At 33.7% G+C, this 144,179-nt stretch overlaps 1 pseudogene; it reads left to right on the forward strand.

Moving 5' to 3' along the window:
• The first annotated feature begins 56,804 nt into the window (after nucleotides 1-56,804).
• Nucleotides 56,805-57,408, forward strand: LOC133093280 (nucleolar protein 56-like; annotated as a pseudogene).
• The last annotated feature ends 86,771 nt before the right edge of the window (nucleotides 57,409-144,179 follow it).

Consider the following 144,179-nt stretch of genomic DNA (forward strand, 5'->3'; position numbering starts at 1 on the left):
AAGGAAGGGATGTATGAAAAGGGTAAAGTGGAAAAAGGAGATTCTGTCTACTAAATAGACTCTAAATTTAGTCAAATATCTCCAAAATCTCCATGTTGGTATGATAGAAAGAGACTTGTATGTATTTTGAAATATGCTTTTTTCCCTCAAATTATGCTTTTGAGATTCATGTAAGGCACATATTTTGAGGTAGTACATAGCAGCTAGTTAGTTTGATATAGCTAGTTGTAGCTGGTTACTAGCTGTAGCTCACAAAAGATTAGGAAAATGATGCAAATTTTAGTATCTCAGTAAGCTTATTCAGCTAGTAAGAAGTGACACCAGGATTTAGAGCCTTCCCATCTAATTCTTAACATTTTGCTCTTATTGCATGTGGTATTATGATGTAGATCCTAAGCATTTTAGAAAAGGAAGAGGAGACAAGTATGGACAAGGAAGGGAGGAAGGAGAACAGGAAAATTACAAATCAGAGACAGGCTTACTGTTTAACAGAATAAAAGCAAATACATCAACTACAGTTACATTTTATTTATGAATATACTTTTGTATTAGAAATATTTAAAATGCTTAGAAAAATGTATAAATAATATAGGAAGCAACCATAATCCAATCATCCATATTTAACAAGTTGATTTCAGAATAAATATTGAAAATCCTTTCAAGAGAAACTCTCTTATCTTTTCCACATTCCATGTTCTGAATGGAATCAGAGATAAAAACTCTCTCATGAGTTGTCTATATAATACTTCCCTTTGTTATGCTTTTTCTACATGTGTCTGAATATATTAAACATATATTGTTCTTGAGTTCTTCAATTTTATGTAACTTATATACTACTCTACATATAATTCTAAATATACTTTTCCCCTCAAATTATGTTTCTGAGGTTCATGTATACAAATAGAAAGATATATACATATAGATATAATCCATTCTCTTTAATTGTTCTTTAGTTTTCAATTACATGAATACACCATTTATCCTATTAATTGATAAAGCTGAGGTTGTTCCTTTTTTTGTTTTTATATCATAATAAAGTAATATTGTTGCATAGATCTTTCTTTTTAACATGAAGGGAATTTTCTCTTGGATGCACATAGGAACAGAATTACTGAATGTAGGGTACATAGATTTTCCATTTTTTTAGATATTCCCAAACGGTGTTCCAAAGTACTGTAACACTTTCAGCAAAGTTTGAGAGTTCTTCGTGTAACATCAAAGACCATTGGTGTAATATTATTTAAAATCTATGTTAAATATTCTAAGGCTGTTTTTTAAATTAATTTGGTTAGTATAGATTTTTAGAATGTTTTTACATTTTATCAAATGTTTAGCATTCTTATTCTCTGAATTAAGTTTTCATGATTAGCCTATTCTTCTATTAGAAATTATAACTGTGAATATTATTTGTTGATTTATTATGAATATTAATCCTCAGTTAATTATATGCATTCTAGTTATCTTTTCCTAGATTGCAAAAATTTTTTGGGGGGGGGTGTGTTTTTTGTTACTTGCTTAAGAAATATTTTCCTAACCCAAATTTACCCAACTCAATGTCATAAAAATGCTCTTCCCTACATTCTTTATAAATTATTTTATTTTTATTTTAAAATTATATAAAAGTTACAAAACTAATTCAGAGACACTTTTATATGCCCTTCAATCAGATTTATTTCTTGATCAGTCTGTCTCTCTCTCTATTACACACACACACACAAAGTTCAACAAAATTCTGACCTATTTGGGGTTAGGTTGTATATATGATGTCACTTTATTGCCAAATTCCTTTCTAAAATTTGTGCCATTTTGCATTATGGCCAGCAATGTAAGAGTGCCTTTTTACTCACAGCCTCACCAATAGATATAGGTTTTTCAATTTTTACTAATCTGATGGGTAAGAAATAGTATGTCAACACAGTTTTAATCCTCATTTACTCTAGTATATATGAAGTTGAATATCTTTTCATATTTTTAAAGGTCATTCTTTATTTCTCTTCTGTTAATTTTCTATTGATTTTTCTACAAAATTTTCTGTAGGAATATAGTTCTTTTTTACCCTCAATTTTAAAACGTTCTTTTAGTGTAACATTGGCCCTCTATTTATTATATACAGTGCAAATATTTTATCGCAGTTGTTGTCTTTTGAGTTTCTTATGTTTTTCTTCTTGTCATGCAAAAATATTTTATATTTTAAAATCAAATTTATCACTCTTTTCTTTCATTGTATATGAATTTTTAGTCATATTTAGAGAGACTTTTTTGATGACTGAGCTTTTATAAGAATTAACACATATTGTCTTTTAATACTCGAATTTTTTTCTTAAATTTAGACCTGTATACCTAAATGGAAATTATTCTTGTGCACAGTGAAAAATGTATCTAATTTAATTTTACCCTCATAAAGCTGCCAGTGGTTCAAGCACCATTTATTTCAAAGTCCATCTTTTCCAAGAATTTGAGATACTATCTGTGTATATTTGCTAGGGTCATAACAAAATACAACAGACTGGGTGACTTGAATAAGGTAAATTAATTTTCTCACAGTTGTGGAGGCTGGCAGTCCAAGATCAAGGTGTCAGCAGGTTTGCTTTCTTCTGAAGACTCTCAGCTTAGCTTACAAAAGGCCACCTTTTCACTGTGTTCACAGGTCTTTTCTCCTTGCCTCTTTATATATCTTAATATCCTCTTCTTATAAGGACACCAATGAGATTGGATTAGGGCTCACCCTTAGGGCCTCATTTTAACTTAATCACTTCTTTGAAAGCCCAATCTCCAAATACAATCACATTCTGAAGTACCAGGGTTAGGGCTTTGACATAGGAATTTTGGGGGACAGAATTAACCCAAAATACTGGCTTTGTTGTGTATTCTATTTCTATATTCTTTTTCCGTTTTAATTATAGAGGCTTTGTAATAGATATTTAAGCTTTGGCAGGGCTCATCACCCTCCATAACTCTTCCTTTTCAGTATCTATTCTTGTGTGCTTACTTTTCCCTATGAGATTTAGAATCAACTCTTAGTTCCAGAAAAAAATCTTAATGAAAATTTACTGTGATCTTATTAAATTTATAAAGCAAGTTAGAGAGAACTCAAACATCCTAAGAACAGGGTTACATTTACATTTCTTCAAGTCTACTTCTGTGTTTTTAGGAGTATTTTAGTTTTTTGCAAGTTTCAAAAAGTTTTAAGTTTATTCCTAAGAATTTTATTTTTTGTGTGCTATATTGAGTAGGGTCTTCTCTTCACTATATCTTTTAAATGGTTATTACATGAATATTTTGTATGTTAATTTTATATTATACTAATTGGCTGTATTATCTTATTGTTTGAATTAGTTTTATTAGTCTTATACGTTTTTCCAGGTATGTTATTTTGCCATCTTCAAATAAATTATATTTTTAAATTATTTCTCAATTTGTTTACTCATCAAATTTTATTGAGTAGTTAATATCTACAATACAATACTAAATATTACTGGAGATGTTGAGCATCCTTGCCTTTTTCCTGACCACAGCCAGAATGCCTTCATTACTTTTTTGTTAAATAGAATGCTGAGTTTAAAATTGAGATATATACACATATACATATATATTTTATCATATTAAGGAAGTATCCGCCCATTCCTATTTTCCCAAGATTTTAATTAGTAATATGTGATGAGCTAAGTCTAAAAGGATTTCCAGCCTCTATAAAGGTATCATTTTTCTCCTTACACCTATTAGTACATTACGTTAAAATGACTCACTATTGAATTCCCTTTACATTTCTCATACAAACCCACTTGGTCATGTTATATCATTTTTTAAATGTTAAATTAGATCCTGTTTGCTAATATTTTATTCAGATTTTTTCCATTAATATTCATGCATAATATTATTCTTTTTTTGTGCAGTCTTTATCATCTTTAAGCATGAATTTTATACTTACTTAACAAAATCATGTGGCAAGTTTCTTTCATTTTCTTTTTTCTAAAACAATTTATTTATTGACACTACTGTGTATCTAAAGGTTGGTTGTATTGGTTAGTAAAACCATCTGGGGCTGTGTATGTATGTATTTATGTGTGTGTGTGCTTATCTCTACTGTGGCCAGTTTTGTCAGTTTTATCCTTCTATGAATTTATATCATATAAATTTTAAAGAATATTTCTGTAGAGCAATATAAAACTATCTGCTATAATTTATTTTTTAATTTCTATTTTGGGCACCTTACAGTTTATTCTTTACTTCTGAGTTTTTTTTCTTTTCCTATTTTTTTAATTTAAATATAATTGACATAAACCATTATACTAGTTTCAGGTAAACAACATAATGATTCTAATGGTTCAATATATGCATATATCGTGAAATGATCACCACAATAAGGTCTAGTTAACATCCATCAGCACCCTTACATTTTTTTTCTTGTGATGAGAATTTTTGAGATCTACTCTCTTAGCAACTTTCAAATATGGAATACAGCATTATTACTATAGTCACCATGCTGTATATTACACTCCCAGGACTTATGTATCTTAAAAGTGGAAGTTTGTACCTTTTGACCTTCTACTCTCATTTCACTCACCCTCCACTCCAGACTTTCTTAGTTTGATCAGCTCTCATTGTATTTCTTCTCTATTTCTTTTCAGAGTTTTTGGATTTTTGTTTTACAATGTTTTTATAGGTCCAAATGCTCGTTTGAGTATATTGAATTTAGTTGAAAAGTTGTGTTTTCATTTTATTCTTCTTTGTGGGTGGCTTTGGGAGGAAAGGAATTTTCATCAGCTGAAATATCTTGATTGATTTTTTTTTTCTTTTCTCCTTTTAGTAGTTTCTTATGGAGTTTGCCTATTTTTTTTCCCTAGGCATTTCTTCGACACTGTTACAAGTTCAAGAGTGTCCTCTTTGTCTTATTAGGATGACCATAAAGGTGGAAATCTGGTTGATATTTGTTGTCCAAAAGCTGTATTTACAAAAATAATATTATGTGGACTGTAAAATAAAGATTACGATTGTAAATCACATATTGTTTTATTATTTTAACTATTATGTTTATTTTTAATTGTTGGATTGTTTCTGAAATGAAAAGATAAAGAACCCTCTCAAAGTTGCTGGTTCTTTTTGCATTGTCAGACATACTATGCTCTATAATGAAGTGGAATGCAATGTGTGTAATGTGTGTGTGTATGTGTGTGTGTGTGTGTGTGTGTGTGTAGAGAGAGAGAAAATGAGAGAAGGAGAGACGGACAGATAAACACAGGGAGAGAAAGAGAGTGGGAGAGAAACAATTATATGATTTGGAGATTCTGTGCATTTTCTAGTAAAAGCGTTGTGGGATCAAAATGCTTCCATTCTCTTTAGATAGCCTATAAAAGGAAAAACATCTTATAGAAAGAGAGTCAAGGGCAGGGTATCTCCTCAGTTTATACAAAGTCATGAGGCTTCCAGGTATGGCCTGGCAGATGCTTGCTTTTCCACTAGAGGATCAGAGGCCAGGAAGCTGTGTACTGCTGACTCCTCTCTGCAAGTCTCTGTGCACTGAAGCACACTGGTTGATGTTTACTAGTCTTTCTCTGACAGTTTGATCATCATGGGGTTAACTCAGCTCTCTTGGTGACAACCCACTTAGATGTTATTCTTCCCTGATTTGCTGGCAGGTGTCTTGGAGTGCCAATACCTATGTAATTATTACATGACTATGTAAGCATCACAGACAAGCCTGACTGGTCGGGTCACTAGGCCAAGTTAGTAGAGCCAATGTGTGCTTGAGAGTAGTAGGGGGAGCTGGTGTTAAGAACAAAACTGTGAACAGTAGAATATCATTGACAAATGATCTCGTTAGCCTATGAAGTCTGACACTGGTGGGAACACGTCATACTTTTATTTCCTTTAAAGAAGTTTTTTTAAAGTTCTACAATAATAATCAAGTAGCATTGATTTCTTATTGTTGAACACATTTAAATATAGACTAGACAGACATTAGTTGAATAAAACGATTTATGTTGATCAGAATTAACAGTTTTCAGCAAAATGATTCTCACACATTGGACTGTGATTTATCTTCACATACATTTTGGGGAAAAGTTTGTTAAAATATGTATATAGATAGTCATGTTCAGTATACTTCAGTGCAAAACAATTTTTAAGAACTTGAGCAGCTGGATTTCAGGAATAAAAGAGTTGTCACTAAGTATAACTGAAGTTTCTCTTTTATGTATAGAAAACCCACTAGGACAACTTTAGGCAAATATGCATTATCAATTAAGTCACTGTACTAATCCTTTCAAGCGTATGTAATTTATCATTTAAAAAAATTACTTACTTTAAAGTATCTAAATACATGAATATCTTTACCACAACTACACTTCCAGAATCATTTACTGTGGAATTATTTATTGTTAAACAAATATGTCTGGAGTATTACTGAGTTTAATGGTGCCTCACTCCAGACAGTTTTAACCTAAGCTGAAAAGTTCTTGGAAGGGTGCCTAGACCTTTTCTATGATATGAAGGATGTGAGTTTCCATTTGCTTCTTATATTTTTCTTCATCCCCACTTTGTTAAACATACACATGAAAGCATACATGGCTGTTCTCTGTCAGAGAGGGTTTTATTTCCCATTTCTACAGCAGGGGTAATCACATTTCTAGAAAGAAGAAATGGTGCTTTAAAACAGCTCAATAGCTTTTGTACCTGGATAAGGGCACTCAGAAATGACACAGGCTCACAGGACTTTTCTCATGGCTCTGAGGAGGTTAAATTTGGTTCCTCAATCAGGGAGGCATTAAGCACAGATCAGCTCCATGGGCAAAGCAAAAATAACTGTATGTGGGGGCTGTTAGACTGGCAGTAGGTTGCTATCTAGGGATCTTCACTCTCTGCTAAGTTCCTTCTCAAACTGTGTAGGAAATAGCAGGAAGAGATATTTTAACCGAGGTATAAAAGAAGATATACATTTCTCACAATTAAAGGCATACAAAATCAGTCAGTTCTTTAAAAGTCCCTTGGAAAGCTCAAAGACCACATCCACTTTCAGAATGTCCCATTAGAAGTATCCCAGACACAACTCATGGTCATAACTCCCCTGACCTTGTTCTAGAATAAATGTGCTAAGAGCATATGTTCCTGGTATCTATAAGTTTAGGGACTTCCCTGTTCCTTGACAATTTGATAAGAGTGCTTATATCATATGTGCTGGATCTCTTGTTCATTTATCTTGATTATGGAATAGCTGAATTATAACTTAAAATGGTATTGGGTGAAATTTTGCAGGACAATTATGCTAACTGTAAAAGGGACTCATCTGACTGACTAGAAAGGTGACCATATCATTTATTGTCCAAACTTGGGTGCTATTAGAGAACAAAATAAGAGCTATTAGTAATTACATTTAGGACAACAGTAGTAAAGTGAGCGTCTCCTGGGAAAGCCAGGCTATAAGTCATCCCAATCATAAGGGAATGATTTAGATATGTGTGGTATGTTATTCAAGAATAATTAGGCCTCAGTAGTGTCCATCAACTCTGCCTAGTGAATGTGTTTAGAATTAACAAGGACCTCTGACAAAATAATTGAAACTGGGTGGAACAAAGCTGGGGGTTTAATATTTTACTCTAAAAAGAAGTTTCATCCAGTAGCTGGCTTTTAAGCTTGAATAAAACAAGATATTCAGCTGGTTGAAAATCTGATTGAAAAATAGGAGACTATCAACAAGTTCTTTAGTAATATTTGAAATTAAAGCAGAAGTCTTAGTTTATAGTCATATTTGAATTCCTATTTACAAATTGAAAATTCAATTTTATGTACTTAAAGATATTTATCTGAAAAATGAAGGGTTTAATATATCACCTTTAAGATTCCTTCCAGCTTTGCTAGTTTGTGATTTCAACTAACTCTTTTTTTTCTGGGTGAATAAGAAGATCCTGGGAGACACTGGAGCTTCTGAGACATAGGGAATTTATGGGGAAGGAACACAGGCAAAGTGAAAAAAGGAAAGTTCAAGTACTGTGGGATCCTTTATATTCTGCCATTGCATCATATTCATTTTTCAATTCAGTCATGTTGAACTACTTGAAATTCTCAGCACACCTCTTATTCATCCATGCGGTCTGTTTCCCATGTTAAGAATGTTCTTCTCTCTTCATTCTCTTTAACTTTAGTTATATCTAACTCCTATTCATCCTTCAAACATTGATCTTTTAATCTCAGTTTGAACCCTTTCACTGCAACCCCACAGGCCTTTGAGCATAACTACATCATAGCACTTTTCACAAACTCTGTTATAATTGTTCATTCATTTTACTTTTATGCTGAACTCCAAGCTACATGAATTTTCTACCTCTGCATCTCTGGCAGCTAACTTAGTGATTCTCAAATAAAAGGCATTCAATAAACCATCAATCGAATTATAAAAAGCAATTATTCTTTCTTCAAACAGAAATAAATCTGTAACAACAGAACAAATGAAATATTCCTGTAGATGCCTAAATAAGATATCCATCACATAAATTATCATATATGTAAATCAAGGTGAAAATAAGTTGAGTTTGGACTGTATCCTGTGCTTTATTTTATAGAAATCCTTGGGATTTATGCCACTGGAGCCACTTCAAGGAAAACACTTCATAAAGGCAAAAATGCACTTATGTTGACCAAGACCCTGTGTTAGGCATAATAATTTAGAGACTAAATTGACATAAATGGCTTCTAAGATGGTTTACACTACACTAAATTTTGGTCTACAGTGTTTTCCAGATGTTTCATAGAATAAAAAAAAAAATTTGTTTTACCTTGTGCTATGTCTTCATAGCCTCTAAAGAAGCATTCCATTTACTTTATCACTTTTTATACCTGTGACATGTGCTTGCACACAGGTTTCTTGGTGCCTGCAGCAGCAGCCTTAGCGTTTTATGCCCGTCTCTGGTGTCTGCGCTTACAGCCTCGGCTCACGCCATCTCTGGAGCTGGTTTAGGCAGTGCTCTGAAACCCCTCTCCTCGTGCATCCCAGAACAATGGTCTCTTGCCTCTTAGGCACTTCCAGGCTTTTACCTGGACTCCCTGCAGGCTAGCTGTGGCACACTAGCCCCTTTCAGGCTGTGTTCACGCAGCCAACCCCAGTCCTCTCCCTGGGGTCTGACCTCTGAAGCCAGAGCCTCAGCTCCCAGCCCACACCCGTCCCGGCCGTCGGGTGAACAGACAAGCCTCTCGGGCTGGTGAGTGCTGGTCGGCACCGATCCTCTGTGTGGGTATCTCTCCGCTTTGCCCTCTGCACCCCTGTTGCTGCTCTCTCCTCCGTGGCTCCGAAGCTTCCCCCCTCCGCCACCCGCAGTCTCCGCCCGCGAAGGGGCTTCCTAGTGTGTGGAAACCTTTCCTCCTTCACAGCTCCCTCCCACTGGTGCAGGTCCTGTCCCTATTCTTTTGTCTCTGTTTTTTCTTTTTTCTTTGCCCTGCCCAGGTATGTGGGGAGTTTCTTGCCCATGTTCTGTAGGAGTTGTTCCACACGTAGTTGTATTTCTGATGTATTTGTGGGGAGGAAGGTGATCTCCACGTCTTACTCCTCCGCCATCTTGAAGGTCTCTCCCATAACATTTTAAATATACCGTAGCATATTTAAATATGTAATATCATCATGGATTCTTCACATGTCAAGAAATAATAAATGATGCATGCAATATTTATTGAATTATATAAAAACATCTGTCAGGATTAAATTTAATAATAATTTTGTCATAAGACAACTAAATAACAAGCACACAATTGAAAAACTAAAAACAAAATAAAATGAGTAAGACATTACATTTGTAAAAAATAAAAAAGAACTGATGTTAGCATCAAAAAAATGGCTTTTTATGCTAGTATAGATGATTTGGATGTAGGTTTATGTGAACCATAATATTTTTTCATTTTATCCAAATGTGGAAAAATCATGGAGTTATGTTACCCAAAGGAAAATTCCCCATGGGGCAAAAGATGTGAATTTGTCCCTGAGAGAATACAAAACAGAAAGAAGGTAGTTGAATTTAGAAGGGTGAAACAGGATAATAAGAGTGTGTTTAGCAAACGGTAATGATTTTTCAAACCTTTTCTAAGATTTGATATTCAGTAAAAAATTGCCTAGAACTAATATAAAACTAGCAAACTTATTAAAATAAATTTCATGTTATTTGGTTGTTGTTGGCAGTGGTGGTGGTGACCAAACAATTTCAGATTTTTGAAATGATTTACATTTTTATACTATGTATATATGTATGTATGTATTTAAAATGAAGACATTCTCTAAGCCACTGGGATGAGAAGACTTTAAAGTATACGTAAAATTCTAGTTTTTTTGTTTTTTTTTTTAAATTTGAGAGCATGACGAACTTTAAAATCCAAATGCTTACTGGCAATTCTGTGTATAAAATTGAAAGAGCAATTTCTTATAGAATGGAGGTATTTACGTTTATGTGTCTTAGTGAAACTGTGAGAACAGTATTGTACAATGTATGTGGCATTGTTCAATGATTTCACTTTTGCCACAGAGTAAAGAGTTTTTCTCTTTCCAGCAGAAGCACTCAGACTACAGACACATGAAAACGAAAAATGGAAAACAATAAATTTAAATAAAGCATTTCTGTAACATTTTGCTTGTTGCTTTGTCACTGTTTTTGCAGTCACACACTCATGACAAATGATAGTTTCACTGCAGCAATTGTTTTTTTTAAAAAGTCAGTCCTCTAGAGAGTAAACTTTTAAGCCATGAGTCGAAGAAGAATTGAGAAGAAAACATGTACAACTGTTTTTTTGATATAATAAAGATGTTTAAACTATTTCACTGTTTAGGAAACTTTTCAGTAGAACTTGTTTTGAAAAGTTATTACATAATAGTTCAGTAAGGTAACTCCTTTTCTTGTTGCCATGAAAAATTGCCAATGACTTGGAAATGGGCAAAATAGAATTCAAGTGTCTTTTGAGTGGCATGCTTGCACTGTTTAACAGACTTACTGGAGATACTGGATTCCATAGGGGTGTGTAGCTAGCTATGTCTTCAACCAACAATTGAACAACTCTGTAGATAGAAGTTAACTTGTAGAAAACAGTAATGCTTACAGCAATGCAGATGATTCTTGTTCATGGTGATGGAAATGAATTTTGTCCTGTAGAGAATAAAAACCTCTGTAATTAAACTCTCATTTGAACTGGTTGTAATGTCTATTGGCTCACTCATTAATTATTGAGTTGACTGAAATATTTTACAAGTGTTCATTTTATATTTGTGTGTGAATCATAAATTTATTCTTTTTGAAAATTATACTTTACTGCTATTATTAAGTGAATTAATGACTGGAAGAACCAGAACATACAAAGTTAAAGAGGGAAAATTGGTCTTAACATGTGTTCAGATACTTGGGTTGTCATTATCATATTGTTTTTGGCTCATTGATGCTCCCTTCTCTCTGTGAAGATTTTGTTTTTACTTAACTGATATAAGGCAGGCTTGTAAATTTTAGAATTCAGGCATGAATTCTAGAGTGATTGAATTCACTTTGTAAAGATTTAGAACTGTTTAGGATGGAGGTGCCAGAAACCTGGAAAAAAATGGGAGAAAGGATGACTTCCTTGGGATAAAATCATGGCAGTGTTCTTTTTAGTGCCTTCATCCTCTCTCTTCATTCTGTTTTGTTTGTGGCTGCCAGAATAATTAAAGGAGCAGGGAAGTAGTTTCTCTTAGTATCTTGCTTTTAAGCTTTGCACTCAGGTTGATTAATGCTTTCTTTACACTTGCATTGGGCTGTTCTACATTTCCTTTGTAAGTAATGCTAATTAGATTGAACAAGCATTAAGTGCTTGCAGAGCTGGTGTTTGAGCCATAATAACTCCTGGGAGATCACGATTCTTCTGGATGAAATTAAATAGAAAAAGCTAGGATGCAAAAATCATTTTCATTCACTCATCACTTTAGTAAATATCAACTGAGAATCAACTATGCACACTTTAGCTATCTGAGCAGCAGAATGTCAAGGACAGAAGTTGGGAGCCTTACAAATGACTTCGGCTTGGACCAGGGTATTTGCAGAGGAAGTAGTGAGGAGTGGACAATGAGTTGGATGCACTACTTGAGAGATAGGAATCAATGTTTTTAAAAAATTTTTGGCCTGAAGAACTAGGGAAATGGAGCTGTTTTCTTTTCTTGGATAAGGCATACTGTTGTGAGATAAATTTTCTTAAGGGCTGGGTAGAATTAGGAGTTTGGTTGTGAGAATACTTAGTGGGAGTTGCCTATTAATGTTCAAGTGAAAATGCTGAGTGTGTACTTGGATGTAAAAGTCAAGTTCAGGGATGAGTCAGCAATATTGAATGGGTTTTGTTTTATTGAGTTATAATTAACATATAATATGGTGCATAATTTTTAAGTTATTTGAGCTTTGACAGTTGTACATATCTATGTATTCAACATCGATAACAAATTTTAGAAACTTTCCACTACTCCAAATAGTTCCTTAATGCTCATACTATTAAATTATTGCCAAGGTCTTTCAACCTCACCCCTGAGGCAATTACTATCACCATGGACTTGTTTTGCCTATTCTACAACTTCACAAAAGTACAATTATGCATTGTGTATTTTTAGTCTTTGATTTATTTGCAGTATAATGGCTGTAAGATTTTTTATACTATGACATTTATAAATCATATTTGTATATGGGAACCTATTTGAAGATCACAGCTCTGCAAGAAATATCTTAGATTTTGCTGCAAGAATTCTACATAAACAACAGATCAAAAAAATTATTAGCTTAAAACAGACATGTATTTTTCACTCATGGGTCAGTAGGTTGTCTGGGATACTACTTGGCTCAGCTGAGCTTGACTAGACTTGGGTTTAGGTCCACTGTATAGATTTGTCTTTTGGAGAACAAGGCAAAGAGCAATAACTATGTGAAGCAGTCACAACCCCTTCTTATGATAGATTGCAGGAGGGCAAGGAAGCTCATAGAAACTTGTAACTCATGTATTTTCATGTCTTCCCACATGTCCTCGGCTGAAGCAAGTTACCTGGCCAAACACAAAGTTAAGGAAATGTGAGGAAGGGGGAAATGTAGTCCTCTCAAGGTATTGAAGAGAAAGGGGAGTGGATAGTTGTGGAAAACTAATACAATCTCATAAGCGATCAGGGTAAGATACATTAATCATTATTCCTATTAAGGAGAAAAATAGCATTCAGCTCACAGGTCTACGAGGCCACCATCACTCTGATATCAAAACCAGAGAAAAATACTACAAAAAAAGAAAATTACAGGCCAATATCACTGATGAATATAGATGCAAAAATCCTCAACCAAATACTAGCAAACAGAACCCTACAGCATATTAAAAGATCATACATCATGATCAAGTGGGGTTTATCCCAGGAATGCAAGGATTCTTCAATATACGCAAATCAATCAATGTGATAAATCATATTAACAAATTGAAGGAGAAAAATCATATGATCATCTCAATAGATGCAGAAAAAGCTTTCGACAAAATTCAACACCCATTTATGATAAAAACCCTCCAGAAAATTGGCATAGAGGGAACTTACCTAACATAATAAAGGCCATATATGACAAACCCACAGCCAACATCATTCTCAATGGTGAAAAATTGAAACCATTTCCACTAAGATCAGGAAGAAGACAAGGTTGCCCACTCTCACCACTTATTCACCATAGTTTTGAAAGTTTTAGTCACAGCAATCGGAGAAGAAAAAGAAATAAAAGGAATCCAAATCAGAAAAGAAGAAGTAAAGCTGTCACTGTTTGCAGATGACATGATACTATACATAGAGAATCCTAAAGATGCTACCAGAAAACTACTAGAGCTAATCAATGAGTTTGGTAAAGTAGCAGGATAGAAAATTAATGCACAGAAATCTCTTGCATTCCTATAAACTAATGATGAAAAATCTGAACGAGAAATTAAGGAAACACTTCCATTAACCATTGCAACAAAAAGAATAAAATGCCTAGGAATAAACCTACCTATGGAGAAGAAAGACCTGTATGCAGAAAACTATAAGACACTGATGAAAGAAATTAAAGATGATATAAACAGATGGAGAGATATACCATGTTCTTGGATTGGAAGAATCAACATTGTGAAAATGACTCTACGACCCAAAGCAGTCTACAGATTCAATGCAATCTCTACCAAACTACCACTGGCATTTTTCACAGAACTAGAACAAAAAAATTCACAATTTGTATGGAAACACAAAAGACCCCGAATAACCAAAAGAATCTTGAGAAAGAAAAATGGAGCTGGAGGAATCAGGCTCTCTGACTTCAGACTACACTACAAAGCTACAGTAATCAAGACAGTATGGTACTGGCACAAAAACAGAAATATACATCAATGGAACAGGATAGGAAGCCCAGAGATAAACTCACACACATATGGTCTCCTTATTTTTGATAAAGGAGGCAAGACTATACAATAGATAAAAGACAGCCTCTTCAATAAATGGTGCTGGGAAAACTGGACAGCTACATGTAAAACAATGAAATTAGAACACTACCTAACACCATACACAAAAAAAAATTCAAAATGGATTAAAGACCAAATGTAAGGCCAGACCATATAAATCTCTTAGAGTAAAACACAGGCAGAACACTCTACGACATAAATCACAGCAAGATCCTTTTTGACCCACCTCGCAGAGAAATGGAAATAAAAACAAAAGTAAACAAATGGGACCTAATGAAATTTAAAAGCTTTTGCACAGCAAAGGAAACCACAGACTAGATGAAAAGACAACCCTCAGAATGGGAGAAAATATTTGGAAACGAAGCAACTGACAAAGGATTTATCTCCAAAATATACAAGCAGCTCATGCAGCTCAATAACAAAAAAAACAAACAACCCAATCCAGAAATGGGCAGAAGACCTAAATAGACAATTCTCCAAAGAAGATATACAGATTGCCAGCAAACACGTGAAAGGATGCTCAACATCACTAATCATTAGAGAAATGCAAATCAAAACTACAATGAGGTATCACCTCACACTGGTCAGAATGGCCATCATCAAAAATTTACAAACAATAAATGCTGTAGAGGGTGTGGAGAAAAGGGAACCCTCTTGCACTGTTGGTGGGAATGTAAATTGATACAGCCACTATAGAGAACAGTATGGACGTTCCTTAAAAAACTAAAAATAGAACTACCATATGACCCAGCAATCCCACTACTGGGCATATACCCTGAGAAAACTGTAATTCACAAAGAGTCATTTAGCACAATGTTTATTGCAGCTCCGTTAACAATAGCCAGGATATGGAAGCAACCTAAGGGTCCATCGACAGATGAATGGATAAAGAAGACATAGCACATATACACAATGGAATACTACTCGGCCATGAAAAGAAACGAAATGGAGTTATTTGTAGTGAGGTGGATGGACCTATTGTCTGTCATACAGACTGAAGTAAGTCAGAAAGGAAAAATCAAATACTGTATGCTAACACATATATATGGAATCTAAAAAAAAGAAAAAAGAAATCGTTCTGATGAACCTAGGGTCAGGACAGGAATAAAGACGCAGATGTAGAGAATGGATTTGAGGACAAGGGGAGGGGGAAGGGTAAGCTGGGACGAAGTGAGAGAGTAACATTTACATATATACACTACCAAATGTAAAATAGATAGCTAGTGGGAAGCAGCCACATAGCACAGGGTGATCAGCTTGGTGCCTTGTGTCTACCTACAGGGGTGGCATAGGGAGGTTGGGAGGGAGACGCCAGAGGGAGGAGATATGGGGATATTTGTATATGTATAGCTGATTCACTTTGTTATAAAGCAGAAACTAACACACCATTGTAAAGCAATTATACTCCAATAAAGATTTTAAAAAATAAAAAATTTAAAAAAACAAAATATTATGTGCAGTTACACACACGCATTCCCATATAAGTAAAAGCAGATGTCCAGGAAGATGAGACACTGTGAATGCCAGTGATTATAAAATCTATATGTGTTTGTACTATTCCGTATTAAAATAATTGCTTTTTAAAAGTATATATGATTAAAACCTAAGATCCTATGAAGAACAAAATTAAAATTTTCTATTAGTAACATTAAACGTGGTAGAGTTCCCATTCCTCCTAGTACCTTGTGTTGTGAAGAAAATTGATCACTGATGTGAGACAGCAAAGAAAACAAAACAATTTGCAAGCATCAAAATAAATGAGATATTTTGAAGGACTTTTTTTATAAAGTGTTCACCTTTAAAGTAATCAAAATGTAACATTTTTGAGATGATGGAGAACTAACTTCAACTTGGAGGATGGCATAATTTGTAAGAAAATAGATAATTGACTGTCAAGATATGACTTGAAAGTTATGGGTAAAAATATTTTGTGTGTGTTTTTTAGCTGTGCAAAAGGCATATCTTAGCTGAGTAGCCATAGTATAAAAATTTGCCCCATAAATGTACTGTTCTTTATTTAAATGCTAATATTAGCAAAAGGTTAAAACAAATCAATTCTTCTAATTGAAACATTTAACTTAGAGACTAACAATCCCTTTATCTGCAGAAGCTATGAGGCATTTTTCTTCAAACTTCAGTGATATCCAAGTGAAATGTAATGCAATAATTTTACTTGACTCTGTGTCAATGTATTTTATATTTCTTTTGATGCTATTTAAAAACAAATAAATATAACAATAGATACAAACATTATTAAATTTTAACAATAAAATTATAAACTAGATACAAAATGATTCTTAAAAAACAATAAAATTCAATAGCATACATAGTTTAATGTGACAGACCTTGTTTTTCCTAAAACCAATTGACCAACTTCTAATGTGAAGTTTAAAAATACAAACAGTAGCATCAGGTTCTGGTCTAGATTTATTCTGATTCTTCATTTTGACTTTAGTAAAATGTAACATAAGTATACTTAACGTAAGTATACTGTGCAAAACATTCTAATAACTTGAAAATATAATTGCTAACTCAGGATAATTCCAATTTACATTTAGCCAAAACTCTTCCTGGGAACAACTTTCAAAGGCTAATTTTAACAAGGTATCTCTAAAAACTGTCTCACTCAACTGAAATTTAAATTTAGCTCTCTGGCTTTACCAAAAATGGATATATAATCTATACTGATAGAATCAGGGACATAGCGTTTACTCATTTTACACTGACCAGGATTCTTATGGCCAATGAATTTTAGCAAGTTAGTATTAAAGAGATATGACTGACATATTACTTTTGCTAGCCATGTAATTGAGTATTGATGGTGACAGAATTGATTTCTTTAAATTTGATATACCTATTGGGGTTCAGGATGCATTGCTCCTGAAATATGGTGCTTTGGCATATTGAAGATTTTAAGGAATACTAGAAACGGCAGGTGAAGGGCTCTCTAAACTCCCCTTTCTCCCCTGAAGCAGATCGTAGGACCTTCATGTGAGAGGTGACTTCTCCATATCCAGAGGAAAGTAACATTTTTAACTTCAAAGATGGAAAGACACTAAGAGGAATCTGAATGAACAGGCCTTGCTAAGTTTTCCCCAGTTTACTACCCTTAGCTCATACCCTTTGTCCTATCATGTTTTCCCACAGCTCTCCACTTTTCATCAAACATAGTATAAAATCATCAGACTCAATCATTTCTTCTAAGTCTTCATTTCCTTATGAAGGTCCCCGTGTCACATAAAACTTCTATTAATTAAATAAATTTTTATGTGTTTCTCCTGTTGATTTGTCTTTGTCAGTCTAAGTTTCAGGCTCAGCCAGGGACCCTAAGGGAGTTAAGGAAATTTTTTTCTCCCCTACATGCCTCTTTTCCTAGACATGATATAATGGCTTAATTTTTCTACTGTTTTTCTCTGTTTGAACTATTGAACTAACTACAATTTCATGGAGGGTCTTTGAATCTCTGCATGCTGCAAAAATGAGGATAATCATCCACTGAATAATTCCTTTAGATACTTAATGATTCAGTACTTATCCCAATAATAAGTATGTAAAATATGCTTATAATAGATGATCTTTGAAATACAATAAAAGGTTTTCATAGATTCTTGTACGGAACTCACTACACTCTGAAAATATGTTTCCCCAGCAGCCCTAAATATCTAGTTAGAGAATTACTCCTATGAGGAAATACTACATGGGCACAGATGAGTCTCATATGAGTTATCATATTGAATTGTTGACAGTTGAGGTAGGGAAAGGATGACGAGATCAAGAGCACAAGACACTAGCTAAGAAATTATAGATTAGTTTGAATTCAGGGTGGAGAATCACATGTGTCACAGAAGAATCTCTGGGAAATCAGGGGAAAGCTTTAGAATTTTGGGCATGCAGAGGACTGTAGACCAAGAAAAAAAAAGAGTAAAGAAAGTAATGGGAAAGATAAGGGGAAAATTATCATTAAACCTAGGGTAGGCTCTGGAGATTACCCAATTGCTCATTACTTGAGTGTGATCCTGAGGAAAAGCAAGGACCTAAGTATTTTTTGGAGTTAATTTCTTTACTAAGTAGAAATTATATTTTAAAGAATCAGCAACTCTCAGCTTTTGCTCTTTCTTCCTGATAGAATCAAATCTATGTATTCTCTGCATGCCTATAACAATACTTTATAATGATGGAAATCAGCTGAATTATGTAGATTTAATTAAGTATAAGCATAATTAAATGGAAAAAGAATCCCTGAAATAGCTTTTAACATCTCAGTTAAAAAGGAAGACAGTATTCAGGTCATGTTTTTGACTGGAGCTATATTAATAAATTATTGAGCTTCAAAAGTTATTTGACCATCTGTCTTCCCTTAATCAGGTTCTAAAAGGATAGGGTGTAGGCACGGGGCATAGAAAATAAGTATATAAGGAAGTGTTTCAGAAAGAAGAAGAAAATAACCCTAAATTACAAAAGACATAAGTAATTTTGAAGCCCTGGGTCATTTGTTTGAAAAAAAAAAGGTTATAAATTAAAGAAATGAATACACTATTTCTTTTCATGAGTTGTTTTTTCTTTTAAAATTTCAGACTTTCATCTACATTATAATATTAAAATAAAAATTAAAAATTTCTATACATATTTTCTCATAAATTTGGAAGGAAGAATTGGGGACATAAGATTAGTTCTGTTTCCACTACTCTCTGGAAATGGAACTTTTCTCTTTTACATGTCACCCAAGAGTTCACATTGAATTCTTCTGGGCGTGGATAACCATCTTTTCCAAACCTCTGAATATAAATGAAAAAGTTCCTGGCAGGGGACTCTGAGTGGCTACTAATTGGCACTCTTGATCTCCTCTTGGCCCTCTACTGAGTACCTCCTATGTTGTTCTCACACAAATTATGTGGACAAATATCTGTAACTCAGTAATACTACAGCTAATATCAAAATTCAAAAAGCTGGACAAACACTAGACCAAGTCTATTTATTCAAAAGTCTCTCAAATAGCTAAGGAGCTGGAGTTACATTAGAGATTAGCACTATCTTCCATAAAATCCTAATGTTTATGAGGTTACAATTTCATTGACTTTCATAAAATCCTTCTACTGATGATAAAGCAGAATATAACTTTTCGCCCTTAAAAAAATCATCTTACGTCTAACAGTGAAAATGTTTCCCATAAAGTGGGTGAGCCTAGTAAACATGTAAAGTGGGCACTGACTGGGGCGATCACGGAAGTTTGGTTTTAAGGTAACGGCTTCTGCCCTTATCTTCCCTGTTTTAGAGAATCATTCCCAAGAGGGAATTTCTATTAAACATTTCTGGTTTTAGTGCTTCTGATGATTACTTCTATAACCTTACAATTGTATAATGTGAAATAAATTGTGTACTTGATTCATTAAATGTTGAAAACCTCCTATGCCTTTCCATAAAAAAGCTGAAAATTCAGCGCACATACTTGCTCATTCTTCTCTCTTCACATTTATATTCAGGAGGGAAGCAATATACAACAATGGTGAGGTGTGTAGGCTCTAGATTAAATTGTTTAGGTTTTAGTTTCTATTACATTTATTAGCTTTGGGACTTTGGACAGCACCATGTGCAGAAAGTTTATTTTCTTTATAATAATCATATATATATAGTACTTACTTACCTTAAAGGGTTATTATCACGATTAACTGAGTAAATGTATCTCAAACACACAGAACAGGGCCTGACATATAATAAGCTACTAAGCACTCAGTAACTGTTAGTTATTATTTTTGTACTACTCCCATCACTTTTCTTGTATACAGAAGTGCTCTCTCTCTCTCTCTCTCTTTATATATATACACACACACACACACATACACACATATGTATGTATGTATGTATAAACTTGGCAACTGTAACTTACTTGGGGCTTTTAAAAAACAAATGATCAAATCCTAATGGTTATGACACAGCAATTTTTCAGAGCCTCCATTGCTAAGACTCTGGTCCAAGCCACCATTATCTCTCACTTGGATAATTACAAAATGTTTTGTATCTGATAAATGTTCCTAGTATTGTCTACCCCATCTTCATCAAAAGCTAAAGTGATTTTTTTAATGTAAAGCCTCATCCATTTCCAATAAAATTCCATCTTACTTGAAATAAATATCCCAATATTTACATTTGCATAAAATAATCTATAAAATCTAAGCACTTTCTTATAACATCTCTGATCTCCTTTTATACTGTCTCCCCAATCATGCTCATTTAATTCTAGTTATTTTGGCACCATTCCTATTCCTGGAGCACACCAGACAAGCTTAAAACTCAAGGATTTCCTCTTGCTGTTTTCTCTGCCTGAAACACATTTTCCCCAAATATACACATGATTCACACTTTTCTTCCTACAAACTTTTTGTTTGATTGTTTGTTTTTAAACATCAACTTCCTGGTGAGATTTTCTTTACCATTCTATTTAAAATTTTTCTAAACAATAAAATCAATAAGCTTCTAACCAGAATAACTAAGACAAATGAGAGGGCACGTATTACTGATATCAAAAATGAAATAGGGGACATCACAGCAGATCCCAAGGACAGAAAAAGGATAATCAAGGAATACTATAAAAAACTCTATGCCCTAAAATTTGATAACATAGATGAAATTAAACAATTTCTTGAAAGACACACCTGCCAAAACTTATACAAGAAGAAATAAACAATCTGAATAAGACTTTATCAAATATAAAAATGAATCAATAATTAATAACCTTCCAAAACAGAAAGCACTAGGCTCAGATAAAAAGTGAATTCTACCAATTATTAAAGAAAGAAATTACACCACTTCTCTATAATCTCTTTCAAAAGACAGAAGCTGAAGGCCAGCACTACCTTAATACCAAGATGAGACAAAGACATTACAAGTAAAGAAAGCTACAAATCAATACCTCTCAGGAACATAGGTGCAAAAATTGTCAACAAAATGTTCTCAAATTGAATCCAACAATGTATAAAATGAATTATACACCATGACCAAGTGGGATTTATTCCAGGTATGCAAGGCTAGTTCACATTCCAAAAGGCAGTTAATATAATCCATCACATCAAAAGGCAAAAAAAAAAACCAAAAAAAACTCACATGATTATATCAATAGATGCAGAAAAAGTATTCAATATTTGACAAAATTCCAACACTAATATATGATAAAAGCTCTAAGTAAACTAGGAGTAGAAGGGAACTTCCTCAATTTGATAAAGAATATCTATTAAAGAAACGTTCAGCTAATAGCATACTAATGATGAGAAACTTGAAGCTTTCTCACCAAGTTTACAAACAAGACAAGAATGTCCACTCTCACCACTGCTTTTCAACCCTGTGCTGGAAGTCCTAGGTAATGTAGTAAGACAAGAAAATAAAATAAATGGTACTGAGAAGGAAGAAATAAAACTGTTTTTGTTTTCAGATGACATGATTGAAAAGTTGAAAATCTGAAAGAACAGAAAAAATAAACCTCAGGAACTAATGAGCTATTATAGGACAGTTACAGAATACAACATTAATATATAAAAGTCAATCACTTTCCTATATACCAGCAATAAACAAGTGTAATTTAAAATTTAAAACACAATACCATTTACATTAGCAATATAAATCTAACAAAATGTTTAAGAACTATATGAGAAAAACTACAGAACTCTGATGAAAGAAATCAAAGAACTAAGCAAATAGAGAGATCTTTAATGCTTGTGAATAAGAAGTCTCAATATTGTCAAGATGGCAGTTCTTCCCAACTTGATGTATAGATTCATTGCAATCCCAATCAAAACTCCAGCAAGTTACTTTGTGAATATTGACAATTTTTTTCTAAAATTTATATGCAGAGCTAAAAGACCCAGAATAGCAAATGGAAGGAGAAAAACAAAGTTGGAGGACTGATACTTCCAGATATTGACTTATTATAAAGCTACAATAATCAAGGCAGCTTAGTATTGACAAAAACGTAGATGGCTAGATCAGTGGAACATAATAGAAAGACCAGAAATAGAACATATAAATACAGTCAACTTATCTTTGACAATGGAGCAAAAGCAATACAATGGAGCAAAGATAGTCTTTTCAACTGGACATCAATATGCAAAAAAAATTGAACCTAGACAAAGACCTTACACCCTTCACAAAAATCAACTAAGAATGGATTACAAACATGAATGTGAAACATTAAACTATAAAACTCCGAGAGGATAACATAAGAGAATGTCTAGGTGACCTTGGGTTTGATGATTTTTGAGATACAACACCAAACACATAATCAATGGAAGAAATAATTGTTAAGTTGAACTTTATTAAAATTAAATTTTCTTCTCTGTGAAGGACAATAGAATGAAAAGATAAACCACAAACTGGGAGAAAATATTTGCAAAAGATGTATCTGATAAATGACTGTTATCCAAAATATAAAAATAACTCTTAAAACTCAACAATAAAAAAGCAATTAAAAAGTGGGCCAATGACCTTAACAGACACTTCAAAATAAAGCTATACAAATGGCAAATAAACTTAGAAAAAGGTACTTCATATTATTTGTCATCATGGAAATGTAAATTAAAACAATGAGATACCATTACACACCTATTAACACTACAAACCTTTGGCAAAATTCAGAATACTGACAACACCAAATACTGTAGAGAGTATGGAATAACCAAAACTCTCATTATTTCTGGTGGGAATGCGAAATGGTACAGTTATTTTGGAGGACAGTTTGGCAGTTTCTTGTAAAACTAAACATACTCTTATCATATGATCCAGAAATTGTGCTCTTTGGTATTTACCCAAATGAAGTGAAAACTTATATCCACATACAAACCTGCACAGGGATATTTATAGCAGCTTTATTCATAATCACCAAAACTTGGAAGCAGTCAAGATGTCCTTTAGTAGATGAATGGATAAATACATTGAATTATACCCAGACAATGGAATAATATTGTGCTCAAAAGAAATGAGCTATCTAGCCATGAAAAGACATGGAGAATGAATTAAGGCATTCTGAAATATCTACATGCTGTATGTTTCCAACTACATGACATTCTGGAAAAGGCAAAACTATGTAGACAGTAAAAAGATCAGCAGTTGCCAAGGGACGGGGGGAGAATGGGATGAAAAGGCAAAGCACAGAAGGTTTTTAGACCAGTAGCAACACTATGTATGATACTATAATTACTTGGTGAATACATGTAATTATGTATTAGTCCAAATCCATATAATGTGCAATACCAAGAGTCAACCCCAATGTAAACTATGGACTTTGGGTGATAATAATGTGTAAATTGAGGTTAATCTGTTAGTTACCAATTGTAACTAATGTACAACTCTGGTGGAGGATATTGGTAACAAGAAAGGCTATGCATGTGTAGTGAGGGCAGTGGGTACATGGGAAATCTCTGTCCTGTTGGTCTGTCTGTCTGTCTCTGCCTCTCTTCCAATGAAATCATACCAAGGAACATAGGCAAATAAATTAAATATCAGCAGAGATCCTCTTGGTGAAGTGTGATGAAGAAACTAAAATTTTACTTACTTTTATCAAATCTCACAACCACCACCATCCAAGAAACTCTTAAAATAACCCTGTGCTATCTAGTGCTTCCCCCAAACAGTCCAGGAACAATTAACTCAAGCAACATTTAAGCTTTAAGTAAGAGCTGTGTGGTATTATTTATGACATACAATCCTCCATAGTTATAATGATTACTTTTCTGAGGCCTACTAGAAGTTAAGATATCTGACTTTATACTATTTCTATCTACTGGACATCTCCATACCTAGGACAACACATACATTCTCACCAAAGCTACTCCTTTACATATTATCTCAGCTAATGTTCCCCAAATCCTAAATGCTCATGTTCAAGTTCTTTCTTTTTTCATGTAGTCTACTATTGAAACCATATACAAGCCCTTGTGTCCCTGTCCTCTGAAGTAACAGGCTTTTGCTTTAGTCTCCCAGGCCTCCCTCTAGTTTCTAAAGGCTGACTCAAGAGTTAATGATTAGGAAATGTAAAGGTGTAGAAACAAAGATTAGCTGTTGGGCTGGGAAACTGGTAAAATTTAGACTATAAATCTGTCACATAGCAGAATCACCAAACACACAGTTCCTTGCAAGATATAGATAAAGGCCTGACACACACTGCTAAGTTGTTTTTACAGGAAGCAGACCGCCACCAGATGAAAACTATGGACTGCAAGAACATAGACCCTAGACTGGTTGAAACCAGAAGGATGATGATGCTTGAAACTTCACCTCATGCCAACCAATCCGACATTTGTGCACTAGGTGATCAAGTACCCTGCAGCCCCCTCCCTCACACTCCCTTTAAAACCCCTTCCTTGAAACTTGGAGTTCAGGTCTTTTGAGCATGAGTTGCCTGTTTCTCCTTGCTTGGTGCCCTGCAATAAATGCTGTACTTTCCTTCACCACCACCTGGTGTCAGTACATTGGCTTTACTGCCCACAGGACAACGGATCCACGTTTGGTTAAGTAACATTACCACATATGCCAGATAATTTCTTCTAGATAATCTCTAGATACAATCACTCTTCTTGCGCTATACTGTTTCGCTTTTAAGGTCCTCTTTTCATTAACCTGTTATATCTTCCTACTTCCAGTCTTTTCGTCTTGATCTGCACATTGCCCTCATACTGATCATTCTAAATCATATAGTGGATAATAATAGCTGTTCCATGGTGCTCTTTTACCTATAAGAAAAAGTTCATTTTCTTTATTAAGGCCACAGACTTTTATTTAAGTGCTCCTGTATAATTTTTCAGATTATTTTCACAATTTTGTCCCACACCTTATAATCCAGTCAGAATAATTGGGCATCTAGATCTTGTCATTCTTTCATTGGTCTTCATATTTATTCACAGGTTTCCTCCTCTGTTCAAATTTTCCTCTTCACATTTTCCACCTAATAAAAGCCTAATTTTACAATTTTCACCTCAAAGTCATCTACTCTTTAAAGTCTTTTCTGACTCTCTACAGTGAGACACTCTGTTCAGCCCTTCAGTGGACTCCAGCAGAGCTTTCTTTATACTTCTATTATAGACATTACTAACTGCAGTTTAATTATCCTCCTCCATGAGAGCTTTAAGGTTAGAAACCATGTTCCATCTGTTCCCAAATGTACAAACTTGGATGTATATAATTATTCCCCAGAAAAGAGGGATTCATTAAATATATCAGTTGTTACAAAGTACTCAATTGCTCTAGTTCATCAAATTTAAAATGACATTCATTGGAAGAGGCACATTATTTTATATATTACTAAAAAGGGAAAAAAAGATTGCAATTAAACTATGACATATCACTGACTATAAGAGACATCCTAATTTCAAAGTTGTTAAAACATGAAAATAAACATCTTAAAATGGATAAAATATAATGCTGTATTTTAAGCCCTAAATATGGTTCAGGGAATATAGAATAACAAGAAACATTTTCAATCAGTATCAATTTGCATACTTAAAGAAATTTGTTTTAAAAATTGTTAAATAAAATCATGAGGATAAACAAACAACACAGATGTGCCATTTAATTTCAAAGATGCAACTTGACAATTGCAATTATTTGATGTAATTGCAAATAAACATTTTAAGTCACTAGAAGCAAGTAACTAAAATATGGTAATTATAAAAAGACAAAATACAAACATAAAAACAGCAATCCAATGATGTGTGAATGGATTCTTCAGGTATCGTACTACATGAACTAAAAACGAAATTCACACAAAGAAAAATAATCCATATTAAACGACTTAAAAGGAAGTAAAAACGATATCCTCTGGAATAGTGTGTTAATAAATCAAAAATTGTTATCAAAGATGCCAGCAGAGTATCTGATTTTTTTTTAATATTTATTGCAGAGAAAAAGATACTTAAAGTAGATGTATAATTTAATTTTATCATATATGTAAACAAAGATTTTACAAAGATGACATGTATTTACACGTATAAAATTAATAAATTACTTTAAGTAAATATTTGTTTTATTCAGTTTCATATCTAAAAGTTAATTGGAAAATCTGGGTTTTTCTTTATTTGGAAGGCATTTTTATTAAAATATTTGATACATAGAATTCACAATGCCAAGGACAATGCCCCTCCCAAAATAACTTTTTAATGAAAAAGTGTCTTGCCCAAACATATGACCATGTAAATGAGACAATAAGTTGTTCCTAATGTGCTGCTATAGCTTAAAAGAATATATTGGCATGATGGAGACAAACAGAAACAAAAGAGAAAATATTAAGAGGTCTGGTATAGTACCTTATTAAAATCAAGTGCTCAATTTTCTTAAATAAAATAATATTAAAATTATGGCATGCTGTATGTAGCTCTAAATGTGCACCTTCAGAAAGTTAAAATAAAATAATATGCAGGGAAGGATCAATGAGAAACACACATACACACGTAAACCTACATAGATATAGATATAGATGATATAGATATAGATATAGATAGATAGATGATAGACAGATAGGATGAAAAGAGCTGCTGTATAAGAAGAGACAGAAAATAATATGACTCTTCAGTATGAAGGGTCTAAGACCAAGTGACAGCACAAAAGAAGGCTGTTAAATCATTGAGGTCATGGCTGAGTTAAACAGAGATATACAGATAAACAACAAATCTTAAAATTCTAAGATAAAACTTGTATGTGAGTAATTTGGAAAACTTTTTAAAAGTCACATTTTAATGAGTAGAAAATCTTATTAAAGAATATGCCTGCCCAATGGGTAGCCAAAGCAGGGAATTATATAAAGGCAATTATATTCTACAACAAATTCCTCAGAACATCTATTTTTAAGAAAATTGTGGGTTGAATGGGCCATATATCACAAAAGGACTCTGAAGAGAGGGACATCCTAGATGTTCCATTAACCAGCTCTTATACTTGAGGACATTACTAAACTCTGATCATCAGTTTTTTTAATCTATAAAATCAAGATACTAATAGCTGCTTATTGGTTTGTTGAGAGAATTAAATAAATGGCTTCTATTATCAGAGTTACCACATATACACACACACACAAAGACGCACACACAAACTTCATAGTTATTATTTCTCTTTGCCTTTATAATCATGTGAATTACTTATAAACAGATTTTTTAAAAGCTTTCTCAATTTTTTCCAATCAGCTTATAAGAAAGTTTATTATTTTTCAAATTCATTCAGTGAAACAAGCCCATAAGGCACAAAACATACATCAACATCTAATTCCCTGAAATGAATTCTTCATTTATACTCATTTATCTTGTACTCTGATGGACTACATTCATTATCCTGGGAAGCTGCTACCTCTTAACATGGGTTTCATATGAGTTGACTCATTCTTAACATTCTTGTTTTGTCTTTTTACTGAATTTAACAAAAAAAAAACAAACAGAAAAAGTCAGACAGTGAGAATCATCTTTCACATATATTGCTTTTCTGATAAGGAGTACAAAATAAGGTTATATAAATTTGCTAAAAAAATACAAGGATTTTCCTTTTTTCCTTCTGTGTTCTCAATAGAACTTCTGCAGTCTTATTTAACAGTTTCTAGTTGGCAGTCACCATCAATGAATTCTGGAGGTCACCAGGCTGCTGGCATCATATGCTTACCAGTTTCAAACCTAATCTGCTGTGTTTATTCATGTATACACACACACACACACAGATATATAAGCACACATTAACATATATTTCTTAAATGTTCCCATTTCCTAGACAATGTGTTAGGTAAAGGGATGCACAGTGAAGAATAGAGAGTATTAAAAATTGTTACTTATATATAAGTGGCAGAGAGCCAGAAGAAAAAAACAAAACAGGAAGAGTTTAATAGAGTATATTCCACTTAAACCTGTGTGTATGTGCACACACACTGACAAATTCCAATTCAATATTCACTCTCCTTTTCTTGCTAACTAACAGAACTTATATTTAGTTTGGGGACAATGTGTTCAGCTTTAAACTAACTACATTTCTCATCATTATTCATAGCTAAAAATAAACATCTGACACAATAATTCTGACCAAAGACATGTTAGTGGATGATATTGGATAAGGCTCCCAGTAAATATCCTTGAAAAAGAACAAATTTGGGTGATTAATATTATTTTATCCATCTTCGTATTCTTTTTCCCTGCTGGAAATACAGATATATAATGGAAGTGAAGAAGATTTCTTGGGACTTTGAGGTGATAAATATGAGGAAGAAACCCATAAACTAAAAATGACAGAGTAGAAATTTATAAGGCAACTGAATCATTGATGTCATTATGAAGAAATTAGGTCAGTCCTAAAATGACTATATCTGTTTTTCCTGTTAAATGAGAAAATAATAAGTCAAAATTTACTTAAGACATAGGTTGGTTGGATTTTTCTTTTCTGTATTATAAATTAATGGAATCCTTGTATGTGAGTATTGGGATGTGTGTGTGTGTACACCCGTGTGTTTAGGAGTAAGGACAGAGAGGAAAAACATTTTTTAAAAAAGGTTAAAAACATAACAATGAAGAAATAAAAATGAGCCAAGACACAGAAACAGAGTCTTATATATGTGTGAAGATTTTCAGATACTAATAAACAGTCATTCCCATTTATTTTGTTGCCTTACATCATTAATATTGCACCTCTGAGAGCGTTTTCTTATTCAGAATTTCCTCATGTCTTACGTATGAAGTTAAACCAATGTGTGTATCTCTTATAAGGGATTTACTCTCATGTGTGTTTTTAAATACAGTGCTTTATAAACAGTTGTATTTGCCAAATGAGTGATTAAATTACACAGATATTCTCAGAAGAGGCAATTTTCGTATTCAGCCAAGTAATGCCACTTTATTGGAAAAGATATCCTCCTTTTTATTTCATTGTTTCTATGGAATACCATATTATGATGTATATATTATCTTCCTTAAATAGGGACAGAATAGCATGACTTCACACAGAACTTAGAATAATGATGTTTTAAGTAATTGCACTGTATCAATTCACCAGGTTAAATCTGCAGTGAGACCCAGAAAAAAAGACTGAACTAATTTGTATCAAGCCACTTAAACTTGAGTCCAAGGTTAACATATCTTGTATTTGTGGTGCACTTCTCAAAGTTTTTTCTTCCAAGAGGAATGGTTCTTATCTCATTTCATTGTTAATTTGTAAGGATCTCTCTACCTGGTTTTAAGATTCCCTGAAGGATTTACTAATGGACTGCCAGCTCTTCACTAGGCAAGTCTCATGTATCTCTGTTGCCCAAATTATAGCCAGAACATGAAGCTAACAAAATGACATAGAGTCTTCACCTTGATTTCAACTGGAAAACAAAAACAAAAATAAAAACTGAATTTTATTTGTTTCGCCCCCTATTTTAGCATCTTTTACTACAACTTCTTTGTAGTTTCTTTTATTTTGTCCTCATTGTTGATAGTTTTAATGTAAACACATAAGATTTAACAGACCAGTTGCCAAAAACACTTTTTAAATATGGATACATATACATCTTTTGTAATGATTAGTAGGGGCCGAAGGACAAAAAGAAAATAATATATTTATCTAAATTTTATGTCAACTTTAATATATGTTGATTTACCAAATTCCTTTCAATTTTTAATTTATATTTTAGCATTATTTTGTACAAAATTCATATTTTGTATGACTTTTATTCTTTTAAATTTGTTAAAACTGGTCTATGGCATACCATACGGACTATCTTGGAGAATGTTCCATGAGCACGTCAAAAGAATGTATACTCTGCTGTTTTGGCTTTTAGTGTTCTGTAGATGTCTCTTAGATCAAGTTGGTTGATTGCTCTACACAAGTTTTCTAAATATTGTTATTTTCTAATAACAAATTACTGTTAATTTGTAATTTTTAATAACAACTAATTCTAGTTCTATCAATTATTGAGAATAAAATATTGAAATCATGAACTTATTGTTAAATTATTTCTGTCTACTGTTATCAGCTTTATTTTCACATAATTTGATGTTCTCTTTTTAGGTGCATATATACTTATAATTATTATCTCTAATTTTTTATCATTATGCACTGTCCCTCATTGTCTCTAGTAGTAATTACTATCTTAATGACTATTCTTTTTTTGAGGTTAGCATAGCCACTCTCTTTCTAGGTTATATTTGCATATATTTCCATCATTTTACTTTCAAATTACTTGGCTTTTTGAATCTAAAGTACTCAACATATTATAATTTTCCAACTTCTGGGTCCCCTCTAGGACAATTTCTATTGACTGATTTTTCTAATTTATAAGCCATATTTTCCTATTCCTTTATATGTGTTAACACTTTTGTTTGAAACTGAACAATATAAAAATGTCATGTGGAAACTCTGGAAATGAGATTCTTCTCCTGTCTCCAGAGTTTGTTTTTGATCTTTGTTGTTGTTTTTATTGCTGTTTGTTTGTTGAGTGACTTCCCTGGACTCTGTAAAATTTGTGTTCCTTGTCATATGCAGCCACTGAAGCACCTGCTTGATTAGTTTATAGGTTAGCTAATATATATATCTTCTACCTTAGCCAAGTGGCCATATGTGTGTGTGTGTATGTGTGTGTGTGTGTTGCGATATACTTTCAATGCTCAGGCAGTTTACAAGTCTGCATTAACCATTGCTTCTTGCTTGCGTAGGGCCTGAAGTCAGCCAGAGGTAAGTAACTGGAGATGTCTCATATCTTGCCTGGGCATGCACACAGTGCTGCATATGCACATATCCTTCTAAATCCCCAGCAATATGTCAGAGAGTTTCAAAGTACCCTATGGACATCTAGTTCCCAAACCTTACTTTTAAACTTTGTCTAGGCTTTTGTTTGCTTCAACTAGTACCACAGTCTTTGGCAGCTTCAGTGTTAATCAGTTGCAGCTGATTCTTTTTGAAAACTACCCTGGGAAAAGGGCCTTTTCTATGAAGGGTGCTCCAAGTCAAGTCGCAAATTGACAATACCATTAGAATAGGTTTTTTCTATAGGGCCATAGATAGAACAAATGGTGACAATACCTGGGAGCAGGGATTTATAAGGTGCTCCAAATTTGGCCTATCTCTTCCAATACCTGCAAGATTGCTGGTCTTCATCATTACCATAAATTGTAAGTCTGATGTTTTTTAAGACCACCACAGAGCAGGGGAGAGGAATGAGGTAGGCCAGGTTAACTTTTGTAAGTCTCACAGTCCTTTGAGCTTAAGTAATTTTTTTCTTAAATAAAATTTCCTTAGATTGCATGAAAGTTGGTAGAAGATATGTGTCCTTGGATCAGACACAAACAAATTTATTACTCAAAACAGTAATAGGAACCGGAGTAATGGCATTTTAACCAATTTATAAACCAATTTATAAACCACGATTCCCATAGCGGAATGCAAATAGATCCAGATGACACATTACACATAGTAATTGTGTTATAGAAGAGAAACCCTGAGCTTACAAAACCTGAATGTTCTACAGTGGGCAGCAAGTGTACCTACACTTTTTACCAGATGTAAATATTACCTTGATTAAACTGAACAGTAAACAGGGCTGCACTTTTCTTTGGAAAGTGACACCATCTCTATCTTCCAAACCTTCCCTTTGCTCCAGAGAGATTCTATCTCTGCCTTCTAAGATTGTACACTAAACAAACGTCTTTGAAATTATATTCCAAAAGAAAGGACAATCAGTTCTCTGTTCACAAGACATGCAAAAACCTAAAAGACACATGGAGAATTCTCTCCCAATAATTTGCATGCTATTTTTCCCAGTAAGGCCTGCTTTTTCACCCAACATAACTTGCCCTTTTGATGTATATAGGTATGTATGTATTTTTTATGTATGTTTTGATGTATGTATCTCTTATCACTCAAGGGTTGAGTTAAACTATTTTACACAGGAATATACATTGGTTAATTCCACTTGGCTAAAATTCAACAGGTCACAAAATAACAAATGACTGAAGTAAAAGTATGTGAGATAAAATAATAAAAAACAACAAATAAATAATAGACCAAAATTTCAAGGTATATGTACCTGCTGAGGAGGAGTGAGAAGTATAGAGTCAGGAAATAATTTACAAAAGTCCTGTACAGGACTAGTAATATTCTAAAGTTAAGCTGGTCACTGAGAAATATTTTTCCCTGAGAAGCCTTAGAAATTTTATTTTATACATACTTATTAATATTTAATAAAAACATCAAATTACTATTTTAATTTTGTTTTAAATCTTTATAGTACTACAATCTAGAAGACTTTTTTCAAAGTGCAGTGTATGGATTGAATTTGTTTGCATGCTGTGAGGTTAATTCTATTCAATGGTCACATACTGCACCGCCAACACTGAATTTGGGTTTTTCCAAATTCATACTATTAATCATAAAAAGATAGTAAAATAACTGCTTATTTAGTAAGCCTTTAGTATATCTTTGGAGTTCATGGTGTTGCCTATAATCTGTGGCTGTGAGGAATCCTGAATGAGTCAAACTGCCACACAAATCATTATCAAATTATAAAACCAATAAAAATCATTTCCCACCAAACAAGAATAGAAGAATGTTGCAGACAGAGTGGGGTTAGGTTTTTGTAAAGACATAACTCTAATTAGCTTAATTTTATTGGGAAATAATTTACTTCTCTATCTCTTAATTACCATGGCTATAAAATTATGGAAATTAAACCTAAGTCCATGCAAGTAAAGCATTTCAGGATTATATGATGGTGCCTCTGAAAGACTGAATATTTCCTGAGATGTAGGACAATAAATGTCAGCACAAATTTTTTAGATTAAATTATAGTATTTTGTGACTCATTTTTATTTTTTCCCAATTTATCAACTTATCTTGTAGGTTTTATTTAAAGATCAAATTATATAAAAGTAAATTTCATGAACAATTCTGCAATAATTTCATTATAAAAATACCAAAAATATGTTACCATTTTTCTTATTTTCTATTATGTCAATTCCACTTCTTGTTTATGTACATATTCCCTCTTCAGAAAACTGTGCAGTTTACTGATCTCCTTAAGCATCCAGAGATCCCTAGTGCATTTAAGAAATGGATTAGATTCCCATTATAGTGCTTTATGACAAATTTTATGAGGCTCACTGCACATATTCATACTAAAATCATTCCAAAAGTAGCATTAGACTTGAAATTCTTGTTAAATTCATTGTAGACATTTTAATATAGATATTGAAACATTTTTAAAAGGAAAATGTTGAAATACCAATGTGCTCTGATTTTTTTAGCTGTATGACTTTGAGTTAGTTATTTAAAACCTCTTTGGGTCTCAATTTTTGACTTTGATAAAACGGACTAATAGAATTATGCAGTTGTTTCACATATTCAATAGAACGTATGCATAGTAAAACCACTCATGTAGTGTCTGTAAAAATATAGATGCTCAGTAACTAATGGATAATATCATATTTCTTTTTTACATTTCAAAAACTGCAAATAACTGAGAAAAATTAAGATGAGGGAGGATGAGATCACAATTGTGTGTGCGTGTGTGCGTGCGTGTGTGTGCGTGTATAATCCTGAGAGGAATGAAACATTTTGAAGGAAAGTTTAAGAGCAATCAAATTAGGAAACAAAGTCTGTACAATGACTGAGGGGCCTTGTCTTCAGGAGCCTTTAATTAGAGCGTATTCTGCACATTTTAGATTCAGTATTGAAAACAAATAACATGCTTGAATGCACTGAATGCACAAGAGATACTGGTTTTGAATTCTATACCTAATTGATGAGATTTGCTACCCTTTCATATTTTTATTTACCTAGAGAAATACTACTGAGGGGAAAAATCAACATGTATAAATAATATATTGGGGTGTTTGTTATGAAGCATTTAGTAGTGTCATTGCCCTAAATTCTTAGTATGTGAGGCAAGCACCACACCAAGGTCAGTAAGAATATAGAATTTTGCAAATTTGGTAAATGGATTTGGTTGTTTAATATGTTTGTGTTTGAATCACATGGCCTCTTTACATTTCATTTGGAAGACAAATATATTTTTTTCTATTTTATTTTTTGTGTGATGAACCTTAGTAGTAAAACATATGCTATGCTCACCAGAAAGGAAAAATTCAGGGAGAGCAAACAACAGAAATCCATAATCCTATATTTTGTTATAATTAAGCATTGTTTACTCATATTTAGCACAGTTAGCAAGAGTTTAAATTTTTAGAAAGGGGGAAAGTTATTTTCCAAATAGCCCCTGTTCAAATCTTAATGATTATGTCATTCAAAGTTCATTAACTTTATCATAGTTTAATTAATTGCCTACAAAATGTCTGTGTTGAATTGTACCTAGTATTTATTGTGTGAAAAAAATTCAGACACAAAAAAATTTTAATAACGTAATTTTTGACAGTGTCATCATAAATATTAAGACTAACTAGAGCTTGACATCGTTGGTAATATTTCCAATAATTTACTTTTATCAGAATTTAATTCATATCAATATTCTACTAGTGTGAAGATTAACCTACTGAGATAAACAGTATTTACCAATCTGCTACATTCTAATATGACCCTGTTTTCCCCTGACTGTATAGGTTCTACATCAAAAGGCATATAGGAAAGTGAGGAACAAAGAGGCAAATTATCAGTTTAAGACTCTATATTTTGAGAATTGGAACTAGCAAGGAAGTTTGAGGACAGATTCTGATTCTCATTAGCTCAGTGGTCTTGGACAATATACCTGAACTTTTTAAGTCTTAGTTACTTCATCGGTGAAACGAACATAATAGTTTTCAACTCAAAGTCTATGGGGAGGATTAAAGAAGATCATGTTTGTAATGCATTTAGAACATTACCTAGCCATTGAAAACACTTAATAAATGCAAGTTAATAAAATGCACGTACACACACAAGTTTCTCAGACTTTCCTTTAAATTATATGATCCTCATCTTCCCTTGACAAAAGGCACAGATTAGAACACTACTTTTAAAACTTTAATGTGGGATCTCATTAAAAATGCAGATTCTAATCCATTTTGACTGTTGTGGGTCTGAGTTTTTTCATTTCTAACAAGATTCTTGGTAATGCTGATGCTTTTGGTCTTGTGACCACACATTAAGGAGCAAGGCATTCAAGCTTTCCCTGTTTTAAAAAGTGCAGTAATCACAGGAAGCCCCACAGATCATAGGCAAATATCTCCATCTCCTCCAAAATCATCCCCTTGAAGGATGCTTAGAGATTATGGGAGGTGCAAAGAGTTATAGGAAGCAAAAGTCTCACTTGTGCTCTCCTCCATTCCAAATGACTTGTTTTAGGATTGCTGTGGGGATGATAATCCAAGAGCTGCTCCCTATGGATGGATGGCAGTGTGTCATTTGGCAAAGATTTTCACTACTTTTCCTTCCATGTTGTGTAGACATGCCAAAACAAAGAAATAAAAACCACCCCAACTGACAAAGTCTGGCTTACTTAAAGAAAATGTTTCAGAATGTATTTTAGCTTTACAGAACACATTTTTTACAAAAACATTTTATCAGAAAAACTATAGCTCTATCTGGGAGCTGTCAACTGTTTCACCACAGACAAAAATCATTCTACATAGAACAATAAAACATATTTCCTAGCATATAAATTCAATTATGTTTATTTACTTTGTATGTGAATAGACACAATTCCATTCCAGGTAGCAAACAAAAGTATAACTTGCCTCTTCAAGGAAAGAAGTTTTAACAATATTTGGTTCAAAATGTTATTTTTTAAAAATATTATTTCCTGTGGTGTTTGTATAATCTGACTCCTAGAAACTTGGAGTTAGATGTAGCCTGAGGAGTTGAATCTTCTCATTCACCTTTCTTCTCCGAAAAAGCAGTACGAACAGATACACAAAGCAAAGCATCAAGAATCTTGGTGCTATTTCGGCTGTTGTTCGACTTTCATCCACTATGTTCAGAGCATTTCTTTTCCTTTATAATTTCAGAAGGAAAACAAAGCAAAAAAAACCCAAACAAACAAACGAGAAAACCCCAGAAAAACAGAGAAACATTCCATACGCTTTCATTGTCAATCATAGAATTCTTCCTACCCACTGCAGAGGACTCTCCACTGCAACTATCCATGAGTAGTTGTCCCACTAACATGTAAGTTTCATGTCCACTGATAAATTATTCAGAGACAACATAGTGTATAGCAACCAGTACTTGCAAAATGGATATATGTTCATTCAGGGATGGGAAGATCACATCAGAGGGAAGCCCAGTAATATTTGGAATAAACAAAAGTTTAGATATTTTTATATATAGTAAGTTCTTATGCTGAAGTAAAATAATTTCTTTATAATTACCACTCACTTGTTTTAGAATTTACAAAATATCTTTCCCAAATGAGAGCCGTACAAACATCTGTCACAACTTATCAAGGTCTTCTCCTGGTCTATATAGTCACAATTTTTCTTCATTGTATGGCTTAGTTTCAAGATACAATTCTCTGCAGACATCCTAATTTTTTAGGGGCTTGTGCTAAGTTTGAGCATTTCTTACTATCCATGTATGTAGGCTTTTTAAATTTCATCTTTTTCTGTATTATGGGTAGCTTCTATTCAAAATTATGTAGAATTTTTAGACTAAATGGAATTGTTTACCTTGGATTTCATACAAATTTCTCTAGTTTATTTTACCTGATTTTCAGACCAATGAAAAATTTGTTAACATTATGTTTGTAATGGAACACACGATTTTCCCTGCAAGATTTATCCATACATATTATGAACATGAATTTTATTATTTTATTCAAATCATTGACAGAAATTTTGAGCTAAGTACAGGATCAAGGAACCTCATACTTGAAATTTATTCTGATAATGTTTAAGTATTCTATTAATGTACAGAATTTCATTATTAAAAATTTGAATGTGCCAAATGTAGTCATAAGACTATGAGAATCCTAAAAATACTGAGCTGTCATTTCCTAGACATAATTTCATTGAACTTTTTGACAAAAAAAATATCTATTTTCCTGTACTTTTTTGTAGTGCTGACTGACTGTACTGAATCATGCACACATTTTATGTAGACGCACCTTGTGTTCAACTGCAAGAAAGCTGGCAGGTCAAGATTTCAGTCCCTGACTCTAAAACCAAGAAATGTATGCTTTAAAGAGCTGACATAACCACAACTGTAGCTCCATTAGTATTATGGTATAACCAACTATAATAAATGGCTAGACACAATGCTTAACACAGGCCCAGAGATAGCTATAAGATTAATAATCTTATATTAATCATCATCATGATCATCATCATTCTGATCAGGACTGTGATGGTTATGAGTTTGTCATTTAGTTATGACTGTAATCTTTCATCTTAATTCACAATGGTGTAACTATCTGTTCTATAAAATACACGGAGAAGCTGACCTTCATTGTCTTTTCTATCACAGAATGTCTAATGGTCCACATGCCTTGCAGGGACATAACTGTAGGAGAATAATTCAATGTTTGACAGTTTCCATGGCAAATTTCCTGGACTTCTAATCTTGGTTTTTTTCCCACACTGTCCTATCATAAAAATTCCCTCATTTTTTTCCATAACTAGTGCAGAACATCAGTGAAGCCCAATGTCCATATTGTTAATACTTCATCCTCTAAAAGGAACAATTTTACAATATATTCATAATTTTGACCTTAGTGTCAGCAGTTGTGAGTGCTCTATCTGTACTGTTCAATATGTGAAATGAATGGAAAAGATGAGAAATCAGTATAAAGTTGAACATATTAATGTGCAACCTTAAATATTTATGCCAATTTCCAACAATTTCAACCTTTACACCAGTTCTTGTTTTCTACATGTCTCCTACTCAATGGATTGCTTTGCTTCCTTTCCACAAATTACTAGCAAATTGAATCTAACAATGTTTAAAAAAAATTAACACCATGACCAAGCAGGATGTATCTTAGGTTTGCAATACTGGTTCAATATTCAAAAATCAATTAATGTATGTATCTCATCAACAGGTTAAAACCTGATCATATCAATAGTGCAGAAAAGGCATCTGAAAAAAATCCAACATTTATTCATGACTAAACAAAGAAAACCTCTCAGAATACTAAGACTAGAGGAAAACTTCATCACTTGATAAAGAACATCTACAAAAAACCCCACAACTAACATGATACTTAAGGGGGAACTAGAAACTTTCCCAGAAATATCAGGAAAAAGGCAAGGTTGTCCTCTCTCACCACTGCATTTCAAAATCATACTGGAAGTGCTAGGTAATGCAGTTAAGACAAGAAAAAGAAATGAAAGGTATACCAGGTTGGGAAGGAAAAAACAAAACTGTATTTGTTTGCATTTTACACGATTATCTATGTAGAATATATGAAAAAACCAACCAAAAAACTCCTGAAATTATTAAATGATTATAGGAAGTTTTCAGGATACAATGTTAATATACAAAAGTCAATTGCTTTCCTATATACAAGCAATGAATGAGTGGAATTTGAAATTAAAAGTGCAAAAGCATTTTTATTAGCATCCAAAAAATTAAATACTTAAGTGTAAATATAAAAAAATATATACAAGATCTACATGAGGAAAACTCTGACAAAAAATTAAAGGAGAACCAAACAAATGAAGAAATATTCCATGTTCATGAGTATAGAAAAACTCAATTTTGTCAGGATGTCAGTTCTTCCCAAATTTATCTATAGATTCAATGCAATTCCAATCAAAATCCAAGCAGGTTTTGTGGATATTGACAAAATGATTTTAAAGTTGGTGAAGCAAGATACCCAGAAGAGCGAACTTAATATTGAAGAAGAACAAATTGGAGACCCAACACTACCTAATTTTAAAACTTACTATAAGGCTACAGTAATCAATACAGTTTGGTATTGGTGAAAGAACAGACAAATAGATCAATGAAACAGAATAGAAAGGTTAAATAGACTCACATAAATATAAGCAACTAATTTTTGACAGAGGAGCAAAGGCAATACAATGGAGTAAAGAAAGTCTTTTCAATAAATGCTGTCACACCAATTGGACATTTACATGTAAGAAAATGAATCTAGACAAAGACTGTACAGCCATCACAAAAATTAACTCAATATGGATTACAGACCTAAAGGTAGAAAGCAAAATTATAAATCTCCTAGATGTTAACTTGCAAGAAAATCTAGATGACCTTAGGTATGGTGATGAAATTTTAGATATGTCAAAGGCACGATCCATGAAAGAAGTAATTGCTAAGTTGAACTTCATTAAAATTAAAAACTTCTGTGAAAAACAACAAGAGAATTAGAAGACAAGTCACAGACTGGGATAAAACATTTGCAAAAGATATATCTGATAAATGATTGTTATCCAAAATATACAAAGTATTCTTAAAACTCAACAAATAAAAAAAAAAAAAAACAATTAAAAAGTGGGCATACTACCTGAACAGACACAGCACCAAAGAGGATATAAAGATAGCAAATAAACATAGGAAAAGATGCTCAACATCGTATGTCATTAAGGAATTGCAGGTAAAACACCAATGAGATACCACTAACACCTATTAGAATAGCCATAATCTGGAACAGTGACACCACCAACTGCTTGTGGGGATGTAGAGTAACAGGATCTCTCATTCATTGGTAGTGGGAATGCAAAGTAGTACAGTCACTGTGGAAGATAGTTTGGCAGTTTCCTACAAAACTAAATATGCTCTTATCAGATGATCCAGCAAATGCACTCTGTTATTTAACCAAATGAGGCAAAAACTTTTGTACACACAAATACCTGCATAGGATATTTATTACAGCTTTATTCATAATAATTAAAACTTGGGAGCAACCAAGGTGTCCTTTAGTACGTGAATGGATAAATAATCTGTGGTACATCCAGACAACAGAATATTATTCAGCTCTAAAAAATGAGTTATCAAGCCATAAAAAGACATGAAGACACCTTAAATGCATATTACAAATAAAAGAAACCAAACTGAAGAGATTACATACTGTACTATTCCAACTCTATGATGACGTTTTGGAAAAAGTGAAACTATGGAGACAGTAAAATGATCAGTGATTGTCAGGGGTTGGTGGGAGGAGGGTTGAACTGGTAGAGCACAGAGGATTTTCAGCACAGGGAAACTATTATCTGTTATATTACAATGGGTGATAAATGCATTATACATTTGTCAAAATGAATAGAACAAACAACAGCAAGACTGAACCCTAATGTGAACTATGACCCTCTGGGTGATAATGTGTCCATGTAGGTGCATAGATTATAACAAATATACCACTCTGTTGGGGGTTATCAATAGTGGAGCAGACTCTGTGTGTTTGGGGATGGGGGATGAGGGAAATCTCTATATTTTCCACATAATTTTGTTGTTAACCTAATACAACTCTTAAAAAATATCTTTAAAAATAGTCTACCTCTCAGTAGATTCTGTAAGATTAAAAGGTAGAACATAGAGCCATCTAAATGTTTGGACTATAGAAAATTATCAATACTTAGTTTACCTTAAAAAATGCTACTTTGAATATCTTTCTACAACATGATTACTTGTATAAGTATAGTGGTAACAGTAGAGAGACACATACAAGTGAAGTTGCTGGATAGTATTATATACACATCATCAACTTCACAAAACATTGAGAAATTGTTTTTCAAAATATTTCTACCCTTTAGGAGTATAAAGAGCTCTGTAGCTCTCATCTTGCCAGCCCATGGTGTTATGAGAAATTACACATTCCCAATGTGTATCGTTAAGAAAACAGTATTCAAATTTCTTAATAATGGAAAGAAAAGAAAAAAAGTAGCAAAGTGGAAAAAATGTAAATAGACAATTCATGGAGGAAACATATCAACTGACAATACACATAGGAAAGATGCTTAACGTAATTAGAAATAAAGAAAATGTTAGTTATTAACCCTTACCCAAGAGACTGGCAAATTTTCTTTTTAAATAACAGAAGTGTAGTGTCAGAAGAAAAGGTGAGCTATAGTCATTTTATGCTACTTAAACACACTGGTGATAGATACATTGATTTTTTTTTCTTTATGTAATGCACCACAGAGAGTACCTTCATAAAATAACACTATATATGTCAGTCATGGGGTGTGTTAAAGAAGAAAGAAAGTTCTTGATTATGAAGACTTTATTTCAGCAACCACTAAGAGATGACTGATTTTGTCTAGAACAACAGTTCTGTGTTTGAGACCATTTGATTGGTGAGCAACAAATATAGCTCAGAATTTTCAGTTTCCTCTATTTGGGCATATTGATTTACAGCTCTACAAGAGGAGTGTTGTCCAAATGGGCAATCTACTTTTCATTTGTACTTGTTTACACTTGTATTCCTTTCTTTGCTTATACTGGTCTCTACTGAGGACCCTTTAATACTGCAGACACCAGAAAAGGCCTATGCTCCAATAAACAACTTTTTTTTTTTCTCATAGAATGTGAATACAATGCATAAAACTTAATTAGTTTGTTGGAAAAAATAACCTAGCTACAGCCCATAGCTTCGGTTTCTCCCACTTGATTAGTGACCTGTTAACATTGGTGTCCTTGAGGTATGGCTACATATTCTGGGAAGCACTATGAAGACAGCTTATTTGCTCTAGGAAACTCAGACAGTAGGTTTGCTTTTTTAGCAAAGCTTATGTGTAAATGCAAGGATGAAAGACATTCTTTTCCTATAGTGCCCCAGTAAGTATAGGTTCTTTCCATATGCCAAAATATATCAATAATATTTAAGGCACGGTTTTTCAACTTGGCATGGACTTTTAGGATGAGACAGTTATTCGTTGGGTTGGGGGGCAGGGTGCTATCCTGTGCATTGCAGGATTTTTAGCAGCATTTTGAGCATCTACTCACTAGATGCCAGAAGCATTTCCAGTTGTGACAATCAAAGAATGTCTCCAGACACTGTAAATGTCCTCTGGGGGCAAAAAAGGCCCCAGTTGAAAACCAATGATGTAAGGGAAATCATAAAAACTACAATTTCAAGAAAGATAGATGTCTGAATTTTACCCCAATTCTACTATATAAGTTACTGAAACATACTCTCTGAGTTGCAGTTTCCTCATCTGTAAAATTTGGGTAATATTGTTCATACTTACATCACGGCCTACAGCCAATCTGCAACGTTTTGTGCCTTCCAGTGTGATTATTTTCATTCTTTAGGAGGATTAGGGGTTCATTTCCTTAGAAATGTGAGAGGACAAGAGTGATGGGTGGTCTCCTGTGGCTGCACACATCTAAAGCTACTTGGTGGGTATTTGCACTCTAGAATTAAGGCATGTATGCCTTCAAAAATTCTGAAAGGAAATTCTCTTCCTTGAACCAAGGAAGCCTGCAAAGTGAATTCCATGTTTAGGTTTTCTTCCAGTTCAACTGAAGCTGAAGATACATGAAAACCACATTGCAACTGTCTAAGTTAGCTCAGAAATAGGGGGAAAAAAAGGTTGCTTTTTCACTCAACTCTGCAGCAAGGAGTTGAAGTTTGTCCTACCGCAAACAGGATTCCAATTCATAACTACGACCCCTCTCCAAACATGATAATGCTTTCATTTAAAATACAGTAAATCTTAAGCGAACATATATTTAAATATATAGTTCAGTTGAAGTTTCTCTTTCCACACCCAGATGGACTTTGAAACACTGTACAATTTTTCAGAACTTCTAGTTTCAGGGATTTCTCCTACACTAGTCATATTTGACCACCCTATGTCCTTAGAGAAAAAGATTTCTCTTTGGCCCATAAGCAGTAAGTCAGCATTTGTTTAAGGGAACACTTTGTTTCCACCTTGTGAGAATAGTACACAGTTTATATTACAGTAGCTTTCAGACAGATTTCAACAAAATATAGACATTGTTGATGATGAACTGATACCCTGACTTGAGTTATTACAGTGGAAACAAGGAAATTAAGTCATCCTCAAAGAATGATAAACAGGAATTAGTGGAACAGTAGCTTTTTTTTTTTTCTATAGATGAAAGCTAAGAGTTTAAAATCTTAGAATACAATGCAAGGCAAAAAGACAGCAGTGGTAAGTACAGAAGGGAAAGAGCACAGCAGATGTTAGAGGACATATGTCTTTGTCATCATACCAGGGACACAGAAGCCTAGAAGATTTGCTGTGAGCATAAATCTGCATATAAAGTTAAAGATTTGTGGAATTGGACAGTAGGATAGAGGCTGTTTTCCTTATATAGAATGCCTTTTCTCCTCTTTACCATAGATCTTATACATCTTTCTTTTTTTAAGGGTTAATGGAACAGTTTATCACAGCAGAGATACTCACTATTTAATCAGTGATTTACCCTGACTCATGTGCTACTAGTGAGTGCTTGTCTGTTTTGTTAACACACACAAGTCAGAAGATCTTCAGTGTAAAGGAAGCATGGTTTTTACGTGGCACATAACTCTTACATCTAAACTGGTTAGTCATGCTTGGTGTGTAACCATCTGTTTGTGTTCATTTAGCTATTGAGGATTGTGATATCTGAATCTGGAAATGTGTTTCTTTGTAGGAAATGTAGTGATAGTAATCAATAGTTGACCGATAAGTCACACAGGACTAATGTCTCTAAAATTTCTTAACAGTTGGTGTTGGTTCTAATGCTGAACATCTAGTTTTATTAGAAGGAAAGAGGATATTTAGGCAAACTGGATTAGACACACTGACTAGATGAGTGATAGGTGTACAAAATGTAATCTGGGGCTTGTGGCTGACTAAGACTCTCAAAACAACTTCAACCAATCATTGCTGCGGACATACCTGGGGCATTTTTAAATCATCTGAAACAACCTACCTTTGAAATGATACATTCAGGTAGCCCAACCCCATGACAAGTTTCTGTCTCTAGCTTCCTCATATAGTTACTCACAACACCACTGCTTTTTGACCTCATAAAGCTATTCAAAGTATTAGTTACTCTTTTGTCGTTAATCCTAAACCATTTCCATCCTTCCATGTTAGGTTTTTCTGTATCAGTTTTCTTATTGATTATATTGATTGTCTTTTCAGCACGACCAGGAAAAATTCCAACCCCAGATAAATCTTTTTATCTTCTCTGAACCTAAACACTATCCAGAGAGAAATCAACCAACACTCACAGATCGGTGCTTCAACACAGCCATGGTCTTCAACATAAATTGGATCCTGGCAATCCTATTATGTTTATTTTTCCCCATTTACACAGTAGATATTTCAAATGTTTCCATTCTTATAAAAACATTTTTCACATACTATCCATCAGACTTAATTTTCAGCAGATGTTTTTGCATAACGTTCATAGAAAAGAGGTAAGCAATGAGATGAGAATTTGAACAACTTCCACCTACAGATATACAGGTGGACTTACCCCCACTTTTTTGCTTTCTTACTAAAGCATAGAAGCGGTGTTCTTTCTACACCTTATTCCTTTCTAATCCATTCCTCCCCATCACATTCCTGACTCTTATCCCATCTTGCCATCTCTCAAAGCTCACTCCATTTGTTACCTCCTCTCTTTCCCTTACACGTAACCACTACTTTCTCTGCATTAAAATTGAGAAGACAATATGTATTAATATTTAAGTGTTCTCCATCTTTACATTCTCCCCAACTCCATGTTTAGAAATGAAATTCACTCCATTTTATATCCAACATCATAAGCCTATGAAACACAGAATGAATGTCCTCCTGACCTTGGTAAAATAAGTGAAGGGATAAATATACAAAACATCTATAGACAAGTAAAGAAAAGAAAAGCTTGTGAGAAAAAGGTCCAGGGGTGACAGTGAGGGCTATATTTCAGTGTCTACATTTGCACCAAACTAAAATCCCATAACTGTGAATAAATTAAGGACAAAATTGTATTAGTTATTAGACTGCAATGACATTTCAGACAGTCACCATGGAGGCCATGCTGAATTTGAAATTTCAGTTTTTAAAAACATATAAATTGGATGTTTCATGTAGAAAACAAGATTTATGTGACATTTTTATTTCATAGAACTTAAATAGTTTAAACTTATCTTTTTCATTTGCAAACTGATTTTTTTTTAAATTTTTTAAAATTAAAAGCAAAGATGTCAATGTCAGATCTGCCTGAGTTAGTTTAATAATGACATTCTACACTTCCAGTGTAGACTGAATTCATAGAAATAATGCTATTAATTGTGGTACTATAATCAGGAAAACTTTAAAATTAGAGAAAGGAATACCACTACCAGAAATATGTATTCTATTTATTTCATAGCCTTCTATTTCTTCTGTGTAGATACAATAACCTCTCATTATCTGAGAATACTAATTAAAATTTTGTAGAAATCTTTTCTGTTTCCTGTTTAATCCTTTTTACTTCCTTTCCATAAGATTAAGTAAAAGAGATAAAGTTTTACCGATATTTCCGATATTTTTTTCCTTTTTACATTCAACCACTATTAAAGACTTGCCACAATACTAATGAGAAAGAGGGTTCTACATCCAATCTTAGGCAATATTCTGTTTTTCCTATAGGTAATTATGTTGAGTCAAAATATAAACTATATGTTTATAAAGAATATTATAAAGGAACAAAGAAGAGCTTCTTACTGTACTGTAAGTTGTTTTTTAAAACCAATACCTGGGTTTAGATATTTTATTTGAATTTTTCTGGTTCTGACTTATCTCTGCCATTGGTTTTATAAGTTAGAAGGTATATACATTCATGTACATATGGATACATACATACATACATACTTTCTGAGCCAAAATTAACCATTATAACATTTTCTTCCCCTTAAGTTTGTTTACATATTATTAAAATGGTTAATATAATAGTTTTCACTTTTGTATTTTATTTCAATTCAGCTAACAATTACTGAATGTTTTCTATTAATTACATATTGATATTATAACAAGAAGAATAAAGATGAATTATTGTACATGCCTCTCTGGGAGATAAAAATACCAAAGGGAGATACACAAATAAAGAAGTAATGTGAATTAAATGATATACTACAAAACTGGCCTATGGACAAAGCACTAGAAGTGGACAGATAAATTATGTGGTGGAATTAGAGAAAGTAGATGATCATCAAAGCTTATATTATCTAGAAAAGAAGAGAGAAGGAAGGACAAATCATGGAAAATTTATTGCATGAGCAAAGCATCAAGATATTTTGTTTCTTCAAAACAAATGATCACAACAAAATTCCCAAGATGGTTTTAAATTCCAAATAGGACAGCAGTAAAGAACTATGGCAAGTAAAGAACTATGACTTCCACAACATCTAGAATAAGCCCGTGTGGATCTGCCACTCAGGTAAATATCATTCATCAAGTACATCGTAACAGAAAAGCCCTTTTAGAAGCATACATCTAGAACACCTATAATGAAATACAAAGTCGTGTTGAAATCATACTAAGGTAAACAGGCCATTATGCAGGTATTTTATGTAGCACTGCATCATGTGATTAAGGAAAATAATTTGCCAAAAACCATGGTTAAATGTATGTGTGCATGCAGTCACTGGCACATACTTTTGTGTTGGAAGGGATGCAAGGAGGTATTATAAGCTAACCCTTAGCATAGGGAATATGATAATTTGATTTAGATTACTAAAGAGAAAATATCTTCATGGTAATAACATTGTCTTGAAGAACAAAAATTAAACATAAATACATAACTTGCACAAACTGTTCTCTCGGGATTTTTTATACCATCTCATTCAACATGCAACATGTCATTTTGACATTTTAGTGGACTCCTTGACTCCTTGAATTGTATCTTGTTTTACTTTGATTGGAATATGCTTTCCTAACTATTTTACCAATGATGTAACCATAACCCTTTTGGTGAAAAATGAATTTATTAAAAAAATAGAAATAAGCCTTGAAATAAAATTTAGGCAGGTGAATTCATTATAGTACATATTAAACACACACTTTAATGCACACAAAGAAAGTAGGAAGAGCAACTGTCACAGAAGAAAATGCAACTGAAATCTTATCTGAGGTCTTGTTCAAACTAGCAAAATCACTCTTGAAAAGAAATAGAAACGTATCCATACCCATTCTTATAAATCAAGCCTACCTCAGTCAGATGCTGGGTGATGTCTCACAGAGTAACAGAGATAGAAGAGAATGAAGCTTTGTGTGCCTTTTGTACTTAGCATACTTTATCTGATTTACCCACTCTGTCCCTTTGCCTGCCTCCCCCTCGACAGTACAGTTCAGTACAACTTTGACTCCAAATGAATAAAAATACAAAACCTGATATATATTTAACAACGACATATATAATAGAGTTCTGTGAGTTGGCGCAATTAATTACTCCTACTTTTATAACTACACTCTTAGAGGAATCTTTAGGAAGAATAACATTTTTATATACCTTTTGCTTCCTTAATTAAAATATTTATACTCTAGGAATTAAGGCAAGTGAGATAGCTGAATATTAATGAATTACTATGTTATTTAGAAGAAAAAAATGTATATATCTATATATATACATCCCTATAGATATATAGGGATGTCTATCTATTTATATATAAATAGACATCTATATCTATTTAGATACTGATATATCTATCTCCTTTCCTTTCCTTTCCTTTCCAAGAATATGCTTCCAACCTGCTGCACCTGTGGCGAACTCTAATTGCAACTCCTCTTTCTCTTGTCTCTTTAAGCTACATGAGAATGATTGATTATTCTACTTTGTTCTCCTGTTTCACATTAAATCTCAGCTTGAATGGAGTAATTAAATATACAAACTGCATTGTCTCTGTGTAACAGACATTTGTCATTCTTTTAAGCCATATGTAATGACTGAATGCTTTTAGTATATTTGAAAATTCTCCCAAAGGAAAATACAGAAATTTGCCTTTCCTGCCAGAGTGCATAGATTTGCCCTAGGCTCCACAAATCAAAATCAATGTATGAAGCTTTAATCTAGAAACTGGTCATGTGGAGAAGCAAGCAACACATAGAATTTGTTATCATGTTATGGGTGGCTGCAACAATGTTCCTCTTTCAGGGTCAGCTTGGCAGTAATTCTAGCTGTTGTGCCTGGTGGCAGCATGTGCACAGCAAGCTGCAGGGTCTGTGCCTGGAACTGGCTGGGGTCAGTACATTTCCACTGGAAGAGTCTTGTAGTATCATTTTCTTGATGCTCCTGACTATGAGTCATTACAGCCTGATACTCAGGCATTTCTTAAGATTCTGTGGGCTCCATAATAGCAATTGATCCATTCATTTCCTCTAGAAACTATTTAAAGGATGTTTTGGTTGCTTGCAAACAAAAAAAACAGAACCTTCTGACACATATTCTAATACAAATTTTAAATCATATAAAATAATTCATTACTTCAAGTTATTTGAAATATGTGATAGAGAACTTGTATTGATAAGAACAGAGAGCAGAAACCATTGAAAGCAGCACACCCGCCCACAGATGTAGAGAATGAATTAATATTTTCCCTTGCTAGGGGAAATATATTTTTCTTATAATTCTATACTTTATGGTGTTCTCATTTTATACTCTGAATTCAACATAGTTTAGGTATAGAAAGGAAAAATGGGCTCCATTAGAATTATGGTTAATACATAATTTCAGGTTGTGGCTTATTGTTAAGATTTTACCTTGTTCCATACCAGCACACCTTTAATCTTTGAGAGATGTCTGATGATGTTAACGACTCTCTTTAATTTTCATCTTATCAAAGTTTTCAATAAGCTTTCCAAATGAGCTGTGAGCTTTTGCTTATATGGTTGCTTTCTTTCTAAAAATATAACGATATGGTCAGCTTTCTTTATAAGGACTTTGGAAGGAAAACAATTCAAGGGCAATGCCCCGAGCCACTGTTATGTGTAGATATTTTCTGTAATAGTATATAGGAAGTGTCTTAGTTCAGGAAAAAAAAATTTAAGGTAGAAATTTGACAGAAATATATTTCTGCTATGGAAGGGGATTTAAGCTCACCCTCATGCCATGATTTAAAAAGCAATCCTGATCTAGGTAGAGAATGCAAATAACAGAAAGCACAGACACTGTGTGCTTCAGTTAGAAGAAAGCAAGATGCAACATTATGCAGCCATCCCAGGGATTAACAAGCCAATTTTAATACTTCTCTGGGACCATAATTACAATCACTAAAAGGGGAAACAGACATCTTAGAGCAGATGGTGTGGGTAAAGAGTGAGATGGGACATGCAGCAGAGGATCTTCACCAGGAAAGCAGAATCTATGATCTACAAATGCTTGGTCTACAGTAGTCAACACTAATACTTAAGAGGTAACTGGTGATGGAGATTAGAAGCTAGTGTGATATCTCTAACTTTTTTTTCCATATATGTGTATGTGTGTGTACATTGAGAATTAAATTAAAAAAAGAATAATGCAGATATTATCAGAATTTCTAACACCATACAGTATGTTTTAAACTACAAAATATCCTTTAAAATGACTGAACACTCTTTACTTTGGATAGTATGCAGCAAAATAACTGAATATTAAAACATATCCATTTGATTAAAGCATCCACTTTATGCTTACTGAAGGTTTTCTCTTACAATTTCTTTTTCCTGACCTTATTTACCAGCTTCCAGTCTCAGAAAGTACCTATAAAGGCAGTTACATACAAAAGAGTAATGGCAGGCTTATAACTGGGAATATATATTTGCCTACTTCATAAGAAGAAAAGAGATTAGCAGTCCTAGAAATAGCAGATCTACTGAAAAATTTTGGTAGCCACATTCATCAACTTTGAAAAAGTTGGTTTAATGAAGACTGATATGGTGACAACTTCTCCCAATTCTCACCCTACCCAGACACTGAACATGAAATTCTACTCCCAGGAAATTTCCCTAATGTACTGCATTCTGAATTCTAAAATATTTGTGAGACTTTATTTAGCACTCATTATAGCCCAGAGCCTGACACATAGTCAGCTTTTGATATGTATGTCTTGAATGTATGAATTAAATGTTCTGAAAATTAGTGCAGGATCATCTGATTGATCACTTAAATATTTATGTATTATAATATGAGCAACTCAATAAATTTTATATAGCTTAGTTTAGGTTTGGATGATAAATAAAACTGATCAAGTGAATTAAATGGTTCATTATGGGCTTATTTGCACTGCAAAGGGAATTGTAAAATTGAATTCTCTTTTGGATATGTTATCCAGAGTTATTACTGACAAATTGCTTACCATAACTTAATTCACTGACAGTAATATATTATTTAATTTTCATATTAAAGTGTAAGATGAAAATATTGAAACTGTAATTCTAATTGTATTATCAGGCACCTATGCTAAATTGAGAATTAATCACGCATTTTAAAACAGACAAAAGTTAGTCCATGCAAACTTTAACAATTTGAATGACTTATGTAAGACTATTTATAAATTTCTGCGAACTTCTGATGTAATGCAGGGAGGCCCCCTTACTACTCTTCACACATTTTATCTTAGCTCTTTAACTTGGGAATGGTGAGGAAGAATGTTTACCACTGCCTATATGCTACTGATAAATATCAATTGGAATTTTGTCTTCCTCTGGATATCCTGATTATACTTTTGAAAATCTGTGATGACAATCTTCTCATTCTCGGACACATTTCTAAGGCAAAATTAAAAATTCAATCAAATATTTCACTTTTGTTTGACTCTTCGGAGTCCTAAAAATTGGGGAAAGAAAGATGCAAAAAAAAAAAAAAAAAAAGAGAGCACCAGAATCACAGCTAACTACTGAACAATAATTGACAGGAAGACACTGGAACTCACCAAAAAAGATCCAAAGACAAAGGATAAGCCATAATGAGATGGTAGGAGGGGTACAATCACAATAAAATCAAATCCCATAACCTCTGGGTGGGTGACTCACAAACTGGAGAACAATTATACCACAGACATCCATCCACTGGAGTGAAGGTTCTGAGCCCGACATCAGGCTTCCCAACCTGGGCGTCTGGCAATGGGAGGGGGAATTCCCAGAGAATCAGACTTTGAAGGCTAGTGGGATTTCACTACAGGACTTTGACAGGACTGGGGGAAACAGAGACTCCATTTTTGGAGGGCACACACAAGGTAGTATACACATCAGGACCCAGGAGGAAGGAGCAATGACCCCATAGGAGATGGAACCAGACATACCTGCTAGTGTTGGAGGGTCTCCTGCAGAGGCTGGGGGTAGCTGTGGCTCATGGTGGGGACAAGGACACTGGCAGCAGAAGTTCTGGGACGTACTCCTTGGAATGAGCCCTCCTGGAGTCCACCATTAGCCTCACCAAAGAGCCTGTAGCCTCCAGTGCTGGGTCGCCTCAGTCCAAACAACCAACAGGGAGAGAACTCAGCCCCACCCATCAGCAGACAAGCGGATTAAAGTTTTACTCAGCTCTACCCACCAGAGCAACACCCAGCTCTACCCACCACCAGTCTCTCCCATCAGGAAGCTTCCACAAGCCTCTTAGGTAGCCTCATCCACCAGAGGGCAGACAGCAGAATTAAGAAGAACTACAATCCTGCAGCCTGTGAAACAAAAACCACATTCACAGAAAGACAGGTAAAATGAAAAGGCAGACGACTAGGTACCAGATGAAGGAACAAGATAAAACCCCAGAAAAACAACTAAATGAAGTGGAATAGGCAAGCTTCCAGAAAAAGAATTCAGAATAATGATACTGAAGATGATCCAGGACCTCGGAAAAAGAATGGAGGCAAAGATCGAGAAGATGCAAGAAATGTTTAACAAAGACCTAGAAGAATTAAAGAACAAACACCTAGAAGAATTAAAGAACAAACAAACAGAGATGAACCATACAATAACTGCAATGAAAAATACACTAGAAGGAATCAATAGCAGAATAATTGAGGCAGAAGAACGGATAAGTGACCTGGAAGACAGAATGGTGGAATTCACTGCTGTGGAACACAATAAAGAAAAAAGAATGAAAAGAAATGAAAACAGCCTAAGAGACCACTGGGACAACATTAAGTGCACCAACGTTCGCATTATAGGGGTCCTAGAAGGAGAAGAAAGAGAGAAAGGACCCGAGAAAATATCTGAAGAGATTATAGTTGAAAACTTCCCTAACATGGGAAAGGAAACAGCCACAAAAGTCCAGGAAGCGCAGAGAGCCCTATACAGGATAAACCCAAGGAGAAACACACCGAGACACATAGTAATTAAATTGACAAAAATTAAAGACAAAGAAAAATTATTAAAAGCAACAAGGGAAAAAGGACAAATAACATACAAGGGAACTCCCATAAGGTTAACAGCTGATTTCTCAGCAGAAACTCTACCAGCCAGAAGGAAGTGGCATAATATATTTAAAGTGATGAAAGGGAAGAACTTACAACCAAGATTACTCTACCTTGCAAGGATCTCATTCAGATTCAATGGAGAAATCAAAAGCTTTAAATACAAGCAAAAGCTAAGAGAATTCAACACCACCAAACCAGCTCTACAACAAATGCTAAAGGAACTTCTCTAAGTGGGAAACACAAGAGAAGAACAGGACCTACATAAACAAACCCAAAACAATTTAAAAAATGGTAATAGGAATATACATATCAATAATTACCTTACATGTGAACAGATTAAATGCTCCAACCAAAAGATATATGCTGGCTGAATGGATACAAAAACAAAACCCATATATATGCTGTCTACAAGAGACTCACTTCAGACCTAGGGACACATACAGACTGAAAGTGAGGGGATGGAAAAAGATATTCCATGCAAATGCAAATCAAAAGAAAGTTTGGGTAGCAATACTCATATCAGATAAAATAAACTTTAAAATAAAGAATGTTACAAGAGACAAGGAAGGACACTACATAATGATCAGGGGAACAATCCAAGAAGAAGATACAACAATTATAAATATTTGTGCACCCAACATAGGAGCACCTCAATACATAAGGCAAAAGCTAACAGCTATAAAAGAGGAAGTCGACAGTAACACAATAATAGTGGGGGACTTTAACACCTCACTTACACCAATGGACAGATCATCCAAACAGAAAATTAATAAGGAAACACAAGCTTTAAATGACACAATAGACCAGATAGATTTAATTGATATTTATAGGACATTCCATCCCAAAACAGCAGATTACACTTTCGTCTCAAGTGTGCATGGAACATTCTCCAGGAGAGATCACATCTTGGGTCACAAATCAAGCCTCAATAAATTTAAGAAAATTGAAATCATATCAAGCATCTTTTCTGACCACAACGCTATGAGATTAGAAATGAATTACAGGCAAAAAAAACCCGTAAAAAACACAACCACATGAAGGCTAAACAATATGTTACTAAATAACCAAGAGATCACTGAAGAAATCAAAGGGGAAATCAAAAAATACCTAGAGACAAATGACAATGAAACCATGATGATCCAAAATCTATGGGATGCAGCAAAAGCAGTTCTAAGAGGGAAGTTTATAGCAATACAACCCTACCTCAAGAAACAAGAAAAATCTCAAATAAACAACCTAACTTTACACCTAAAGGAACTAGAGAAAGAAGAACAAACAAAACCCAAAGTTAGCAGAAGGAAAGAAATCATAAAGATCAGAGCAGAAATAAATGAAATAGAAACAAAGAAAACAATAGCAAAGATCAATAAAACTAAAGGTTGGTTCTTTGAGAAGATAAACAAAATTGATAAACTCTTAGCCAGACTCATCAAGAAAAAGAGGGAGAGGACTCAAATCAATAAAATTAGAAATGAAAAAGGAGAAGTTACAATGGGCACCGCAGAAATACAAAGCATCATAACAGACTACTACAAGCAACTCTATGCCAATAAAATGGACAACCTGGAAGAAATGGACAAATTCTTAGAAAGGCATAACCTTCCAAGACTGAACTGGAAGACATAGAAAATATGAACAGATCAATCACAAGCACTGAAATTGAAACTGCAATTAAAAATCTTCCAACAAACAAAAGTCCAGGACCAGATGGCTTCACAGGTGAATTCTATCAAACATTTAGAGAAGAGCTAACACCCATCCTTCTCAAACTCTTCCAAAAAACTGCAGAGGAAGGAACATTCCCAAACTCATTCTACAAGGCCACCATCATCCTGATACCAAAACCAGACAACGATACTACAAAAAAAGAAAATTACAGACCAATATCACTGATGAATATAGATGCAAAAATCCTCAACCAAATACTAGCAAACAGAGTCCAACAACACAGTAAAAGGACCATACACCATGATTCAGTGGGATTTATCCTAGGGATGCAGGATTCTTCAATATACACAAATCAGTCAATGTGATGCACCATATTAACAAATTAAAGAATAAAAAACATATGATCATCTCAATAGATGCAGAAAAAGCTTTTGACAAATTTCAACAAAATTTATGGTAAAAACTGTCCAGAAATTGGGAATAGAGGGAACCTACCTCAACCTAATAAAGCCCATATATGACAAACCCACAGCAAACATCATTCTCAATGGTGAAAACCTGAAAGCATTTCCTCTAAGATCAAGAACAAGACAAGGAGGTCCACTCTTGCCCCTATTATTCAACGTAGTTTGGGAAGTCCTAGCCACAGCAATCAGAGAAGAAAAAGAAATAAAAGGAATACAAATTGTAAAAGAAGTAAAACTGTCACTGTTTGCAGATGACATGATACTATACATAGAGAATTCTAAAGATGCCACCAAAAAACCACTAGAGCTAATCAACGAATTTTGTAAAGTTGCAGGATACAAAATTAATGCACAGAAATCTCTTGCATTCCTATACACTAACAATGAAAAATCAGAAAGAGAAATTAAGGAAACAATCCCATTCACCACTGCAACAAAAAGACTAAAATACCTAGGAATACACCTACCTAAGGTGACAAAAGACCTGTATGCAGAAAACTATAAGACACAGAAAGAAATCAAAGATGACACAAACAGACGGGGATATATAACATGTTCCTGGACTGGAAGAATCAATATTGTGAAAATGACTCTACTACCCAAAGCAATCTACAGATTCAATGCAATCTCTATTAAATTACCAATGGCATTTTTTACAGAACTAGAACAAAAAATCTTAAAATCTGTATGTACACACAAAAGACCCCGAATAGCCAAAGCAATCTTGAGGGAAAAAAACAGCACTGGAGGAATCAGACTCCCTGACTTCAGACTATACTACAAAGATGCAGTAATCAAGGCAATATGGTACTGGCACAAAAACAGAAATATAGATCAATGGAACAGGATAGAAAGCCCAGAGATAAACCCACGCCCCCATGGTCAACTAATCTATGACAAAGGAGGCAAGGATATACAATGGAGAAAAGACAGTCTTCAATAAGTGGTGCTGGGAAAATTAGACAGCTACATGTAAAAGAATGAAATTAGAACACTCCCTAACACCATACACAAAAATAAACTCAAAATGGATTAAAGACCTAAATGTAAGACCAGATACTATAAGACTCTTAGAGGAAAACATAAGAAGAACACTCTTTGACATAAGTCACAGCAAGATCTTTTTTGACCCACCTCCTAGAGTAATGGAGATAAAAGCAAAACTAAACAAATGGGACCTAATGAAACTTAAAAGCTTTTGCACAGCAAAGGAAACCATAAACAAGACAAAAAGACAACCCTCAGAATGGGAGAAAATATTTGCAAATGAATCAACGGACAAAGGATTAATCTCCAAAATATATAAACAGCTCATGTGGCTCAATATTAAAAAAACAAACAACCCACTCAAAAAATGGGCAGAACTGTGAGAAAATAAATTTCTGTTATTTAAGCCAAAAAAAAAAAAAAAAAAAATGGGCATTAGACCTAAATAGGCATTTCTCCAAAGAAGACATATAGATGGCCAAGAAGCACATGAAAAGCTGCTCAACATCATTAATTATTAGAGAAATGCAAATCAAAACTACAATGAGGTATCGCCTCACACCAGTCAGAATGGCCATCATCAAAAAATCTACAAACAATAAATGCTGGAGAGGGTGTGGAGAAAAGGGAACCCTCTTGCACTGTTGGTTGGAATGTAAATTGATACAGCCACTATGGAGAACAGTATGGAGGTTCCTTACAAAACTAAAAATAGAACTGCCATATGACCCAGCAATCCCACTACTGGGCATACATCCAGAGACTACCATAATTCAAAAAGATAAATGCTTCCCTGGGCCCAGCACAGGGACCAACTTTCCAGAGCCCTGAAGACAAGGGGTAACACCCCAAAATACGGACTCATTTTCCACTCTACCTTCATTGGCCGAGCAGCTGCCAAGAACAAAGGCCACATCTCCCGATACCTGGCAAACAAATGCAGTATTGCCTCACGAATTGATTGCTTCTCTGAGGTACCTACCAATGTATTTGGGGAAAAGCTTCGAGAACAAGTTGAGGAGCGGCTGTCCTTCTATGAGACTGGAGAGATTCCACGAAAGAATCTGGATGTCATGAAGTAGGCAATGGTTCAGGCAGAGGAAGCGGCTGCTGAGATTACTAGGAAGCTGGAGAAACAGGAGAAGAAACGCTTGAAGAAGGAAAAGAAAAGGCTGGCTGCGATTGCCCTGGCGTCTTCAGAAAACAGCAGTAGTACCCCAGAGGAATGTGAGGAGACAAGTGAAAGACCCAAAAAGAAGAAAAAGCAAAAGCCCCAGGAGGCTCCTCAGGAGAATGGAGTGGAAGACCCATCTGTCTCCTCCAAACCCAAAAAAAAAGAAATCTTTTTCCAAGGAGGAGCTGGTTAGTAGTGATCTTGAAGAGACAGCTGGCAGTGGAAGTCTTACCAAGAGGAAGAAATCTTTCCCCAAAGAGGAACCAGATAGTGACCCTGAAGAGTCAGGAAACAAGAGGGTCCCAAGAAAAAGAGGAAATTCTCTTCCAAGGAGGAGCCTCTCAGCAGTGGACCTGAAGAGGCTGCTGCCAGCAAGAGCAGCAGCTCCAAGAAAAAGAAAAAGCTCCGAAAGCTATCCCAGGAAAATTAGAATGGACATTTCCCTAGTAGGGCATAACTTACAGAGATATTTCCCAACCCATCCCCTATAGCCCAATAAAAATAAAAACAAACAAACAAACAAAAAGATAAATGCACCCCAATGTTCACTGCAGCACTATTTACAATAGCCAGGTAATGGAAGCAACCTAAATGCCCATCGATAGGCGAATGGATAAAGATGTGATACGTATATACAATGGAATATTATTCATCCATAAAAAGGAACAAAATTGGGTCATTTGTAGAGATGTAGATGAACCTAGAGACTGTCATACAGAGTGAAGTAAGTCAAAAAGAGAAAAACAAACATTGTATATTAACGCATATATGTGGAATGTAGAAACATGGTACAGATGAACCAGTTTGCAAGGCAGAAATGAGACACAGATGTAGAGAATAAACGTATGGACACCAAGAGGGGAAAGTGGCGGGTGGGAGGTGGTGGTGGTAGGATGAATTGGGAGATTTGGATTGACATATATACACTAATATGTATAAAATAGATAACTAATAAGAACCTGCTGTATTAAAAAAATAAAAGAAAATTCAAAAAAAAAAAAAGTAAATAAAGAATGAGTACCCAAAAAAAAAAAAAATGGTGGCCATGGATTCACTATATAATTTGATGATTATGACAAGGTGTTTTCCTTAGTTTTTCCTTTCAGGAAAAACTTAAAGTTTGATAAATTTGTTCATTTACTCAACAAACACATGGAGTGCCTAATCTTCTCTTGGTAATAAGCTAGTATGTATTTTATACAAAGATGAATGTGACCTAGTCCCTACCTATATTGAATTTATAATAGAGAATAAATGATCAGTATTGATTCAATTCCAAAATAATTGCTGAGTACTTATTCAGAACAAAATACTCTTCTATGTTCTATGGTGTTATTTAAGGTAGTAAAAGCTACAAAATAAATGCTCTCAGAGAGTTAGTGGTCTCCTTGGTAGATAAGCTGTACACAATGCCATAAGGGAGGATTCCAGACAGTGGGTAATTAAGTAACAAATTCAGTGGTAGACACTGTATGTATGAGCTCTAGGACCTGAGCAGTAAACACACACTTTTAGTTGGATGAATTAGTGAATGCTACTAGGTTTTCCACACCTCAGTGTTGGCTTAAATCCCCAAACTCATTACTAGAGATTCTTACAAGTATTCATACTTGTAAGAAGTTAGTACTGGTAGAGAAGAGTTTGTGTATAAATTGTACAGTGACCACTCAAAGACGCATTCTCATTAGGTAAAAGATGCCCTGAATGAGTTTTCCCTATACATCAGTGGTCTTCAATTATACTGCTCACACAGTCTCAACTTCCATAATCAAATAAGACGTGATTAACTAACAAGGGTTTGTACACAGGTTGATAAAGTTCCTAAGTTTGCTCCTGCTAAAGAAGAAAAACAAAATGAGGAGGAGGGGCAGTGGAAGAAGAAGAGGGGTAAAGAGAAAGAGGAAAGAAGGAGACAGTGGTAAAGAAAAGAAGGAGACAGAGTAGGAGGAGGGAGGAGGAAAGGAGAAAGTTTAGGAGGAAGAGGAGAAGAAGGAACAGAAGAGAAGAAAATAACTTTAATTTGCATAGGTATTAAATGTTAAGTTATCCTATCTTTTGGAATCCTATGTTTGCTTTCCTGTTTGCCAAATTTATATCATTTTCCAGCTTCCCATTGGGTTACAGTACTACCCAAATTCCTTTTCATGATCTATGTCTTTAATGATTTAGATTCTACAATCTTTTTAATTTCTTCACTGATCACTATTCTTCTTGATCACTATGTTGTAGCCACTAAATTCATTCAGCTCTTTGCTTCTGTGAGTTTCCTATTCCTTAAAGTCCTCGAATATATTTTCTCTTCTGACATTCTTCCAACTGGTTCTTTGAATAGCTGATACCATGTATGCTACATTCTATGAGAGGGTCTCAATGTCATTATTACTTAAAGTATCTCTTCATCTGCATACTGCAGTACTATGTATTGTTTATTATATTTTATAATTTTGTGTTTGTTTCTTTATCTTTACTTAAATTCTATTCCTACTACACAAAAAATGAGGCAGGGACAGTACATGTCTATTGATCATTGACTACCTAATGCTACAGATAAGTATTGCTCATAAAGTAGATGCTCAAGGAAACAGTTTTTAAATAATGTAAACAATGGGTAAATTAATGTGTAAATTAAAAAATAAATGCCTGCTATTTTTTTTATACTCTTTATGGTTCCAATCCTCTTATAACCTTGATAGCTCTTTGAGATTTCCAAATTTCTAGTCATCTGGAATTATTTAATTATTCTTTGACCTTGACCACATTTTCATTCCAAAATTTGTTATGATTTTTTTGGCCACAATCCTGAGTCTCACTTCACCATAAAATGTCAACCATGGTTGTGCTTTGAGAAACTTTTATATATTGGTTCATATTCTGAAAACATAGCAGGCTTTTATTACTTACCTAAATAATAACAAATACTTGCTTCTTTCTTTTTGGTAGAATTAGATTTTGTTCACTATTATGACTTAAGAGTAAAAATCTGATAGTCAAATATGGTAGGCCCATTCTTAGCAGTGATTGACTTACAGTCACTGTGAAGTGACTGTGAAATGGCTAAATTTTGACGAAAGAGATACATAAAAAGAAACAGTCTCTTATGGAACTTCATGTTCTGCCCCAGTGCAAAGTAGTTTCCTGTTGGTAACAAAATTTATCTTCAAAAGTGTTATTGTGTTACACTATTGCCAACTATGTACAAGTTGGACCATGGACAAATCAAAGACCTTCAATGTTTGGCCGACATTGTCCTTCTCTCATTTTTGTCTTAAGGGAACTGAAGGAGGCAGAAAAGATTTGACAGTCAACCCCACCTCTCTTACATTGTACATAGAAGAACACAGAGTGGGGCTCAACACTCCGAGTGTGCCCAGAGCAGAGTGGTTTGGAAGATAGAAGGACCTAAAACTCTACCAAGTATTAAGGAACTGGAAATCTCTAGCTGAGGAACAGAGAGTGGAGACATCCCTTCAGTTGTCTTCCAATAATGAAAAACTGTCATGTTGAAAAGGCTTAGACTTTCTTTCTGCATTCTAAGAGGACAAAACTACAGTATAAGTTATAAGAAGGCAGATTTCTTCCGTCCATAAGAATGTATTTCCTAACAATTTAGCCATATAAAATTTGCATGGGCTGACTCATAAGGTAGGGAGTTCCTTACCTCTGAAGATCCCACATGTCACGAAGCAACTAAGCCCGTGTACCACAACTACTGAGCCTGCACTCTAGAGCCCATGAGCCACAACTTCTGAGCCCACGTGGCACAACTACTGAAGCCCTCATGCTCTAGGACCTGTACTCCGCAACAAGAGAAGCCACCACAATGAGAAATGCACACACCGCAATGAAGAGCAACCCCCGTTCTCTGCAACTAAAGTCTGCGTGCAGCAATGAAGACCCTATGCAGCCAAAAATAAATAAATAAAATAAATAATTTTTTTAAAATGTGTTGAAAAAAATTAAAGAAAAAAATAAACTCCCTCATCACTTATGTTTAAACATAGCACAGTGAATATTCTTGAATTCTTATTGATTCAGAGTTCTTGTTCAGAATGTAAATTTTCTAATATCCTCAGGGATTTTTTTTTGGTAATAGATCTGTTTATACTAATTATAAATGTCATCTGATTGCAAAACATATTTGCCTGGTTGTGTATTTCTTCCAATTCCTAGATTTGATCTCTTTGGTTTAGTTTTATATATGGTTTTCAACCTGTTGGCTTAAAAAAACCATATATATATACAAGTTTACAATTAGCAATTGACTGATTTTTAAAAATTTCTCCTATGGTTTAAAGTAGCAATGCTTGTATATTTCATTTTCATGACTTCTAAGAGGTTATTTTTTTTTTGCTTATTACTGAATTTATGGCATATTTTAAATATGCCATAAATGTCATATATGTCAACTTTGAAAGAAATCTAATCCTGCAATAGAAAATTTGTATTTAGTATGCAATAAAATATGCAGACTAAGTCTATCAGGCATGAAGCGAGTATACAAGTTGATACAGATTTCTTAGATCTTTTTGGTTAGTGTTCTAAATATCTCTAGATGTCAAGCCTCCTATAAACATCTCCCATTCTTACACTAGTCCTTGTAAACCCCAGCTACTCAGACTTCCATTTTGATACTCATATAAATTAGACCCATTTGTGCAGCATTGTCTTAGTGGCCAGAGGAGATATTCTCTGCTCATAAGCAAATAATCAAATGTATGTAAATCAAGCATATGCATTTTAAAGTTACTAAATGAGTCAGAAAATGCCATTCGATCCCTCTTCAAAACAATTTTTTGTTATTAAATACTTGTGTTGTAATAAAATCTTTTGTCCATATTTTAGTATCTCATACTTCATTGATAATCATCAACCTTAGTTGTTTGCCATAAGAATTGATATGTTACATTACTTCTGAAGTTAGGCTAAACTATTTATTGCAAATAGGAGAAGATAAAGATATTTTTATTTTTAGCGGCCATTTTAAACAGAGAAAGTAAGGGTCTCTTTGCTAATAAGCACATTTATTCTAAGACAAGTACAAAATCATGCATTTAGAAGAACAGTACAAATTCAGGCTTTATGGCTCAGGGGGGTCCCCTATGGTCCCAGATCTTAACCCCACTTGAAATTTAAACACTTACATCTAGAAAGGTAAATCCCTCTGGAGTTCTCTCACCATCTGATTAGTCTATCTTAAACCTTATTCTTTTAGATAAAGCTCCAAAGTTCAGTAGAGTTTGCTCACAGAGCCCTAACTGTGCAGAAACATAAAACATAAAAATGTTTTCTCTATAGCTCCACAACATGTTATAATCTTCTACTATAACTGCAGAATTTTTATTTCTCCTCTTATGTTGTCAATGTTGCTTTGTGTAAGCTTCTATTAGTAGATGCATATACATTTTCAATTTTTAAGTCTTCCTAATGTATTTTCCCTTGCATCACTCTGATATGTCTCTCCTTATCTCTACTCTGGTAAAATTCTTTGGAAGTTGTATTTATCTGTATTTTAAGAGTAATTCCAGACTTGTTATGTGTTTTGTTTGCATGCTATATCTTTTTGTATTCCTTTTTTTAATTAATCTTTGTGTTGATATTTTAAGTTATGTCTTTTATCATACAGTAATTTCCATTCAATCTGTGCTGCAGTATGTATGCTGAATTCTACCTTGGACATTTTGAATGTTATGTTGCTTTTTAATTGCAGTATTTAGACAGTTACTATTTAATGTAATTAGTGATGTGGTTGAACTTAGGTCTACTAAATTTATTTATCATTTGTTTTCTGATTCTTCTCTCTTATTTTTCAGTTTCATCTTTCCTCTCATCTCCTGGATTATTTGCATAATGTTAAATTATATATTGGTTTATGGGCTACAGTTGCTCTGGGGATTACAAGAAAAGTGTCAGTCTGCTTACTGTGCAGATTGTACTATTTCTATTAAAATATAAAAGGCTTGCAACCATATACAATCTCTTCTCCTCCCTAGGCCCTTTATGTTATAGTTATGATGTCTCTTACATATCCACACATTGTAAACCTTACCTCACTTAAATAGAAAAGTCAATCTTTTATATTTACCCAACTGTTTAGTATTTTTCTTCTTATTCCCTATTTCCTATAAATCCATGTTACTCTGGTATTATTTCCTTGTAGGCCAAAGAACTTCCTTTAGAAGTACCTGTAGAGCAGGTTTGCTGTTCTGGAATTCTTTTACTGTTTCATCCTTTGGGAAGGTCTTTATTTTGCTTTCATTCCTGAAAAATATTTTCTCAAGATATAGAATTCTAGATTGGAAGGTTTTTTTTTTTCAAAACTTTAAAGATGTCATGCCACTGTCTCTTGGCTTCCATGTTTTTGATGAGTGATTTGAAGTCATTTGAATTATCGTTGTCCTGTATATTATGTGTCATTTTCTCTAGCTGCTTTGAAGGCATTTTTCTTAAGTTGTGGTATTCAGCAATTTCATTTTGGTATGTCTGTGTGTGTGTGTTTTGTTTTTGTTTTTTAGTTTCTTCTGTTTGGAGTTCACAGAATTTCTTGAATATCTAAGTGTATGTCTTTCAGGAAATTTGGGAAATTTTGGCCATTATTGCTTCAAAAATTTTTTTCTGCCCTAATTTCTTTCCCTTCTCTTTCTGGGACTGCAACAGCACGAATGGTATTTCTTTTGATGTTGTCACATAGATCCCTGAGGCTCTATTCTTTTTTTTTCAACCTTTTCTCATTCTCTTCTTCAGACTGAATGCACATTATTGATCTATCCTCAAGTTCAGTAATTCTTTCCTCTTTCATCTGCATTGTTATTTGAGTCCAGCCAGTGATTTTTCTTTTTTTTAAATTCCATTTTGTTTTAGTTTCTATTTCTACACTGAGAAATTCTATCTTTCCATTAATTTAATGAAACATATTTGCAGTAGCTACTTTAAAATATTTGTCTGATAATTATACTATCTAGGTTTTCCCAGGTTCAGCATCTGATTGTCTTTTCCCTTAAGAACTGGTCAAATATCTCTTAGCTCTTTTTATGTTGAATAACTTTGGATTGGGCCCTGGATATTTTCAATATTATGTTGGGCAGACTCTCTTTCCTTTAAGAATCCTCAGGAGAACACTGATTTTTTGTTTTGTTTTATTTTTCTGGGCAGCCAACTGAGTTAGGTTCAGAGAACGTTCTGGCAGTACAATTTTCAGTTCACTTTTCAAAGCTTATTCCTCTTTGAATTTGTCCCATGCATGTACTACTCAGAGATTAATCTAAGAACTGGGCCATGTCTAAATACATGGGAAGTTCTCAAAGACTGTGCTGTGTTGCTTTCTTTCTGTCCTGTGTGTGAGCACTCACTCCTGTGAGTGAGCCCAAACCTGTGTTGATTCACACATAGAATTACGGTACCCACCTTCTCTAACTCTTTCCTCTCCAGGATTCCCTCTGCAGTCTTCAACCTGTATAGGCCCCATTAACTGTTTCTTCAGAAATATGGGGTTCTTGAGTATTGTGGGTTGAATTGTGTCCCTCCCTCCAAATATGTTAAAGACCTAGCCACAGGCACTTGTGAATGGAGTCTCTGAAAATGTAGTAAAGATTTAAGTTAGATGATGTCCTACTGGAATAAGATGGGCCCTTAATCTAATATGACTAGTGTCCTTAGAGGAGGAGAAGAGACACAAAGATAGACACATACAGAGATAAGAACACCATATTTCTGAAGACAGAGACACTAGGGAGAAGATGGCCATGTGATAATGCAGGTGGAAATTGGAGTGATATCTCTACAAGCCGAGGAACACCAAGGAGTGCTGTAAACACCAGAAGCTAGAAGAGGCGTGGAAGGATTCTTCCCTCCAGGTTTCAGAGGGACCTGCAGACACCTTGATATTGGACTTCATGCCTCCAGAAATGTGAGACAAATTTCTGTTGTCTTCAGCCACCCAGTCTTTGGTACTGTGTTATGGAATCCCTAAGAAACTAATACATTACATTTTTATCTCTTGCAATGCTGTCTTGGAAGGCAGCTCTGGGACAGTACCTATACTCTGGGCAGATCTAAGACAGGAAAGGGGAAAAAATATAACCTGGTAACATCACTTTTGTATGGATCATATTTCCAAGTTTTGAAACCCCTTTACAATCTGCCTGCTTTTGTTTAAGAGCCCTGACAAATTCATTAGTATGCAACAGACTTACACCTACATATGGAAAAAGGACTCATCTTTAACTTTTAATTTCTGGAATTAAATCCATTATTCTATCCCACTTATTTTAGATTTTATTCCCAAATCATAGTTATTTGTCATATATTTTAATCCAAAAATTTAATAGGATTACCTTCTTTGTCCTTCTCCAATTCATTTAAAAATATAAGGAAAGGGCAAAAACAAAGATCCATTAAATGTCATTAAAAATAAATCCTTCTCCTAGTTAGATGTCAATCTTAATTAGCTTTTTGGCATCAAAGCCATAAGCAAAATATGAATTGATTAACCGGTGCCTCTGCTAGCCCACATCAAGGATCTCATAAAATATTTTTATCAGGGACTCTTTCTAAATTCAATACACAACATATCTGAAAGTTCATTTTGCTCTACCAATAATTGTATGGCACATACACACAAAAAGGAAATAATGCTAGTGCAGTATAACTTGCACATACTATAGCAATTGGGTATTTTTGATACAATGTATTCTCATATCCAGTGAAAAGTTACTCAAAATTCTGTCTCTATGTTTAAGTAAATTTGGGATATTCTGGGCAATAAAATGATAAAGAGATGAGTTTTATAAACTTCATGCATTCTCTGAGCCTATTTATGTTAATATGAAAAAATACTCATGTAAATACACACACACACACACGGCTGAATTTTATAAACTTTTTTGACCAAGGAATTCTTTTTATGAAAATATTTATTAATATTTGAGGCAAAATTAGTGTTTTTTGAAATATGTTTCAGAATTACTCTTATAGGTAATCCTGTTGATCATGTTAACTCCTAATGATACCTGTTTTCCTTTTTACCCACTTTTATATTTTTTTCCTTAGTGTTCATAAAAATTTAAGGATAATTATTTGAGTTTGCCAACAAGTTTCAAACATAATGCCAGGTATTATGTAGTTTCCAAACTACTTTTTTTTTAATTGTGGAGAATTTGCCAAAAACTAGTCATGTGGCACCACTGCAGTTCATAACTGCAAAGGTTCTGAACAATGACTGCTCTAGTTCAATTAGTCCCCTATGCCCTGCCAGTTCCTATATGTCATTTGTATGAGTTGGAAGACTAACTCTTAGCAAACAATTCTGATGTTTCATGACCTCTTCAAATATATTGGGATTTATTTCACTCTTATTCAGGACGAAGTTATACTTTCTCCATAAAAGATGTTTTTATTATTACACCACTTCCCCCAACTAACCAATTTTCCTTTCTGTTTTCCTTAGAATCTCATTGCTGAGACTCTTCTCCTTTTATTGTCTTTACCCTTATTCCTCTTATAGATGTCAGTTTCTAGGGTGTATGTCATTTATTTGTATTAACCATCTTAATATATGATCTTTTAAAATCAGAGATAATCAGTTAACTCCATGTGCAGGCCTAATGATTGCATTAGATTCAAACCCACTGAGCTAATTTACCTTTTCATTGTCTGAACTGTATTTTAGAGGTTACCGTAACTCTTAAACCTCTTCTCTTTTGAAATTGCTAATCAAAAAAATACTTTTACTTATTGAATTTTTAAACATAAATATTGTGTCAGTTGCATTCCTAAAAACTAGAATATTATTTTAAATGTTTGGTGCATGGATTGCCTAAATAAAAATATTTTTAGTGATTATTAAAAGTTCCAGACTGATCCTAGGCCTACTGAATCAAGTTCTCTAAAGAAGAGAATCTACTGTTTGAATTTTTAGCAAGCATTTGGGTGCTAACAATTGAGAACCATTGGTCAAGGATTACACTTTATTTTTTCTCTGTTACTATGACCAGTAATATTAAATTACATGGCTTCTTCCTATTTATTTCTTTTGAAAAATAATGAAAATCTTTTATTCCAGTCTTGTGTGCTACCCAACAGTGTTTGTAAAATTGATCTAAAACACCTTCATTTATTAAAATATATTCTCCTCTACCAATTTACCATGAATTTTGTGCTCATATAGTCTCTTTCATTGCTTGGATCCTCAAAGAATTTTTTTTTTAAATTCTTGTGACCCTCACACTATACCAAATATTTTATTCTTTATTTATGTATTATCTTCTATACTATTCTATTACATTAGGTTCAGTTTTTTTTAAGCTGAGAAATATGTCTTTAGAAATTCATTTTTGAATGCCAGCAGAAAATTGCAGAATATTTTGTACATAGAAGATGCTCAATATATTTGATAAATTGAATTTGCCTTATTTCCTGATAATTTCTTCTCATTTTTAGAAGGTGGTTGCTTCACTAGGGTTCAGTAGGGTTTTAATGTCTCATCTGCATTCATAACATCTTACTAACTCTTATGATCTTGTGTATGTGAGATTTTTTTTCCTTTGACTCTTAAGATGCATGCCAACCTTTGCCAGGAACTTCTCTATCATTTCTGTATCATGAACAATGCGATTCTACTGCATGATGCACAACTTACTGTTTTATTTACTGTTAAAATGGTGTGTCTAAAAGTATGGTCATTTGTGGTACTTCAACAAAAAATTTTTGTGCTAATATCAATTTGGAAAATAGTGAACTGAAAAAAGTTTAAATTATTTTTTACTAGACAACTCTCCAGGTTCTGCACTATATTAATCAATAAATAAGTACAGTTTTTAGTCTCTCAAATTTATTAAACCCAAGAAAAACAAAATAAATTAAAATAAAATGAAAAGAGAATCTTTTTTCACTGTGTATATCTCCCAGAACAGTATTACCTTAATTATAAACATTTAGTGTTAGTAACTTAGTAAATCAGTATTCAGTAATTTAATAAATTGATTTTAGGGACGTATTAGAAAATCAAAAAACACAATGAAACAAAACTACCAAATAATCTTTAAAATATTTGCTTAGAGAATACTGTTTCTTGATTTAAAAATAAAAAAAAACAGAAAAAACAGAAAATAAAAACTTCACAAGGGATTCAGGAGCACCATAGTAGGGTTATAAATTCTGCAATATTCATTCAGCAGATATTTATGTTCTGTTTTATAAATAATTATTTCTACCCAAAATGTTTTCAGTAATAATGAAAAATGAATCCATTCCTCATCAGTTCTCCCTAGGATCAACAACTCACACTATGATCTCATGCCATAGGATAATCCATTGTAACTAATTATATTCACCACGATTAAAACTAACATTTAGCCAATTCCCTGGTGGTCCAGTGGTTACGGCTCTGTGCTCTCACTGCTGAGGGCCCAGGTTCAATCCCTTGTCGGGGACCTGAGATCCTGCAAGCTGTGTGGTGCAGCTAAATAAATAAATAAATAAATCTAACGTTTAATTGATCTTTTTTCCCCCTCATCTTCAGGACTAGAAATAATATTTTTAAAAATTTTATATTCCTAAACTTCTTACATAATGATAAATAAACACTGAACACAATGGATGATTACTTGATTCTAATTCAAACATAGAGTCAATAAATCACAGATACTCCCTGGATTTAATTTTCATACACATAGAGTTTACAACCTCCCCAGTTAACAATATATACAGTTTTATGATTTCACATTTATAGAAAAAGATTCATTATTAGAAATTGAAAAAATGTTTAACTTCTCTCAATAGGCATTATGCCATTATTTATGTTAAACCATTGTTGAAATAACAGTTTGTGGTGTTCATTTATTCACTGGGCTGAGTATCCTCATCTTCCTTCCCACTGAAGGATCCAATCAATCTTAATCTATTCATTATTCCCTATCTTACCCATCTGTATCAACCTTCTTCATGGAGAAATTCCCAGTTCTGCAATAAATCATTCACTATAATTTTTTATTGCCTCTTGACAATGTGAGTTCACAATTAATTGGGAGTCAAATTAAGGGTTGATAATGAAATTAATCAAAATGTTACAAATGTAAGTCTCCATGCTTGGGAAGATTGTTCAAAATGAAGCTGAATCCTTTGAGAAACAGGAGCATTTGTCAGCCATTTCCAATACTTAAAAATGTTTTAATGCTATACAAAGATGATGCCATCCTTAGGAAATTTAATCGCATAAGAAATGCTATTTTGAGCCCTCTTCAATATTCCATTAGGACTTTGAATAAAAGGCAGATTTTTGCTTATAATTTTGAGAAACGTTTAGCCAGACTCATCAAAAAAAAAAAAAAAAAAAAGGGAGAGGGCCCAAAATCAATAAAATCAGAAATGAAAAAGGAGACTTTACAACCAACACCACAGAAATACAAAGGATAATAAGGGACTACTACAAAAAACTGTGTGCCAATAACATGGACTACTTAGAAAAAATGGACAAATCCTTAGAAAGGTACAATCTCCCAAGACAGAACCAGGAAAAAATAGAAAATATGAACAGATCACTTACCAGTAATGAAATTGAAGCAGTAATTTAAAAACTCCCACCAAACAAAAGTCCAGGGCCAAATGGCCTCACAGGTGAATTCTACCAAACATTTAGAGAAGAGTTGTTACCTATCCTTCTGAAACAATTCCAAAAAACTGCAGAGGTAGGAACACTACTGAACTCAATTTAAAAGGCCACCATCACCCTGATACCAATACCAGACAAAGATATCACACAAAAAAAGAAAATTACAAGCCAATATCATCGATGAACACAGATACTAAAATCCTCAACAAAATATTAACAAACTGAATCCAACAATACATTAAAAGGATGATACACCATGATCAAGTGGGATTTATCCCATGGATGCAAAATTTTTTAAATATGCATAAATCAATGTGATACACTACATTAACAAATTGAAGAATAAAAACCATATGATCATCTCAATAGATGCAGAAAAAGCTTTTGATAAAGTTCAACATCCATTTATTATAAAAACTCTCCAGAAAGTGAGTATAGAGGGAACCTACCTCAATATAATAAAGGCCATATACAACAACCTACAGCAAACATCATTCTCAATGAAAAACTGAAACCATTTCCTCTAAGATCAGGAACAAGAAAATGATGTCTACTCTCACCACTGTTATTCAACACAGTTTTGGAAGTCCTAGCCATGGCAATCAGAGAAGAAAGAGAAATAAAAGAAAGCCAAATTGGAAGAAAAAGAAGTAAAACTGTCACTGTTTGCAGAAGACATGATACTATACATAGAAAATCCTACAGATGCTACCAGAAAACTACTAGAGCTCATCAATAAATTTGGTAAAGTTGCAGGATGCAGAATTAATACACAGAAATCTTTTGCATCCCTATGCACTAACAATGAAAGATCAGAAAGAGAAATAAAGGAAACATCCCTATGCACTAACAATGAAAGATCAGAAAGAGAAATCAAGGAAACAATCCCATTTACCATCTCATCAAAAAGAATAAAATACCTAGGAATAAACCTACCCAAGGAGACAAAAGACCTAAACTCAGAAAACTACATGACAGTGATGAAAGAAATAAAAGATTACACAAATGGAGGAAGAGATATACCATGTTCTTGGGTTGGAAGAATCAATATTGTGAAAATGACTATACTACCCAAAGCAATCTACAGATTCAATGCAATCCCTATCAAATTACCAATAGCAGTTTTTACAGAACTGGAACAAAATATTTTACAATTTGTATGGAAATACAAAAGACCACAAATAGCCAAAGCAATCTTGAGAAAGAAAAACAGAACTGGGGGAATCAGGCTCCCTGACTTCAGAATATACTTAATTGATACAAAGCTACAGTCATCAAAACAGTATGGTACTGGCACAAAAACAGAAATATACCTCATTGGAACCGTATAGAAAGTCCAGAGATAAATACATGCACCTACGGCCACCTAATCTATGACACAGGAGGCAAGAATATATAATAGAGAAAAGATAGTCTCTTCCATAAGTGGTGCTGAGAAAACTGAACAGCTATATGTAAAAGAATGAAATTAGAACACTTCCTACCACCATACACAAAAATAAACTCAAAATGGATTGAGGAACTCAATGTAAGGCCAGAAACTATAAAGCTCTTAGAGGAAAGCATATGCAGAACACTCTTTGACATAAATCACAGAAAGATCTTTTTCGAACCACGTTCTAGAGTAATGAAAATAAACACAAAAATAAACAAATGGGACCTAATGAAACTCAAAAGCTATTGCACAGCAAAGGAAACCATAAACAAAAATGAAAAGACAACCCACAGAATGGGAGAAAATATTTGCAAATGAAGCAACTGACAAGGGATTAATCTCTAAAATACACAAACAGCTCATGGAGCTCAATATCCAAAAAACAAACAACCCAATCAACAAATGGGTTGAAGATCTAAATAGACATTTCTCCAAAGAAGACATACAGATGGCCAAAAGGCACATGAAAAGATGCTCAACATCACTAATTATTAGAGAAATGTAAATGAAAACTGCAATGAGGTATCACCTCACACCAGTCAGAATGGCCATCATCAAAAAATTTACGAACAATAAATGCTGGAGAGGGTGTGGAGAAAAGGGAACTCCCCTACACTGATGGCGGGAATGTAAACTGGAAGAGCCACAATGGAGAACAGTATGGAGGTTCCTTTAAAAACTAAAAATAAAGCTACCATATGATCCTGCAATCCCACTCCTGGGCATACGTCTGGAGAAAACCATAATTTGAAAATACACATGCACCCAATGTTCATTGCAGCACTATTTACAATAGCCAGGGCATGGAAGCAACCTAAATGTCCATCAACAGAGGAATGGATAAAGAAGATGCAGTACATATATACAGTGGAATATTACTCAGCCATAAAAAAGAATGAAATGATGCCGTTTGCAGCAACATGTATGGATCTAGAGATTGTCATACTGAGTGAAGTAAGTCAGACAGAGAAAGCAAATATCATATGATATCGCTTATAAGTGGAATCTAAAAAAACGGTACAAATGAACTTATCTACAAAGCAGAAGTAGAGTTAAAGATGTAGAAAACAAACTTATGGTTACCAGGGTGTAAGGAGGGGGGGAGGAATAAATTAGAAGATTGGGATTGACATATACACAGTACTATATATAAAATAGATAACTAATAAGGACCTACTGTAAAGCACAGGGAACTTTACTAAATATTCTGTAATGGCCTATATGGGAAAAGAATCTAAAAAAGAGTGGAGATATACATATGTGTGTGTGTGTGTATATATATATATATATATATATATATATATATCTGATTCACTTTGCTGTACACCTGAAACTAACACAACATTGTAAATCAACTATACTCCAATAAAAATTTTAAAACAATACATTAACAAATTGAAGAATAAAAACCATATGATCATCACAATAGATGTAGAAAAAGCTTTTGATAAAGTTCAACATCCATTTATTATAAAAACTCTCTATAAAGTGGGCATAGAGGGAACATACCTCAGTATATTAAAGGCCATATATGACAAACCCACAGCAAATATCATTCTCAATGGTGAAAAGCTGAGAGCATTTCCTCTGAGATCAGGAAAAAGACATGGATGCCCACTCTCACCACTTTTATTTGACATAGCTTCAGAAGTCCTAGCCACAGAAATCAGAGAAGAAAAAGAAATAAAAGAAATCCAAATTGGAAAGGAAGAAGTAAGATGACATGATACTATACATAGGAAATCCTAAAGACACCACCAGAAAACTACTAGAGCCCATCAGTGAATTCAGTAAAGTTGCTGAATACAAAATTAATATACTGGAATCTGTTGCATTTCTATACACTAACAATGAACTATCAGAAAGAGAAATTAAGGAAACAACCGCATCTACCATCACATCAAAAAGAATAAAATACCTAAGAATAAACCCACCTAAGGAGGTAAAAGACCTGTACTTGGAAAACTGTAGGACACTCATGAAAGAAATTGAAGATGACACCAACAGATAGAAAGATATACCATGTTCTTGGACTGGAAGAATTAATTTTGTTAAAATGGCCATACTACCCAACGCAATCTACACATTCAGTGCAATTCCTTTCAAAATAACAATGGCATTTTTCACAGAACTAGAACAAATAATTTTAAAATTTGTATGTAAACACAAAAGACTGAATAGCCAAAACAATCTGGAGAAAGAAAAAACAGAGCTGGAGGAATCATGCTCCCTAACTTCAGACTATATTACAAAGCTACAGTAATCAAAACAGTATGGTGCTGGTACAAAAACACACACACAGATCAATGGAACAGAATAGAGAGCCCAGAAATAAACCCAGGCACTTATGGTCAATAAATCTGTGACAATGGAGGAGAGAATATATAATGGAGAAAGATAGTGTCTTCAATTAGTGTTGCTGGGGAAACTGTACAGCTACTTGTAAAAGAATGAAATTAGAACATTCGCAACATCATATACAAAAATAAACCCAAAATGGATTAAAGACATAAATGTAAGACTGGATACTATACAACTCCTAGAGGAAAACATAGGCAGAGAACACTCTTTGACATAAATTGCAGCAATATTTTTTGGATCCATCTCCTAAAGCAAAGGAAACAAAAGCAAAATTAAACAAATGGGACCTAATTAAACTTAAAAGATTTTGCACAGAAAAGGAAACCATTGACAAAACGAAAAGACAACCTACTGAATGGGAGAAAATATTTCCAAATGATATAACCAATAAGGAGTTAATATCTAACATTTATAAACAGCTCATATAGGTCAACATCAAAGAAATAAACAACCTGATTTAAAACATGATTAGAAGAACTGAATAGACATTTTTCCAAAGAGGAAATGCAGATGGCCAACAGGCCCATGAAAAGATGCTCAACATTGCTAATCATCAAGGAAATGCAAACCAAAACCACAATGATATAACACCTCACACCTGTCAGAATGGCTATCATCAAAAAGTCTACAAATAACAAATGTTGGTGCTGATGTGGAAAAAAGGGAACCCTTGTACAATATTGGTGGGAATGTAAATTGGTGCAGCCACTGTGGAAAACAATATGGAAGTTTCTCAAAAAAAACAAAAATAGAACTACCATATGACCCAGCAATTCTATTCCTGGGTAAATATCCCCCCAAAAAAAACAAAAAAAAAACCCCACAAAAGCACTACTTTGAAAAGATACATGCACCCCAATGGTCATAGCAGCATTATTTACAGTTGCTGAGGTAAGGAAGCAATCTAAGTATCCTTCACCATATGAATGGATAAAGAAGAGGTGGTATACATATATATATATATATATATATATATATATATATATATATATATATATACACACACATACATATACACATAATAGAATACTACTAAGCCATAAAAAAGAATGGAATTTTGCCATTTGCAGCAACATGAAGGGCATTATGCTAAATGAAATAAGTCAGATAAAGACAAATACTGAATGATATCACTTACATGTGAAATCTAAAAAATACAACCAACTGGTGTATAAACCAAAATGAAGCAGACTCACAGATATAGAGAACAAACCAGTGGTTACCAGTGTGGAGAGGGAAGGGGGGAGGGGCAATATAGGGGTAGGGAAAAAAGGGTTATTATGGGATTATATGAAATCATCTTTGTGAAACTTTTGAAAATTGTAAAGCACTATAGAATTTAAAGAATATCTCATTCAATAAAAAATAAACTTTAAAAAGACTGATTAAAAGGCAGATTCTGGGTTATAATTTTTGCCTTATATTTCATTTATAGGTAAAAATAATGTATTGTAACCTGTCAAATAAGGTTTAGAATGTACAGTTTACGACAATGTTATCAATTTAGGATTTCCATGAAATTTCTTTCATATAATCCTATAGGCCTTTTACAGAAACCAAAGAGCATTAACCCAATTTAATATCCTTTAGAACCTGGTAGAATCTGAAACCTACTTTTACCCAATCGCCTGTAGAGTGTTTTATCATAAAAAAATTTACACCTTTCTTTTTACAAGATGAGTAATATGTAAAAGCTCAAATAAAACCAGTCCTTTCAGTAGATGAAATTAAATTGGTCTTTGAAATTAATTCTTTTTCCTCACTTTAAATCCATAGATTAAATATGACAGAAATTTTTATATATAACCTTATCATTCATGTTACTATGAATTTTTATTGCATTCTTTAGGTATTTATAGTTTTCATATTGGTCTGGACAATTCACTGTAATGCTTTGTTCAATAAATCAATTAGAATGTTTCTCTATGTAAGCAATTAAGTGACAGTCAACCCAAATTTTTAAAAACTAAGAAGTTAAAAAATTAATCATCAAAGTAGGAAAAATAGTTGAAGTGTTAATGCATTTTGATGAAGCTTCTTTGGTTTGACTAAGTCGACTGAGTTTCATTTTTGCTCTGTCAGGTGCTTTCTTCTGATAATTTTTTTCTTAAATCTGAGTGCATCTATATTTCTCTTTATTCATGCCAGTTCTTCAATTACCTTTGACGCTGTGCCTTTAAGTAATAGGGCTAAGCATACAATAACAAAAAATTACCATATTTGTTTAGTAGTAGCTGTCGTTAAAGGTACATAGATTACTTAAAGAACCTGCATAACAAGAGATACAATAACAAACATACTTACAAGGAATAATCGTTATGATTTCTCCACTGGAAAAGAGTAGGGGTTGAATCACTGAACAATAGAACCATAAGCATCTTTATAAAGCATGAGGGAAGCATGTAGTCTACCTCCTTGGGGAGGGATGGATGGGTCTGGCATGATTTTGTTTTTGTTTTTTTAATTAGGAAGGTATCCTCTCTTTGAGTTGAACCCATAATACAAAGCCTATAAATTCATCTGAAAAATAATAAACAATAAGTAGCCATGGTCTTGAAAATACCAAGTATATAAGATGTACATGGTTATAGATTTGTCTGAACGGAAGCTTGATGTGGTTGTTTTGATATTATGCCTATTAATTACCAATAATTAAATTTCAAGGTCAGGAAAGAATACTGACCCAAGTCAAGTCCCTCTTGAAATAAAATAAAATTCTTTGGCCTTTATCCATTATATGAACAGAATCTGGATCTAAATTTTTTAATCTATTAAAATGGTAAGTTGTCACACACTATGTGTGTTGTGAAGCTTGATAGAAACACAGGATATAGTAACATGAGGCAGAATGGAAAAAACAATTCTAGATTGAAGAAAATGGTAAATCAGAGTCAAGATGATTGAGAAAAGCTTGATTCACAGATTTTCTATAGGTTTCTTCATTCTTCCAGAGCTTGACATCTTATTAGATTTCAAGAGACATTTTAAAAATTCAACTTCTTAAAAAATAATATATCTCTTTGAAGGCAGGAAATAACATGTTTAATATCTACTATGAAATATGATTTTCATGAATTTCAAAAACATCCAATAAATAAATATTTACTAATAGTAAATTGGGATGATATAAGACTTAATTTCTTATTTCTCTACTGCTTTATAACATCTACCAAATTATCAGCAGATCCTGGCAAAACAACTAATAATATATAGGAAGACTCATAAAGAACAATCCTAAAATATTCACTAAAAGTGGCAGTTTCTAGAAGAAATGAATTGTTAAGAATCTACAATACTCATTCTAAAGCAAGCACAGAAGTTTTAAATGCAGCAGTCTGGTTCTTGCATCATGGCATGTGGCTGATTTGCATGAAGCTATAAATTGGGAATAACTGAGACAGAGAAAGCTTGTGACATAAAAGGTAAAATCTTCAACCCAAATACTGATTTGGTTAGAAGCTGGAAACTTAAAATTGGAAGGTGAGGTTGTCAAAGTAATGTACCTGGTACTCCATCACTGTTGATCCTGAGGGAGAAAAATCACAATAAGCAAAGCAGCCAAAATGCAAGCACTCAGAGGAAGGAGAAGCAGCCAGAGGCATGAATTATCCTTGCACTGCACTGGGGAACTAGCCACTGAATAACTGAGAATTGACTTCTGTTGAATGTTGAATTTCCACTGTGTGCATGAGCTTTGGAGCCCTTAGGTAAAGAGTTAATTTATACAGATTAAATCAATCAATAAAAGATAAACATAAGGAATATATAAAAACCCATCTTCAGATAGAAATCGTGCTCTTAAGGTTTGTTTAGTTGAATTCATTTTGGGAGACAAGCTGGAAAACTCTTCTGGCTTTCAAAATCAAGTTATCTAAGATACTCTCCTCCATAACACAGGAGAAAATTAGCAAACAGTGCCAAGAATTCATTTATGTACTTAGAAACTATTCTTCAAGCTCATTCAAAATGCAGGTTTGGAAACGATAAACTACAGCAGCAGAAGGGTTATAATTCATGAGGCATATATTTTATTAATTTAATATGTGATATTTGTTTTATTCCAGTCTAAATACTGTTTTACTTGGGTTTTTTTTTTTTTTTTTTTTGGCTGTGTTAAGTCTTCGTTTCTGTGCGAGGGCTTTCTCTAGTTGCGGCGAGCGGGGGCCACTCTTCATTGCGGTGCGCGGGCCTCTCGCTGTCGTGGCCTCTCTTGTTGTGGAGCACAGGCTCCAGACACGCAGGCTCAGTAGTTGTGGCTCACGGGCCCAGTTGCTCCGTGGCATGTGGGATCTTCCCAGACCAGGGCTCGAACCCGTGTCCCCTGCATTGGCAGGCAGATTCTCAACCACTGCGCCACCAGGGAAGCCCTACTTGGTATTTTTTTTTTTTTTTTGCATCACAAGTTTAAAATTGTGTGATGATAATAATTCGTTCCTTCTATAGCTATTTATTTAAAATTTTTATTCCTAAACTCAATTTATAAAACACTATTGCTCTCTTGTATCATAATTATTTTATTTTTAAAATATTGTTGATTTATCTTATAATCTTTATTTTGCAGTTTCTCTCATGAAATTCATGATAGGGAAATATTAAGTTACCTCAACAGGCTCCCATATGATGAAGTCCATTGCAGAACGTAAATTAAAGCTTTGAATTATAGGCTAACTCCCCTGGAAAATATATACAGCTCCTTTTAGAACTTTTTCACTTGCCTTTTATAACCAGTCAATTAGCTATACATACTTAAGATCCACAAACGTTTTCCTGGAATGAGGGAAGATCAGAAAATGTGGGTAGAAAAAGGTTGCAACATGTACAAAACCACTAAGAATATTATTAGGCCCTTGCCTCTTTAAGGTGCCACCTATGATTTTGCTCTTCTGTTTTTCTCAGTTTCATAGAAGACATCTGATTTGCTATATTACATCTGTATAATCTTCATGGAACACAAGGCTTTCTTTTCTATATTATGATTATTAATACTTGACATGCATTATTTTCTCCTTTCCTTTCCTGGATAGTTTACCATTTCTATAAAGTTAATATACAATAATAATGCTCATAATTTTGTCATTTTCATGTAATATTTTGTAATACATAAATAAAATTGTAAGGCCTTCCATGCAATTGTAAGGAATATAATCATACACTTTTAGAACTTTAACTGGTCTTAGCATCTCTAGTTCATCCATTTTGTCTTCCAATGAAGAGAAGCAGGTTCATGGATTTGTAAAATTTTCATGCTTATCCAAGTTAATAAAAGAACCAAATTTAGAATCCAGACCTCAGAATTTTTAAGTTAAAGCTGCTTATAAAGTAATATCCATTTCTTTGTGTGCTGTTTTCATAGTGAAAGACATGAAATTGAAGGAGTAATCATAGTAGCAGTATGCTTATCAATCTCTTTTTTATCATGGCACATGTGGGGAAAGAAGTGAGATAGTTCACGGTGAGAAGAAAGACCCAAGGGTTCCAGCTACCTCACACTCCACCCCATTATCCCAAGGACTGTAGTAATAAATACCTCAGTATTTCACTCAGCACACAAGCATGCTATGGCACGTGATTTGAGAAGCTCTACTGAACTTATAAAAGATTATAAAATAAGGTTTTAATTCAATCTAAAGGATGCTTTAGGATTTTCATTGTCTGTAAATTAGTACTATTAAACTAGAAATGAAAGCACAATGGCCTTAATAGTTTAAATCATTATTGAAGATTATATAGAAAGGTCCATTTAGCTAAGCATTTCCTCTGGCTACCACCATTTTGAAAGGTAAAGAAGAGGAGTATACTATGAATGCTGTTTTAAGTTTAAAGGGAGTTATGTTCATAGTTAAAGCTAAGCTTGGGTCAAAACACCTTAGTACACATTTCAGGGAATTTGAAAATAAAAGAAAATGCAGAAACAAAACTTTGTAAAGCAAAAAGTGACATCATTAGATCTGTTTTAATAAGATGATTCTTCTGTATTGCACAGAATGGGTAAAGTGGAATTAAGCTCAGTGGTTGATTTCTTGAATTCATGTACTACCACTGTGAGTGGTAGATAAGTAGAAATATTTCGTAGATATTTTGGAGGTAGGTGAGATGCAGAAGAAAAGGAAGAGAAAAATGCCAAAGGTGGATGCTTTTACATCAAATTTTCACAAGCAGGAGGATGTTAGGGGACACTCATCGAAAAGAAGAGGAAGATTAATTGGGGGAGAGAAATTGATGAAGTTATTGTACATAATTGTTTTGAATCGATTTGAGAACTACTAACTAAAGATAGTAAGTAGCCAGGCATAGATAGAGGAAAGAGGTGAAGGCCCGAGCTGAAGATTTTGTAGTCACTGAAATGAGATCACGCAAGGAGAATGCTTAGAAGGCAAATATGTTATAATGAAGAGTGATGAAAAAACAACATAATGGGATGGGTCAATAAAACAAGCCTACAAAGAAATCTGCGAAGGAGAAAGCATAGAGTTCAAAGAAAAATCAAAAGAAAGAAAAGCTTTTAAGAAGTAGAGTGGACTCTACTAATCACTCATTGACCTATACTGGATCATTAGATCCTAGTTTAGACTGATAAAAATTACAAAAACTGTGATTGCTTTACAATTATTGAGCAATTCCTGAGTGCTAGGCACTGAGCAAAATTTTTGAAATCCATTATTTTAACTATCTCACAAAGGTCTGAAGAATAAACACAAAGATTATTACTCCCATTGTACAGACAAGGAGACTCACAGCCATAAGAATAAATAACTTACTCAAAGTCCATAGAGTAGAAATATGTATCCAGATTTGTCTGATCCCAAAATCTGTGCTTTTTAACTGCTTTGCTGATATTTATCCAAATATGGAATTTAAACAATTTGTATCAAAATCACCTACAGACCTGCTAGTAAATAAATAGATAGTAGATTTCTGGGTCCCACTTTAGAACTACTGAAGAATCCAGATCTCTGGGGGATGACATTGTAATAAGCAGCACAAGTGATTCTTAAAATTTGAGAAACACTGCAATATGCTAATAACAATATTTCTCAGAGTGTTCTGCAAGTCAGTGAGGTTCCTAGTGATGTATTAAATAGTCCTCTGACAAATTTGGTAAATGTAGAAAGAAAATTATTAATAGAAGTTTGAATAATTTTCTTCATACATTTGAAAAGAATGGCTAATTGTGATTTTTACAGAGTTCCATATTTTTATAATTGCTATGTTTTAAAATTATGTGTGTACATTTTAAGAACTGTGTCAGTGCATTTTAGTAAATACATATATATGTCATTTGTGTTTGTTTACATTTGTAAAATTTAAAATGATCACTGCTTCTTTTGTGTTGAATTATGGTTATTTGCAAAAGGTAGGATGAATTAACCTCTAAATATTGTGATTTCACAGAAGCAATGAAAAAATACAATTAGGAGTTGCCAAAATGACTATCTAAAAATGGGATTTATTGTTATTGATCTCTATCACTACATTTTTGTAATTTTCTATTGTAAAACAAAATCATCTAAGCTTTCTAATCACCTTCTATGGTAAACTGAGATTTCCCATAAGTATTCCAATGAGGAACAGATAATTTTGTCACTATATGAAAGGAAATAGCAACTTGAAGAAAGGTATTATAAGTCTGCATACATCATAGTCAAAAGATTTACAAGGCATAGCATTACCAATAGGAGAAAATCTTGCTACTACGTGAATGAAAATGGTTACACCTGAACACTAGTTTTATTTTACTTTATTTTATTTGTTAAGAGCAGTTGGAGTTTGTGGTGAGAATGTTCAGTCACAGAATTTGTCTCTTGATGGTGTCACCGGCACATCAAATATAAAAATTGATGAGACATTATTAGGCAATCTTATAAACCATATACAAATGCTGAAACCAAAAATGAAGAAATATTTTCAGAGCAGACTTTGACAGTAAAAAAAAAAAAAAAAGAGAGAGAGAGAGATCAGGAATCCATTAACCACTGTCTTCCAAGAGGAAATATTCAGCCTTCTCGATTTTGCATGTAACAGTCTCATTGATTTGGCATTGACAAGTTATTGACTGACCATTGAAAATAGTCTTGAGTGAGAAAGCTTTCAATATATTTCAGATCAATCTTCAATTGGGATATCCAAGCATATCTGACAAGGTGACCTAATATTACTAACTTCCTCAAAAGCCTGTAATTTTAGGCAAACATTTAAATATAAAGTTAAAGAAACAAAATTAATCATATAAGGACTCTGATGTTTGGCTGATCACCACGAAAATATTACCCAACCCTTGGCATAAAGTAATTAAACTCAAGTCTGATCTAGAATGTGTTGAATGCAGATTTATAGTCAGATGTATCAGAGAGCCTGCTAATCAAATACAGTAAGGATGAGGATTATCAAATGTTTATATTAAAAAGGATATTTATGGCTGGGTCTAAATGCATACCAACAGAGCACATCCCCTTAATATAAACACTTCTTTATACACGGTGCTAAAACAAAGTTCAAAATAAGTCATTCAAAATATAAAAATACAGAGATGACATCACAGCTCAAACAGTAGTACCGATCTATAAAAAACTAGAGTTGTAATACAACTCCTATTTACCAATAGGAAGGTAGTAATATTCTAATTTCAATGGTCTGAATGGGAAGAAAAAATTGCAGCTTTGGGAATGATCAAGATAAGCAAAACTTCAAGATAGCGATATTAGAAAACTATCTAAGGTAACGTCATAGTATGGTGTATACTACATAAGACCATAATTCTTACTTAGACTTTACAAAATTCATTATATTTGGAAACAGTAGCTTCAGAAATATGTTCTATTTCAAATTTTCTAAAATACAATTTAAAAAATCTGGAAAAAAACGTTATCTCTGACAAGACAACACATTAAAAAACATGTTTCTGTTTTGTTTTATTTCTTTTTGTTGTCTTGATGTGATGGAATCATGTATAATAATGTAGTAGCTTGTTCATCTGATAGGGATTGAAGCTGTAGTATATATAAGGACAACACTTATATACTTACATATTATTCTATATGCTAACCATTTAATATGTAACATTACAAATATGACAAGACAAACTTTATTAGACTTTGATTATATGTTGTTTATATTGGTGATTAAAGTATGCATTGAATATAAATGCATATAAAATTTTATATAATGTAAAGTTATATTAATTCATATGAAATTGAATTACTAAAACTTAGAAATAAAATAATTTTATAGTGAATGAAGCCTTTTTAATATTGGGGTCTTTTGAAGGAATTTTTGCTTCTTTAAATTGTTTCTTGGTGCATAAATGTTTTGAATGACTTACCTAAATGATTACATATGGAATTTATCAGATCTCTTTTTACATGATGTTTGTTGGAGTTAAAAGTGCATCTGTATGAGGAAGACCACTGGAACTGAAATGCAAAGTACAGCCAATGTGGGATTCTGGAACTGGGAATATTTTATATTCATCAGCACACCATATTTCAAGAAAAACAACTCTCTCCTGTTATCTAGGTCTTAAATCTCAACTCTCTACACATCCCCATTGGTAGGTCAATATTTCTTTAAAAAATGACACAAGAGTGCTCACTGGTCTCACTTGAAATTCATAATCTTGACTCTTGTATGAGCACTTAATACTGTCAGCAGCTCACATATATATTTGCCTAGTGAGCTTTCCTTCCCAACCGCTGAGGAGGCTATTTCAAACTACCTATTCCTTACCAAATCATTTCTCAATCCTCTGTCAATTCTCTCAGCTAAAGATTTTGCCTTTCATTTCATTTAAAAAAAAATAAAGGGAACTGAAGAAAGTTCTTATCTTCTCACAATCAAATCAGTTAACAACCCACATCTGTACCTAAAAATTTTTCCTTTGCTACTGTGCCTTTGCTCCAAGTTTCTATTTATTTGATTTCTGTATTCCAATTCCTCTAGAACACTCAATATCTTGGTTATGGTGATGACACTGTATCTTTTCTGTATCATCGATTTTTCAGTCTTTGGAGTCATGCCCACTAGCATACAATATATTTTATTTTTAGGTCTTGTCTATTTATAAGCTAATGAACTAAAAAGATCTCTCTTGACCATATTCTTACTTTGAAAAGTGTTTCATCCCCTCATGAGCAAAACATCCAATCAAGCTGTATGCAGTCAATGTCTCAGCTTTCTCACCTTCCCACTTCATCTTCTCCAATTCAATAAAACTGCTCTTTGTCACAGTCATCAGAGACTCTCATGTTGTAAGATCCAATGCTCATTTTTGACTTGTAACTAATCCCACCTCTAAGCAGCATAAGACATAGTTGACCACTCCCTATTTTCTTGCGCCATTTTTCGATCATGGTTACCATAACTACATAATACTCTGATTTTCTTCCTATCTCAAAGTTCTCCTCATTCCCCATTTTTTTTTTCCTTCTTGCTTATGGTCAAATTCTAAATATTGGTATGTCTCAAGACTCTGCCCTGGAATTCCTTTTTATCTCTATATCATGTTCAGAAACAGAGAGAAGGCCAGTGAGGTAGAATAACACGTTCATGAAAGTCAAGCTTGAAATGATGTCTTTTATAATTTTTTATTTACAAAGAAACTAGAATGATCATTTTCTTATTCAAAATCTCTAATAACTTTTTACTTAACCTGGGCTACAATATAAACACCTTACACATTCCTTATAAGGCTTATGGTCATGCCCTGACTGTGTCTCCAACTTCACATCATGGTATTTGTGTTTACTGTCTTTTTCAGGTATGGACTTTCCTCAGATCGTCACAAGGTCGGCTCCTTTTGAATAGTCAGATACTAGCTCAGTCTCCTCTAATTAGGAGGAATTAGACTACTCTATTGAAGATTTCCACTTCTTTTTCTCCACCGTTATTGCCCTTTATTATAAGCCTCGTTTTTACTCTCTCTTAGGACCTATTTCTATTGAAATGATCTTGATTATTTGCTTACCTACTTTTGTCTTGTTCTAGAACATAAGCTTTTCTGTCTGCATTGCCCATGTTTAAAAAAATTACTAGTAAAATACCTGGCACAGTGATCAATATATAGCTGGTTATAAATAGCTTGAAAATTCTAAAATTTTAATATTGAAACATTTTGGAAGTAATGTTAAGTTTGAATAAAATGAGTAACATTTTTTAGGTTAGGAAAATAAAAACTAATATTGCTTATATTCTAAAAAAAATTGTGACGGGCATGGTTATAGTAAACATTCTCTTTTTCACTCTTTCTCAATATAATAAAATTTTGAGGGGTCTATTCCATGAACTTTTCCTCAAGTTCATTTGCCTAAAGGTAAATTTGGGGTGCTGCACATGTTATATTGCAGGTTAGGAAACCAACCTGTGACAGGTAACTCCACACGTAGTAGAGATGGAAGATTAGGATGGTTAACTCACACTTAAAAGGATCTTGAAAGAAAATTTGACATAAAATAATTAAGAATCATTGTAAGTTTTAAAGAGCAGAACAACATGAAAAATACTAGGTGAGAATGGTACATCAAGTATAAGTTGAGAAATGAATTGGAGGGAAATCTATGGAAAGTCTGTACTATAAGTGAACAGAAAAGTCTACACATATTACTTTGGAATTTAACTAAGATTGGCAGTTATTTAGGACATGGAAAAGGCAGGCCAAATTTTAAAACGGACATAGAATTTTGGGGACTTACTAATAACTTAGATGTCGATGAGGACGAGGACAAGGAGAATAAGAGGTTTTAGTTTTGAGCTTGGGCAACTAGAGAAGGATCATACCAGTGAGATAGGAGAAGGGCAATATCCAGGAATAATGATATCTTATGGGAAATATGACAAATTCAGTTTTCAATTTCAATGTTAAGATTTGACAGTGCATTAAAATTAAACTAACATCATGTCTGAGACAGAACAGGGGTGTTATCAATAAAGAAGGATGAAGCCTTTCTTCCTTTCCATAACCTCCAGGCAAATTCAAACTCTGTCTAGCTGTCCATTACCCTTATCTTCCGTTTAAACCACATTGTTTTTTCATTATTGGACATCAAACATGTGCTAAGTACTTTCAGGCACTCTTAAAATTTACTTAACTCACTAAAAACACCACTCACCCTATAATTATATTACAGCAGGCTACAGTATGGTAATGAGGTAGCTGTTGCACCTAGCTACTGCTTCCTTTCTCTTCATAAACAGTTGTAGGTTTCAGATCTATTACACTCCAAACAGCTTGATGTTCCTTTAAAACATGGTTTTATTTTTCATAGAATTCAGTAATCCCTCCCCTCTCTCACATCTTGCCACCAAAATCAGAAGCATTCCCTAAGTCAGTGTGCTTCACAGGCATGGATATCGAATCACTAGGGGAAACACACACACACACACACACACACACACACACACACACAGGTAGGAAGATAATCTTGCTCTAGATATTTTTTGTTTTAGATGTTTGCAATTTTGACTCACAATGGTTTTTGTTTTAAAAAAATTAAATAGTTATTAAATCCATCTCCATCTCTATGTGGGCATACACACGATATATATAACTATATTTTATCATAGGGCTACAAAGTGATTGACTTTAGAAAAGCTTTGAGGAATATAAAGTGTTACACTGAAGAGTATACTTATCCTAGACATTCTGTGAGAAATTCAGTACACAGAGCAAAAAATTGTGTTTAGTTTGAATCATACTTGAAAATCCCTCAGGAAAGCCGTGTCTGATACCAACACAGGCAGTTTTTTCCTTATTGTTGTATCTAATTACTATTTCTTTATTTGGCAATGCCATGTGATAGTTGCCTTGTATCTAGGTATTTATCTAAAATCCATTTTAAATTATTCAACACTTCATGCAAAATAAGTACAAACTTTTAACAACCAATATAATAAATGCCCATCTGCTCTGTACCCTGTGATTCACTGGTTACATGCCCTAGAGAAAAGAGCTTTTCTTAAACATTAGATTAACAACATAATTACACTTAATTTGGAGAAACGCTGATATCAGGGAGGTGGAAGGTGACTATGACAACTGATAAAGTAGGAGAACCAGAGATCCCATCTCATCATTCACTGGGGCATAACTTCACTTAATGAAGAGTCACATAGGGTCTATGACACTACATATGCATTCTTTTTTCTTTCTCTTTTTCAAGAGTATCGAGTTGAATTCACATTACCTACCTGCTTCTAATCGTGGTGTCCTTTTTCTCCAAAATCCTGCTGCGTGTATTACAACAATATATTACAATCAATATCTTAAAAGACCAATCACAAATTAGGGAATCAAATAAGGGAAGAGCGGGAGACTGCTTAGAGTTTTAATGGAATATTAGAGCCAGAGAGAGGGAGGAAACTGCTGAGTCAGGGAAGTTGTAAAACTACTCAGATTCAAGAGACGAGGCAGGGATTTATGTAAATCACTTCCTATAATACATGACATGTAATATATAGAAAGAGAAAGACACATTCAATCCACTTTCTAAAGAGAGGATGGTTATGGGGCCACGACATCACTTCTGCCTTTCCTTCCCTTTCATGATATGCTTTGTGTACCCATTCATTGAGCTGTTGATCCTTTGATGCTCATTACATTAATGGCTGAATATTACTGGATTCCTGAACTTAAGTAGTTTTCAGTCTGGTCAGGGAATAAAACATGTAAACAAATAATTGCACTTAAATGTGAAAAGTAAGAATTGCTTTGAGGACAAGGGAATTAGGGATCACTTGACCAACTGAGTGCCTCTGTTTGTGAGATCTGACACTTGAAAATCCAAGAGAGAGGATAATAACTTAACATCAAGGCTGGCTAAAATTAAGGGTAAAAAGAATCATTCTAGGAATTTGGTAGTTGATATTTCCCCTGGTATCAGATTCCTCTTAGAAAGAATTATCTTTGTTTATAAAACAAACGTATTTGTGTATGAAAACGTAGATAGGCTTCAGATCAAAGACTAGAACTTCATAGGAGACACCAAAACTACAAGAGGGCTTAAGTTTCTGCCTGTTTAAACAGAAAATGTTGGGAATTTATTCATGTTCTCTTTTTGGTTTGTTTTTTATCTGATAATATAGGAATTATCATAATATAGGAAGAAGAGAAAAAAGTAGTGGGGCAGATAATGGAGAAGTATGAAGAGACAGGAGACCAAATTTTGTCTTTTTAAAAGTTGGGATATGAAATATTCAAATTTAAAGTATTTGTATTGCCGCAAGCCATAGGTTTCAAAATGCACTGACAGTGTTTGAAGTGCACAAAGGCCATAAATAAGCACTTTGTCTTTTGTAAGCAAGAAAAGGTCCAGGAATAGAAGCAGCAGTTGCAAGATAATGAGATCTCCATACACTTAACCAATGGAAGCAGGAACTCTGCCAGAGGTGACATGAGAACATAAATTGGAGAATTTACCTTGTATTTTATACAAGATATGGTATTGGGTTTGAGTTTATCTTCCTTAGATATTAAATGATAGAGTGACCCAATCTGCATCTGACATTGTTAATTTCCTTTTGATCATTAAAAGGATAGTTTAGGGGTCATACCCCTAAATTAAAATGTTAATGTAAGCAGTCACAACATTTGCCTTGCTGTCATTGTGCCTCTAACTACCTCTTCTTGCATTTCATTCTAAACTTTGGAAGCAGTAGAATACAATGATTGCATTTACCTAATCACAGCCTATGTGTCTATATGTCCTGTAGGTCCCAGCCTTTTGATAATGATACTAGGAATGCCTGAGGCACTCCCCTGGCCTGGTCTGCGTTACTCCTGGGGAATAGCTACAGATACTTCCCTCAGACCTGGAGCTCTGCTTTTATTAGGGTTGAGGGTGGGGTGTCTAGGGTTTCAGATTCACTCTTATTGGCCATTTCAAAGTATAAGCGTGAGAATTAGAGCATGAGAAGAGAGTTGCCAGGTTACTCAAGCAGTCAGTTATCTAGGTTACCCAGGGCTTACATAAAGAGGAAACTTCATGGGTGGGGGATGGCCTGATTTCTCCTCTGGTTGTTTTGTTTGTAGCTGTGTCATACAGTTGGCAATACGTTTATTAGATATGTATATCTTTGAAATTGATGCCTCCGAAATCAAAAGCTTAATGTCAGGCACTTATACCACATTGTCCTTAATTCCTTAGCTTCTCTTATACCGTTTTAACTGTTCTCACAAAAGTAAACAATATTGTGCTAACCACCAGATATACCAACCTACATTAGACCTCACTTTCCATGGCTCCCAAACCCTTCTGGATGAAGTCAAAGATACACAATTTAGCTTTCATGGATCACAATAATCTGGCCACAAACCATCTTACTTCTGATGGATCTCCTACATGAATGATCTGTTCCAGACACATTTTATGCTCACTGTTAGCCAAATATATCTTTCCATTCCTTTGTAGTGTATGCATTTTTAAAATCGCATTGCCTTCCTTTTACTAGTATCCCTGTCAAATATGTTCTCTTTACTCCAAATATCCAAATTTTCTCTGACGTTTTAGAGACAGCTCCAAACTATATTGTCATGGAGTGGGAAGTATTTCCCTCTACCACTCTTGAGTTCTTGTGGCTGGAGTAATAATAAAATTGACACAGGACAGATTAACAGGAGAAAAACACATTTAATTCATGTACAGGGAAGTCACATAGAAATGAGACCTAAAAAGTGGCCAAAGCTGACAGCTTTCATACTTTCTAGACAAACAATAAATTTTTGAGGAATTGACAGGACAAAGAAACTTAGGCTTTGGGTGCTTAATCACTGAAGAATCTAAACAGAGTTTGGGTTTGGGGTGGTAAGTTAAAGTAGTAACAAGATTTGTTTACGTAGGCTTCTTGGCCCTGAATTCCCTATCCCTGCTAAGTAGGGTGTCTTTCCACCTCCAGATGCAGGAAGGGCACCTTTCACATGGCAGATTTCTTTCCTGCTTTCAGGGGGAGAGTACAGTCAGTTTCTTTCTTGCATCGGCTGCTTCTCAAACAACCTCAAATCAAAACAATCAATATGCCATTGTGGCATATTTTGAGGTAGCCTGCCCTAATCCCCAAAAATATACTATATAATATTTATATAATTGTCACATCTGAAACTGGAGCATTAAGATCTCAACTACTTGTATCCCTCACTGCAATTATCATATGAAAATCATATGTATTTACAAATATTAATTCTATAAACATTTTTGATAATTTCAATGTGAGTAAATTTGAGTGAATTTAGAAGTACTCTAATATATTTCTTTTAATCTCAGCAACCATCATCAAATACTTTTATGAAACATTAAGCCAGACATAGAAGACAATTTAGAATTAAAAAAAAATTATCCTCCCCAAATTATAATCCACCCAAAACAAATATTAATATTCCCAACATTTATCAATAACAAAACATTTTTTAAGAATGATGGACTCTGCCTATGGTAATTAAGAAACATAAAGTGTTTCATTGTTTGCAAACATTTTCTCACTAAAGAAGTTATTATAAACATATATTTTTATGATGTTGAATAGTTTATGTTTACAAAAGTGTTTAGCATCATAGCCTACTCTTCCTTATGGAGAATACTTTACCCTTCCACATTATCTTTTGACCACTTAAAATTTTTCCATTGTTTTGATGCTACCACAGCATTTGGATATCTTAGAAGATCTCTAACTTGCTGAACAAATTCAGAACAAATTGGTAAATGTTAAATGGAACAAAATTAAGACTGTATGAGGGATGGGTATATAAAATGGACTCTCCTGACATGTCTTAACTTACGGTATTTGAAAAATTGACTAATTGGGCTATAAATTAGATCATCAGTAAAATCATGTGAAATGAAGATTTTAAAAAGCAAGCTTCATGTAATAATCCTGTCATATCTCAGTTCATATGGAAATCACTGCTAATAAAATCTGATCTTCCACAAACCTTCATTGCTGATTTTTTCATTCAATATAATTTAATCACCATTTGCTATAATCATCATGGTTTTCTCTGATTATACATTAAATCTATAGCAGATATAAATATCTTAAAATGTGGTCTTTTAAGAAATGCCTACTTTCTTATTGGTTCATTATGTTTTGATTATTTATTGAGTCCAAAGGAAATGCAGTGTCAAAGATAAAGTTTCTATGTGATAAAAAATTAAAAATTACATCTATCATTGTTTTTCATTATACTTTTGTTCAAATAGCATTTTGGAAAATACTTTCCCCTTAGGTAATTCTGTCTTCACTTTAACAGGTTTGTGTAATCCTTCCAATCTGTTATGGTTATGGCTGATTCAAAGAAAAGTACTGAAAGAGTAAATGTATATGTTTTGCTTTAGGATGATACAAGAAACAATAATTATAATAAAAGAAACCAACAACGTAAAATATCATATATGGCTAGTTATTTGCACTGTGTATTAAAATCCAAGTTCATCTGATTTTTCAATCATTTTATTCTAGTTATGTCTTCCAGTTTAGTATTCACATGTATAAATTATTAAATATTGATTATCAATATATTCACACATTTTAAGAGACCTTTGGTTACTCTTTAACTCTTTAACTAGTGACATAGTCTTGAAAACTGTACCATTTACTTTAAAGGTCTGTCTGCATTTCCATTATATTCTCTTAGTTTTTAGTACTTCATAATTTGGATTATGAAAAATGCTCTTCAGGCACAATCTAGGCAAAAATGATTCTAGCTTTAGAAACACATTTATTTTTAAAAAGAAGCCAGTTTTTTTGGTGTTGCTAATCATTTGGATTATCTAATTACAACAGGTATGCTTTTTATTCTTGTATTACTAAATATACCTCCTTTTGAAGCACAAATATGTCATTTATTGGAGACAACAGCACTTTTGAGATTTTTTCCAATGGTTTGTGACTTTGGGCAAACCACAGCAAGATTCATCTTCTCATGTAAAGAAAGGAAACTGTATCTCCCTTCCTAGCCTGACTCATAAAATACTGAGTGGAATGAGACAAATTTATAAAAGGTGGGCAATCACTCTTCTCAGGAGCATGTCACTGGACCTTCCATTTTGCATATCTCCTTTAGTGCTACTCTTGAAGGAGAGTATCTTTTGGAATACAAAAAAAACCTGAGGTGTCCTGTGTATTCTTGTTCTCATTACTACCTTGTCAGCCTCTCTGGGAGCTGCATTGATTCTCTCATGTCTATAGAAAACAATTTAAAGTCAAGCAACAATTTTCTAAATGATTAGCAAAGTACCTTGCATCCTTTCATAAAGATGTGCATGTACTCCCAAGTTATAATCAAATTTGTGAGATAAAATTGTTTATCTTGGGAGAGATCTCCTTCCTCTATATTTATTAACTTTTTATTTCTAGGCAAACAGTCCAATACTTATTTTAATCAGCAAGTATTTACTGAGACTTACTAGATGTTTATACCTATGAAGTCATTAAAGAGGATACAAAGATATTCAAGAAAGTCCCTTTTGCTTAAAATCTTAGTTGGTAAAATGAGATTTAAATACATAAAGCCATTACATGACAATGTAAATAAATAATGAGCTATTGTAGTTATGATAAGACCTGAGTTGAGCTCATAAATAAATAAAATCTGCATAAAGTATAAAGAAGAAGAGAGCATTCTAAACAGAACAGCAAAGTGTGCTGGGGATACAATGACAACCATAAAAGAGAGAGAACCTGCCTGACTGGAGTCAGTACTGGGAGAACAGGCAGAATTTGATAAAGAAGACCTGAGCTCTAGCTACATATATGTTTTAACTTTCTCCTGTATTTTAAATAATGCAATGCCTCGGAGTAATGAGACTTTCTGATGATAATCCTACACTATTTATGCTAACTTTTTCATCCTATATCAGAAATTTCATCACATAACTCTTCAGTTCAAAAGACTCCTTTGGTTTCATATTATGTATTTGTTTAAGCTCCTCTAAATACAATCCCTTCCTTATGAATTAGATGACCTAGCAGGCTCTCAAATGGAAATGTACCAAACTGAACTCACCCTTAATACCACTCATGGTTTATTTCCTCTTCTTGCTTTCCTTACACAGAAAATTAACAACACCATTCCCCATGTCACTTAAGCTAGAAGTCAAGAAGTTTGCTAATTTAGGCTCCTATCTTTGTTTATTCGGATTTGAATTTTTCAGGTCTTCCTCACTGTATTTGCTAAATATTTTCTAGATTATCTCTATGTTTTTCTTTGTATGTTTGTTTGTTGAACCTAACTGTTGCTACCTTTTTTTCTGGCCCTCATCAGTTATTACCAGGATTATCTTTAAAACTGTTCAATTACTATTTTTTGTTTATCCAGCATAATATGTAGATCCTTCAGGATCCCTTCTCAGCCCTCGTTTTCAGCCTCTTCTCCCGCAGTTCTCTTCCTCCTTAATTACTTTAAACCAGCTATTCAGAGTTAATTCCATGCCCCATAATGAGCCATGCTCATTACAGATCTGTGGGTTTGCCCATGCCACTGTTATATCTTAAAACTTAATTCCCCTTCCTTCAATTTGCAACCAGTTCTGGTCCTTAAAGACTCTGCTTAAACATCTACCCTCTCAAAGCCTTCTGTGAACCGGAGTTGGGTTTATCTACCTAGATTATTTATTGGATTATATCGTAACCCTTAATATGGCACTTTCAACCTTGTGCCAAACTAAAATAATCAATTTAGTTATTTGTTTCACCTACATTTTGCAAGCTTGAGTTTAAGGACTTACTTTATCCTATTTTTCTGGTAGAAGCATGATGCCTCCCTGTTGTATAGTAAATGTTCAATGCTTGTTCCCTAAATAAGAAAACGTTATTCCATTTCCCTGAAATTTCCTAAGGAGAAAACAGGGAGGATGTGGGGAGTGGGTGCTCAACCAAGGTGAGAAGAAAGCCTCTGATTAACAGGTCATGACTCCATGTTATTGGACAAGCCACTCTATGGGAGATCAGAGGATGTCTCCAAAAATTAGAGACTGTATATTCTAATCCAATGAAAGGCTAATCAAAAAGAACAAGTTCTTTGTATCAGAGGAATTCAAGTAAAAATTTACTACCTGCTTGCATTTAGAAAGATAATCCATGCTTTAAACAAGACTTCAGTTTTATTTTTGAACTTCAACTCTTTCAAATTCTACATCTCAATCGAATTCAAGAAATAATTTTGAACTCTGGTTCAGGTGTCAGGCACCTTGTTATTCTATGAAATGCCCAACATACCTATGAGGTTGTCAGATTCCAGACTCAATATTTTAGTTGCAGGGTTGGAAGGTCAGAAGTTTAAGGGAAAGAACATCAAGAAACAGATATTAACATAGTGATTTCCAAATACCAAACTCAAAATAAAGAAACATGGAAATCATTACTTTCAGGGAGGAATATTAGAATTTTTATATTAGACTATACAAAGCATGTAGAACTAGAGTTTTAAAACCACTTCAGACAGTTTTGTGTGCATACTCTATGAAATGCAAGCTTAGAAGTGAAAGAATAGTGTTGGAACAGGCAGACAGCCATGATTATTTTATGAAAGGGGCTTTGAACACAGGAATCAGTCAAAACCTAACCATGAAAAAAATATGTTTTGCAATTTAAACAACTATTTTGCATTTTCATCAGTTGCATGAATACCCCTACTTGTTTGTCAGATTGGAACATGGGTTGAAAGGAAGCCACCTTTTCCCCCATTCCAGAGGAGCAATTACTTTGAGGATATTTTTTATATTTTTTATTATATAAGATATTACAATTCCCCCTAAAACTGCATATCCTGCCTAATCAGAAGATAATTAGAAAGCCCCTTGCAATAGATATATCTGGCTATATAACATCATTTCTGTGTATGCAACCAAGTCAAACAAACTATAATGAAAAATTATCAAAACTTAAAAATAGGCAAAGAGATCACTTTCTATCCTTTATGTAACTCTCTAGGTGTGTCCCTTTATTTGACTTGTCATTTTCTACTGATTAGGTATTTAACAACTCTGTAAAGAAAGATGTTAACCTGTAGAAAAACAATTGCAATGCAAACAATTCTTGTCCAATTTCATTCAGTAAAAATGCAAATAATTTATAGAAAAAAATAACTCCCCAAATTTATACTTCTATTGCTTTGAAGAACATGTACCAGTTTTAATCTAATTTAGAAATCTTATTCAAACTTACTTCTTTCAGTGACTATAAATACTTTCATCTTTCTCTTTGAAACAAACTTACCACCTTGTGGATCACTCATTAACAAGGAAATTAAGTCTGATACAATCTCAATTTGTGCTTTAAAATTTTAATAACTTTATTTTACAGTAGTTTTAGATTTACAAAAAAGTCATTAAGATAGGACAAATTTCATTACCCCTCACTTACTTTCCTTGTTAAAATCTTACATTAGTATGGTATATTTGTCACAACGAGTTGATTTTTAAAATTATTATTTTTTTAATATATTTATTTATTTATTTATTTATTTATTTATGGCTGTGTTGGGTCTTCGTTGCTGCACACGGGCTTTCTCTAGTTGTGGCAAGCAGGGGCTGCTTTTTGTTGCAGTGCGTGGGCTTCTCATTGCGGTGGCTTCTCTTGTTGCAGAGCACTGGCTCTAGGTACACAGGCTTCAGTAGTTGTGGCATGCAGGCTTAGTAGTGTGGCTCGCAGGCTCTAGAGCGCAGGCTCAGTAGTTGTGGTGCACGGGCTTAGTTGCTCCGCGGCATGTGGGATCTTCCCAGACCAGGGAAAGAACCCGTGTCCCCTGCATTAGCAGGTGGATTCTTAACCACTGCACCACCAGGGAAGTCCCTGTTATTAACTAAAGTCATTCTTTATTCAGATTTGCTTAGTTTTTCCCTCATGCTCTTTTCTGGTTCCAGGATCTCATACAGAATACATAATACATGTCATTATTATGTCTTCTTAGGGTCCTCTAGACTGTGAAAACTTTCCTTGTTTATAAAGACCTTGGCAATATTGAGGAGTCTTAGATATTTTATAGAATATACCTCAATTGGTATTTGTCTGATGTTTTTCTCATGATTATACTGGAGTTACTGGGAGAAAAACTACTGAGGTACAGTGATATTCTCACCTTATCATACCAAGGGTATATTCTATCAGCATCATTTGCCAGTGTTATTGTTGGCCTTAGTCACCTCAGGTTTCTTCCCTGAATAGTTATTCCTCTCCCCCTTCCATATTATACTCTTTGGAAGGATGTGTAGCCCACACATAAAGAGTGGGGAGTTATGCTCCACTTTTTGCATAGGAAATATCTACCAAAATTATTGGGAAGTCTGCACAGGAGATGTATCTATTTTCCCCATTTATTTATTCAATGATTTATTTATATTATTATGGACTCATAGATATTTATTTTATACCTTGGGTGATAATCCAATGTTACATTATTTATTTTGTTGCTCAAATTGTTCCAGCTTGGTCATTGGAAGCCCTTTCAGTTCGCTCCCATGATCCTTTGACACAGTGTGTGTGTGTTTGTGCGTGAGTGTGTGTTTGAGCATTTCCCTATTTTCTGGCACTACAAGATGTTGCAGGCTCATCTTACATAATACCTGTCCCAGCCCAATAATCAACCATTTCCTTCTACTGGAGAATGTTATTAGAAATCCAAATCTGGGCACTGAGTAGAGAGTCTTTTTTTCACTTTCTGCAAATTATACTTTATAAAGTTAAATGGATTTTATTGAGTCCACAGATTATTTATAGGAGTCTGTTTTCCAAGCCTGTTCTTTGCAGGCAACCCAAACATAAGGAAGTTATCATTTTCAACAGAAGAACAGACTGCCTAGAGGAACCATCAGAATGGAATGTGAGCAAGGTTTGATGAATCCCTTATGTTTTCCGTGGGTTTTACAGTGAACTAAAATGTAGCAATGGAATGCATCTAGCATAGATATATAGAGATAGACATACCTACTCAACTTTCTTTGTTTCTCATTCTTTCATTCTTGTTTTGCTTTGAAATGCTGTGCAATTTAAAAGAAACAGGACGTTGATATCAGGTGGGCAATTTAAAGAAACACTTAAACAAAATTTTATGTAACTCAATCTACACTTCACTCATTGAATAGTGCATTTAGTGTAATGTTGGAAATCTTTTGCTTTAGTTGGCATTCATCTGATTCTACCAATTCCAGTTTGCAACCATTGAAAATCCTTACTTTAGAAGATACTTTTTGATTAAATTTGTCTATATTTACCATTTGGGATAGGTCTTCACAGAATAAGAATTAGATCTGATATTTACTAATATTATTAATGTGCTTTAACAAAATTTGTGCATAGGTCCTGTCTCTGTCATGACAGATCCAGATTCAATACCCAATAGAATTTAATTACATCCCAGGATGGATATGCCTCAAGAATAAGAACAAGTTAAAGTTCAGATGTCAGGGGTCAAATATTAACAATAATTATACACACAAGGTATACTTTCATTTGGTGACTCCTTTCTATTTATTCCTTATTTTGATCTATCCAGCTCAGTTCTACTTTGGAAATACAAAAGAGAAATTTCCTTCTCATTGACAATGGGATATAATGCATACTACATATATATTTCTTATATTTTTCATCACATGTATTTTTTCAACACAGTGTCTTTTCCCAGGGACCAGAATGGTGCCACCTATACACTTTCTAAACATTAAATACAGAATTAGAAAATTTGGAACAATGTGGTCTTCAAGCACACATTGGTCCTTTACTACCTCAAGACCACTCTAAAAAATATCTCACTTCCTTGGTTGTCAGAGGTATTCAATGCCAGATAATAGGTAAATAGTATAATAAATTGTGCCATTATTTGCTATTAGCAGCAGTAAATTGTTTAACAACCTTTCTAATTTTGTTTTAAAACTCATATGGCCCAGAGTCCATTGAAGCCCCCTTTAAAAAGAAATCTAGCTTTCAACCACTTAGTATTGCCTCTAAGTGCCCATAATGTACTCCTGGGATCCTTGTAAAGGCAAGAGCATTACTGCATTTATTAATTTCCCTCAAGGGAGAAACTTGATATGGAGTATACATATCTTCATTGGCAATCATATAGCTCAGTTCTTTTATAATGGATGAAATAAAATTAACAGTGCCATCTTATGTATATCTCTTCACATTGTAGCTCTCCTCTTACTGCCAGATGTGTTTTAGGAAAGCTACTGGTTGCAGCAGCTCATTGCTGCACCTGGGATTTGCTTTTTTACAGAAAAATGATTAATTGGATTAAATTCTCTATAAAAGGAAAAAGAGAACTGACGTCTGCTTTTTTAAATTTCGACATTCCAAATCTCTTTCAAGTACCTTTTGACACTAAAAAAATACTTCTATTTTGAAAGAACTTTAAGATTTTTGAAGTTTCACAGTTTAGTCGATATAAAACATCCTATGTATAGCCATTTAGACATGTGTAAATTACTAGGGACTAGAATAAAGATCTCTTCTTGTAAGTACTTTGAAAATCTAAGGATAATCGTGCCTACAAGTTGAACGTTGATTCTAGTATATATGAGGAGGTAAACATCCTTTTCAATGCTTTACCTCTTCCTATCCTTCTTGTCCAATTCTTTCAGCATTCCCAGATGCTTTTTCACAGTAAATAAACTAAGCTTATGTTTATTAATGTGCAAAGTTTTTCTGATTTACTTCTAATACATTTCTATTGGTTTTCCCAGTAAATTTTACTGAGCTTAACATTTACAACTACTATATCCAAATATATTACAGCCAGTCATATTTAAGGCCATTTAATATTATATTTCTAGTACTCATACTCATTTATTATTCTCTCGCAAGGGAAAAATAAAAAAGGAGAGACTACCTAAAGATTTAGAACTACTAACATAGGATTATATAGTCAAAGCATTGCTGTTATTTTATCTAGACGGCAGAGAGCACTATAAAGCTAGCCCTGTTCAAATGAATTTTATCACCTTAGGGTGCATTAATGCAGCCAGGACACAAATCCAGAGAGTGACTAAGATCACATTTCTTTCCTGCTTAACAACTCCCTTTCCATTCTCCCCTTTCCCTTTAAAAGATAGCTTCTCAGGAGAGAATTAAAACAATACTACAAGAATGGAACCCTCTTCTTTTCACTCAGAAAAATGCTACCAGCATGGAATAATATTTAATCAGGCAACTAATCAATAGAATGTTTTCATATTAACAAAATCTGAGTAGAGTTGATTTTTTGTTTGTTTTAAAATCCTATTCATAGATGATAATTTCATTGCTCAGGTCAGTGGAATTTCTACCTTATCAGCTGGAATGTGGCCAAATGAAACTTATCAGAAGACCATATTTGAGACTAGTTCCACGTTATCTGGGATTTCCTTGATAAAGCCTTTAAAACCATTTATATTCTAAGTTCTGGTGTTATTTCACTACTGGAACTTTTAGTTTGAAGATGTCTCTTCAAGGAAGTATGGCCTCATCAAAGTAAAAAAACTATCTTGAATAACTACTTTATCAAGAGTTTAATTTCTTCTTTGAAGCACTAAATGCTGCTTTTAAGGGTTAGAAGAGATGAGACACTTCGGAATTCATTTAAATTTCCTATTCTCAACCACGTAAAACACATAAGATGAGGAGATATTGTCATGTGACAGAAATGAAGTTAGTGTGTTTGATTTAAAGGTAATGTCTGTAACCCTGAAACCCCATAAGGGAGATAAGTTGGAATCTCGATGATATTACTCCTTTGAGTTATTCTTTTGCCCTTTCATAATTTTATTTTATCTTATTTTTGGTCTTAGTCTGAATTTACTATAGCAAGTAGTTAAAAACTTTCATTAAGCAGTAAAATACTACATCTGGCAATACCGGACTGTAAATAAACATAACTAAGAATTAAGAAGGCATAGAGGAAAAAAGCGTGTGCTTTAGCTGTCCTAACAAAAATGAGTTTGACTGTAAATTAGCTCATGTCTTTTTAGGACCTGTACTATTGTCACCTGAGATTATATAGGAAGTCAAAAAGTTGAGAGCAAACCTGAGCAAACATGCTTCCAGTAAAGGACAGTGGTGGGTTTGACAGATGCATTCAGGACTCCTCTTAGAATTTTACTACGTTTACTTGTATTTCAAATGCTCGTTCTTTTGAAGGCTCAACTACATGTATTTCTTCTTTCTGGCAACATGGTGTAGTAGCAAGAACATGGAGTTTGAATACTGACAAAATCCTGAGTCTATTATCTACTATTCTTATGAAGTACAGGATGGTTACTCTTCTGAGTCTTAATTTTCTCTCAATAAAATTGGGAAATTAATACTTTCTTCTCAAAAAATGCTATGATAATTAAATGATATGACATTAGTGAGGTATATGGTGCATAGTAGATGCTCAAAAATGTTCATCCCATTTCCCTCATTTCTTAAATTTATACATTAATGCTTAAAGCTTAAACATTATTTTCTTTTCTGAAAGATATTTGGTCTAAGAAACCTTGACTTCAAATGTTGGCATTTGAACAGTATTTCTCTTACGAATCATACAGTGAACAGAGGATTCATAACATATCTCTAAAGAAGAGATACTGTCTTCCTATACATGTTTTTTAAAATCATTTTTTTCTATTTATATGTTCTATTTATACATTTTTTTAAATCATTTTTTCTCAGCTGTCGATTTCAAACTATTAAAAAAACTATCAATCTGTATTAGATAAAACTTTTCTCTCCAAATCCCAGACTGTGATAGACTCTTATTTTGGGTTCCCCAATGAACCACCCTCCAGTATTCATACTTCACATTGATTGAGGATTTGGAACATGATTAACTTTGGCCAATGAAACACTACCAAATATGATTCATGCAGACTTGATAAGCACATGCACATTGGGGCTAGTTCTTTTGGAGCATACATTCTTGGAATCAATGCTAAAATAAAGCCAAAGCAGCTGTCTGGAGAGGCCCACATGGAAGATAACCAAGGTCTACAACCCCACCTGAACTTCTAGGTCGTGCCTAGCACCATCATGGCAGCTAAGAGAAAGAGGATATTTTGGACTTTTCAGTCATCTCAGTAGCCAGCCAATGCCACGTGAAGCAGAATAATCAATCAGTCAACTTAGAATCATGAGAAATAATTTTTAAATGATCTTTTTTGTCCTATAATAATAGAATACCAAAAGGCACACAATGGGCCATGAAACATTGGCTGTATTTAAAGAGATTATCAAGTCTATGGTTTGGAAGAAATCAGAAGGAAACAAAAAGCTAAAGGATTAGTATTTGTGGTAAAAGAGAAAAAGAGCAAAGAATATAATTAATACTGAGAATTAATATGTAACAGAAAAGAAAAAGGTACATATCAAGGGAGGGAAACTTTTTTTTTCCCTTAGTGATAGAGGAAATAAAAGATAATACTATAAGTATGGATACACATTTTAAAAGTACAGAGACCTAAAGAATTGTCTTAACTTGAATAATCACTTACTTATTAGATCTTAGGAAAATAAAAATGAATAAAATAAGGTCTCTGCCTTTCAGGCATTCAAAGACTAGAAACTGTCCAGGATTCTAGTGCCATATATCATCTACTCTGAATTAAAAAAAAAAGAAAAAGTAATCCCTTTTCTTTCTAATCCCATCAACCAAATTAAAACCTCAAAACTCTGCAGCAGCATCTTATTATAAGCCAAATGATACTGTTCATCCTAGAGTTGTTCATTTTCTCTCATCCAGAAAACAACGAAGTACATATTCAAAATAACAAAATACAGTGTTTTCAGAATTGATTATGGAGGGTTAGCTGTGGTTTACTTCAAATCAATGACATTTCCTGCTTTATTCATCTGTGTAAAATTTATACTCATTTCCCTAGGACCCATGAGCCAGAGCCACAAATTCCAGCTCATTAAAAAGAATCATTTGTAGCCTATAAGCTCCATCCATATTTAAGCACTGTGGCTTTACAATAGTCAATGTTCAACCTAAGATGAGATATGTGTGGAATTTCTTGTAGTTCTACAGCTTTTTTACATGTGTAAAAATCAATAAAGCTTTATTCAGCCACATAGGATAATCTCTCTTGTGCTTCCTATGCCAGTATGTAACCACAAATCACATAGTTTAAGAAAGTTTAGTCATCTTGAATACAAAAACAAACAAACAAAAAAACTCTGAAAAATATCACTGAGTATTTTGAGTATTAAAATACAAATATTTTAATTTTAAATATCACTGAGTATTAAATACATTTCAAAATTCATTTTGGGAAAGGTCTGAAGTGTAATATATATCATATCTGAATTAAATGATATAAATTGACTTAATATGAAGATTATTTTAATGAAGGAGAATTTGAGTCAAATATAATAGAAACAAATGTATATCCTTCATACAACAAAACATTAAATCTAAGCATAAAGCAAATAAAATTTCTTTAAAGAAGTAAAAATGCAAGATTACATCCAATTTCTAATATATATATAATACACACATGTATACACACATACACATGCATGTTTTATTTCTTGATAGTTTGTACATGTACTCTGCTATAAATATTTATTTCTGTGCATTTGGAATGGTACACTGTTTTATGAGGGCACCTCTCAAACAAGTGGCAATAAAACCTTTATAGCACCCCGTATTGACGTATATTATTTACCTATCTTAGTTTCTTTCCATTTTCCTTCTTAAACCGCATAAATCAACTTAGAAATAGAGAGGTCATTGACAAGAACGCAGAAAAACCATTTCAAGTCAAAGCATTTAACTTGAAAAAAAATCAAGGAAATTAAGATGAAGTAAAATGTAACATTATCCTCCAGTGGAGGATTACCTGTAACTCCATACCTATACAGGAAATATTACTTATATCTAGGATTTTGAAAGCATATTTCAATATCTGTATATATTCCTCTTAATAGATTGACAAAAGTGGCTCTGATAGACAGTCTGGCCATCCTGGAAGCAAATGCATTTTGGATTAAGACCACTAGTGAGTTTGGAGAAGTTAGGATCCACCTTCATCTCCTTGCTCTCTATATATTTTATCAATTATATTATTGGCCTTCTAATGAACCCTCAGAAAGAATTAAATAATAAGTCAGATATCCTTTCATGAGTCACTTAAACTCACAGTCTTGCTTTACAATCAACTTCTCTTCACCACTACCCACAACTATTCACTTCTCCAGGTTGGTTATTCTACTTTAATTCTTAGGAAGTTCTATGTTCAAATCTCAATATCCTTCTATCTCCACTGCCACCACTCTAGCTTAGGTTCAATCATTTTTTGTATTTTTTTTTTTGCTGTATATCTAATATAACATCTGTATTTTATCCTAAAATATTTAAGCAGGAAAAATGTAACTTTTTGATTAAGGCTACCACTCAGGTGTTGGCAGTTCTCCTAATCAGGAATTAACTCTCTAGTGGTGGCAAACTCGTGTGATCCCAGCAAAGTTTCACCCCAGATACAGTTACTAGGCCACTGCAAGTGCTGTTAAGCCGTATCTAGAAAATAAGAGGACGTTTTATTAATTGCTATGATAAATATACAAATGGGTTTGTTAATTATCACAATGGATGTTAGAAATTAGAAGATGAATTAGAAGTGCTTATTATATACGGATTATGAACATATTTTAGAAAAATGTTCCTTCCTTTTTATGAACAGGATACACGAATTTAGTGAGGCCTAAATCCTGTGCCCTTGAAAATGCTGCCTGAGTCTTGATCCCCACGTAGCAGATTTTTATCTATCTATCTATCTATTTATCCATCTATCTATCTATCTATCATCTGTCTATCTGAGACAAACAGACAGGGACAGAAAGAGACAGAGAATTTCTTATTGTCTTTTGAAGACAATGAGGATAAAAGAATCCTGTTGCTGGAATTTTGTCTCATTGGCCATATGAAACTTTCATATCAGTGATGATCGGAGAACCAAAAAGGACAAAGTGCTGGGACTTCACAGTTTTCAGAACAGGTTGTTTTGTTTATGGTTTGTTCAAGAAAAATTTGACAGAATTTCACTGTAACTTTCTAGCAAGTTTATGTGGAAGCCACAAATCTTACCCAACCATAAATTTTTTCTCATTATCAAAAACAACCTAAGTGCTTTGCATGACCAAATTGACAGGTGAATTCTTTTTTTTTTCCTCTGGCAGGTGAATTCTTAACCACATTTCTAGTATCATGATTTTTCTTTAATCAGCTATGTTTCCTTTCAACTATTCTCCACACAAGGTTTTGGAAAATTTCGTATTATTCCCTTGCTTAAATTATTTCAAAGACTTCTGAATTCTCTTAGAACATGATCCAAAATCCTTCCCAGCGCAATCAGATTCTCGCCATTTTGTCCCTCAGTCACTACATTTTGTTCATCCTTACCTTCCTCTTTAGGGTTCTTTCTACTCCAAGAACATTATTATCTTTCCTCACCCATTATTTCTTTCTTTGAATTATTATTTCATTGTAACCTCTCTTCAATCTACTTTCTATCTGGGTAACTCCTTCAGCCCTCAACACAAATGTCTTTTTAGGGTAAACTTAACTGAATCTTTAGATTAGTTTGGGTTCCTATGTTAATGCACACTGAATTTTTCATATAAGGGATCATTTTGACTAATTAATTGTTTTATTCTCATTGTCCAGTATTCCTTAGTAGACAGCTCAAATAAAAATATACTGAAGAAAAAATACAAGAGAAGAAGAAAGGAAAAAAAGAAAATATCTAGAAACCATTTTCATATTTTATATGCTCAGGGGGGATAGCTCAAGACCAGCTACTGACCTCAGTTTTTCCTTTAGCTTGTTTATGATAAGGACCAATAAGGAAACTTGTCTCACTTATTGGTAAACTTATCATTGTCAATTTAAATTACTTCAGGGCCCAAGAATCCTCCTAGGCCCATGCTTACCTTATTTCCCACCCCTAAGCCTTTACACAGCAGTTTAAAAAAAAAAAGTTATAAAAATAATATGGGCATTAAATGAGCATGACTGTATGTTCTCTTTGTTAAAGGCCAGCTGGAAAGAAGGGATGGCAGATAGTCACGATGAGAAAACACATCTACAGTAAGTGGTGGATATAAGCATATATAGAATATGTAGAATATTAGATTATATACAACAAGGTACAGAGGCTGAGGTGACAGAAGGAACAAAGTCGGGTCCTTTCAGTTCAGCTTAAGTATGGCCTTAGAATATAGTGCAATATTTTTCAGCATGGTGGTTAAGCTCACAAACCTCAGCCTTCTTTCCATTCCTTACTACACACAGTTTAGATACCTTTACAATAGGAGCCATGTTTCCTGTAAGACAGGCATATGTTAAGTTCTGTGTACATTCTATACAAAAGAACTGAATGAAGAACCAAAAATATAGTTACATGAACCAACATGTTCAGAGTTGGTTTGTTCAAGATGAACCCAGTCATGCTAAATTGAAACCCTTGGAATTAATTCAGCATTTTGAGACATATCATCAAAATATTTGATACATCTAAGTGTGAAATAAGTTACTATAGCCACATTACCAATAGTTGCCCAGAATGGGGAAAATGTATTTAAAATAATCAGCAACAGTTTCTTTCTTCAATGATCAAAAATATAGTTTTGAAAGGTAGATTTTGATAGTGAAACTATTATTCTTTTTTGCTCTTACAATAAAGAAAACCTCAAATATTAGTGGCATGTAACAACTATGTGCATTTCTCACCTACATTACAACATTCCCTGTAAGCAACTGTGGATGACAGCTATGATTCTTCTCCATGTGTCTTATTCTGGGATCTAAGTTAAAGGAACTGGTGCTGTCTTGGATATGCCATTCTCATGGCAGAGGGAAAGAGCAAGAGTGCTGGCAGAAATATGTAGTGATTCAAAACTTGAGCTCAAAACTACCAAATGTACTTCCTCTTACTGGACAAAGTAAGTAACAGGCCAAAACAATGATGTGAGAATAATAACCCTCACAGAGGAAGACATGTAAAGTCCATGGCAATGGGCAGGGATATATTAACCACTTATAGGAGTGGCATGTGATTAAGTTTTGAACATAACAAAATCTACCACAGGAACATAACCACAAACAACATTTCTGACAAACCAGGCTTACATTATTTGAGGGCTGTAAGTTGTAACACGTAATAATGTGAGAATGAGATACCAGAAGTCTAAAGTTAGGCATAAATTTAGTCTTTTTATATAAAAAAGCCAAAGTTGACTTCTTAAACTTCTAAGAATTTGGAGATGAGTATCAGTGAAATTCTAGAGCATAATTTTCAAAGCATATTTAAAGAACATTTAAAAACGAAAAGGCTAATCATCTGGATCCAGCATGGCTCATGCCATGATGAAGATGATGAAGAACAGTCATGCCAAACTGCTGATAAAATACTGTGTATATCAGAATGTAAAAAGTCATTTGGCATATTTTTCTCAAAAAGTGGACATTCTTTTCTCTCTCCCCATGTTTCCATATTGTCCACAAAAATTTTATGAGAAAATCTGGCAGATTCCTTTTGAAATTCAGATACACCATGTTAACAAAAATTGCCATAGGGAAATAAGGCAGAAGCAAAGTCAGATTTAAAAGAGAGGTACAAGGTTTCCTTTTTCTCCACATCCTCTCCAGCATTTATTGTTTGTAGATTTTTTGATGATGGCCATTCTGACCAGTGTGAGGTGATACCTCATTGTAGTTTTGATTTGCATTTCTCTAATAATTAGTAATGCTGAGCATCTTTTCATGTGCTTATTGGCCATCTGTATGTCTTCCTTGGAGAAATGGCTATTTAGATCTTCCACCCATTTTTTGATTGGGTTGTTTGTTTTTTTGATATTGAGCTCCATGAGCTGTTTGTATATTTTGGAGATTAATCCCTTGTCAGTTGCTTCATTTGCAAATATTTTCTCCCATTCTGTGGGTTGTCTTTTCATCTTGTTTATGGTTTCCTTTGCTGTGCAAAAGCTTTTAAGTTTAATTAGGTCCCATTTGTTTGTCTTTTTTTTAATTTTAATTATTCTAGAAGGTGGATTGAAAAAGATCTTGCTGTGATTTATGTCAAAAAGAGTTCTGCCTACGCCTTCTTCTAAGAGTTTTATAGTATCTGGCCTTACATTTAGGCCTTTGAAGCATTTTGAGTTTATTTTTGTGCATGGCATTAGGGAGTGTTCTAATTTCATTCTTTTACATGTAGTTGTCCAGTTTTCCCAGCACCACTTATTGAAGAGACTATTATTTCTCCACTGTATATTCTTGCCTACTTTGTCATAGATTAGTTGACCATAGGTGCATGCGTTTATGTCTGGACTTTTTATCCTGTTCCACTGATATATATTTCTGTTTTTGTGCCAGTACCACAATGTTTTGATGACTGTAGCTTTGTAATATAGTCTGAAGTCAGGGAGCCTGATTCCTCCAGTTCTGTTTTTCTTTCTCAAGATTGCTTTGGCCATTCAGGATCTTTTGTATTTCCATACCAATCACAGATCAACAAATGTTTATTGACCATTTCTTAAATCCCAGACCCATGGATTTAGGGATATGGAATGTTTAACCAACCTAGCCTTCTGGCATTAACCACACTTGGTCACCATATATAATTTTTCTATTTTGTATATTTTGTGCATTGTTGGTTTCAATTCCTTAAAAGTTTGTTTAGAATTTTTGCATCTGTATTCATTAAGGTATTGGTACATAGGTTTTTGCTTTGCTTCTTCTTATTCTCCCTTTTTTTTTTTTTTTTTTTTGTAATTTCTGAACTCAGCATAGTGCTTAACTCAGAATGATTGAGGAAGTATCCCTCCTCTTCAACTTTCTGAAAGAGTTTGCGTGGAATTGGTATTATTTTTTTTTCCTTTAGTATTTCATAGAAATCATAGTTGGAACCATCTAGTCTTAGAGTTTTTCTCATGAGAAAGTTTTTAATTATAATTTCAGTTTCTTTAATAAATATAGTGTTTTTCCTTTATTTATTTCTTCCTCAGTGAGCTTTTAAAATTTCTGACTTTCAAGGAATTGCCCATTTCATTCAAGTTGTGAATTTGTTATCATAAAATTGGTCATATTATCCCAGTTATCCTTTTAATATCTGTAAAATCTGTACCAAAATCATCTCTCTAATTTCTGATATCGAACACTTGAGTCTTTTCTATTATTTTCATGCTTAATCTGACCAGAAGTTCTCAAAGGTTTTATTCATTCAAATATAAACAGCATTTAGATACACTGATTTTTTCTATTTTTCATTGACTTCCAATCTGATTTTTTATCATTTCCTTGTTCCACTTACTCTGGATTTCATTTGCTCTTCTTTTTGTAGTTACTTAAGGTTAAAGCTGAGGTTCTTTACTTAGACCCTTCTTTCTAATTGGGATACATTGCTACAAAATTCCTTCAACTACCGCTAAATTTAGGGGCATCCTGCAAATTTACATTAAAATTTGGGTTTTCACTAACATTCAGTTCAAAATAAAATCTAGGGGCTTCCCTGGTGGCGCAGTGGTTGAGAATCTGCCTGCCAATGTAGGGGACACAGGTTCGAGCCCTGGTCTGGGAAGATCCTACATGCCGCGGAGCAACTAGGCCCGTGAGCCACAACTACTGAGCCTGCGCGTCTGGAGCCTGTGCTCCGCAACAAGAGAGGCCGCGACAGTGAAAGGCCCGCACACCGCGATGAAGAGTGGCCCCCGCTTGCCGCAACTAGAGAAAGCCCTCGCACAGAAACGAAGACCCAACACAGCCAAAAATAAATAAATAAATAAATTTTTAAAAAAATTAAAAAAATAAAATCTAAAGTTGTTTTATATTTCTTCTTTAACTTGTGGGTTACTTAGAAATTTTTTGTCAGTTTCCAAATGTTTTGGAATTTTACAGATATGTTTTTTTAACAATATAAAGTTTGTTGAGGTCAGAGAATATACTTAGTATGATGTAAATTTTGAAAATTTATGGCTCAGAATATTGTCTATCTTGTTAAATGTTATCGGTGCACCTAAAAAGAATAAGTATTTTGCTGTTGTCAGGTGGACTGTTCTTTAAATACCAATCAGGTCCAGTTGATCAATAGCAATGTTCATATCTTCTATAGCCTTACTGATTTTCTTTTCATTTATTCTACTTAATCTGTTATTTGTTGAGAAAGGGATATTGAAAACTGACTACAATTGCTGACTTGTCAATTTCTCTTTGAGTACGTATGTATGTAATTATCCACCTATCTATCTATCTATCTTTGCTTCATAAAGGTTTGAATGTTTAGTATCTTTATGTACTTTCAAGTAATTGATCTCTTTACCATTGTGAAATACACTTACACTGGTAATATTATGTTTTTTTAAATCTACTTTGTCTGATATTAATGTAGTCACCATTGTACTAGTGCCACCTACCTACTATGTACTACATACTGCTTATTATATATAGCCAGCAAAGAGCTGGTACTTGCTTTTTATCCAATCCAAAAATCTTTGCCTTTAAATTTAGGTGTGCAGATCATTTATATTTTAGTGACTATTAATATGGTTAGGTTTATTTATTTATTTTTGCCTTATTTTTTCCAGCTTTACTAAAATATAGTTCATACATAACATTGTATAAGTTTAAGGTATATAACGTATTGTTTTGATACGCTTAAATATTGCAAAATATTACCATCATAGCTTAGCTAACACCTCCATAATTACCAATTCTTTTTTGTGGTGAGAACATTTAAGATCTACTCTCTTAGCAACTTTCAAGTATATAACACAGTATTAACTACAATCACTATGCTCTACATTAGATTCCCTGGACTTATTCATCTTAAAACTGGAAGTTTGTGCCCTTTGACCAACATCTCATTTTTTCCCCTACCCTTGGCCCCTGGCAACCACTATTCTAGTCTGTTTCTATGAATTAAGCTTTTTTAGATACCACATATAAGTGATATCATACAGTATTTGTCTTTCTCTGTCTGATTTATTTCACTTAGCATAACTCTCTTAAGGTCTATCCATGTTGTCACAAATGGCAGGATGTCCTTCTAATGGCTAAATAATATTCCACTGTATGTATGTGACACATCTTCTCTATCCATTCATCCACTGATGTGATAAACACTTACGCTGTTTCCATACCTTGAGGATTTTGAATAAGGCTGCAATGAACAGGGGATTGCAGATATTTTTTTGAGATCCTGTTTTCATTTTCTTTTGATGTATATCCAGGAGTGGGATTGGTGGATCATATGGCAATTCTATTTTTTAAATGTTTTGAAGAATATTGCATACTATTTACTATAGTGGCTACTCCAATTTACATTCCCATCAACAGTGCATAAGGGTTCCCTTTTCTCCTCATCCTCACCAACACTTATCTCTTGTCTTTTTGATGATAGCCATTTTAACAAGTATGAGGTGATATCTCATTGTGATTTTGATTTGTATTCCCTTGATGATTAGTGTTGTTGAGAATCCTCTCATGTACCTACTGGCCATTTGTATGTCTTCTTTGGACAAACTGTCTATTCAGTTCCTCTGCCCAATTTTCCATCAATTTGTTTGCTTTTTTCTATTGTATAAGATCTTTATATATTTTGCATATTAACCTCTTATCAGATATATGATTTGCAAATATTTTCTTCCATTCCACATGTTGCTTTTCATTTTGTGGATAGTTTCCTTTGCTGTGCAGAAGATTTTTAATTTGATGTAGTCCCAGTTGCTTACTTTTGCTTTATTTGCCTTTGCTGTTGGTGTCAAATTTTTAAAATAATTGCTAAGACCAATGGCAAAAGTAAGCAAGGAGCTTACCCACTATGTTTTCTTCTAGGAGTTTTATAGTTTAAGTCTTAAATTTATGTCTTTAATTAATTATGAGTTGATTTTTGTGTATGCTGTAAGAGAGGGGTACAGTTTCATTCTTTTGCATGTAGCTATCCATTTTCCCAACACCATTTATTGAAGAGACAACCTTATCCCCATTATATATTCTGGCTCCTTTGTTGTAAATTATTTGACCGTATATGTGTGGGTGTATTGTTATTGTCTCTATTCTGTTCTGTTGATCCATGTGCCTGTTTTTCTGCCAATACCATACTGCTTGAATTGTTTTAGTTTTGTAATATAGTTGGAAACCAGGAATTGTGATGCCTTCAGATTTGTTTTTATTTCCAAAGACTGTTTTGACTATTTGGGGTCTTTTGTTCTTCCGTACAAATTTATTTTTTCTGTGAAAAACGCCACTGGAATTTTGATAGAAACTGTATTGAATCTGTAAACACTTAGAGTAGTATGGACCATTTGACAATATTAATTCTTCCAATCTCTGAGCATGGAATATCTTTCTATTTATTTGTGTCTTCTTCAAAGACACGATACCTCAGCAGACTATACCTCAAAATTGCAGACTGAAAAAGAAGGATATTCTGACATTTGTGACAACATGAATGAAACCGGAGGACATTATACTAAGTGAAGTAAGCCACTCACAGAAATACACCAATTGCATGATCTCACTTATATGTGCAAACTGAAAAAGTCAAACTCAGAAAAGCAGAAAGTAGACTGGTGGTTTCCAGGGTCTGTGGAATGGAGGCAACAGGGAGATGTTGGTTAAAGAGCACAAGATTCAATTTTATGAAATGAATAAGTTCTGGAGATCCAATATACAGTCCAGTTACTACAGTTAATAATACTGTATTGTATACCTGAAATTTGCTAAGAGAATTGATCTTAAGGGTTCTCACCACACATACACAAAAAGACCACTATGTAAGGTGATGGATCTTCTAATTAACCTGATTTTGGTAATTATTTTGCAAAGTATACATATAGCAAAACATCACATTGTACACCTTGAATATATAGTACAACTTTTATTTGTCAAATATACCTCAATAAAACTGGGAAAAATATGAGGAAAGAGACACCAGCCCATAATATGTCTTGCCAACCTCAAAGAAATCCTCACACTAGAATTAATCTTGGCTGCAAGATGCATGCACCACCATGAAGGACCCTGAGTCAGACCAAATATGGGCACAAGCAAGATGACTGGCCAGAGACAACCAGGAAAGCTAATCCCATTATCATAAAACCTGAGGCTGCAAACCACATGGCAGAGCAGTTCTCCTGGGTTCCCTTACCCTGCTACTCTCCGCCTGGCCTCCCCTTCCCAATAAAATGTTTTGCTTTGATGGTACATGTATCTCCTCGGACAATTCATTTCCAAGTGTTAGACAAGAGCCCACTCTTGGGCCCTGGAAGGGGTCCCTCTTCCAGTAACAAATTAGAGATCAGGGATGCTGCCAAGCATCATACAGTTCACAGGACAGCCCCATATAACAGAGTTATCCTGTCCATAATGCCAGTAGTGTTGAGGTTGAGGAACTTTAGTATAATGTCAGTATATAAGCCTGGTATGAGGTAAGAAATTTAGGCCAGGATAAAATTCTTGTAACGAATAATCACATTCAAAAGAGTTATTTCAGAAAGGTTAACACAGAAAAGTACCAAGCAAAAATGCATTTTTTTCTACCAAATGAATCTCTACTGTATTGTAAAAACTACCTGGATATTTAAGTTTCACACATTTTTAATTCTGAAATTTAGTCTTACAAGTGTTAGGGAAAGGTAAAGAGATTCCATTGACCTTAATTTTAATTTTTAATTTTCCATTTCCATTTCTGCAGGGTAAATTTAGTCCATATTTGAAACTTACATCTGGTCTCAATTGACATGAATGCTATGAAGGCTGTGAACAGTTCCTTTTACTATTAAGTATAGTTTGTGATTAAAATACAAATAATTATTAATTTAATAGAGAATTTAGCTTTATCAAATAAAGACTATGACATGGAAAAATAATGTCTCCCTATTTCTTCTAATCACACTTCCTGTGACTAACAGAAACTGAAATCTGCATGTATTCTACATTTTTAACATCAATTTTCTTAATTATGGCTTTTTACGTTTACTTTCTAAGTTTCCCTTAAAGGAAAGCAGATTTGATTTCATGTCACTTTACTAACTGTAGCCACTTCTAGGTAATTGCTACCATTTGGGGTCGTCATACACTCCTCTCTAAACTGCTATGTTGTGGTGTCCTTGGATTTCTGAGATTAGCATCTGCTGTGACTGTAAATGTCAAAACAGAAATATTTAAGAAAAAAGGAAGAAGCCACTCTCAAGAAAAATGGGTCAAGACAACACTGACATTCTCAAGTGGATAATTAAGTTAATTTTCTGGATCATTCAAGCCCAAATTACAATCTGAATAAAACATTCAATTTAAACAACATTTATTTAGCACCTGCACTGTACAAATAATGTATAACATGCTGTGGAGGATAAAAAAGATAATCAAGACACAGTCTTTCAAGTTCCAACTCTAGAGAAAGAATGCCAGGTTTGAAATTCAGCTTTATGTTTAAGTCCATACTACTTAACCTCTCCATACTTCAGTTTCATCATTTGTAAAGTGTGAAGAGTTATAGTACCTATGTTTTTCAGTGGTGACATGAGTGTGAAATGCTTAAAGTAGTTCCTGGGACAGTAAGTCATCAAAAAAATTTAGCTATTTTTAAGTACACCTGTGCTGAGTGGGAAAGGACTTCCAGATTGACAGATCAGAATGAGCAAAAGTCCAGAAATAGGAAAATACAAGATATGTTGAGAAATGATAAATGGTTTAGTAATAAACCTGTACTAATGGGAGTGATTGGAAGATGCTGTTAATTTTAATGAGAAAATCCAGGTATGGCCAAAATACTGAGGGGTTTGAATGTCGTGCTAGTAAGTTCAGATTTGTGAGGGGTGGAGGAGGATAATCAAAGACTTGAATAGGACCTTCATTTATCTGAGTTTTGAAAAGCAACTCTGATGGAAATGTGAAGGCTGAATTGGAGAGTAAAAAATTAAACGATGGAAAAGATGTGGCATATATATACAGTGGAATATTAGTCATAAAAAAGAATAAAATAATGCTGTTTGCAGCAACATGGATGGACCTAGAAATTATCATACAACTGAAGTCACACAAAGAAAGATAGACATCATATGATATCACTTATATGTGGAATCTAAAATATGACACAAATGAACTTATTTACAAACAGAAATAGACCCACAGACATAGAAAACGAATTTATGGTTACCAAAGGGAAAGGGGGGAAGGATAAATTAGGAGGTTGGATTAACAGATATACACTACTATATACAAAATAGATAAACAACAAGGACCTACTGTATAGCACAGGGAACTATATTCAATATCTTGTAATAACCTATAATGGAAAAGAATCTGAAAAAGAATATATAACTGAATCAATTTTCTATATATCTTAAATATTGTAAATCAACTATACTTCAATTTAAAAAGATCTTAAAAAAAAAAAGAAATTATTGCCACAAACCAGAGAGGAGATACTAACGTGTGATCTCAAATAATGGAATTAAGAATATAAAGAGTAGATAATGGAGATATTACAGCAGAAAAAATGAACAAAAGGTTTTGTTTGTGAAAGTAGGATGGGAGGGAGAATGAGCCATCTGTACTGTTTAGCTTATTTTCACTTGTATTGATGCCAACCAGTTTGCAGTTCTACTTTATCCAGAAATAGTTGATGGTAACTCTCTCAAGTTATATAAATTTATTCTCGCTGTCAAAAAGTTTATGTAAACTCTGTCCTGATTGTTTGGAGAGATACAATTTTTTCTTCCATTTTTCACCACTAGGAAAATATTTTTGAAAAATTGCAATTGGTCTGTCTCTTCTATCTTATGACATTAGTGAGCCTTGCCCTGTTTGCTCCTGGCTTGTTAAGGGCTAAAAGGAAACATAAACAATGCTTCACTAAGTAATAGATGTAGTGATTTTGAAATGGAACATTAAAGAGGATACCCAGAAACTTATGAAATATAACTGATAATACAGAATCCTATATCAGCTCCAATATTTTATGCATAAAATGTACTTTATGACAGCTGCCTTCTTAACTAACTGGAGATTTGGGACTCTCAACCCAATATTTTACATGAGAAACAAGTTTGCTCAGGCATACTAATTTTACTGCATACCATTATTAATTTCTATTATCCTAAATAAAAAGAAATATGATCAAAACAATTTTATGATCAATGAAGCCTAAAACAAGCAGGCAAGAACGTTCCACTGTTCACTTGACAATAATCAAGCCCACTAGGAAGTTTAATGTTACAAAGAATCAGCCATGGCTCATGAATATTATTGGGTTTTTCTATGGCCACTATACTTACTGATAAAATCTTTGAAAAAATTACAAGGTAAAATCTGCAGCATTAAAGTGGAATGCTGTGGTCTCAAATGAATGGTGGTCTAAAAGTTCTCATAAATCGATAAGGAAAAGACCAATACCACAACATGAAAAAGAAAAAAGGTCATAACATGAAAAACATTCAGCTACACTTGTAAAAAATCATGAAAATTCTAACCACAAAAAGCAACAGGTTTCTCTCCTATCAGACTGGCAAAGAACGAAAAAAATGTAATATAATATTTTGTTGGGGCACAGATTCTCTCTTGCACTACTTATGGAATGGAAGTTGACAGCACATTTTGTAGGGCAATTTGGCAATATCTATCAAATTTAAAATGTACATAACTCTCTAGGGTATTTGCCCTAGAAGTACACTCCAAATAGGCTTATCAGGATGTTTAGTGCATAATTATAACACCAAGTGCTTGGAAACAATTTATATGCCCATCAACTGAGGGACTGTTAAATTTATCATGGTACCTCACTCAATAGCATAATAAACTGGCATTAAAAAGGATGAGGTGACTGTGTATACACTGATATGAAATAACTGCTAAAATACATTGTTTAGTGAGAAAAAACAAGGTGTGAATTTCTATGTATAGAAAGCAAATATTGGTGTGAAAAATGAAAGGATAGTTTCATATATGTTTGTATTTAAATATTTCTCAATGGATTCACCAAATAATCAGTAACAGAGAGTATAGTTCAGATGGAGAGTTGGGTGCTAGCTGACAGAGAGCAGAGACCTTGATATTCATGGTATAAGCTTATGTCCATTTGAATTCTATATCATGTGCCTGACTTATTCAAAACACATGTTAAAACACAATCTTCATGAAAACATAAAGGAATAATAAATGATGCCTTTCTGGCTTCCTTGTAAATGTGGATTACTACAAACAACAAAGGTTTTTTTTTTTTTTAACATCTTTATTGGAGTATAATTGTTTTACAATGGTGTGTTAGTTTCTGCTTTATAACAAAGTGAATCAGTTATACATACACATATGTTCCCATATCTCTTCCCTCTTGCGTCTCCCTCCCTCCCACCCTCCCTATCCCACCCCTCTAGGTGGTCACAAAGCACAGAGCTGATCTCCCTGTGCTATGCGGCTGCTTCCCACTAGCTATCTATTTTACATTTGGTAGTGTATATATGTCCATGCCACTCTCTCACTTCATCCCAGTTCACCTTTCCCACTCCCTGTGTCCTCAAGTCCATTCTCCATGTCTGCGTCTTTATTCCTGTCCTGCCCCTAGGTTCAGCAGAACCTTTTTTTTTTTAGGTTCCATAAATATGTGTTAGCATACGGTATTTGTTTTTCTCTTTCTGACTTACTTCACTCTGTATGACAGACTCTAGGTCCAGCCACCTCACTACAAATAACTCAATATCGTTTCTTTTTATGGCTGAGTAATATTCCATTGTATATAGGTGCCACATCTTTATCCATTCATCGGTTGATGGATACTTAGGTTGCTTCCATGTCCTGGCTATTGTAAATAGAGCTGCAATGAACATTTTGGTACATGACTCTTTTTGAATTATGGTTTTCTCAGAGTACATGCCCAGTAGTGGGATTGCTGGGTCGTATGGTAGTTCTATTTTTAGTTTTTTAAGGAACCTCCATACTGTTCTCCATAGTGGCTGTATCAATTTACATTCCCACCAACAGTGCAAGAGTGTTCCCTTTTCTCCACACCCTCTCCAGCATTTATTGTTTCTAGATTTTAATTGTCCTCAGATTCTCAAGGGAGGGTCCGTCTCTCTCTTTCAAAAGTGTAAAAACCATTGCTTTCTGTTTTCTTCTCACACTGAATATATGCCTAAAACTCTTTTCATATCTGCACATTCTGTTAAGCTTTTTTAAAAAAATTTCTCAACTCTAGCACAGTACCTGTAAGAAGATCCTCAGTAAATGTTTTAGAATGCTGAATAATATACACAGAGATCCATCTTAGTATGCAAAGGAAAAGATACCTGATTATTACTGAGCTCACTTCATGGTGGAAAGGAAAACACTGAGACAAATCACATGTATGATAAATTCTGAGATTTATGGAAGAAGGGAGTTCTGTAACTTCAAATAATTATTGTAATATATACATCTACTTTTCTATCCATGTATTTCCTTAGAATCGTTATAGTTGTACAGAGAAATGGGGATCAGTAATGTATAAACAGCAACCCAGTAAAAACTGACTGGTAGCATTATTTTAGATTTTGTAACACCAATAATTTTATAAATAAAATTGCTATAACGAGAAATCAAAATATGCTTTCACAGGTGTGAACGGAACATGGTTGAAAATAGCAATAAGTGACAATTTTGTGGATTTGTTTAAATGTAATAGCAATAAGTGACAATTTTGTGGATTTGTTTAAATGTATGCTCCTGAAATTAAGTAATTTATTTAAAATGTATATTTAAAAAATAGAGAGAAAGTCAGCAAATGGATTCACAACTTTCACTGTGCTAAGGTAATATCATCTGAATTTAACTACAGATTTTCCCTGGAGTACCTAAAGAATTTAGCAGCAGTCCATAGAGGCTTATACTGATGCATCTGGAAAACATATGCTCTGATTCTAGATTTTCCATTCTTAATAAAACTTTGTTGCACACAATTCAGAGTTCTAATTTGACTTTGTAATGACATGATTACTGCTGTGATTTGGATAATGATGTCTCTTTTCAGGCTAGCCCAAATGCTTCTTGGGATGCCTGTTTCGTTGGGGTTTTGCTTATTTGTTTATAATATGTCTTTAAAAAACTATACCCATAGACATATTTTTATTTTTCTGATATGTGTCTCCTCCTTTAAGTCTTCATCCTAAAGAAAATATCATTTCCTACCAAAACTCTTATTTGAGAACGTTAGCTCTGTAAAGCTAGAACTTGATTCCTATAATTTCTATGAGAACCACTGATACTTAATCTCAGTGTGATAAATGCTCTCAAAGTCCTCTCCTGACATAAATAAGAGGTTTTTATGTTTTGCTTGTAAGCAACATTCAGAAATAGCATAGCTTGTTTAATTGATTTATCATAAATAGAATATTTCTGTCATTTGGCACGCAAGGTAAATTAAAAATTATATTTGAAAAAAAGTGATTATCCATGTTTAGAATATTTTTGGAGTCAAATTTACAAAAACAAAAATTAACTTGTATGTGTGTACATATATGATGGTGGAGGGAATAGCATCCTGGTTGTGACTCATCTCTGACTCCAGTGATTATTTAATCCTAATCCTTACCTCACTTTTGTTTTTTTACTATTTTACATGTTGCCCAACCACCAACCCACTCTTCACTCCATCTTCCCTGTGAAACTTGGAATTTATACTCTTCAAGAAGAAGACTAGAAAGAGATATTGACTTTAGCATTCAAGAAAACATAAGATAATTTAAATGCCTTCTTTTGTGATTCTCTTGTACTTACATCCTTACGTAGCATTTGTTACTAATATATTCAAGATATGGATTCTAGTTCAAATTCTTCTAAACATTAGACATTTGAATTTTACAATTTAGGCAGCATGTGCTTCTTTAAAAAAAAATGTTTCTGGTTGTGTAAGATTTTACTTATATAATAATCTAGGTTCACTTGCAATGACCTTAAAAGTGTATTCCCAATTCCTCCCTCCCTTCCTTTATGCTATTGTTGTCAAAAACTTTACCACCAAACATGCTATAAACATACAATGCATTCTTCCAAATTGATTTATAAAGTTATCTTTCAAAGAAAATTTTTGAAAGACAAAAATAGATTCTATTTTATCATTCCATTACCAATACTCTGTGTGCATGGTGTGTATATGTGTGTGTGTTTGTGTTCATCTAAATTCTGACCTCTAAATTGTATTCCTTCTGCGTGAAGATCTTCTTCAATATTTCTTGCACAGTAGGTGTGCTGGCAATAAATTATTTCAATTTTGTTTGTCTGGAAGTTTTCATTTCCATTGTACTTTTGTAGAATATTTCACTGGGTATGGTTGGCAGGCTCATTTGTTTGTTTTTTCTTTTAACACTCAAAGGTGTCACACCATTTTCTTCTTACTTGCATAGCCTTTGATAAGAAATCTGTTATGATTTTTATCCTTATTTCTTTTCAGGTAATAAATGCCTTCCCACCCCAACTCCATCCATGGCTGCCTTCAATATTTTCTTTTTGTTTTGTTTTTCAACAATTTGAATGGGATTCGCCTTGTTCTCTTTTTTTTTTAAATCTATTTCATATTTTCTAATCTTCTTGTATCACTCGTTCAGTGTCTTTTACTAATTTTGGAAATTTCTTGGCCATTATTTCTTCAAATATATATTTTGCCTAGTTCTTTCTTCTCATTCTGGAATTCCATTTAATATTGTCCCACAGCACTTGAATTCTCTCTATTTTTTTCAGACTTTTTATTCCTTTTTGCATTTTAGTTTGGGTAATTTTTACTGACCTATATTCAAGTTCCTTGATCCGATAAGGGGCATCTGTACATGTATGGTGCAAATAAAATTTATCTGGTGTCTGTGGCATAAAAAATTTAAATGATCTCAGTCACTGCTGTCTACAGACTTGAGTGTATTCAATTTGAGTTCAACCAAGTTAATTGTCTGCTAACATGAACCGTAAACAATGTTTGGATCAACATAAAATAATCTAGTAGAGAATACACTATTTTCAATGGCCAGAATATAATCTAAAATTACTCAACATACAAAAAGCCAGAGAAATGTGAGCCATTCCAAAGTAAAAAGACAATAAATGGATGCAATCCTTGAAATGGCACTGCTGCTGAAATTACCAAACCATAAATTTAAAATAGCTATTTTATTATGTAGTATTTACATAGTTATTTGTATACTGTATGGTTATAATAATTCATGCTCACAGTGAAGGCAAAGATAAGATATATCCATGAGAAATAAAAAAATATAAAAATAATCACATGAAAACTTCAGAAGCAAAACACGTATAACAGCTGGATTTTAAAAGAAATCACTGAATGTTTGTAATAGTGTTGCAGAAAATTAAATAAGCAACCAAAATTAATAACTGTCATATACAAAACCAATAAACAGAGAAAAACGGTAGAGAAAAGCCAATATACAACATCAACAAAAATGATTAAATACTTCAGTATAAATTTAACAAGAAATGCGTAAGTCCTATATGAGAAAAAAAATTTAAACACATAATGCCAACTAATTTGATAAATTATTAAGTAGACAACTACCTTGAGAGACACAAATTCATCAATATTCACTCAAGAAGCAATAGATCACCTGAACAATGCTGTGTTTATTAAATAAATTGAATTCATCATTAAAAAATAGAATAAAAACTCCAGGCCAAAATGATCTCCTTGGTGAATTTTACCAAAATTGTAAGGAAGAAATAATCCCAATTATATGCAAAATCTCTCAGAAATTAGAAAAGTATGTAAGAGGTTCCATTTCATTTTATGAGTCCAGCATTACCCTCATATAAAACCAAAGATATAAAAACAAAGATATAAAACCAAAAGATATAAAATCAAAGATAAAACTACTGACCAATAACCCTATTTATTGTACATGCAAACAGTCTTGTCAGAATTTTAGCCAATTTCATTCACAAGTATATCAAAGTAGTAATCTATCATGATCAATTGGGGTTTATTATAAGTTTGCAGAGTTGCTGAACATTCAAAAGTCAAAGCAGTTCACTACAGTAACAAAAATGTATGCTCATTTCAATACATGCAGGAAAATCATGTGACAAACTTCAACAGTCACTCATATAAAAAAAAAAAACAACTAGAAATAGAAGAAAATTTCCTTGATTTGATAAAAGGAATCTATAAAAAGCCTAAAGCTAACATCATATTTAATGATTAATGATTAAATAATTTTCCTAAAAACTGATTTAAAAAGGCAAGAATAAATGGCTAGATGGCTATTTTTTTACCATTCCTATTAAAGTGTGCTCTATAAGTTTTTGCTAATGCAATGTCAATAAAAAGATATAAAAGTCATGAAAATCTGAAAGGAGGAAGTAAAAATCTTTTTGCAGTAAATATGATTGTTTACAGAGGAAATTTGCAGGAATGTACAAAAATTAAAATAAGTAATTAAATAGGTAATTCAATAAGGATACAGAGTAGATTTATTGAGGTAATAATATTTTATACATTAATAGAAATAAGTAAAGTTTTAAAATTCCCAAATTATGAAAATCTTATAGATAATTTTAACAAACATGCAAGTCCTGTGCATTGAAAACTACACAATATTGCTAATAGTCATTGAAAAGACCTAAATAAAGTAAGAGATACACCATGTACATAGATTGAAAGACCAATTTACTAAAATGACAATTTTCCCATTGATAGAATTAATCAATAAGTTCAATGAAATTCCTATTAAAATTCAAGTTGGCTCTTATGGAAATAGAAAATTAAATGAATTAGAATAGCTCACATAATAAGAAGAAAAAAGCTAGAGGACTTAGACTATCTGATTTCGGATGTTATTAGATAGGTACAGGAGACCTTCAAGATGGCAGAGAGTAAGATGTGGAGATCACCTTCCTCCCCACAAATACATCAGAAATACATCTACATGTGGAAGAACTCCTACAGAACACCTACTGAATGCTGGCAGAAGACCTCAGACTTCCCAAAAGGCAAGAAACTCCCCATGTACCTGGGTAGGGCAAAAGAAAAAACAGAGACAAAAGAATAGAGACAGGACCCGCACCTCTGGGAGGGAGCTGTGAAGGAGGAAAAGTTTCCACACACTAGGAAGCCCCTTCACTGGCAGAGACAGAGGGTGGCGGTGGGGGGGGGGGTGCTTTGGAGCCACGGAGGAGAGCACAGCAACAGGGGTGTAGAGGGCAAAGTAGAGAGATTCCGGCACAGAAGATCGGTGCACTCACCAGCCCTAGAGGCTTGTCTGCTCACCCGGAGAAGTGCAAACAAAGAAGAGAAAGGGAAATCTCTCCCAGCAGCCTCAGGAGCAGGAGATTAAATCTCCACAGACAACATGATGTACCCTGCATCTGTGGAATACCTGAATAGACAACGAATCATCTCAAAATTGAGGTGGTGGACTTTGGGACCAACAATATATATATATTTTTCTTTTTTCTCTTTTTGTGAGTGTGCATGTATATGCTTCTTTGTGTGATTTTCAGTGTATAGCTTTGCTTTTACCATTTGTCCTAGGGTTCTGCCTATCCAGTTTTTTTTGTTGTTGTTCTTGTTTTTACTATAGCTTTTAGCGCTTGTTATCATTGGTGGATTTGTTTTTTGGTTTGGTTGCTCTCTTCTTTCTTTTTTTTATTTCTATTTTTTAATTGCTATTTAATTTTTTTATTTTTAATAATTATTTTTACTTTTTATTTTAATAACTTTATTTTGTTATTTATTTTTTCCTTCCTTCCTTCCTTCCTTCGTTCCTTCTTTCTTTCTTTCTATCTTTCTATCTTTCCCCCTTTTCTTCTGCGCTGTGTGGCTGACAGGGTCTTTGCGCTTGGGCCGGGTGTCAGGCCTCTCCCTCTGAGGTGGGAGAGGCGAGTTCAGGTCATTGGTCCACCAGAGACCTCCCAGCTCCACATAATATCAAACAGTGAAAGCTCTTGCAGAGATCTCCATCTCAAGGCTAAGACCCAGCTCCACTCAACGACCAGTAAGCTAGAGTGTTGGACACCCTATGCCAAACAACTAGCAAGACAGGAACACAAACCCACCCACTAGCAGACAGGCTACCTAAAATCATAATAAGATCACAGAGACCCCAAAACACATCACCGGACACGGTCCTGCTCACCAGAAAGACAAGATTCAGCCTCTTCACCAGAACACAATCCCCTCCACCAGGAAGCCTACAAAACCCACTGAACCAAACTTAGTCACTGGAGGCAGACACCAAAAACAATGGGAATTATCAACCTGCAGCCTGCAAAAAGGAGACCCCAAACACAGTAAGTTAAGCAAAATGAGAAGACAGAGAAACACACAGCAGATGAAGGAGCAAGGTAAAAACCCACCAGACCAAACAAAGGAAGAAGAAACAGGCAGTCTACCTGAAAAAGAATTCAGAGTAATGATAGTAAAGATGATCCAAAATCTTGGAAATAGAATGGAGAAAATACAAGAAACGATTAACAACGACCTAGAAGAAGTAAAGACCAAATAAAAAATGATGGACAACACAATAAATGAAACTAAAAATTCTCTAGAAGGAATCAACAGCAGAATAACTGAAGCAGAAGAACGGATAACTGACCAGGAACATAAAAGAGTGGGAATAAATACTGCAGAGCAGAATAAAGAGAAAAGAATGAAAAGAATTGAGGACAGTCCCAGAGACCTCTGGGACAACATGAAATGCACTACCATTCAAATTATAGGGGTCCCAGAAGAAGAAGAGAAAAAGAAAGGGACTGAGAAAATATTTGAAGAGATTATAGTTGAAAACTTCCCTGATATGGGAAAGGAATTGGTCAGTCAATCCAGGAAGCACAGAGCGTCCCATACAGGATAAATTGAAGGAGAAACACACCAAAACACATGTTAATCAAACTATCAAAAATTAAATACAAAGAAAAAATATTAAAAGCAGTAAGGGAATAACAACGAATAACATACAAGGGAATCCCCATAAGGTTATCAGCTGATCTTTCAGCAAAAAATTTGCAAGCCAGAAGGGAGTGGCAGCATATATTTAAAGTGATGAAAGGGAAAAACCTACAACCAAGATTACTCTACCCAGCAAGGATCTCATTCAGATTCGATGGAGAAATTAAAACCTTTACAAACAAACAAAAGTTAAGAGAATTCAGATCACCATACCAGCTTTACAACAAATGCTAAAGGAACTTCTCTAGACAGGAAACACAAGACAAGGAAAAGCCTTACAAAAACAAACACAAAACAATTAAGAAAATGGTAATAGGAACATACATATTGATAATTACCTTAAATGTAAATGGATTAAATGCTCCAGCCAAAAGACATAGACTGGCTGAATGGATACAAAAACAAAACCCATATATATGGTGTCTACAAGAGACCCAATTCATACCTAGGGACACATACAGACTGAAAGTGAGAGGATGGAAAAAGATACTCCATTCAAATGGAAATCAAAAGGAAGCTGGAGTACCAATTCTCATACCAGACAAAATAGATTTTAAAATAGAGACTATCACAAGAGACAAAGAAGGACGCTACATAATGATCAAGGGATCAATCCAAGAAGAAGATATAACAATTATAAATATATATGCACCCAATATAGGAGCACCACAATACATAAGGCAAATGCTAACAGCCATAAAAGGGGAAATTGACAGTAACATAATCATAGTAGGGGACTTTAAAACCCCACTTTCACCAAGGGACAGATCATCAAAAATGAAAATAAAAAAGGAAAGACAAGATTTAAATGACACATTAAACAAGATGGACTTAATTGATATTTATAGGACATTCTTTCGAAAAACAACAGCATACACTATCTTCTCAAGTGCTTATGGAACATTCTCCAGGATAGATCATATCTTGGGTCACAAATCAAGCCTTGGTAAATTTAAGAAAATTGAAATCGTATCAAGTATCTTTTCTGACCACAATGCTATGAGACTAGATATCAATTACAGGAAAAAATCTGTAAAAAATACAAACACATGGAGGCTAAACAATACAGTACTTAATAACCAAGAGATCACTGAAGAAATCAAAGAGGAAATCAAAAAATACCTAGAACCAAATGACAATGAAAACACAACGAGCCAGAACTTATGGGGTGCAGCAAAAGCTGTTCTAAGAGGGAAGTTTATACCAATACAATCCTACCTCAACAAACAAGAAAAATCTCAAATAAACAACCTACACTTACACCTAAAGCAATTAGAGAAAGAAGAACAAAAAAACCCCAAAGTTAGCAGAAGGAAAGAAATCATAAAGATCAGATCAGAAATTAATGAAAAAGAAATGAAGAAAACAATAGCAAAGGTCAATAAAATTAAAAGCTGGTTCTTTGACAAGATAAACAAAATTGATAAACCATTAGCCAGACTCATTAAGAAAAAGGGAGAAGACTCAGATCAATAGAATTATAAATGAAACAGGAGAAGTAAGAACTGACACTGTAGAAATACAAAGGATGATGAGAGATTATTGCAAGCAACTACATGCCAATAACATGGACAACCTGGAAGAAATTGATAAATTCTTAGAAAAGCACAACCTTCTGAGACTGAACCAGGAAGAAATAGAAAATATAAACAGACCAATCACAAGCACTGAAATTGAAACTGTGATTAAAAATCTTCAAAAAACAAAAGCCCAGGACCAGACGACTACACAAGCGAATTCTATCAAACATTTAAAGAAGAGCTAACACCTATCCTTCTCAAACTCTTCCAAAATATAGCAGAGGGAGGTACACTCCCAGGCTCATGCTACGAGGCCACCAACACCCTGATACCAAAACCAGACAAAGATGTCACAAAGGAAGAAAACTACAGGCCAAAAACACTGATGAAGATAGATGCAAAAATCCTCAACAAAATACTAGCAAACAGAATCCAACAGCATATTAAAAGGATCATACACTATGATCACGTGGGCTTTATCCCAGGAATGCAAGGATTCTTCAATATTTGCAAATCAATCAATGTGATACAACATATTAACAAATTGAAGGATAAAAACCATATGATCATCTCAATAGATGCAGAAAAAGCTTTTGACAAAATTCAACACCCATTTATGATGAAAACCCTCCAGAAAGTAGGCTTAGAGGGAACTTACCTCAACATAACAAAGGCCATATATAACAAACCCACAGCCAACGTCATTCTCAATGGTGAAAAACTGAAACCATTTCCACTAAGATCAGGAACAAGACAAGGTTGCCCACTCTCACCACAATTATTCAACATACTTTTGGAAGTTCCAGCCACAGAAATCAGTGAAGAAAAAGAAAAAAAATGAACCCAAACTGGAAAAGAAGAAGTAAAGCTGTCACTGTTTGCAGAAGACATGATACTATACATAGAGAATCCTAAAGATGCTACCAGAAAACTACTAGAGCTAATCAATGAATTTGGTAAAGTAGCAGGATACAAAATTAATGCATAGAAATCTGTTGCATTCCTATACACTAAGGATGAAAAATCTGAAAGAGAAATTAAGGAAACACTCCCATTGACCATTGCAACAAAAAGAATAAAATACCTAGGAATAAACCTACCTAAGGAGACAAAAGAGCTGTATGCAGAAAATTATAAGACACTGATGAAAGAAATTAAAGATGATACAAACAGATGGAGAGATATACCATGTTCTTGGATTGGAAGAATCAACATTGTGAAAATGACTATACTACCCAAAGCAATCTACAGATTCAATGCAATCCCTATCAAGCTACTAATGGCATTTTTCACAGAACTAGAACAAAAAATTTCACAATTTGTATGGAAACACAAAAGACCCCGAAGAGCCAAAGCAACCTTGAGAATGAAAAACAGAGCTGGAGGAATCACTCTCCCTGACTTCAGACTATACTACAACGCTACAGTGATCAAGGCAGTATGGTACTGGCATGAAAACAGACATATAGATCAATGGAACAGGATAGAAAGCCCAGAGATAAACCCATGTACATATGGTCACCTTATTTTTGATAAAGGAGGCAAAAATATACAATGGAGAAAAGACAGCCTCTTCAATAAGTGGTGCTGGAGAACTGTACAGCTACATGTAAAAGAATGAAATTAGAACACTCCCTAACACCATACACAAAAATAAACTCAAAATGGATTAAAGACCTAAATGTAAGGCCAGACACTATCAAACTCTTAGAGGAAAACATAGGCAGAACCCTCTATGACATAAATTACAGGAAGATCTTTTTTGACCCACCTCTTAGAGAAAGGGAAATAAAAACAAAAATAAACAAATGGGACCTAATGAAGCTTAAAAGCTTTTGCACAGCAAAGGAAACCATAAACAAGACAAAAAGACAACCATCAGAATGGGAGAAAATATTTGCAAATGAAGCAACTGACAAAAGATTAATCTCCAAAATTTATAAGGAGCTCATGGAGCTCAATATCAAAAAAACAAACAACCCAATCCAAAAATGGGCAGTAGACCTAAAGAGATATTTCTCCAAAGAAGATATACAGATTGCCAACAAACACATGAAAGAATACTCAACATCACTAATTATTAGGGAAATGCTAATCAAAACTACAATGAGGTATCACCTAACACCAGTCAGAATGACCATCCTCAAAAAATCTACAAACAATAAATGCTGGAGAGGGTGTGGAGAAAAGAAAACCCTCTTGCACTGTTGGTGGTAATGTAAATTGATATAGCCACTATGGAGAACAGTATGGAAGTTCCTTAAAAAACTAAAAATAGAACTACCATACGACCCAGCAATCCCACTACTGGACATATACCCTGAGAAAACCATAATTCAAAAAGACTCATGTACCACAATGTTCACTGCAGCTCTATTTACAACAGCCAGGACATGGAAGCAACCTAAGTGTCCATCGACAGATGAATGGATAAAGAAGATGTGACACATATATACAATGTTATATTAGACATAAAAAAACAAAATTGAGTTACTTGTAGTGAGGTGGATGGACCTAGAGTCTGTCATAGAGAGTGAAGTAAGTCAGAAAGAGAAAAACAAATACCATATGCTAACACATATATATGGAATCTAAAAAAAAAAAAAAAAAAAAAGTTTATGAATAACCTAGGGGCAGGACAGGAGTAAGACACAGATGTAGAGAATGGACTTGAGAACATGGGGATGGGGAAGGGTAAGCTGGGACGAAGTAAGAGAGTGGCATGGACTCATATACACTACCAAACGTAAAATAGATAGCTAGTGGGAAGCAGCCACATAGCACAGAGAGATCAGCTCGGTGCTCTGTGACCACCTAGAGGGGCTGGATAGGGAAGGTGGGAGGGAGACACAAGAGGGAGGAGATATGGGGATATATGTGTATGTATAGCTGATTCATTTGTTATAAAGCAGAAACTAACACACCATTGTAAAGCAATTATACTCCAATAAAGATGTTAAAAAAAGAATAAAAACAAAAGATTGGTAAATTATTTTTTTTCTAAATTATAAGTTTTAGCTCTTCAAAAAGTACTGTCAAGGAAATTAAAAAGAGAATCCACAGAGAGGGAGAAAATATTCCCAAATAATATATCTGATAAAGGACTTATTTACAGAATATAGATACTAGATAGAATATAGATAGGTAGATATCACCTATCTATCTCTCTATCTATCTATCTACCATTCTAATAACTCAATACTAATAAGTTATCAGCAGAGCTTTAACCAAAAATAATTAAAATGGGTAAAATATTTAAAAGGATATTAATCTAAGAAGACATACGGTTGGCAAATATGCAGATGAAAAGGTGTTCAATAGCATTACGTAAAAATGCAAACAAAATCACAGTACCACTATATGTTACTTGAATGGTAAAATGAAAATGACTGCTAAGTGTTAACAAGAATATAGAGTACCTGCAAATTTCATACACATCTTGTGGGTATGTATAATTATAGAGCCAGTGTTGAAAATGGAATTATCTAAAGAAGTTAAGGGCTTCCCTGGTGGCGCAGTGGTTGAGAATCTGCCTACCAATGCAGGACACGGGTTCGAGCCCTGGTCTGGGAAGATCCCACATGCCGCGGAGCAACTGGGCCCGTGAGCCACAATTACTGAGCCTGCGTGTCTGGAGCCTGTGCTCCGCAACAAGAGAGGCCGCGATAGTGAGAAGCCCGCACACTGCGATGAAGAGTGGCCCCCGCTTGCCGCAACTAGAGAAAGCCCTCGCACAGAAACGAAGACCCAACACAGCCATAAAAATAAATAAATTAATTTAAAAAAAAAAGTTAAATATCCACCTCCTATAAAACTAGGTCGTTGTCACTGTGCTAAGTTGTATATATATATGTACTTTTTTTAAATTTTACTTTCTATTGAGGTGTAATTCTTTTACATTATATTAATTTTAGGTATACAACCGAATGATTTGATATTTGTAGGTATTATGAAATAAGCACCAAATTAAGTATAGTTACCATTCATCACCATACATGGTTACAGAATGTTATTTTTTTTACAGCATGGTAAACTGTAGTGTATAATACTGTATTGCATATTTGAAAGTTGATAAGAGAGTAAATCTTAAAACTTATCATCACAAGAAAAATTATTTTAATCATTATCAGTTGAGAATCAGTCTTTCTTTGTTATATATGGGTGTCATAATATATGTCCTGATATCTTACGTTACTTTTGTGGAAATAAAACACGATAATGTACCTAAAAATGTTTGTTAATTCTAGCATGATGGAAAATGTAATATTGATGCTATTGTTCATTGCACTGTATACAGTGTGAATATAATGAAAAGGATACTTATTTGAGAAAGTATTATATAATAATGTCTCAAAGCCTGGTAACAAACTCTGAAATATACTCAAATGAAAGTATTCACTGTAATATTTGCAGAAGAGAAGAAATTGCTTACTTAAAGCAAATTATTATTATATTTGTAGCACCTTCCTTTTTTGCTTTTGCTTACTGCTTCATAATTTTGAAAAGGGACAGAAATACTGGTATAATCCACAGAAAATAATCTTAAGGCCTTTGTTAGCTTCCTTGACTTTGTGAACTCCAATTTAAAAGAACTTTGTTCCTCACAACTACCTTTTCTTCTCAGTCGCACTGCTCATCTGAATCTCTACACCACAGCAAATGCTGACAGTTAGAGGCAATGCTGTTCACTTGGTAGAGTGGAAAAAGCATAGCTGTGATGAAATGGAACAAAAACAGGAAACTGAGTTTGGTGAACCATGTTTTTGTCTTAGTTTTGCTAATGGGTGAAAAATACCCTGTAAGCTTATTTATATGCATCTTAAGCTCTTCATTTTTAAGGCCAAGTGATTGAATTGGGTGATCCCAGGTATCCTTTTTAGCTCGTTCTTTGTTTATCTATGATCTAGGACAAAAATTAATATAGAACTTTCCTTTGTGGCTAATTTTTTTCCTATTAATTGTAAATAAGCTTCAGATTTTATTTATTGATATGGATCTTTGTTTTGGGACTTGACATAACATGCAGGAGTGTCATAATTTTGAGACAGCATATATTTATTCTATTAATGCTGACATTATTCATTGAAAATGTCATTCTTTTATTCATCTGTAAGCATTGCCCCCAGAATTAGTGTTTTGTGTATTTTTAAATTAATTTTTCTATTTATTACCAAAGCAAGATGTAAAGGACTAGTATTCTATTTATTGAATCTAAATCATCACTAATGATATTATACATTATATTTTTATACCACTATGAATAAAAAAAAAACACTGCTAATTATAATTGCCATGCTATTTATTATGATATATCCCAATTTCAGGGATGTTAAAATGTGAAAAATATATGCCTTAGAATCAAGGAACTTGATTATTATAACTTGTATCAACTTACTTTTTATGAAATAAAGTTATAAAAATTATTCCCAATTTGTTATTCTTTTTTATATTTCAGAATTTCTCTCCCTGTCAATAATACACTTGAGATGAGTTTTTTAAAGTATTACTCATTAGGTCTCCAAAAATGCCTTTTAAAGGATTCTCCTACATTGTTATTTTTTAAAAATTTAACTCAAGGAAACTTTGCAATATGTAGAAGGTTTTAAACTATCTGACCTGATATTAAAGCACCTGCAATTTTATTTTAACCCACTGCTTTTACTTGGTTTACACAGTTCCATGTCTAGAGAAATCAAGAACTGGTTTCTAATAGATGATTTTCTGAGAGACACTGTCCACTATAACAAGGGATGAGACAACCTAGAAAATTTAATTCCTGTACAGCTCCAAATAGGCTGCGAGACAGAAATTTTAAGACTTGCTATCTATAATCCAATATCCTTTGAGATGTTTCACTCTAATTCTCTATAGACATATGCTTCTAAAATTTCCAACAGATCCCATAACCCTTTTCTTTTATCTCAACTTATCAATTCTCTTCTGAAATTATTTTCTTTCCTTTTAAAGGAGGTCTAAAATGTCCTTCCTCCCTATTTCATTAGCTAAATTCTACTCACATTTTAATATTTAGCCCAAGAATTACCCTCTCTGTGAAGCTTTTTACTATTTTTTTCTTTTTGCCACCAATTTATTGTTCATTCCCCATATTACAACATTCATCAAACTGTATTACCATTATTGTTTCTAAATCAACTGTAATAGTTTCCTATTGTTGCTGTTAACAAATCACCACAAATTGGAGGCTGTAACAACAGAATTGTATTGTCTTACAATTCTGGAGATGAAAAGTCTAGAATGGGTCAACAGGTCTGCATTCATTCTAGAACTTCCAGGAGAGATTTCTTTCCCCTGCCTTTTCCCATTCTGGAGGCTGCCTACATTCCTTGACTCATGGTAATGCATAATTCTGATCTTTACTCCTGCTGTCTCAGCTCCTTCTCTGACTTTGATCCTTCTCTCTCCCTTTTATAAAGACCCTCAAGATTACACTGGGCCCACATGGGTAATCAAGGATATTCCCCTTTCTCAAGATCTTTAATCACATCTGCAGTATCTCTTGTAAGGTAACATATTAACAGTTTCTGGGGATTAGGATGTGGACATCCTTGTGTTATAACTGAGCAGGACACAATGGGGCCTTCTAGAGAAGAAGAAGAAGAACCCCCCCCACCCCTGTCATGTTTTCAGCCTGCCTCTTGTCTGTAGAAAAACTTTAGCCTCCTAGGCCTTCCCTGAGTTCAAAGAATAAATTTAATCAGAGAAGTAAGAAAATGTAGAAGAAAAGGAACACTGTCAAGCAAGACAAAATAATAATAGTTTAGCCATTAAACAAAGTCAAGGACATTTAGTTCCTCCTCAAGGGCTATAGATAATATTCTGAGCCATGTCCTTTGAGCTGCTTTGCAAATACTAAAACCCCCACCAGGTGGAAGAAGTTAACTGTATGCTGCCCACAAGCCCATAGCCCCAGACGAGTGGAACCAGAAGGTTGATGATATTGACTCTCAATTACTTTACCACCAACCAATCAGAAGAATGTCCACAAGCTAATCACTCACCCCACAACCTTCCTCCCTCATCTTCTCTTTAAAAATCTATCCCTGAAAGCCATCAAGGAATTTGGGTCTTTTGAGCACTAGCTGTCTGGACTCCCTGCTTGGCACCCTGCAATAAAAACTGCACTTTCCTTCACCACAACTTGGTGTGAATAGATTGGCTTTACTGCGCATGGGTGAGCACACCCAAGTTTGGTTCAATAACAGTGGAGCCATTATTCTGACTATCACATTAACCTCCCCATTAAGCTTTGAATTTTAGAATGTATTATAGACTGAATTGTATCCCTCCAAATTCATATGTTGAATCCCAATTCTCAAATGTGATTGAATTTGGAGACTGGACCTTTTAAGGAGGTCTTAATTAAGGTTAAATGAAGTCATATGGGTGAGCCCTAAACCAATAGGCCTGTGTCCTTATAAGAAGAGGAAAAGACACCAAGGGCATGTGCGCACAGAAGAAAGGCCACAGGAAGACACAGCAAGGTGGCCATATGCGAATTACAGAGAGAGGTCTCAGGAGAAACCAAACCTGCTGACACCTTGACATTGGACTTCCAGACTTCAGAACTGTTAGAAGATAAATTTCTGTTGCTTAAACCACCTACTCTGTGGGATTTTGTTATGACAGCCCCAGCTAATACATTGGGTTTGCCAAAAAGTTCATTTGGTTTTTTCCATAAGATGGCTCTTTTAGCACTTAGTTGTCTTTAACTTCAATTGAAACAATTTTGTTAGATTGTATTGTGACAGCTGTCATAGCAGCATGAATTAAAAAAAAAAACTTATAAAAATTGGTGAATTTTTGTGTAGCCATTTTAATATTGAAGATGGAAGAAAAAAGCAGCATTTTCGGCATATTACATTTTATATTTCAAGAAAGGTAAAATGCAACTGAAATGCAAAAAAAGATTTGTGCAGTGTATGGAGAAGGTGCTGTGACTGATCAAACACGTCAAAAGTGGTTTGTGAAGTTTTGTGCTGGAGATTTCTCACTGGACAATGCTCCACGGTCGGGTAGACAAGTTGAAGTTGACAGCAATCAAATCGAGACATAAATTGAGGACAATCAACGTTATACCACGCGGAGATAGCCGACATACTCAAATATCCAAATCAAGCTTTGAAAATCATTTGCACCAGCTTGGTTATGTTCATCGCTTTGATGTTTGGGTTCCACATAAGCAAAAAAAAGCTTCTTGACCATATTTCCGCATGTGATTCTCTACTGAAACGTAAAGAAAACATTCCGTTTTTAAACAAATTGTGATGGGCAATGAAAAGTGGATACTGTACAATAAGGTGGAATGGAAGAGATCATGGAGCAAGTGAAATGAACCACCACCAACCACACCAAAGGCTGGTCTTCATCAAATAAGGTGATGTTGTATACATGGTAAGATTGGAAGAGAGTCCTCTATTATGAGCTCCTTCTGGAAAATGAAACGATTAATTCCAACAAGTACTGCTCCCAATTAGACCAACTGAAAGCATCACTCGACAAAAAGCATCCCGAATTAGTCAACAGAAAACACATAATCTTCCATCAAGATAATGCAAGACCTCATGTTTTTTGATGACTACGCAAAAACTGTTACAGCTTGGCTGGGAAGTTCTGATTCATCCACTGTATTCACCAGATATTGCATCTTCCGATTTCCATTTATTTCGGTCTTTACAAAATTCTCTTAATGGAAAAAATTTCAATTCCCTGGAAGACTGTAAAAGGCACCTGGAACAGTTCTTTTCTCGAAAAGATAAAATTTGGGGGGAAGATGGAATTATGAAGTTGCTGGAAAAATGGCAAAAGTTAGTGGAACAAAACGGTGAATACGTTGTTCAATAAAATTCTTGGTGAAAATGAAAAACTGTGTCTTTTATTTTTACTTTAAAACCAAAGGAACTTTTTGGCCAACCTAATAATATGCTTTTTCACTTTTTTTAAATTTCAGAATTTAGCCTAGTGCTCATACTAAAAAATATGCACCAGGACTAAAATTTATAATAACAAACTTATATTTATAGGATTGTATCTTTAAGAAAATTTTAAATGATTTCAAATTAGTACAGAATGCCTCTTAATCGAATGCTTAAGTTCTTACCCTTCTGTATCCTTTTCAGGATGGCAAATTCAGGAGAAGAGTCCTATGATGTCAATAGAGGAAAAGTGTGCTTTTGGTTTGCGTTATTGCTGTGCTTGTTCCTGAAAACAGCAAGTGACTGCATGAGGTCTGGACCATAGAAATCAGCTATTTCTCTGTGAAATGTTCTGACTATATTGATTTTATCTGCTGTGGTGTTCTCAGAATAAATTGTGCACACCGAAGCCATATTTAAATTTATCTAGGCTTCTGGCAAGGAGCAGTTGGAAAGGGCCAAATGGTCTCCCTTTGCTGCTTCCAGAGCACAGTAAATTGTCCTCCAGGATAGCAGCACAGCCTCTTAGCTGAGATCAGGGTCTCCTTGCTTGGGATCAGGGTATTGGGTTCAGCCTCTGTATCTACCTGAGAGGCATGGAGAACTGGGAGGAGAGAATGTGTCTGCCCTTTCCCACCTAGATTTCCTCAACCTGTTTCCACTGAGTATTTAGGGCACCTCCACTGACCGGAAATAAAAAGGTGAAAAACATTTCCAGCCCTGCATTTTCAAAATTGTTTTCATAAACCATAAAACATAAGCTTTCTCCTTTATACCTTGCTCCAGAAATCAAACAAGTATGTAGAATGCATACTCCCCGTGTACACCACCTATTCTGCTCTTTGAAAATTAGTTTTCTTCATGTCCTCTTTCTGACTTTCTACATTGTTCTATAGCATAGCTTATGCAGTAGGGCAGGTGTGGAGGGTTGGAAGGGACATAAGATTTTTGTTTTACATATTCTCCTACCTGAAGATATATTTGCTAAAACTAGTGTTTACATGTATTGTGAGATCTTGGAAGATAAGGAGAATGTGAAGATGTTTATGAGAAAGTGAGGAGAAAAACATCGTATCACTCTGTTTCATTTGTTTTGAAACAAGTAAATATTTCATTATAAGTGTTTGTGAAATGAATTAATGATGCATGAGGAATAAATTAACATCTAATTACCACAAAGGAATTTTACTCGGGAAACTTATAAAATGGCCCCCCATGTATAAGTACCTACAGAATGTACCTGTTGTAAAATATCTGGACAAACTCGATTGAGTGGTATGTTTCTGTGATCTTCATCTTCACTAACTTTTTGTCTTAGACCTTGCTTCTTCCATTGGAATATATTTTACTTCTATGCCCTGATTCCTCCAACCTGAATCTAACAAATATGGAGTAGTTGATGGTTCAGAACACACTAGGATATTAAAATATCCTTCCAGAATAAATCAAGAAATAAACAAAATGCCCCTTTTCATCCTCAAAGCAAAAGAGCCCACTTTAGGCCTTTTGGATTAAATTCATCTCTGTATTTCTCACATTCAATGTGGTTAACATTGATATGATTTATCATTTTAGAAAATATTCAGGTTTACTTTTTATTCTTAATTGATTCTTAAATCATAATTGATTGAATCTTCATTTTATTTATTAATGATTTGTAAATGTTCACCCAGAGCCTCATGATTCTATTGTAATTTTCATGACCATTTGATTCCTTTCTTATAATTTTTACATTGCAGAAATTTAACTAACATACCCAACTTAGGTGTTATTTACTCTATTGTGAAGTATTTGTGTAAAATATGTCATGTGAAAACTAAAAATGTAAAGTATAAAAATGTGAAGAGAGTAAATTCTACTTATATAATAAGCTGAAAATTAACATGATATTTTATTTCTTGCTTCTAAAAAATGGTTAAAAAAATGGTCAACAAGTACATTTCCATGAGGTATAACATAAGTTGGAGCATCACTTAAAAAATAACAATATACTCCTGGGTCATCTGTTAAATGCTATATATCACTATAATTTAAATCAATCAAAGAGAATCACAGTAACTTTTCCAGCTAAGGTAGCACTCCTAAATCATTTTGCTAACACGTGTTACTTCAATTCAAAATATTAAAAATAAATATGCCTCTGCTTCACAATCTCATTAGAGGTTCTATTCAGCTTTTCCCCCGTATAACTCTTAAAATGTATCAGTCCTAAATAATGGGAACCAAACAAATTAAGCATAATATTGAAGTAGATAAATTTATAGCTAAATATAAAGTGTCTTCAAACATCTATAAAATATCCAGAATTAATCTGAGTTTTACCACTGGAAACAAAGTGGAGATGAACATATTATGAAAGAGACCTTGATTTGGAATAGACTAATCTCACCTTGATTAAGAGAGACAAATGTTTCACCCTCTTAATCTCCACCCTACTCTTTCTACCTAAAGGGCACATCCATTTTTCAGTCCAACATTCAACTGAGGAACTATTTTAAAAATTGTTCTAAGACCCACAAGACAGATCAAATACCTAGAAAATATAAACTTCTAGGATGGATTAAAAGAGCAAAGTTCTTCACCCTTACAAAGAAAACAACCAAGAGTAAAAGTTAACAAGGACACTAAGATGTAAAAGATTTACTGCAATGACGTCAGTGTTAATGGACAGCTGGCTAGCTGTACACTAGCCTCAAGGAGTAGATAATTCAGCATTAGTGCAGATTCATATGCCCCAGGTCTAAAACTACTATGCAATTAGATAATTTAGAGTAAGTCCAAAATGCTTTTTTTGGAATAGTAAATGGATACTTATGTAAATCACTTCTTAAGGTATCTTGAATATAATAAAGATGCAAAAAGATAGTTACTTTCCTCAAGTTCTAGAATTAGAAAGCAGACCAAACCCCTAAAATAGATGGCAAATATTTACATGCAATAAACTCACATACACACGTGCACACACACACACACACACAAACACATCTGCAGGTCTGTTCTAATATGTTAATATATCCATATGTTCAGATGTGGTATGCCTTACTTGGACTGTGGACAGTTATTTCAAACTTCAACTTCTGGTTATGGCAGAAAAATTACACTGGACTAGCTCTCTCATAGTAAACAGCCAATAAACTGGAAAAATATCCAATACAGGTTGGGTAAAAAATAGAAAACAATAGCTGCTAACCATAAGTGATGGGCAGAAACTATCCAGATCCCATACCATTACAGACCCTATACATATGCAGGAGGGGCAGAGTCACTGGCCGTCAAATCTGAGACCCAGTGACACAAACAAAGCTTATGTCTGAGATTGAAGGAGGAGAACAGAGCATGTCATTGCTGTATCCATCCCCAGACTAGCAAATAACAGTAACAAGTAACAGCAGTTTATCCCTGAAGGCAGGAACAAGTACCTGGAAAGATATTTTCTTTCAGGCAAGAAACCACCAGAATAACCTAAATCTGAGAGAAGAATAGGACATTGAGCAAAAATCTCCATCAACCCAGCCCCACAATAAGGATGGACAACACTTGAGGAATTTGAAGCCAGTAGGGTAATGATTCTAATAATAGCAATAATAAAACACAAACATAGCTTGATTCATGACTATATTGACAAAAACTTCCACACTAAGGTTCTAGCAAAGGAAGCATACCCATAATAAGTTCTGGTGATCTAATGTACAGCATGGTGACTATAGTTAATAATAAAGTATTGTACACTTGAAACTTGCTGACAGAGTAGATCTGAAGTGTTATTACCACATATACACACAAAAGGTAAATATGTGAGGTGATGGATAGTTTAATTAGCTTCATTGGGGAAATCATTTCACAATGTACAAATATATCAAAACATGATGTTGTACACCTTAAATACATATAATGTTTATTTGTCAATTATACCTTAATAAAGCTGGGAGAAAATTCCCATTTTGAAGCATAAACACTAGCTCTGTCTCTTAACCTACAGGTGATCTAGAGCTTTTATCCAAAAATTATGCAACAAAGGAAGTAAGAAAGAACATAGGGGACAACATAGACAAAGCAGTCAACAGAAGCAAGCTCAGATATGACCTAGATATTGGATCTCTCAGACAGGGAATTTAAAATAACATGATTAATATGTCAAGGGCTATAGTGGAAAGGATGGACAACATGAAAAAGCAGATGGGGAATGTCTTCAAAGAAGTGAGAACTATAAGTAACAATCAAAATGACATGCTAGAAAGTTTTGAAAAGTAATGGTAATAGAGCTGAAGAATGTCTTCAATGGGATTATCAGCAGACTTGACACTCAACTTTAAAAGAATTTGAAGATAAGGAATTAGAAACTTGAACTGAACACAAAGTAAAAGAAATGTGAAAATAAAAATCAAAGAAGATAGCATCAAGATCTCTGGGAAAATATCAAAAAGTAACAAACATGTAATTGAAATCTTAGACTGAGATGAGAGAGATAACAGGGAGGAATACATATGTGAAGAGATGTCAGTCAAGAATTTTCTGAAAAATAATGAAAGGCATTAAGCCACAGATCCAAGATGTCCAGACCTCAAATTAAGTTTAAATATAATCAAAGAAACAACTATTCACAGAGACATACTATACTAAACCTGCCAGAGACAAATGGTAAAGAGAAAATCTTGAAGAATAATGGAGAAAAAAAAAATACAATGCATTCTGAGAAATACAGGTAAAAATTAAAGCAAATGTCTTGTCAGAAACTATGGAAACAAGAAGACAATGGAGTACTATCATTCAAGTATTGGAAAAAGGACAGCCTACAATTCTATATACAAGTTAAAAGTTAAAAGAAATAAAAAATAAAAATATATGAAAAGCAGCTACCCCAACACAATCAAAACCAAAGCAACAAGTAGTTTTACTTTCTCACAAAAAATGTCTAATTCCAAAGCAGTGTGGTCATGCTGAATATTTTTAAAATATACAACTTATAAATATTTAATAAATTTGTAATATAATGTTATGAAATAAGGCAAATGCTTGAGCAAATATATATGAAATATATAAATTTTTCTTTTTAATAGATATGGCTACAAGGAGGATTAGAAGAGCTTAACTTAATAGGCATAAATGATTGTTCAATTTTAATTTTCCCTAAAATCAACAAGCTCAGCTAATATGTTTGCAGCATTTCACTCTTGCTCTGTATCCACAAGTTTATTTCATCTACCAACTTCTTTTAAGTGGATGTAAGCATGCACTGATTTATCTGTTATGCAACAGTTGTTTATGAGAGGCCCTTACAGGAACCATGAGTAGTTATGGATTTTATTATTAGTAGAATCAAATAGAAAGCAAATATTTTGCTACCTGCCACTGATCAAGAATTAAAAATCAGGGGACAGAAATGCCATGATATAATTTCAGATAGTATATTAAATATTTGGAAAAGGATATTCAAAATAGAGCTTTCATATTTAAGGAGAGAGTCACAAATTGTGCATGTATGTGAAATGGATTAAACTACTGGCAGATTGCTGTTAAATAAGAGCTCAAATTCTTACTTACATCAGTAAGTACAGTATATACCAACAATTTCAGTTGCTTGTTAATAAACAACACTCACATAATAGAGTTCATTGATATTTGGTAGTAGAGGTATTCTTATTTGTTTCATGTTAAAACCTTTCATGTTTCAGATGAAGTTATTGAAAGCAGTTTCCAATACTAGCCTTGTTCACACATAGTTTATCTTTCCTCCCATGAGTAACAAGCTTAAATCAACCTCTCCTCAATAAAAATAAAGAGATCAACTTTTATTAACAGCGGGCTAATTTTCCATTCTCTATATTAGTTACAAAGTCCTCTAAATTAAGAAGAATTCAAAGTTCCATTTTTTTAATACTGTATATGTACACAAAAGACATTCAAATAAAAGGGTTTTCATTTTAAGCAGGAAGAAAAATTAATTGATCTGGGAAGGAAACAAACTATCTAGGTAACATTTGCTGTTAACTAAGCAAAATAAAACAGTTCTCTAATCCTGTGTTTGATTTCCCTTGCATTGGCAGTAACTGAGAGGACTATTTATTTTTAACATACTAAGGAAAACACTTCTGTTTGTTATTGTTAACTATGAAAATTACCTTAAATACTACTGAAGGAGTAAAGAAACAAAGTTTCATTTTCAATTTATTCTTTTAATTTAAAAGTTCCCACTGAAGAATAGTTATGCCCATCATAGTTGCTTAACTGTTTCATAACTAAGCAATTTAAGATTCTAACCTACTGTAAACTTCTCTGTTTAATTCAGAGATTTAAAAAAAAAATCATAATTCTTTTCAAAGAAAAGAAATCTTTGATTTCTCTGACTGCTAGTTTGACTTTTTGCCTATACATTTCTCACGGCACACCCATAATGGCAAATTTCTTTAAGTATTAGATATAAGTAAATGCTGTTAAAAGGATTACTTTCATTTAGAAATTCCTCCTTAGAAGCAATTTATTCCATCATAATTTGTGCACACCTGTGAAATAAGTAGTGGCAGTGAGGCTGAACTTTAGACAAACTTCTCTCTTTTCCTTACTGGAAATTAGATTTTAAAAATTGAGTATTCTTAACATGCTTATAGAATTTGTTACTCCTCTGTGGTCATGCAAATATCATAGTCAACATACATATAGTCTCTCCTCTTTTCATTAGTTTTTTTTTTAAATAAAATATTCTATTGAGAAGGGAAATTATGGGCTGGTCCTCTACAGGCAGATCTTAGAGGTAAGAAGTAAGGGAACTGATAATTCAAGTAAAAAAAAAAAATTATCAAATGCTGTCAATTTTAAAATAGAGCTTGGACAAGGCCATCTGGCAACAGATTATCATTTCCCCCACTGAGTAGTTCATAGAAAGGTGATTATTTTGCAAACCTATAGGTTTTTTGTTAACTATTGGAAAATTGCATTTTAGCTCCTGAATTTTCATTTCTGTCAAACCTTTGGCTTTTCTACCAGGTTTTCTCTGACATATTCTTCTCACTAACCCTTCACTAACCCAGTCAGATTCTAGTCATTAATGTGGGAATTCTTAAGTCATTCATTTAAATCTCTAAGAAAATTGTTACCCATTTACTACTGTTATCTTTTAAAGCAACAAATAGTTTAACATTTATATTTCCTCACAAAAGCTAAAATACTAGATAGGTAGATAGATAGATGATAGATAGATAGATAGATAGATAGATAGATAGATAGATAGGTAGATAGATACAGAAAAAGTTTTGAACTATAGAAAAATTACTCTAAAATTTTATGTTCTTAGAAATACATTAAATTAGATATGTGTGCAAGGTTCAGAACTCTAAATAGCATAAGAGGAATGTCGAACACAGGTGAAGGTAAAGTAGAAATGGTACCCTTTATAGCTTTGTAAGCCTAGAAAAAAAGAATCAAGATAAAAGGAAGGAAAGCTGTTACTATTTTGAATTTTATGATTAAATGCAACAAGGGGGTAGGTTTGAAACAGTGTTTTCATTCATGGTGACACAGTTCTAGGTGTAGTTTGTTCTTGATAACTTAAGTTAAATTCTTTTTATCCCTCTCACATCCCATCTAGAAAAAAAATTCTATTTTACCAAACTATTATTAGTCAGTTAATTATCATCATGCATGACTTAGTTCAATCATACTTATACAAGTAAAGCAATGTATACAAAACTTTGCAAAACGAAAGGAATGAATAGGGTGGTAAAGATATTTGGAACCAGATAAGGAGGTGAGAAAGAAAGAGTACATGGATAAATAACTGAGATTCCTGTCAGAAAATACCTGAAGAGCTCCAGTGTTCCCAAATTATAATAGTTGAACCACCGAACGGAAGTTATCTACCTAGCATAACCATCGCGGAGTTACTACATGTGCTGGTTAATTTACAGCATTTTCTTCATGACTTATAATATCTAATTAGGTTAATGACATATCCACTCTCCTTTCAACTGACTCAACATTTTCTTAAATATGACACCTGGTTTTGACTAGTGTGCTATATTGATTCTTTTCTAAGACACTTAAATTTACTTTTATCTTTTGTAATTCTGTTTTATTATATTTCTTTTTTTATCAGGTAATTGAAACACATTTCTGTTGGGAATTCCACATGCAAAAATTAAAGTCAAATTATATTGTAATAAGAACTTAATGATTCTTTCCATTTCTTCTCTTTTTCTAGGATAGGATTTTTCAGTTGGCATTATGTCACTATGATAGTCGTTTGTAGTAAATGTAGCCTCCATGAAATGTTTCCAATGTATGACTTTGCACAGCAAGATACCTCTCTATCCAAAAAAATTGTGGAATTTTTTCACAATTTGCATAGGCCTCTAATTCTAATTTAAAGAAACTGATGGAAAGGAATTGTTTAATGTCAGAGTAATGCAAATTACATTATTAGGTGGGCTTAAATTTTTAAATTTCATTTATTTTTAGCAGAGTCTGGGCTTTCTAATTATGGGTCTTCCAAACATTTTACTTAGTTATGCACTGTTGTATTGGCAATCTAGTTTCAAAAGGAGGTATCCTATACTCAGCTACTTTCTTGATGTGGTAAAACTCAGTTTCACTTGGATAAAAAGAGTCATCAGAAAGGGTGATTTTTGATTACTGAGTATAATCCTTCATTTTCAATTAAAATCTTTCCTCCCATCATTTTTACTAATTTCCATACTGTCTTATAGTTAACTTTAATTTTCCTCATATAGTCAAATATAAACCAAGCCAACTTTGTCTTTTTTTTATTTTACTTAACCTCTTGTTTAAAATCAATTTACCATTTAACTTTATAATTTATGAAATGATATTTCTTATTGTGTCCTTAAAATATCCAGCACATGTGTATACTGACCAGCGTCATGGACCTATAGTTTTAAATTATTTCAATAGTTGTGTTTGAGCACATTTAAAATTATTTTTAAAAAATACAATGGAAGAGGGAAATTATCTAGGCCTACCCAGATAGCAACAGAAAGCAATCAAATGATTTTTTTCTATCCAATGAAATATTAGACATTCATTACAAAATCTATGCATAGTCTAAGAACAGAGCAATAAGATCACGTATATGTAAAACTGAATTGATTCATAAGCTTCCATTTATAATCTGTACCTTTATATATTAAAATCCCAACATTCAGAACAGATTGAATCTGCATACTTCAGAATTTTTCATAAGAATATAAGAAATTGAAAACTTCTGATTCCACACTAGTGGGGAAAAAAGTATTACAACATTGAAAATTAATCTGTATAACTATTTTATCTGTGGCTCAGTCTAAGAGCTGACTACTATTTTATATGAAACATTACAATTTGTAAAAGAGTATTTTTACAAATACACAAAAAGTAGTTAGAGTTCAGAAAAACCCCAAATCTGAGCATTCGTTGGCTGATTCCAGCTGTATTATGCTTATGTATTTCCTAGAAATATTAGAATACTGACTATAGTACATTTATGATGTGTCCTCAGAATCTGACCCTAAACTATATCCAACAGAAGTCATGATCCCACAGTGATTGCATACACTGGGAGCACATGATTATGCTGAATTGTCACAATGTGAGCATTCCTTTTCTCAGTGATGATCCCCAAAAACATATTTCTCCAATGTAAGAGGTTATGAAAGGAAAAAATGGAGGTAGTAGTAAGCCAAAAACAGAGGGCCATTTGAGCAAATCTAATATTGAAATAAATATTTTCGATCAGATATTTGTTTTGAAGAAATAGATAGCTAACTGATATAACTGATCTGGTTAAATATTTCAGCAGATATATCTAGGTTTAATGTGCAAAACCACCACCATCATCCGTGTGAACCAAAGTGCCTTTCTCCTTTTATTTATTTTTATTTTTTTGGCCATTAACTTAAAGTCAACTGATAATTTTAGATCTCATATTACAGAGGTCTAGTAGAATGATTTATACTAGGGAATTTTTAACTTCAATTAGTCACTTTTTAAAAAGAATAGAAAAGATCTTAAAAGAAGAATTTTGAATATATGATTCTGTATGTATGGGAAAGGAGAGGGTCATATAGTTATTTGTGATGATTTGCAGTAAATCCTCTCTTATCTCCAAAAAAATGACCCAAAATGAGGTCACTGATATCTAAAGATACAAATTGGATCCTTATTTTTCTTGGTGCAGTGCTTTGACTTTTATTTTCATTAAAATGCAAATATCCTAGGGAGGGGACTCACTATTTTATTCACTCATTTATACTTTCCTGTAAACACTGGATATACAATCGATATTTCTTCATTCGCGCTGTCAGATGATTTATTAAGAGAAAGCATGATTGATTTTTTGGGGGGAAAGAGAAAAATTCAGAAGCTATTCTCAATAAGGCACATAATGTAGGAGGAAAAAAGTAAAATTGGGAAAAGAACTCATAAAGACTTACTTATCTCACAATTTGGCTAAGGGTTGACCTTGATTTTAATTCAGAGAAAACATAGTTATAACATGAAGCAAGTTCTGTTTTATTGTATTCTTAGTAATAAAAACAAGTATCAGAAATAGCTAATACTAGAAAGTATGTTTTATACTACTGGTT

The sequence above is a fragment of the Eubalaena glacialis genome, chromosome 6 (genome assembly GCF_028564815.1).
Source record: "Eubalaena glacialis isolate mEubGla1 chromosome 6, mEubGla1.1.hap2.+ XY, whole genome shotgun sequence".
NCBI classification, from domain to species: Eukaryota; Metazoa; Chordata; class Mammalia; order Artiodactyla; family Balaenidae; genus Eubalaena; species Eubalaena glacialis.